Raw genomic sequence first — 124,644 nt, 5'->3', positions numbered from 1 at the left:
GCAAGTGCTGAATTTGATAGTGGAGTTTTTTGTTTGGTTTTGGTTTTCCCTTTCTGCCCTGCTGTGGATGAATTGTCAGGCACATACTGAAAGTGGGGATACAAAATCCTCTGTCCTAGTGCAAGGCACGATGAAATCATATCCTGAGTCTTATAGGAGTGATACCTGCATTTTGGGACTGCCCTGGCCAAATCAAGGGTATATCTACACTTCTTTGGCCAGGTGTTTATGACATGTTTACAATGGAAATTGGAATTGGATGTAGCTTTATGGGGTAGAACAGAGCATGGTGGACTTGCCTTTGTTCTGGGCATTTTTTATGAGGGTTAAACAAGCTTATGCAAAAGCTACTGGGAGTGGTAGAGTGCAGTGCCAGGCAGAGATGTCTAGGATGGGACCCATCTTCCTTCTAATTAGTTTGGCTGTCTCTGTACTGTGTTTATTTGCATTTACTGTCTGCTGTGTATTTAGGTAGAGACACACTTTGCTTCGTCTGCTTTGTTAGCATTATTATTTTGAGATGTGGTATAAAATAATTCAAGGTTGCTTACTTTTTACCTTGCAGACTCAGACTTCCCTTTGGACCAGAATTTGGTTAAGTGCTCACCTGTCACATAACACGTAGTGTGTACTACACTGGATGGCATTAACAGAGAAGAATGATGGGCTTCTAACTCCTCTGGTAAGTTTGCTCCTAGGTGGATATATAGTTCAAAATGTATTTCATGTAAAAATTAAGTGGTTTTTTTTTTTTAATTGACACTTAATGTTCTCATCAATACAAGATCAGGCTGCAAAGCTAGGAAGTTGGGCAAAAGCAGCTACAAAACTTGCATCCCTGTTTAGGTTTGCTTGATGTTACTGGATCTGTCTTTTTTTTTTTAAGGCTGTACCCATAAGCACGTTTCCTGTGCCATTTCAAATTGTAGTGTTCTAGCAAGTTTTTAGGATGCCTGATGTAATGACTGGAATAATGTACCAGAATTCACATGGCAAGGTGCCTGGATGGTAAAATTGTGCCACTTGAGTTACCAGGAGATCTCATAAATTGCTTGGATTAAACATTTTTATGTTTAACGCTCTGGTTTATATTGGACTTTGCAAGGAATGGTACAGAGACTTATGTTTCTGATCTCAATTGCTTTTTTGTCCTACTCTCATTTTAATTATGTATTAATATGCATAGATAGTGTGTGCTTACATTCTTGCTTTTCCACATTGGATGTGGCAAATTAATTTCAACTGGAGTTAGTACTACTGCAACAGAAGTGAAAGAAGCAAATAACTAGCTCAGAACAAAGATTTTTCTCCTAAATAGCTAAAGATGCTTTTCCCAAATAGTTGCACATAAACACGGTTCCACTAATTTTTAAATACCAAAATGAAAAATGCGTAAGAATTTAACGTATGCAAGAATTTTCCATATGGAAACACCTCTTGGTGGCAGAGGTACTGCCTGGCTAAAGGGACTATAACAGGGTATTGTTTCAAAGAGGACTCAATTCATTTATGGCTGAAAACTATTACCAGCCCCTGATGGTTCTGTGGCCTTTAAAGTAAAATCATTTTTACAAACACATTTAGGAAGATGTATGTAAACAGGCAATATATTAAAGATGAAGAAAAATAACATTCCTCAGATTTTTTTAATGCAGGAAGAAAGACGTCTGGTTTCTGTGTTGCTTTTGCCCATTCTTTGTCAGTCCAAGGTGATTAACCTCTGTAATAAACAACTGTCTGATACAATCTGTCAAATGGTTTTATAGCTTACGAAGCTGTTCCATTTGGAACATTGTACCACAGAAGCTGCAGTAAGACACTGTCAGCTTTCCTAGCATTGAATTTTAATTTCATTCAGTGGGACTTTAATGAATTGTAGTATCTGTTAGCGCAATCTTGGGATTTACTTGAAGGCTGTACTAGCTGATTAGAAATCAATCTTGTAGTCACTTAAGTGCAGGAGTGTCTTTATTAGCCAAGTGGTTTCTGAGGTGTTGAGTGCTCTTAGTAATCACAACTGTGAGAAGGAGCTGACAGGGCTGAGCAGGCTACAGGGAGATTTGCATGTTTCCCATCTATGAACAAAACTATGAAAAGCAAAAAAATCAGATAGTGGTGTAATTATATGTCAAATTTGTCATCCATACTATGTGTGAAACACTTAACAGGTTCTCAAAGGTGTTTTATGGGTACACATATGGAGATTACATGGCATCTGTGTCCTGAACGTGTTGTGAACTGAGTATAGTATGTAGCCTCTCTCTGAATTGCTCCTGTCACAAAATTCAGAAGTACATCACTTAGCTCATAAGCATTCTGTTTGTCTTGAAAGAAATTGTGTAATCATCCCCACTCAGACCCTAGTTAATCCCACAGGCCCTGAACAGTAGTAGGATGCCAGGTATAAATTGGGGTACATGGTATGTACTTAACACGATTGTATGCCTTTTTGGTTTTAGGTTCATGCGATCTATTTATCTGTCCATGTGGTAAGACAGCCCTCTCAGATTCTTCTTTGAAGAATAATTCTTCTGTGAAGGTCTTTGTTGGGTGTGAGTGTTCCTTTTTTTTTCTTCTTTTAATTGCCAGCCAATACCTAAAGACTATCAGTTTCAGTTTGTACCAAGTTAGTGTCATTGGTGTGGTCAATTCTGACAGTAATATGAAGGGAAGTGTAGGTTCTTTTGTGCATTGTGTAAAGTATTGGATACATCTTTTTTTATTCATCTTGCAGCTAGGATCACTCGGACTGATCCAATTAAGAAGGGACATTGAAAGTTATATTAGCCTGTAGGGTTATCTTTCATGTTAAGTGCAATTTTAGAAACAAAAGTTGTAGGTTGACTTCCTCTACTTTTATATATATTTAAATATAAACTGATAAAACTTTTGGAAGAAGGAATGTATCTTCCTCTATCTTCTGTAGACCCCAAATAAAGGCAAATGAATTTCCATGTGTGCTCCTTCATGCCAGTTTACATTACCACATATTTTCCAGTATTTGAATCATTACTCGGAGACCAGCAGACAAGGACGGAGTTGTCTGAAGCTGAGTTGTTTGACAACTTACTTTTAAACACCACTGCCTTGTGTTTCAGTTCTGTCTCTAGCTGCTAACGCTTAGGAATTACTTTGATTTGTGTGAATAACCCACTGGCCTAACAGCCCTTCATACAAAAGCAAACATCCCATGAAAGTTGCTCTAGCTAACCAAATTACATGCAGGGAGAATGATCTTTGAAAGCACTAGGACTAGGCATTCAAGCACACATTTCTCTTCATAGGTTAGTCCCAGCTACAGTGGGAGCTAAACACAGACTGTGGGCAGCAAAACCAGGGGTTCACAAGAGTGGTTTTCACATTCAAGGCCCTGTCTTGCACATGCCTGCAAGAAGAAATAGAAGTATTACCATTCTAGTTTGACAGTATAAGAAGTAAACCGGTAGTATGAAAAATAAACATTAACATTCATGTGAAAGTTCAAAGCATTCAGGTTTTGAGGAGTGAGTGACAGTGCTATCGAGCACTGTATTGTCTTTTTCCAGTCTTCTATTACAGATAAGTTTTCTGACCTTAATGTTGGTGTCACAGTAACGGAACATAAATCCTTAGCTCCGCAGTATTTTCTTGCTGCTTGTGCCAGAACTGCAACACTTCCATTGACTGCTGGAAGTAGCTTCTCCGTTACTGCTCCTTCTTGTATTGTTCAGAGCAGTTCTTGTAAATCTTCCTTGAGAATGCCTCACTAAATGTGGTTATTGTTCACAATATTTATAGTCTCAGGACTTGGAGACCAGGTTAGGCTGTGGTCAGGGGAATAATAATGTGCCTTTTTTCTATTAATGTCAATTGAATTGCACATGGGATTAATTAGCCCATAGGCTGGAGTGAAAAAACTCTCCAATTCTACTGCATTTTTGCTTTGTTGAAGGTGATTGATTAATTAGGAGTTGGGGTGACTAGAAAACTTACAATGCCCTAGAACTATACCATGAATTCAGAATGAATTTCGCAGAGTCTCCTAATTTTGTAGATGACTTAATATTTTTATTCTAGTTGTACATGGGAAGTCTGATGCTGAAAGGTAAGTGGTAGTTTTCATTTTCTCTGGCCCATGGTGTTGCAGCAAAGTGTTCTGTAAAAATCTCTGACTAGAAAGGTCAGAGAAAGCAAGTACCGGATTGGAAATTCTCTACAAAGTTGTATTTCTTCTTGCCTTGTCTGTTTTCTAAATGTTGACCATCTTCTTCTTGCCTTGTTCCCAAAATTTATCATGATGGGTTTGCAGTAATATGTATCAGAATCACATACTGCAGAAATGAAGTGACAATGTAACGTAGATGATAACATAGGAACTTTGAAGAAATCGTTATCTGAAGAAAGCGTATCTGGTCTCCACAAGTAACCAAGTCTGGGAAGTCCGTAGGGTATCGGGCTTTTGGCAATCACAATTGTAATGTCAGCCAAGAACTCTGCCTCGGTGGGAAGGATAAAGCATGCAGCTATCCACTGATGAACTCTTTGAAACCCAGGGTTGATTGTTTTTCTTTCAGTTTGCTGTGGTTTTGCCTGTGAAAATAAGGTGGGTGTCATTCTCTGTAAAAAAAAGAATGCTCAGAGTACTATTTAGCTTGAAACCCTTCAGATTTGTACAGGCTTAGTGCTTTAGAGATGTATAGGGAGAAATGGCTGAGTAACTTCTAGACGTGACAATGGGTTACGTGGATGTCCTCAGTGTAAGAACAGGCTGTGTTTGATGTTTACCGTAGTGGGGAAAGAGTATGTTCCTTTTCTTGTAAAGAAAGTTTCTGAGCATGTTAGGCATTCAGTATGTGGAGCTGTAACCTCTCCGCTGTGGAAGTGGTCTGGACTTTGTCCTTCTATGCATAATCCCTCTCCTTTTTTTTTTTTTTTTTTTTACAAGTTATTAACAGGTATGATTCAAGTTCTCAGACTGCCAGGGTCTACAGCTATCAGTGGCAAGTCTTTCACAAGCAGATGGGGCCTCTGAACAGCAGCAGGACTTCTGTGGGTTTCATGGTACTCTTTGTATTACTCATTGTATATCCAGCTTATGTTTTGAGCTTGTTTTGTTCACAGATGTAAGCAGGTGTATGTAGCATCGCTGAAGGGCACGCTGGCTGGAGAAGTACCCACCTGCTGCTGCTGTGGCTGTTGTTGAAGCCCCCCGGGCCCTGCGGAGGCGCGGCGGCCGGCCCTAGCGCTCATCCCGCGGGCGGTGGCGCGGCGCTACCTGCCGGGCCGGGCCGGGCCCGCCTCCCGCCTCCCGCCTCTCGCCTCGGCGCGGCCCCGGGGCGGGGCCCGAGGAAGTGACTTCAGCCGGCGGCGGCGGTGGGGCTGAGCGGCGGAGCGGAGCATGGCAGCGGCGGCGGCGCGGTCCCTGCTGGCGGCGGGGCGGGCGGGCGGGCGGCGGTGCCGGGCTCTGCCCGCTGCGGGGGCCGCTCCCTACTGCACTGTGGCGCCGCAGCAGCAGCCGCCGCCCGACATGAAGAGCTACCTATGGTCGCGCTACAGGGAGGCCAAGAGAGTCACCAAGGGTGAGCGGCGGGCCGGGGCGCGGGGCCCGCGGGCGGCAGCCGCACGGCTCCCCCGCCGCGCCAGCCCTGCCGCTGCCGGCCGGAGCGCAGCCGGCCTCGGGGCGCGCCGGGGCGGCTCGGGGGGAGGCACGGCCGGCCCGGGGGGCGCCGCTGCTGCAGCGTGAAGGGCTCGGGGGGTCGCGCCAGCCGCGGCGCGCTTCCCCCCGCCCCTCGCGGGTCGCCGTGGGGAGCAGCCGTGGGCCCGTCCCGCCGCCGTCCGCGCCTGGAGTCGGCGCGGCTCAGGTGTCAGCGTGGTGGCCCTTGTGCGGTCGCCAGTGCGCTGCCAGTGTCAGGCCGGGAGCGCGGGTAAGACCCGGCAACTCGGTAGGTCCTGAGGGCCGGACACCCGCCGGACACCTGCCGGCGCCTGGCCCCGGCCTGGGGAAGGGGCGAGACCCCCGCGCCCGCCCGCCCGCGGCCCTTGGGGGCGCCCCGAGGGAGGGGCAGCCTGGCCTGCCGCGCAGCCTGGGCCGGGGGCTGCTGTCGGGGGGTCGCGTGTGGAGAAAAGCAGTAAAAAAGAAATCGGGAAGTCGGTCGTCTGTCTGAGGGGCTTTCTGCGGTGTGCTCCTCTTCCAGAAAGTTAACACACCAAAGTTTTGGGTGACTTTTTTCGTTTTGCCCATGTGAGGCATTGAGGCCAGCATGTGTGTAGACTCGGGAAGGCCTTGTCCCCCGGCCCAGCTGGGCACAGTTACCGCCAGTGCTTGCTCAAAGCTTGCTTGCTTCTGCCCTTGCTCTGGTGGGAAGAGCATCACCAGGGTGCTTGAATATGTGATCTTTGTAGAGAGCCAAAAGAGGAAGAGGCGGCGTGCGCTCCACAGCATCGAGTGGGAAAGGGGAGAGCTTGTCCGGCAGTGGCAGTGGATAATCATGTTTTAGTCTTGCATGTTTTGCCCCTAAGGAAAGAGCCTTGAGCACGATCTGGGGCTTCGCTCAAGTGCAGACGCAGCATTTGCAAACATAAAATAGTGGCAGCATTTCATAAGTGAAATAAAGAAGCAGTGTTAGAGATTTTGGAAGAATGCTATGGACTTTGGAGGATGGGATAAGGAATAGGAAGGAGATGGTAAAAGTCTTTTTATTTTGATTTTTTTTTTTCCGTTTTTGCAATTAACTTTTCCTTATTCTAAACCACACCCAAGTAATACTTCAGAGCTGAGATTAGAAAGTATAATAATGTTAAGAGAAAACAAGTCAGTTGGTGGGTGTGCGCTGGCAAAAGATGAGGCAAGTGCTTCTAGAATAATTCAGATTTATTACAGCCTAAGTCACCCAATGGCTTCAAGTATGTGACATTTCACTTAGTTACAGTGTTAAGGTGACAAAGCTGTCCTGATTTTTGACCCAAGGTTTATAGGACTTGGGATGCTGTCTGCCAGCCAGAATGTCTAATAGCTACAAAGCCTTCATACTGTCTGTTTTCAGACAGGCGCTAGTCAAGGTTTTTTTTTTAATATGAAATATCTTTATATCTATATATAGTTCTATAAATATATTTTATTTTTAAAACAAATGTTGACTCACCAGGCTGCAGAATTGACATTTGAGAAAATACTTTTAACTATACAACAAATATGGCTGTTGTAATGTGATTTTGGAAGTTCACTCAAAACTGTGGTTATGACTTCGTTAATTAAATGATTTGTGGCTTTTTTTATAGAGTAAGAGTATCTGCTTTAATAGCAGTGTGTCAGGTTGCATCTGATTATTTTGTTACCTCAACCGAGCATAACTTTTGTCTCCTTTATTACTGTAAGCAGTAACTGGAGATAGTAGGAGCTAATGTTTTCATTCAGGCTTACTTTGTTAAATTGACTGAAATGAAAGATAGAGCTTTTCATGTCAGTTTAAGCATGGGCAACTTCTGGCATCTTTTTTGGTGAGAGACATGCTGGTCTTTAATTGAAGCTTGGAATTAAGCTAGTGAAATTGCTGTTCTTTCTCTTAAAAGACTTAGGTATCTGCATCTGATAAAATTGAATAGTTTCAGATTGCTGCCTGTTACTGGGTATCTGTATAAGTTTCTTACTGTATCTGCCCATTAACTGTGTGGCAGTCCAAGGCAGTGCTCTTACAAAAGAAATGTTATTTCCCTTTCTGCAAGCTGGCGAGGGTTTTCAAAATGGAGCACTGTCTTTCAAACAAATCTGGAGTCCCCATGCCTATGTGCCTTGTTGAGATGGTTTCTTGTTTGAGATAGGTTTGACCAATTGCTTCTGCACTTACATGTAGAAAGTAACCAAACAAAGCGTATTCCCTTTAAACTCATCCTTCCAAGCACAGATTTAAGGTGAAAGCTCCCCCTTTTTCCACTAGTAGGGAAGGCTGGATTATAAAGATAGTATATGGGAAGGGAAGAAAGGAAAACATGATCATTATTATGCTTCCAGGAGGGTAACATTTAGCCTTCTAATGTTGCTCTTTTGAGTTTTGTAAACAAGAAACACAAACATGCTTAATACCAGAGTTGTGTTGATTCTAAAGTTACTTACTATGGTATGGCACTATGTAAGTGGTCTGAACTTCTCAGTATACTTGAAAAAAATAATAATATTGAGAAACATAGCCTTAAAAATGGAAGTGATTTACACACACTAGGTGCATGTATGTAGAGAATAATCAGAATATTTTTGGCTTCCAGATTTGCTAGAAGTTTAATAAGCATAGCAATGTGTTTGTAACTGTTGTTTGGGAAGTATGGCAATCACATAAAGTTTACTTGAGTTGAAATCGAGTAATGTGGTAACCTTGAAATGGTGAAGCAAAAGAAATTAAAGCAACGTCAAATTCAAAGAGTGTTGGGTTCTGCTTCTGGGGCAGAAGCTGGAACAAATAATGGGAGGAGAAGACAAGGCTCCTAGAATAATAGTGATAATATCCTCCTCCAACTCCAAAGTTCACTTTCAAAAGCAGTGATACATGTGTTAATGGAGTTAGCAAAAAAAATTACGCATGTTGAGTCTGGGGTTCTCTGATGAGCAAGATGCCGGTATGCATCTGCTCTCCTACTTGAACTGTACAGAAAAAGGTGTGCTTCAAATAAAAACTATGGGTCACCAAGACAAGTTAGGGACAGCATTTTCAATAGCATTGTATTGTTAAGGATAAGCTGGTTAGTGTGAATTAGTTTGATATTTTCCATCTTCATTTATCTATATTTAGAGATTGGTAATGGTTTTCTATGTATTTATTTAAATAAAACTACAAGACTGGTATAATTTTTTTTTCCCCTCTCCCCTGTTCCCAGAGTTGGTTCCTACGATTATGAGTAACATGCTGAATCCGGATGCTATTTTTTCAAATAATGAAATGAGCCTGTCAGACATTGAAATTTATGGTTTTGATTATGACTACACATTGGTCTTTTATTCTAAACATCTGCACACACTGATCTTCAATGCTGCTCGAGATCTTCTTATTAATGAGCATCGGGTAAGTAAAATTAATGGAATAAAAATAAACTTAGGAATAAAGATTATAATAATTTCTGACTGAGAGGGACATAACTCATCTCATGCCTTCGTCCTAGCTTGGCTCCCTTTTATAACAGCTATTTATGAGCCACAGAAGTCCTGCTTTGTTCTCGGCTGTAGTTTTGAGCAGAGCAGAATGTGACAACGGTTATGGAATAGAGTTTATTTTGGTAGTTTATGGAATAGGGTTTAATTTGGTAGTGGTGTGTTTCTCTTATTTTTTTTCCTGTCAATTATTGGAGTCACCCTAATACATAGGAAGCTTAAAAGTTATCGTTACTTTTTTTGCACATTATTGCTGTGAGTGCAGTGAGGAATTTGCATATGAAATATTTTTAGCCTGACTTCTTAGGAGGTCTGTGATTGCACTGTGTGCTTGCGAGGTGTTCTGTATTTACCTGGCATTTCAGTGGAGTTAGCTGAAGGGGCAGCATGTGCAGTAATGCTGTCACTGACACAAGTAAGTGTCCGCTAAGAGGGAGCACTGCCCGGTTGCCTTGCTACCTGTTTGCGCTGGTGACCAGTTGACATCCAAGCAGCTTGGAGCTGGTGGTGCAGTTTGGGGATGGGAGAAGTTACCGTGTCAGGAAGTGTGTGGGGGGGGAGATGGGTGACTTGGGAAGCTGAAGGTATTGCAGGGAAAAAGACTGAAGAAAACATGGACTGAAAGAGACAAAGTTTGTTGAACTGTAGGAGTTGCAGGAAAAGACAAAAAGTCCACAGAGTAACTTAATAAAACTGCTGTTGTGTTTTATAGAACCTAAATCTGAATGGGTGGTGTTACTCTACTTTCGTGTTTGAATCTAAAGGTTAAGAGCTATATATAAACGTCTATAAATATCCCTGGAAGACCAAACAAAACTTCATGGGTGCCTGAGCATACACAACTTGATCCCCCTAAGATACTGGCATGTCTTGGTAGCAATTTTTGTAGGATGGGTAAATACACTTTATTAAAGCTACGTAGTTCTTGCAAAAAACAATGTTACTGTAACAGTCAAGTTTAATTCTTGTAGACGAAAATTCACAGTGCTCCTTTACTGTTTGAATGAATTCAGGTAGTAATAACTTTCCAGTTTGTCTTGACAAATTTTTTGACTTCTAATAAATGAAGCTGAAATTACTTTGAGACAGCTTATTGAAATATATCATCCCCTTGTGAAATGTATTGAGGGACAACAGTTTTTATTAATGTTGTCTCTCTAGCTCTTTATACTGTTAATATTTTTCTTGTCTTTAACATTACGAAAACCTTCTAGGCATTATGATTGTCACAGTTAACCTAAAAGATGGCCAGTTTTGGTCATGGCAGTGTAAGGTAATTCATCAGAAATTTGCAAAATGCAGTGTAGGAAGCAAGGAATTTTGAAGTGTGTCCAAGAGAATAAACATCAATTTAATGCTAATCTTGGAGGTGACAGCAGGTGTTGAATGTAAATCCTTACTCTTGGGTTTATTTCTTTCCTGATTTATGGGCCTTGTGCCACCTTATCTGGACTGCTGTTTCAGTCCAGATATATGTATCCCTACCAAAAGCGGGGTAAGCAAACAATGCAAATGTGTTTGTGTTTTGTTTCGTTTGGCTTGTAAGGAAGCTCTGGTTTGTGTGCCAAGGTAGGCTCAGTCTGTTTCTCATATGAACTGGCTATGTGTGCAAAAAGACAGCCTTTTAGTAGAATAAATTAAAGTAGGAAAGTCAAGCATGCAAAAATGAAAAATTCAGAAATAAATTTTCTTGTTCATGTTTGATGTGGCTGTTTTGGGGCCTGTGAGCTACATTGTTGTTTTCAGCTGATCACATTCTATATCCTCCCTTGATGTTTTCCGCTGTTGCTTTTGCTTCATGTTCCCTGGCCAAATCTACACATCTTCCCAATCTGTGTGTAGGCTTTTTGTGCTGTTACTCAAATCAGTAGCCTCTGCCATGTTTTCTGGAGTTGGTAGTAGAGATGTTAGTTCAAAAATTAGGAGAAAGAACTGTTTAACTGTAGATGCCTGTGCTCGGCACAAGCACCATCAACAACAGTTGCATGGCAAGCCCTCTTCAGCATAGGTAAAAACTGTGGAGAAATTGTGATTTATTTTTTGTAAAAGTATCTAGAGCCTCTGTTGAAGCTGTGTATTCTACTTTTTCTCCCTGAAAGCTTGGAAATTAGCCGTATATGTATGGAGCCTGTCGTAGGGAGAGGTGGAGAATGTGCCTGAGATGCATTTGTCAAGTTCTAAGACTGCTGTAGCCTGTGGGAGGGAAATGAAGGATTACTTTTCAGTTGCTTAACCAAATAAATGATGGTTTTCTTAGGCCTTGTCAGAAATGACTGAATCATCTCAGCTTTCGAAAACAAATGAACAAAACCCTTAGCCCAAGGCATGTAGTTAGTGTGTATTTTTTTTTCATGGCTAACCTGTGCTTAAAGCAGGGCGAAATTACAGTCGACTGACAATGGGCTTGTACTTAAAACCGTTAGAAAACTCGAATACCTGTGCTACCTATAAGGAACCTGAGGAAAGAGTACAACACGGACATGCAAGTCATGTGATCTCTAAACAAGGAGGGTTAACAGCTGCTGTCCAGGGTAAATATAGTTGGGTCACTGTGGTGTTTTCCTGAAGTGACCCACCCTGATGGCGTTTAATGCCTGACTTGCTTTCAGGATCTGGTCTTTGTGATACACTGTGCCTTGGGGAAAGTCCCTATTAGGGGAGCCTGGCTTCTCCAGGTAACATTAGCCATTGTGAATTCTCTTCTTACCTCTCCATCTCTGTTTATTTGCAGTCCACTGTATCTTTAAACATCTCTGGGGTGTACATTCCAGACTTGGCGATCTAAGGAGTATGATCCGCACCAAGGAAGCCAAACAGATAGCTGTGCTTTTATTTCTTGAAAATGCCAAAGATTTTTTTTTTTTCCCCTCCTGTTGGTGATGATGTATTGCTTTTTCTTTCAATAAAAGTGAGCAGTAAAGTTGAGGTATCTGTGTAATTTAGGGCATGTTCTTGGGTTTCTCGCTGAAAGGTTGAATTGAAAACTATGTTGGTATAGTCTATTTCATGGAGAGACTTCACAATGCAAGGTAATTCAGCTGTTAAATTTTAGGAAGTTAGTAAAATTTAGTTTTCAAAGGTGCATAAATGAAAATAACCTTTTGACAAGAGGCTAATGTTCAAAGTTGATCATCACACCTGGATGTCCAACTGTGCTTGACTTAGGCTTAAAACCTTGGATTTTGGGAAAATGTTTGACTTGTCTTGCGCTGTACATATGTTCCTGCTAGTGAAAATGGGAAGTATAGAAAACTTAGGCTTTTAAAATTCTGCAGAAACAGCTTTTTTGGTTTTTTTATGGATTTAAAATCAAATCATTGCTCTTTTTTCTTAGTATCCTGCAGAAATAAGAAAATATGATTATGATCCCAATTTTGCAATCAGAGGACTTCATTATGATGTGCACCGGGTATGTATAAATAAATTTGTGCTAAGCTATGTGGTGCTGAGAACCGAGCCAAAGAAATTAAATGGGGTTTTTAAGTCTTCCAGGTTTTCAGTCTGCATTGATGTGTTGGGATTTTGTTTCATGTTTTTTGTAGCAAGCTGGATTTCTTTTTTTCTTTTTCTTTTTTTTTTTTTTTAAATAGCTAGTGCTTTGGGCATTTTGTTTGCATGGTGGGTGTGGGAAGGCAGCTAAGGAGTGCAACAGAAGAAACCTAAGTGGGTATGTGCTAATAGGAAAAGTTATTTCTTTGTGACTTAACATTGTCCACACCTGAGCTTCCTTGGTGATTTGGCAAGGCCTAGGTAAAAACCATTGATAAAAGTATTCTGGAACTGATGAAGGAAGTTGAAGTGAAGATGCTTAGGCATTGTAGAGATAGAAAGGTTATAGATAAAATTTGTCAGATAGTTGATGTGATAAAACCTGATATTTTTTTTCTCCCCTGCAAGGCGTTATTAATGAAGATTGATGCTTTTCATTATATTCAGCTGGGAACAGTTTACAGGTGGGTAAAATTTATTTCCTATTTATAATGAAAATGTATACTTTTGTTCTTTGAATCTCTTAGTTGCATTTACTAGTGCACGTTAGGTTTGTATCAGGAACAGTACCCTGACAAGCACAGACATGAATGAACATTGCAGTCCTATTGGAAGGGGGTTTTCTTTGCACGTGTGTGTACGCAGACATGCACGCATTTACTGACTGATACAGTACAGCTGATTCCCCAGTTCAGAGCTGGGGAAGTTGGCAAACTGGTTAGTCACATAGTGCTGACTCACTTTGTTTCCGGCTATTAAATTGTGCCGAAAGACATCTAAAAATACGCTGATGACTTCTCTGCTGTTGCTTTCTATGTAAATAATTGTCACAGAGTGCCTGTTAGCATGACTGTGGTATGGTTGTAGACAGTTGAGAGGTCTTGCTGTGTTGGCAAAGCGCTTTTAAGTTTGGGCGCATCAAACACATCAAACTTGCAGAATGCAGCACAACTGCTTTGTGTCTGCACAGCCTGACGCTTTTGAGTTTACTGAATTGATGTAAAATTGCCAGTCTCTGTGCTGTGTTTTGTTACGCGATACAGACTTACTGTATGTGATCTTTGACAGGAGAGTTTTTAGTATGGCTCAGTTTGCTGATACAAAGCAGTACCCAATTGACTGACATGAGCACCACACTTGGTACCAGATTTTAATTTAAAGAAGCCTGAGCACCTTTTTTAATGTCATTGGACAAAAAGTTTTCATTTGGGGCCAAAAGACAACACAACCTCGTTTTTAGACAAGTGATTTACTATGTGGGACTGTATGTGGTAGTATGAAATGATGATCATGTGCTCATTATCTCTTTCTGTTTGCCAGTTGGGCAAGTAAGAAGATGATTCAGCCGTAGTGGTTGACTTGCTCTTTTATGAGTTAGTTTGAAATGCCCCCTGGGAGAGGGGAGAGGAAGGGAAGGAAAATGAAAGAGGAAACAAGATGGTATGGTCCAGCATTAGGCTCATACTGTCACCATAGTGGCTGTCAAAACTGCCGAAACGGTGTGTTCTGTATGTGTCATCAGAGTCTGGATGAGGCTTTATGCCATTTACTTTTGTGTTTTATACATGCTGATGTAGAATAATTATGATGTGTTTCAACTGACAAAACCTGTTCCTTTTTTTTTTTCAAAGGAATTGTTTATGCAGGGCTCAGAGGGAGTCAGAGGACTCAGTGTACTGATTGTAAGATCCATTAAAAAAGGCTGTCATGTTTTACATTTTTTACTGCAAACAGCACTAGTTTGCTACATTAAAGGTTAGGTGAAGTAATCAAAGCTACAATTATCAGTAGAGGTATATAATAGAAATACTAAGATTGGTATGAATGGAAATGTGTGTGTGAGAGCACCAGAAGAAATGCCGATAGAAAGGACAAAAGGATGGCATGTGTTGGTGGTGTCTGGAAGTCATGGCATCTGCATGCTGTTTCTCCAGACACCCATATGGGGATGGGTGAGGGCAGAACATGATGACCAGACAAGGAAACTCTAGAGAGATGTTGAGATTTGTTGAAGAGCTGGTGGTGTTCTCTGGTCACCCAGTGTAATTCTGGACAGATTGCTAGGCCACACATCTTGGTAGTTTTGAGTGTGTGTGAGGGTGAGAGTCAAAGCTACCTTTTCACTCAATACTTTCTCTTAATTTTGTTTAAAGTAACATTACCTTTCTCGTCTGTACCAACACTGAGCTTTGCCATCAGTTGCTACATATCTGTGTTCTTAATTTTAAACTTCTCTGCGTTCTGCATGTGTGTAGGTCAGTTGTAGAGCTGAAGGTAGCAGGACTGGCCTAAGCGTGCAGCCTCGTTTGCAGTGGGAGGTTTAAGCCATTCTGGTGTCCCTCTGACAATGCATGTCTCCAAGGGCAGCAGTAGGAGCATTGCTGTAGTTGAACTGTGATGCTCTCAGTGATGGCTGTCCGTGCTGCCAGTGGGATAAAATAGACTTTGTAGTAACACAGCTGGACTGTGAACTGTGTCAAGACTATGAGTCTCTTGGTAAAACTGATCTACAGCTTTGCCTACACAGTCATCTCTCCTCTCTGGATTTCACGTATGTCTGTTCTCTCTTGATTTGTGCTTAAGTAGCTCTTGATCCAAAAGCATTTTCTTCAGCAGTGTTCAAATACCACTTGGCGTAGCCCTCTGCAGGCTAGGTCTCGGTTCTGATCGTATTACTTGATAGATGTTTAACATTTTGGTTGCATTTCTTTGTGCTTACTGTTGTGGAGTGGGTGACACTGAACTCTCTCTGTTACAAAACTGAAGTATTACCTGCCCTGTTTGTGCACAATACTAATTCGAATGCCAGAGTTCTACCAGTAATAGCATAAGGCTATGTACAAGTTGATGTACCATTGAGAATTGTAGTAAAGGATATAGTTAATGTGGGACTCTGCTACCGTAGCAGCCCTGAGGAAACTCATGTGTCATGCCCTTCTACTGGAAAGCCTGGTGTGGATGATAAACACTGAAAGTATTAGGCTTATTAATTAATCAATTATTTTTTTTAATGGCTCACAACACTTCTGGATAAGATAAAGAAAGGGAGGCACTGAAATAACGGTCTCATAAGGCTGTAAAGCACCATAAATAGGCTTGGAAAAAAGGGACCAGATAAAAGGTTTTCATTTGTGTTCTTTAATCTTAAGCAAAATCTCAACACTTCTGTGTCCTCTGGTGAGGATGTCTGCATGCTTGGGGTTTTTTAGATAATTTAGTGCAAGATGCTTGATACTGCAAACATTCAAAACCAAACCAAAACAAAGCTTTTAATCTCTTTCACAGTTGTTAAAGAAACTGGAGAGTTAATGTCTCCTTCTTCCCCATTTGTTGTTACATTTCAATATTTTAATTACTTGTCAACAGATCCTTCAAGTAATCTGAAATTTTGGGAGACTGAACTGTTGATACAGTTTAAGAGAAGTTCTTATTTAGTTAAAGGTTGTATATGTTTTTCTTTCACTTGAATCTTCAAGGTCATGCTGCAGAATAATCTGGTTTAAACACTATCACATCATCAGTGCTGTATGAAACAAAGGCAGGGTAAGGTATTACTTTGAGTTAAGAAACTGGAAGCTCTAACTACTTCTTACAAACCCTTGAGGCATAGTTTCAATGGAGACTAATTACCTCTTTTCCCGTAAGAAAGTAAAAAGGACTTAAAATTGGAATGTGTTCTGTGTGCGTCAGCCTGTTAAAGTATTACTTGTTCTGTAGGAAAAGATGCTATTTTAACTTACAGGCTAAAGTGTTCCTGTGACATTATCAGTGTTTTAATAAGCTTCAGATATAAGTGTTAATCTATCAGACTTTCATTCAATAATTACTTGAAAATTCTAATTTGACATTTGAACTAAAGCTGATGTGGTTTTCCAGAGGCCTTAGTGTTGTCCCAGATGAAGAAGTCATTGCAATGTATGATGGTTCCCATGTCCCTTTAGAACAAATGAGTGACTTCTATGGAAAGGTAAAACCATACAAACTGCTGTTTAAAAATGGTATTTTTCTGGGGGGGTGGGGTGGGTGTTGGGGTAGGGTGTTTGCATTTTGTTCTTATTCTTACTAGCAATTGTATTTTCTCAATACATGATTCACTTGTGGTGCTAGATGTGAAGTTTGCTCTCTAAAGTGGCAAATATCTTGTCTTTCTCCTGCTTGCTTTAGTTTCTTCTTTCACTGTTCCCTTGCCCAGTCATACAGAGAGAAACAGAAAATAGAAAAATCAAGTGACTTGCTCAGTGTTGCACAGCAAGTCTGATTAAAGGCTGGGAAATGAACCGTATCTGGTGCCTTACCCTGGCCGACGTACTACTTCCCAGTGGTCTAATGGCTTAGCTGAGGTAGTAGCAAGTAAATATATGGAGGCAACGCTTGCGTACAGGCTGGCAGAGGGGTAGAAGACTTGAAAAAAGATGAATGATAAAAGATTTATCTTTTAAGTTTAGGATTTTGTTTTGTGGGGAAAGTTGGTCTTCTTGCTGGCAGATTCCTTCCTTTTTTCCCAAATAAAGAATGGTGCTGTCTTTTTAGTAAGACCAAGTCTATTTTACCTCTTTTACTTACAGAAGTTAAGTCCGTGTTGACATGAAAGGCCTTTCTGTGTGCTGTGGAGCATTTTGTTCTTTTCGCACTTGTTCTTATTTTAAAGAGCTGAATTGGAATTCTCAAATCTGGTCTCTGCAGCAGTTCCGAATATTGCCCTGGCATTCCCTGTGAGGTGCCTTAGTCTCTGTAGGCCTGTACTTTCTTTGATCTTGGAAGAGTCAGTGACAGGACAAGAGGCCATGGGTGCAAACTGAAACAGGAGGTTTTCTCTGAACATCAGGAAATGCTTCCTTTTACTGTGAGGGTGACCAGGCACTGGCACAGTTTGGTTGCCCAGGGAGGTGGTGGAGTCTCCATCCTTGGAGATTCAGAAGCCATCTAGACAAGGTCCTGGGCAACTGGCTTTAAGTGGCCAAGCTTGAGCAGGGGGGGTTGGACAAGATGACCTCCAGAGGTCCCTTGCAACCTCAACTATTCTGTGTTTCTGTGATTGTGAGCAGCATGCTGTCTTGAGCTGGTTGCTTTACTTCTCTTCTTCTTGAAGTATTTGGTTTGTATTTGTTGTCATATAATGACATTCTCTACTTTTTGTGGAAACTATAATTACAGCTTCTGCAGACTAGAAATCTTTTCCTCTGTTACTCCATTAGTAAATTGTTACAACTTTTTATTATCTGTTTTCAAGGAGCTTAATTGTTTTGCAGTCCTAATCAGTATTCCACTTGTTATTTGTTCTGGGTTGTTTAAATAAAACCTTCACCCCCATCACAGTACTCAATGCCTCCTAATTACAGAATTACAGACTTCCAGTGAAGGCCTCTAAGTCCTTCTCTTGCCTTACAGCTGAGTGCTGTCTATTAGGTGTTTGTGAATTAAAATACTGCTCTTAAGAGTAATGAGTCATAATTAATTCTTAAAATCTGACATTTTTGTTGGAGTTATTTTATTGAAAGTCTGTTAGCTCAAAAAGAGTCTAAAGCAGTGTGAACAGTGATGGCAAAAGCTGAATATTTGCAGCTAAGCTGAAGTGTTCATACTGAATGAATGAAAGTGTTATAATCTGAGAAATGCCTGACCTTTTTTTTTCTTTCTTATTTTCTTCCCACTCATGTAGAGCTCACAAGGAAATACAATGAAGCAATTCATGGATATATTTTCCTTGCCAGAAATGACGCTCCTTTCTTGTGTGAATGAATATTTTCTGAAAAACAACATAGACTATGAGCCTGTTCATCTGTACAAAGATGTCAAGGTACTAGCTTTGAAGATTTAGGTAAATCTCTACGTTTGTATGTCTTCTGTCTAGGAACTTCAGGAAGCTTCAGCCTGCTGTGTCAGCTCCAGCAAAATACCTGAACTTCAGGTTTTGTATGGAGTAATTATTGCTATATAACCATAAAAACAAGTAAAATGAAGGTAGACCTTGGAAATGTAGAATAATTAGAAAGTTGTTTTAAATCTGATGATATAGGGCTGTTGTTCTTTTTGTAGGTTTGAGGGATAGATAGGAGGAAAGTGAAGAAGCTCTTGAATGTTGATAAAGCTTCTTTTGATTGTTATTAAATATATACTTTTCTGTAAGAGGCTATAGGGAATTCCAGTTTGGAGCTTTCAGTTGTACTGCCTCTCTGTCTTTGCTAGCATATGATCATTTGCTGTCTCTTGCTTTTGGCATATCTATTTTGCCTGTTTCCCTCTCTTCATCCTCCAAAACAATCTAGTAATAATGACTAGTATAATTTAACCCTCTTGACTCCTCAGGATATAATCTGCAGAGGACATAATATTGTCATGGTTATTTAAGGGTAGTAGAGGTCATGCCCACATTGATGGTATTTGTCTTCACAGGCTTTCCATCCAGAACCTTTCCTGGCCATTGCTGACACGTATTAAACTTGTGTTGTTGTTCAGCATATGTGGTGCACCTGAATATTGAATTTCTTGCTTTCCTGAGTAGATCAGGTGGTTTTAAGAAACTTTTTTTTGATCTCTAGAATAATTTTCCCTTCTGCCTATGGTTACATAGAGTCAGAAGGCTAGTTCTTGTGTTTTCTGCTGAAGTGTTTGTAGAAAATTCTGTACTGCTCGGAAGTCCTATAGTGACTTTTTTTTTTTTAGGACATATCCCATGTAAGTACCAAAATGGTAGGACTGTTGTCCTAAACAAAGCTGGTGCAGAGCTGGCTCAAGAGAGATACCAAATGCCTTCAGAGCACCTTACAGAGTACTTTGCTTAAGCATCTAGGTTCTTTCGTTTGTTCATAATTTTCTTTTTTAAATAACCAAGGCATTTGAGAGTGATCATAATCTAAAATCTGACTTGAAGCTTTTTTTTTTTTTTTTTTTAAGAGGAAAGGAATGTGTTCTGCTCCAAAGGTCATTGGAAATCTGTGAGGACTCTGCTTCTGTAGAGGGCTTTCACCCCACTTCACCCTTTTGAGTGCCCTTTCACAGTTATGTAAACCAGCTCCTGTGCTATAGGGTTTTATACTTCCCAAAAGTATGAAGTTAGTTTCTTGGAGGACAGGCTTGCTCTTTTTCTAGTGGTGACATGTATGTATAATGAACTTTGTGTGGCATTTCTGTAAAGTTGAAAGTGTAATTCAGAGAAAAGAATTGTTTTAAACAAAAAATTACTACTGCTGTGCAGTGAGCATGGTCTTTATACTTGAAAAGATTTTTTAGTTTTTCAGTGCTCTGTTGCTTTCCTAACAGGATTCAATCAGGGATGTCCACATCAAAGGAATAATGTACAGAGCAATTGAAGCAGATATTGGTAAGTACTACTGAGATCATCTATCAAAGGTCTTTTCACTGATGGTATAATAATAATCTTTCTGGCTTCCTTATTTAAGATTACAAATTACAAATTCTAAAAGCATCAAAGAGTTATTTCCGCTTGTCTGAGGTGCCTTTGCCAAGTATAACCTCATGTTCTGAATCCTTGGTTGAATGCAGAAAAAATTCTCGTGGAAACCTCTTTTGATTAATACTGTTTTCCCCAATCCTCACAGAGAAATATATCTGCTATGCTGAACAAACTCGTGCGGTGTTAGCAAAGCTGGCTGATCATGGCAAGAAGATGTTTCTCATCACAAACAGTCCCAGCAGCTTTGTGTAAGTGAACAGTAGTTTACTTTTCAGCTATACATTTTTAAAGGATACAGCACTTCTTATTATGCTTCACTGTTCTGGCCTTTTTAGGGACAAAGGCATGAAGTTCATAGTCGGCAAGGACTGGAGGGATCTCTTTGATGTAGTCATTGTACAGGCTGAGAAGCCAAACTTCTTCAATGATAAACGAAGGTGGGTACTTAGTAAAGAATGATTCTAGCAGCTTATTCCATATAAGGCTATAGTGTGTGTTATGAAATATTTTAATTCAGATGCAGTGTAAAATGAAATTGTATTTGGTGAAATCCTGTTTAAGGTCATCAGGGAATGCAGCAACGCCCAATTCTGAGTCCAAATATTTACCATTTCTCACCTAAGAAAGTTTCAGTAGCTATTACAGGTCTGCTGGATTGAGTTAGGATCACAAAAGCTGTTTTTAATATCTTGGCTTGTAAGTTGAAGTGTGTTCCTTTCCTAATAAACCTGAGAATTTTTGGTGTGATGCTTTTCAGCTTCAGCCCCTTACCTGGAAATATCTTTAATTACTTCTGTGTTTTTTGATTTTTTTTTTTTTTTTTTATTAGTCACATATGCTATTTAAAGGGTAGAGTGGCTGATGGACAGGAATATTTGGAGTTGTTTAATTAAATACACACATTTGTCATGTGTATGCACTGCTCTTATACTTGAAAAAGACCTATTTCTTTTTGTGTGCTTATGATTTACAAGTGAGATAGAGGGAGGTGGGATTCCACTCCCCCCCACCCCCCATTTTTTATTTAATTTTAAAAAGAACTTTGTGGTACATCTTGCCCTCAGTCCTTTTCAGTATTAAAATTTTCATCTCCTCCTAAAAAGTGACAGAATTTCTACAGCAATGTAACGATTGTATATAATTCTATTCTAGACCGTTTCGGAAGGTGAATGAAAGGGGAGTGTTGCTTTGGGACAAAATTCACAAGCTGCAGAAAGGTCAGATTTACAAACAGGTATGCTTTCAATAAACTCTTTCTGTTCAAATTTAATACCATTTCCCAGAATGCCAAGCTTCTTTAGATACTATAAAGGCTTCTAAAAAGTAGGTATGTTCTTTTTGCAAAGAGAGTTACTTTAATGACTAATGACAAAATGGTACAAATTCACTGTTGGTGTTGTATGTCTCCGGTTTACTTGCCTCTTGAACTGATACTACTGCTGAAATTGCCTGTAAAATTTGGGATTCATAATATATATACAACTGTGGGCAATATTCTTGACATTAAAATATTTTTAGGGGTGTACTAAATGCCTTTCATGACTCTGAAGGTGCAAGTTGCATGCTGCTACAATATATGTGTCATTGTTTCCACAGGGTAACTTGTATGAATTTCTGAAGCTTACTGGCTGGAGGGGCTCAAGGGTTCTCTACTTTGGTGATCACATTTACAGTGACTTGGCAGTAAGTAGTTTACTTTCACAAAATGGGATAAGGCGAGGCTTTTTGTTAGTTTTTCTCTCTTCCTCCCCAGTTATTCAGTGTAACACACTTTCATTTGAGATTTCCGAATACAACGAAATTTGAGTTGGTAGTTCAATTATATTGCTTCTCTTGCAGCGAAGAAAACGGGTGCTGTAAAAGGCCGACCATATTTTCCACATGACTTGCAGCATTTAACTTGTTTACAAACTGTGCTCAGGAATGTGTGAGTTTGTATCCCTGATCCAGATACTGATTGTGTCAGATGTAACAGGGAGTAAACACAGATATCCAAACATACAGGATATGACTAATCTGGATGATACTTACTACCAAGTGTAATAAGAGCTGAAGGAACTTCTGTTTTGAATGCAGGAGGCAATCTTCCTGTCACTGATGGTAAACTAACTTTCTTCCCGGAGATCTTGCTATGGTTTATAGCCCCACTGTCCAGGCATTTTCTTACTAACTTACAAAAAAATGTACTGTTAACTGTTACTCTCTAGAGTAAGTGAGCACCACCTAACTCCTCTATAGTCAATTGCTTATGAATACCTGAATGTGGCCTTCCATTGCCAGTCTGTGGTAATGTGTTTCAGCAGCAGCAGATATTAATGTTTCTGCCCCAGTCTGCTTTTAAGAAGAAAACCAAGTTTGGGTGCTTCAGAAGGCTGAGGGCCAAAGGAAGGAGGAAACAGCTCTGTTCTCTGGTGCAACGGAGGAGAGAGCAGAGGTGGCAGCTACCTCATCCTGTACTTGTCAGGAGGAGCTTGAATAGCTGAGGGTCCTGATAGGACTGTTCTGTTGGCTGAGTGTATGGGTAAATACTATGAGCCCAACGCTTGGTTTCCTCCAGATACTTCTGACGGCAGCAGAGGTCTCCTCTACAAGAGGAGTTTCCTACTATTTGTTTTAAACCTAATTAGTGTTTATTTGGAAGTGCTTACGTGTTCTTTCTCTCTCTCTTTAAAAATGTGGGATTTGAAGCTTATTCTGAAACTAAATTCTGTTGCCTGTTGGCATAGTTAAGTCCCGCTGTTTAATAATTCTGCTTATACGTAAGAACAGTTAAATCAGTGCCCCATTGGAATAAACAATGGTCAGATTCTTCAGTTCTTTTAAGTAGTTATTTTTAAGACTAATACTTGCATTTTGTAATTCTTGGTAAATAGGATTTGACCCTGAAGCATGGCTGGCGTACTGGTGCAATTATTCCAGAGTTACGGTCAGAGATTAAAATCATGAACACAGAGAAGTACATTCAAACCATGACCTGGCTGCAAACCTTGACAGGATTACTGGAACACATGCAGGTTTGTTCTCTGTGTGTGTAATCAGCTCTGTATACCAGGAGGGATTCAGCCAAGTTTCTAAATGCTAGAGATTGACATTGCGAGTGCTTTCTGTGTCATTAAGGTTCACAGGTTTGACTGTAGGTAAATGAATGCAATTATTTGTATGGCTAGTTAACAAGTTTTCTCAAAATCTTGTCCCCTTCCTCCACTGGGTCAGCCTGGATTGATTCCTGCTTCCAGCTGTTTAAAATGCGTGTGGATGACTTCTGTATACTGTTCTCTGAAGCATTGCTCTTGTCCTGTTAGCTGACAAGTGTTTATTAAGGGAAAGGCTCATTTATGAAGGCATCCTTAGTTAAGCTGTTATCCATACTTTACATTCCAGGTTCACCGTGATCCTGATTCACAGATGATCTTAGAAGAATGGAAGAAGGAAAGAAAGGAAATGAGGTAAGACATAGGAGATGAAGAATTTACAAGAAGTTTCATGATATCCAGGTGTTCTACGTGATGTCTTCCACAGGTTTCTTCAGAATTTCTCTCCATCCATGATTTATATTCCCTGGTAGTTACAGACCTTGTAAAATTAACTGTGTAAAGCAATATTCTACCTGTCTCTTCTGCAGCTCTTCTCCCCTCTGACCCTTTGTGCATATGAACCTCTTCTCCGTGTTCCCCTTCTCTGGAACAGCTGTTAGTTTTCTGCATGAAAGGCTAACATCATATCAAATAAGTTTTTCCTTCTCATCTCATTTCTCCTGTCCCTCTGTGTTCAGCTTTCACTGTTGCTATTGATTCCACAGCTTTACTTCTGCATGATTTAAAAATGTGTTTCTGTATCAAGGCTTAGGTCACTTAATTGGTTTTTAGATGATTTCTTCAGATTACAGAAATACATTTTAGAATATGCAGAAACCAAGCTTTGCAGTAGACTGGATTTAGCAGTGGACTCATCACAAAGATGGGTATAGAGGCTAAAACTCCTAAAAATCTACTATTGTGAAAGAGCAGTCACTAAATGCAGGGTGTGTGAAGCCCACAGTTGGCCAGGCCAGCAATGATACCATCAGGCTTCCCTACAAACATGGAAGTAAATGAAATGGGAACGATACTCGGTGGTGACTAATAATAGAAGTTAGTTCCAAGATGTGTGTGAGCTTTTTGTGTACGTTAAGCCAAATCTTTGTGTATTTTTTTTTAAAGTCTTTTATCTTTGGGATAAGTGGATGCCATTAGGATTTAGATGAAGACGAAAGTCTTCTGCAGTGTCTAGAAAGGAAAGCTTGAGATGTCATGTTTCTGAAGTCAGAAGCAGCTTATCACTGGTTTTAGTGGGAGAAATGTGAAACTCTTCTGTTCACCACTGTTATTGCTAGATCTGGGCTACATATGTGCAAGACATGCAAAAATTTCTTATGTGGTGTATTTTAAGTGTTTTGAAGTGCAATGGCAAGGGAATAATACATGGAATGTTACAGGAACTGCATGCTTCAGGTTCTGGTTGCTAGCTGGTAATGTGTGCAGGTATGTTCACTTCATTCTCTTTTGTTTTCTTTTTTTGGGGGACAGGGAGATGAATAGGAACTTCTTCAATGCACAGTTTGGAAGCTTATTTAGAACTGATGAGAATCCAACTTATTTCCTAAGACGTCTCTCTAGATTTGCGGATATCTACATGGCATCATTGAGTTGCCTCTTGAACTATGAGCCTGATTACACGTTTTACCCAAGAAGGACTCCTTTGCAGCATGAACTTCCTGGCTGGTCAGACCAGCTGTGCACTGGTACATTCAGAATACCTTTCCTACAAGAGACAGTTCAGATCAAGTAAACACTTCATGGCTTCTCTCTTGAATGGGCAAATTATATATATATATATATAAAAAAATATTTTTTTTTTAGAATGTACATGTATTTTATTTGTCACTTAAATCTGTTATCTTGATCTGGATATAATTCATACTTGTTCTTATAAGCATTGTACCTATTTTCTCCTCTTGTGCTCAGAGATGTGAAAACTCCTCTTACACACTTCTCTTACACAGAAGAAATGATGGATTGCCAAAATAGTAGTGGGCTGAGATGGAGGGCATATTTGAGGGGAAGGACTGGTGGTGTTCTGGGGTGGTTGTTTTTGTTTGTTCATTGGAAATTTCAGTCTGCAGCCCTGTGGTTTCCCAAGGAATACCTGTACGTTCTGTTCTGGCAGCGTTTGCCACTCCAGCTGGAAACTGTGATGGATCTTGGCACTGAAAGGCTTAAATCCAGTGTTAGTAAATCAGTGATACGCAGTTAGTAGCCAGTTTACAGTGAGACTGAGGGGGATGATGTATGCATTTTAGCTTTCCTTGCTGCCACAGCTAGAGCCTTACCTGTAACTGAACTAATCGCTGTAGTAGTGTTGTGGCTTTGCTGCATTGCAGTGATTACAGTACTAGCAGCTCAGGCTGATGGACTTTTTCTCATGTCTCTGCAGTCTCTGGTCTTGCAACATCTGCTTGGCTCTAAGTGGGCTTGAGCCCAAAACTGAAAGTGACAGTAACTCGGGCTGCTTCAGCTTCCTTTTGTTAACTTCCAGGCACATTTCTTTTTAAGTTTCAAAACACTTCAAATATCCACTCTCTAATAATAAACCCATTTCAAGAGGTCTTGCATTTTGCATTTCAAAGTGGAGACATATCTGTCAGGCTTTAGATTGATCCTAAATGCTGCTTTTAAAAATTTAAAGTGTCTTACAGTGGTATGAAGCGTGGTTTTGCTGTTCCCTAGGAGAGAATGTATTTCATATAGCCTTCAGTAATGGACTTTTACAGTCAAAATAAACACGCACAATGGGCAAATGAGTGAGAAGAAAAATTAAGAAATGACATCTGAAAACCAGAGTTTCCTGATGACATTTTTTTAGCTCAAGCCTCGAAAGCCAAATTGGGGGTGGTAGGCAGTTTGCATCCAGCAGTGCAGATTAGAAGTGTTATTGAATTACTGACATTGCATGATATAATGGTAATGCATTATATGGTGATATAATGGTAATGCATGAACGCAAACTCTGGGTAGCCTATATGTTCCAAAGATTTGAGCTGAAAAATGTCTGTTTTGCACAAGGAAAACATCTATTGATGTGTTTTCTCAAACAGGCACTTTATAGAACTGCTGTATAGTTGTTTTTAAATAAGGATGCTTTCCTTTCTCTGCATCCAAAGGAAATGTGTTTTGTTTCTTTGTTTGTTTTAACTGGTGCTTCCTACCCCAGCCATTTTAGAAGACATAATATGATTAATATTTTTCAAATTTTAGTTAAAGACTCTGTTTTTAAAAGCATATAATTCACAATTATATAGCATTTGGTATTCTTCATTTTGTGATATCAATTATATCACTTGCTTCCTACCATGATTGTCAGGTAAACAAACTTCTGGTGACTGAAGGGGTGTGTGTGTTTTTGTTTTTTTTTTTTTTAATCTAGTATGTGCAAATACCTATATTGAATTTCATATGCAGCATCCTGCTATTTTTAAAAGCATGTTTGCAAAGTAAAGAATGTATTCTAATCTAGCCTGCGTAATTTCGTAAGTAGTTTTCCTGTATGCTTGAACTCAGTCTGAAGTCCTTAGAGGTGGTTGATATATTTATGTTTATGTTCTTGTGTTCCTGTTTCAAACCTCACATACAACACCCCTGAAGTGTGTGTGTGTATTTAAACAGGTGAATGTACTTGAAATAAGTTCATCTGACAGCCCAGCTGTTTTGCTGGAAGTAAAAGATAATGTTTTGCAGGAATTTAATTCGGCTTTATCAGGAGACATTTTGTGGGGGTATATGTGAGAAATATGTAACATAACTTGATAATGAATTGTGGGGATGGAAATATTCTTGATTTGCCTTCAGTTCTTTATCCAAGTGCTCAGCTAGAACTGAACTTGGTGTTACATGTCTGTAACACCTCTCACGCTCCAGAGATTTCAATGCACTGTTTAAAAAATAAACAAAACAAACCCCAAACCACTGCACATTTTCCATCTTACTGCCAGCAAATAATATTGTTACTTGGTTCTGCGTTACTGAATTTGATAATGTTTTGTTGGTTATAGCTCTGTGATGTTTGTTCTTTTAAGGCTGGCTAGGAGTCAGTTTGTTTACCTAATTTTCCTGTGTTAAGCAGGAACAGTTTAATTGGGTTGGATGATGTTACCCACATAATATACATTTTGTTTCAAGCTGATTTTTCTCCTTGCCCTCTTTCTCTTAACTTAAAAATCAAACTTCTGTACAAAGCTATGTTACAACAGCCAGCTGAAGTAAAATCTTGTTTATATTGCGTGAATTATTGAAATAAACGACATTGCATGAAAAAAAATTATGGGAGGGTTATGTTCCTTTAAAACAAGCCAACTATATAATATATGAATTTTAAGTGAGAATTTTTAAGTGTATTACTTATTTTTCAGTTCTAGAATGCTGCTCTTTAAAGTCTAAAAATGCCTTGCATTTTTGTAATGATTTCACCTTGGCGCTCTTTGCATTACTTATTTTAACCTTGTTATGTTACTGACTTCAAAAAGATTTTTGAGCACGTTTAAAGAACAGTGTCCCTTTATATTCATTTTGGGATTGTAGTTCATTTGAACACCAAGAAGAGATTTTCATTCTGTTTTATGAAAAACATGAAGGAGAATAGTCTGTCAGTAAAAGAAGAGTTTAATGAACTGTGGAACTTATTTTGTGATAAAAATATTTAACAATTATTACAGAAATAAATGCTTGGACTTTATCTTCAGGTCCCCGTGAGCCTTAATATTTTGGGTGATTGGGAAGAAAGAAGAACATGCCTGCTTAGATGTACCTGTAAGATTACAGGTAAATGTGAGCAGGCATGTGTAGGGGGGCAAGGGAGGGAGTTAGGGAAATTACTTCAGTCTGTCTAGGCATACTTACACATCAGACTTCCTTGGTTGTGCTTGATGGCTGTGTGAACAGCCCTGGATTTGCCTGCATACCTTGTGATGGGGATGCTCTTGGAGGCAGCGTAATGCTTTCCTGGACCGACACGTTCCCTCCTGCCCCCATGCCTGGTAAACACCAGAAAGCGCATCGCAGAGGAATGTTACTGCAGCCAGTGTGGTTTGTATAGTGTTCTCACAATTTGATATGATATTAAATGTTTTGAGGGAAGGAAACGACAGCAAATTAAACTCGTTTGTTTCACTTACAGCATGGTGAAAATTGCAGCTGTTAACTGCTTTGCATCTGTTGAAAGGCGATGTTAATGTGCTTGGTAAAATACAGTATGTGAACAAGCAAGTAGCTTCTGCTCCTGTCAGACCTACAAAACTGGATGTGGACATGACATGGCAAGGGTATGCTGATCATCATCCACTTTTCATAAAAATGGCTCGAGTGAAAACTGGTTACTGTTTGAACGCTCTCATATTACCTGTATTTCTGGCTAAAGCTCCTACCGTTACTATGTCCCTTTGTACAGTGAGGTGAGATGTAAGCAAAACACAGTCAAGTTTGGGGAAAGATAGAAAAGCTGGAGGAAGCAAGCAAAGCAGATGGGATGGTTGTGTTTCCTGCTGCTGAAATTCTTACAAGAAAGTATACTCGCAAAAAATCCCCTCAGTTTAAAAATACAGTTTTAACACATGTTCTGTTTCATACTTGCCAGTTGTAGTTGTAACTGAGCCAAAAGGAAAGTGTAGAGCTGGAGTACTAGCAGGTTTAGGATATTTGCCAAGTTAGCAGTCCTGTGTGTTAGAGGCTATAAGGTCTGTGAAGAATAAAAGCAGCTGAAGAGCAGGCTAGTGAAAATCTTCTCGTTTTCAGGGAGGTGTCTGCTTCTGGGTAGGTTAGTTGAGACTCCATTTTCCTTTTGGCACCCATGGTTGGTATTGCTCAGATACAGCCAACACTTTTGAGGCTGGTAACTCCATGGCCTCTATAGAGTGCATCTTAAACAAAGTGGTGGTCTTTTGGGTTTTAGTTTGTAGCAAGATTTTATTCCCAGAAAAGTGTAGGTGCTGTTTTTTCACAGTAAGTGTAAATAGAAATGTGTTTGGTAATTGACTAATGCCAAATGCAGGCTTTAATTCTGATCGTGAGGACCGCTCATCACCAGCTGCTGGTCATCTGAATCCTGTAAAATAGAAGTAAAAAACAGACTTGAAATTGTGTTCAGAAATTAAAATCACTTTCTGGTAAATTTGTCTATACACATGGCAGAGTTTACACCTGATATTTTTGCACCAAACAAGTCCTTACTGGATGCAAAATTTTATTTTGATTTTAGGCTCCATATGTACATGAGAGTCTTGCTAAATTAGACCATTGAAGCCATTTGGATACTCTGGCTTTATTCAGTCTTTCCTTCCCTTGATTCCCAGCCCCCTTCCTGTTGCGTTTCAGATTCTTTGGAGTGCTAGTGTGGCACTTGGCTGCCTTTGCAGCAAGGAGAAGACAAAATTGGAAAGCTGCTTAAGTTTGTATAGACACATCACTGGCATCCAGTAGCATTTGAAGTCCAGTTTAATTCAGCTGGCTTTGAAGGTAGATTTGAGATACAGCTGTAGACCACAGCCTCAATTTTTCTACAAGTGAGGCTACCCAGTTGCTAGCAGTGGTGAGACAGGAAAGCTAGAACTTGAATTTTCCTGAATTTTTCTTTTTTTTTTTTTTTCTTCCAGCTAGACTTTTTCTTTTCATAAAGTCATTCCCTCTTACCATTATTTCAGTTGTGTCTCAATCTCAAATCAAAATGCACACTTACTGAGAAAAGATCATGAGTAGGTTCTGGTGGAGTCAGTGCAGAACTTTCATATGAGAGGTTGGTGATATTTGAAGACTGTGGCTTGTCCAGTGATGTTACGTCAGTGTCATCTTTTGACTACATAAAATCACACAAACCTGCTTAAAATCCATCCTCCTCCTACGGTGCATTAGGTGGGGCACTTAACTTCACTGCCAACGGCTGCAGTGTTGTGACTGGACTGGCTTTATCCTCTAAATCAGTGTCTTTGGGGATAAACTGTTCTGCGTGGTTGTATTATCTCAGGTTGCTTAACACTGGTATCTTTTTTCGCCCTCTCCCTTATTATTTTTAAGCCTCAGCAAAGATGGGGAGAGAAGGTGTTGCCATGGTGTTGTGCCTGGGGTGAAAGGTACTTGGTTGTCCTGAGGATGTTCATTGCAACTACATAAAAATACAAGTGTTCCCCCTGGCTCATGACTCCTGTGTTTTGTTTCTAGAAGACGATTCCCATTACATGCAGGGGCTCAAATAGGAAGGGATTTCTGGTTACTTCTAGGTAGACTTTCTTTTGGATTGATTCTTGTGTACTTTGTAACTTTTTTTTTTTGTCACCCCTCTGAGTAGCTTGGCTGTTGCTGGCTGGTTTCGCATCATCGTGATGCTGCATGAGGCTAGCTGAGTTTTAGTGAAGAGAAAGCAAGCATGAGAGTGCATCAGTATAAAAATCTGCACTTTTCAATTCTGCGGTCATTTCAATTTGCTTCTCTTTGGAATCTGGCCTTTTCCCTATCAAACTTTTCAACCTCCGGAGTAGCAAAATCATTAGCAATGTAATGGAGGAGGAGGAAGAGAACAGGTGTCCTTTCAGTGGCTAATTACCTGCTTCCCTAAAGGTGAACTTTCTGGGGGAGCAAAGTCTTCTGTACTGATGCTATGTAGTTAAACAGGCTTTTGGCCAGTCCTTGGTTTTGGAAGCATCTGTGAGAGCAGGAGCCCATCGGGCGCCCTGGAGGGAGAGGTCTGGGGGAGCAGCAGGCAAATGTAAGCTTGTGCCCAAGAGAAGCGTGTGAGCCATCTCCACTTTTTCTGTGTCTCAGCGTGAACAGTTTGAGTGGGAAGTGATTGGGAGTGTTTCTAGCTTACTAAAATGCAAGGAGAAGCAGGAGGCTGTGAGTTTGGGAGGTGTGGTGGGTCTGGGGAAGCGCTGCCGCCATGCTTTGCATTCCTGTTTGCCACCTACCTTGAAGTGCTGGAAGCCTGTGTTTCTCTTCTTGAACCTGAGGTAAGAATATCCAATAAAAGCCACAATTCCAGTAACTAGGCAGATGCCAAAGAATATTCCTGTCCCGGCACCGGTGTGGAGAGGAGCCTGGAAGCAAGAGAGACGGTGAGCGACCTACATGTGGTGACTGGTCACCTTGCAGCGCTGGAGCACACGCAGCGCCCCTTTGAGATACGCCCTAGTCCTCAACGGTTTCTGTGCTCCGGTTTCCTTGTACGTGTACCCTAGAGACGGCCAAGTGCGGCCTTTTGGTAGTGACTACATTGTGGGTACTGGACACTGCTTCTAGTACAGTGTTTGTCTTATGTTTTTGAAATTACGGAACATGCCTGCATGATCTTTTCTGGTCAGGTTTTTCGAAGCAGCAATAGAGGCTACGATGAGGCTGAAACCTCACTGGCCTGAGGAGGAGAAATGGGCACCAAATGCCTTTAAGCAGCTTCGGAAACCTGTGGTATGAACCCCAGAGGGCTCTGCAGGGGTTCCAGCTCATTCCCCTCTGCTTTGTGCACCCGGGGGGTGTTGGTTATTGCCAGCCATCAGCAGCCATACCATCCTCTGAGCTCAGCTTACCAGGGTTCAAACCGAACTGCATCTGCGCTGAGGCCCATCTCATCGCTGGGGAGAGGGGCTGCCAGCCCGTGCGGAGGGTGTGCGGGGCTGGGCTCTGCCGGCCACCCAGCGCCTGCCCGCCCGCTGCAGGTCCTTTTGCCTCAGCACATGCAATGCCTTGAACCCGAAATCATTCTTCGGCCAAGCGGGTAAGTGCCAATCCAAGTAACTGTATACAATATTTTCTAAATAATAAATACGTAGGCAAAGGACCGAAAGAAATTCTCATGTGATCTGGATTTAATCTAAAGGGGAGAAACGCCTCCAGACTCTGGCTTTGCTTTGCCTTGCCTTCTGCAGGTCGGTGGCCTGACAGATGGATGTCATATAAAGGTGACTGTCAGCTTGAGGGTGACAAATTTCTGGCATCCCAGGGCATGCAGCCACTCGGGCTGCAGCATCCCAAAGCCCATGGTTCTTGTTGGCAGTCTGGGAGGTGAGGAGAAGTCTGGAAATGGGTAGAAGGTGCTGCTATTCTTGCTTTTTCATGTGATGGCTTAACTCTGTGGCCTCCTGCCTAGAAAACTAATTATTGGCAAAAATAATCACATTGTTGTCTTAATAGATAAGCTCTCTTCACTTATTTTTTTAGAAAACAAAGTAATTTACAGGGTGCAGCTGGACAGCTAATTATTAGAAAATATTTAGTTGTCCTCTAGCATGTGAAAGCTATTTTAGAGATTATAATATCACGCTGCTGTAGACTGACAGATACTGCCTATTATTTTGAATCATTTTCAGGCAGTAATTATGCTTTTACCCAAGTGTGTCATTTCCTACTTCTGAGAATTGTAGGCTGCAAGGGATTTTTGTGAACAGAGACTGTGCAGGCGTATTACCAAGCTTCTAGGAACGAGAAGGCTGGTTTGTAAAGGAGAAAGGATTGCTCAGAACAAAATGAAGGTGAGAAATGGGGTATCAGTAGGATTAATCTTGTGGACTGAGGAGGTTAGCGACTTCCAAAATTGGAGCTGGGGTGGATGGGCTGTGAACATGAGGCCCCTCCCGTGCACAGAGGGAAGGATCAGAATGAGTTACCCTGACGGAAGGGAGGTTTTTCAGATTAAGGAAGTAGTAGGTGGTCTTGCAAGGTCAGCTGGAGCCTGTGTTGGGCTGTCACAGAGTACCCTGCGTGGAACAGAGCTGGGGAGTGCTAACACCACACAGCTGAACACTTAACTTTGTTAAAGAAAATATTTTGTGCTGGCAAAAAAGGTGCTTGGTGCACATCTCTCCCAGGGGAGCAGGGATCGCTTCTGTGAAATATCGCGGTTGCACTGCAGGTGGACAAAATGTTTTTCCTCCCTCTCATACAATGCAGTAAGCTTTGCTGGTAGGAATTAAACAGAATTATGTTCCTGCCTCCCTGCTGCTGGGCCCTGTACCATTCTGATTGCAGCTTGAAGCAGTGCAGCTGCTAACTCGGCTTGCCCCCAAGGAAAGGATGGCATCCTTTCTTCTGCCACGCACTGTTTGCTTTGGTCTTTCTAATGGGAGAGATAATTGGATAACTGGGATCATTGCAGGAATTCACGCAGGCAAAAAATATCTATTTTCAAAACACCTTGTCCTTTTGGATAGGAATGAACAGAAAGCCAAGAGTAAAAAATTTTCCTTAGAAGCTTGAAAGATTTTATTGGAAGAACTGAAACAGAGCTTTATAAAACCTCCATTACAAAAATGAGCTCTGTTTATAAAATGGAGTTTTATTTTATTTATATAAATATATATATATAAAAAATGTGGGAAGAACTTGTTCAGACAGAAGCATTTTGAACAAGCTTCACTGGTGTCTTGTTCTCAACTTGTAATTTTCCTTCAACATAACTTTTTAAACTGAAATTGCATATGCGTGAGAGAAACTAGAGGAATATATGAATGCCAGCAATGAGTTTGGGATGATACAAGTCATGGCCCCCTCCCACCACCCAAAACCAAACAAACAAGTCCCTGTGTACTTACAGGTGCTGGTGGAGCCTTTAAAGGCTCTGAAATGACATGGATTATCCCATTGGAAGCGATTATATCCCACTGAACAATAGGAGTCCCATCCACATATCTGATCTCGCTCTACCAGGAAAAAAAGCAACAAGCACTGAGCCTTGACCCTCCTCCCTTTGGGACTGAAATAAACCTTGAGACTATTTCTGCACCTCAGTTACTGATGCAGAGAGAATTCACATGGGGGCTTACACTGCTGCCTCCCTGGACATCAGCCTGAGATGGCCCCAGACTGCTCATGGCTCTCCTGTGCATGAAGAAGCCATCATTGTTACCTGCATATTGCCTTCAGGCATTTATTTATACTTTTTTTTAAATATATATTTTAAAATAAAGGCATTTGTGATGTTTGTGCCATTGCCAGGCTCTGCCCAGGAGTGCTGTTACTCCCAAGTGCCAGGCTGCCTGCAGTCTGTCTCCATCGCTGCTGCTTTCTGTGCTGAGGATGCCACTTGCACTGTTTGCTGGCTTGAGAGCTGGGTCAGCACTGATGAGGAGCTGCTGCCCATGGTTTATTTGGTGGCATAGCATCTGTGAGCTGGGATATGGTCCCATTTGGCAGCTTATCATGAACGGAGAGGGACAGAATCCATCATTGCCACCACAACACTTCTCTAAATTCTGCTGGTAATGGGAGTCCTTGACTGCTTTGGGCTGGTCCTGAGTCTTGTTTTGGGAGCATGGGTTCCGTGATAGCTATGCTACTGTAAACTCTGCTTTAGGTTGCATCCTAGTAGAATGGTTTCTCCTCTGTGAGCAGAACCAGGAGCTGCTGCCTGCTCTTGCCCCTGGTATGAGGTGGTTTGTTGCTGCTGGAGCACTCAGTGAATTTCTGCGCCCAGGGAGGAAAGGGCTCAGCTGTGGTGCACCACAAAGTGGTGTGGATGTGACCCCATGTCCTCCCTTCTCCCTCACCCCTGTGTTCTCTGACCTGATGTGCTGGGATATGGCTGTCGCCTCTCCTTCCCACCCTGACACCCTGCCAAGCTTTGCTGCAGCCAGGGGAACAGAGGGCTTGCTAGTTGTGAAACAAGCAGGATTTTTTAAAAAAAAGAATGTGTTCTAACTCAAAGATTATATCAAAGTGATCCAAAAGAGCTCCTGGCATGCTGGTGAGTGAGACAGGCAAGCCTTGTGCTGATGCACCCAATCTCTCATGAGGGTATACTTTAATAATGTGATTACTGGATTTGCAGTATAGGGTGGTTTTAAAAATATACAAGTAGTTTTCATGTTAAGAGTTTCACCTGAAGGGGGAAGGAGGAAAGGAGCAAAGGCAGCAAATGAGTCATTTGTGTGCTTCTTCCCGCAGCATCTATTTTCTTGTTGGTGTCTGTGAAAATCCCTGCCCCCTCCACACACACAGGTGGCATGTTGGGCACTCAACTTTCCTTGGGTCCTGCAAGCCCACAGATGCAGGTTTCTTATTCTTGCATTCAACTACACCACATCACCTGCAGCAGAGTCCCAACCTCAGTCTCAAGGTGTTGCTGTCACAGAGGTCATGTGAAAGGCTTAGGCAGTGAGTATTTCCTTAACGAAAAATGAGAGGTTGGGTGTGTTTTCAAAGGGTACATTCCCCTAAAATGTCAAAGGATGCTTGCAATTTGCAAAAAGGATACCAATTTTTGCATTTTAAAACAACTGAAATAGTAATAAAAATTGCAAACCACTGTTCTGTCAGCTTTTGCTCTGAGAAAGGCTGTGCTAGCACCTCCTACCTCTCCCAGAAAGTTAACAAGAAATTTTACAAATTCCAGCACCTTTCTTTAATGATAATCTGCTGCTCTCACCTTTTCTCCTATTTCACTGCCATCTCCCATAATCCTGCCAGGCTGGGAGAAGGTTGAATGATGGCTGTATCCCCATCCCACCCTTCCTGCAGGCCACCTGAACAGCTTCCTTCGAGTTCTGCAGGTCAGATCTTGGCCATTTGCAAATGTGTAAATGTGAATTTTGCCAGCTGCTATCCTGCAGCCTCTGGGCAGGAAGGACCCTTCTGAAGTCAGCATTCAGCCTCTCATTGCTGCCCGCTATAACCTTACCGAATTGCTCTCCAGATCAGTGTGTCACCCAGTTACAGGGTATAGCATAAGGCAGGGAAAAGCAGAGATGAGAGGTTTGTTAAAAAGGTACCTGTTCAGAGGTGGGGGCCTGATGTTCCTGGCCCTTGGTGTTTGTAATGAGGAGTTTTTCCCCTAGACGAGTTAGAAGAGTGGTTCCATTGGTCAAGTCCTCATAAAACATTATGCTGGCATTAGATAAATGATACTCGATGTCTCGCCCAGAAAGTGTCTGCAAATGAGAGCAAAATGCATGGAATGTTAGCTGATCTTATTAATCCTCTGGCTTTATCAGTAGTATAAGTGCCTGTAAACTTCTTCCCCCTTTGCTATTAATGCTGCAGCAAGTGCAATATGGGGTAGAGGCTACCCCATAGAGGTGGATGCAGACAGTGGGATCTTCTGTCCCTGCTGGCCTCTGATGGCTGCCCACAGCAGGCAGTACTTTCTTTCTGGTGGGACAAAGGACTTTACATTTTTGTATGATGACCTGAAGTGATGAGCCTCAGAGATTCTCCAAACAGCTTGATGATGCAAGCCAGGGCATAAACCCATGCAAATTGTTGGAGTCAATATTTGATTGAAGGAAAGAAAAAAGGGATGAGCATAGAAGCGAAGCTAGGAACAGATGCCTTTAATGTATTTGTGGGAAATACCAAAGCTGTGCACAGCTTTCTTCAAATAACTGTGCTTGATGTTAATAAGCCAGAACAGACTTCATCTCAGGCAGACTCCTTTGTAACTGCATAACTAAAATCCCCAATGGAAAACTCTGTAGTGCTTTGTACACTCGATAACCTTGCACTCGCAGCTGTGGAAGTGAGATGGAAGCGATGAACTCGCCTCTTTCAGAAGAACAGTTTAAACTATGCGGGGTTACACAGAAGTCATGTAATACTAAGATTATTCTTTTTTAAACCTAAATTTCACAAGGATACAGAAACCCATAATGTCTGTTTAAAAGGTGTTATTAAAATGACGAAAGGAAAAAGAAAAAAAGGCCGGACCTCATTTTCCCTTAACCCGCTATCATTTGGAGCAAAGAGAGTGGCATGCACTGACAGGTCCATGAGGTACCGCAGGAAATCTCTCCCCTTCCTAGAGCTGTTGGAGTAAGCCATGATGTCCTAGGCAGAAACAAAATCCAGCTTTTAATAAAGAACAGTTGTGTGCTCCTGTATGGGGAGCTGAAAAGTTGACACTATATGAATAATGACAAAGAAGCTTTCTGTTATTAGCCATGAAGCAGCTCTGGAGTGACATTACAGAAGAAGTTCATATTCAAAACCCAGTTTTAGCTGCTGATTTGATGAGCATATCTTAAATTGACTTTCAGGAGGTGGGCCCTTGTTGTCTGTGAGGCTGCTTATACATATAATGCCTTTCTGAGTCGTGGCAAGAAAAGGACCGTTTTAATGTTTTGCTTTTCCCCAGCAGCAATTCTATAAAGTTACAAAGCACCGCATTCTTGTGATGCTTAAAAAGCTGGGAGCAGTTGTGCACAGAATCTCCTTTAAGCTAAACCTGCAGCAGCATTTTATTTCCAAATGAATTTTAGAAATCTGCAACCTCTTTGGAGCCAATAATTAAAAGCACCACCAACAAAAAAAAACCACCTATGTTCTGATTTTGACGGTGCACATTTAGATCACTCCACCTCGCTTTGCTAGTGTGTTGTTGTTACCTGTGCTTGCTGTGCTAATAAAGCAAACACTGAGATACACCCCAGCGGCAGAACTTGCTTCGCTCTGCTCACTCGCCCCAGCATCGTGCCAGCCGTGGGCCGTACCGACAAGAAGTTTGTCAGCGTTGGGAAGGACATCAGCACTTGCAGCAAGTTCCCGCTGCAGGAGAAGCCGTCCCCCACGTAGCCTGGCTTGCAGGTGCAGTTCACCTCTGGAAGGTACAAACACAGACAGTTTCATGGACAGATGCCCTTTTTGAGAAGGCTTTAGGCTGCTGAAAAACAACTTGCAGGCAACAGGTTATTATTTTTTTAAAGTTAAGAGGGACAGAGTCTCTTGCAGGTTTTATCTAGGAGCCTGTGGCTGACCCAAGGAACCAATATCAGGGATGCTGCTCCCCTTTGCGTAGAGGGATGCAGCAAAGGACCCTCTTACCTTTCTCCCTGTAGCAGAAGACATCCCAGGTTTCACTCAGGTTGACTCTTCTCCCATAGTCCACAATGCCGACATACCCGGAGCCGCAGTTTGGGGAGGAGAAGGCAGTCGGGTAGCCCACTCTCTCACCGTCTAGCCAGCCGGCAGCGCACAGGTGGTACCTCGCCTGCAGTCAGCACAGCCGTAAGGGGAAAAACACAGGGTGAAGAGCTGCGTGGTGGGGCTGATGTGCTGCAGATGAAATGAACAACCCCCCTGGGTGCTCAGGCAGCACCCAACCTGCCAGCACGCTTGCTGAGGGGGCTCTGTCCATCTGTCAGTCCTGCAGCCTGCCCTGGGTGGAGCTCTGCGCCAAGGGGATGGGGAGGCAGGGGCTGCTCTGAAAGTCAGCGGCTCCTCGTATGGACCAAAGGAGCCTTTCCTGGGAAAAGCTTCCCTGACCCCAAACCAGGCAGGATCGGAGGTGAGCGTGAAAGCCAAAAGGGATGTACAATATCATTGTGTGCCAGCTCACCTTTTGTCAGTGTGGGAAGGGTTGACAAAGCAGCTCAACACAGAAAATAAGTCCCCAGGCGTGCTGGAGGCAGCCCCACTGCTTGACTTTGCTGTCTGGAGGAAAAGGACCTGGGGGTGCCAGCCAACAGCCGGCTGAACGTGAGCCAGCAGTGTGCCCAGGTGGTCAAAAAGGCCAACAGCATCCTGGCTTGTATCAGAACTAGTGTGGCCAGAAGGACTAGGGAAGTGATTGTCCCCCTGTACTTGGCTCTGGTGAGGCTGCACCTTGAATACCGTGTCCAGTTTTGGGCCCCTCACTACAGGACAAACACTGAGGTGCTGGAGCGTGTCCAGAGAAGAGCAAGGGAGCTGGTGAAGGATCTAGAACACAAGTGTTATGAGGAGCAGCTGTGGGAACTGGGGTTGTTTAGCCTGGAGAAAAGGATGTTCAGGGGAGACCTTACTGCTTTCTACAACTGCCTGAAGGGAGGTTGTAGACAAGGTGGGGGTAGGTGTCTTCTCCCAGGTAACAAGCAATAAGACAAGAGGAAGTGGCTTCAGGTTGCACCAGGGCAGGTTTAGGATATTAGGAAAAATTTTTTCACCGAAACGGTTATCAAGCATTGGAACAGGCTGCCCAGGCACATGGTGGAGTCACCATCCCTGGAAGCATTCAAAAAACTTGTAGAAGTGGTGCTTAGAAGCATGGTTTAGTGGTGGACTTAGCAGTCTTGGGTTAACGGTTGGACTTGATCTTTAAGATCTTTTCTAACCTAAATGATTCTACAATTCTATGATTCGGGTGAAATATTTAGACTACAAAGCACAGGGGACATGCAGCTCTGGCTGCAATCTGTATCTCCTTGGGCAGCAGAAGGAGCCTTATGTGCTGGCTGTAGCCCATCCCTCACATTTTGCTAAAGGTGTCTCTAAATGGTGGGCATCTTTCTTCCTTTCACCGATGGAAGGAGCCAGAGAGGCACAGTCAGTCTGACCAACTCTTCTAAAACAAGTTTTACAAACCCAAGGAGCGATGCTCATCCCACTGGCACCAGCCATACATTGTCTGTAACACCCTCAAGGAAAAGAATATGGAAATGGGTATTCTAACTTAACAACATTTAGGGAAAAGATTCCTGGAACCTTACACTAAAATATATATATATCTATAATTCAGAAGTTTACATTTCTTTAAGAAGTGCTAATAAGTAAAACCCCCATTGAAACACTCTAAGTCTGACTCTACCATCTCATGCCACTATTACTGGAAACAAGAACTCGGCCACTGTTTTCAGTGCTGTATGAGCAGGCATGAAACAAATACAGTCTGAAAACTGTTCCCAGCGAAATATACCCTGTGTCATGGGGGAGGAAAGGAAGGAAAAGGAACCTTATTAGCACAGAGCAGCCCCCTTGCTCCTCCCTCCCCATTTACGCCGCGGCTAGGCCAGCTCTGGGGATCTCCTCCCACCGTGAAGCTGCCTCACCTTCTGCGCATACAGCAGCTGGTTATACGTAGCGATGGTGGCTGACTCGTTGGCACAGGCCTCCTTTGCCTTCTCATAACTCATTTTGTACTGTCCTTGTGGGGACCGTAAGTGGAAAACCCCAACCGTGGTATCTGCAAAGAGAGAGAAGAACCAGCTCTTCTTGAAGAGGTTTCCATGTCTGGATGCAGAGTCAACTGTGCCGTACAAAAACTCATGAATTTTATGAAAGATAGTTAGGACAGATTGATCCCTTAGGGGTAACATTCCCACCTGGAATGCCCTCATCTGTTGCTTCACAAGTCTGGTGTTGCAAAGCATGTAAGCACACGGTCTAACTTTAATCTTCTTGTTTCCTTGTTTCGAGGGGACATAGGTAGAAGACTGAGTGAGCTTACAGACAGGGATCCTGGCCACTGGCTTCAGCGCAGCGGCACAGGGATGAGGATGTCCCTGTCCCATGGCGTGCATGGGTGTGCCATCCTCACCTTGGAAGTGGAGATCGGCGCAGTCAGCGTCGGGGTGGCACTGCCCGTTGTCTTGCAAGCAGCGGTCGAGAGGGAGCTGCATCACTGAGCAGTTCAGCCCATCACCAATGTAGTTATTTTTACATTCGCACTTGCGTTTGTCCTGGTCAGAAAGAGAATAAAAAAGGCCAGGCCGAGTACTTAGCTGACATAAAAGTGGTATTTTGAGCAACATTCTGAACTATTGGAAAAATTTTGGTTGATATAGCCAGGAACGCACAAACAGGAAAGTTGCTACTGACAACTGTGATTCAACAGACCACAAACTGGCACTGACATTTATTCCTCTAAGCAAAACATTTACACATGCACTTGGGTGCTTTGCTGAATTAATACCAAAGCATAATTCCATCCACAAAGCTAATAACATGCACTGGAGAATTATATGACACTTAATTAACAAAAATGGATGGCAAACTTATCAAAATTATATTTAAATGACTGAGCATGGAAGCATGAAAAGAATTTAACAGCCCACTGATAGTAATAAAATGAGAACTGTAAACCCAGCTGGAGCTGGTGACATCCAGGGATTGTGATGGTTGGTAGCTGGAACAAATTAGCAGCAAGGCTTTTCTGGATAGCCCCTGGAAGACACATCAGGCAAGCCACCAAAATGGAACAGACAGGTGATCCTGAAAGCACTAGGACAAATGCTAGATCGTGTGGGCCAAGGATTTTGTATTACGTGGCTGCAGAGCTTTTTAAGCCGAGTCTGGCCAACCAACAAGTGACACTATTCTCCCAGCTGTCCCTAGGTTTAGTGACCAAAATATGTTTAGTTTTGGTCCAACAAACTCCTCTTGCAAATATGGATATCCACTCAGGGAGAGCTAAGAAAGGGACAGAAAAACTACAGGTGTAAGATATCCCACCTGCTGTAGTACCCCTTTCCCTAGAGAACAGATGTCAAACTGTCACCCCTCAGGATACCAAACTGATGTGGAATGAAGGCTAGAGCTATATAAAGATTGTTTTGTAAAACTGAGACTTTGAGAGGTATGGAATGTGATCCAGCCAGAGAAAAGACTTTTGCTGGCACCAGGAAGAAATACCTTGGACTTCCCTGCTGGTGACTGAAATCATTCAACTTACGGGTCCTACGACAGTGCAAATGGCATGCTCGTGGCAGCCTCCGTTGAACCCATCAGCACAAGGATTTATTGGAAGGCATGTAAAGCCATCTCCTTTGTATCCTTTCTGGCAGCTACAGAAGACTTTCACCTCAAGTTGCGTGCATTCGGCTGCCTTGTGGCACCCCCCGTTGTTTTGTTTGCAAAGGTCTGCAGCTGTACGGGGAAAAGAAAACAGGTGAGTAAAGTCTGCTCTTACAGAGGATGTTCTTCATAGAGGGACAAACAATCTCCAGTGTTTTCAAGGTGTTGCAGCACAATCAAACAAGTAGGCTGCAATAAGGCTTTACCGTTGGTCATATTCTACTGTCTGTGCTGTATCTCCTTCCTCCAGAGGCCAGACTACACTGCTCCCCCTCCATCCGACTCGGTACTTACTCCAATTGTCACAGCACTCTCCAAACTACCAGCTGCAACAAGATCTTTTACCGTCACATACCAGCATAGTCTTCATGCCAGTCCCTCTGCTGCCTTCTCCTAGTCTCTCCTCATCTAGGACACCCTCACTTACTCTTCTCTCTGCTTCTCCCTCGGCTGCTCTCTTGTCGTTGGCTGCCCAACCCCTTAACAGAACCAGCAACAGCTGCACCTTGTCTACATCAGCCAACCCTCCGCCCCTGAAGCCAGCCCACAGCTGTATGTTATCAATATTAATTAACCCAGCTTCATTCCTCTACAATTCCCCTCCTTTTTTTTTTTTCTTTTTAACATGTCATACCTCATGTTTTTACCAATCATCACAAACTTTTTACAAATAACCTTTTCATACAGTCCTCTATAATTCCTCTACGTTAAGGCACGCTAAAAATGCTAGAAAATTTGTTTGGGACAAAAACCTGTTTCAGTTTCCTGAGGCATTCCTGACCTTGTGTGGAGGCTATCCTTTAGGGCTTTAAAGCCCTTGTCAGGATGCCTTTAATTTAAGAGATAGGGCACCACCCTGCAGGCTTCTGGCCAGGGTGACTTTGGAGGACACAAGAGACCTGGCTGAGAAAGAATGTTTCTGCAGGGGTGCTCCAGGGAACTGCCTTGCCTAAGATCATCAAAGAAAATCCTGTCAGGGAAACCTTGCTTAAAACCCTGCTGCCTCCAAACCAGCTGCTGAACAGAAGCGCCTTTCTTGCTGCTACTCCTGCTCTGTGAAGCCTGGTGAAGTCAGCCACCGGCTTCAAAGCACCTGATCCGTACATATCCTAAAGTTGTTTCTTTTGCTGCTCTGTGGAAGCGTTTAGGTTTGATAGCCAGCGTTTCATATGGGACAGAAGCTGCATGCGTGTGCATGCGCAAGAGGCGACAACCTGCTTTCTGGTGGCAGGCTGTGGGGGGAGGGGGAACCCACCTGTGCACATGATCCCATCCCCGTTGTAAAATGGCTTGCACTGACACGTGTTGTTCTCAGTGCAGACAGCGTTGGCGGAGCAGCTCGGGGAACACGCGGGTGGCAGAGCTGTGGGGAAGGCAGAACAGCTGGGATGAAGGTGCTATTTATATTGCAACGCCCTTGTTTTGTGCAGAAAGAAAAGCCCTCGTATCAGTCTTGCTATCTGGAAAACCTGTGAGAATATTTTGTTGACTGCTTAACTCTTGCATGACATCTTCCCTCACATAGCCCGAAGCCCCTCCACAGGGGAGGTAGGCACTCATGTCCCCATTTCACGAAGGAGGAGATGGAGGAGGTGTGTAATGGGACTTGTTCTCAGTCCAGAGCAAAGTCCTTTAGTATCCTTTGAGGGTTTCTGGTGTTATTAACCCTTTCTCTTTCTTCTCTATGCAACCCCCCTGTTGGCTTGCAAGTGCTTTCAACCCATGGCTCCAAGTGACAGAGTGCAGTGAGAGGAGGCAGAGACCTAGCTTGGTTTCACACAGCCGGCCAGTCCATCCTGTTTCACAGAAACATCGTCCCGTTCCCGAATATCCTTCATCACACTGCCCATTGGTCTTGCACTCACAGGCTGCAAAAGGAATGCAAAAGGATCACTTACAGAGCTGCTCTTGGGGAAGAGGAAAATCTTTCTCTACTGAAACATCACCTAGACCATCAGTTTAGACACAGTATTATCCAGCAATATTTTAAATAAGTCTAACCACATGGGGTTTCACCATGAGGCCAGCCAAGCAGATGACCAGACTGTCTAAAGTGGTTGGGCAGCCTCCATCCTTGGAGATGTGCAAGCCCTGGCAGGATAAATCCTGAATAACCCGGTTTGAGCTCAGGGCTGACCCTGCTTTGAGCAGGGGGTTGCACTAGGCACATCCTGAAGCCCCTTCCAGCCTCAATTATCCTGTGGTCCTATGATTTTATAACTGGCATTAGTTCAATGTGTCTCTGAAAATGAAAATGAGTATTGATCTGCATTGTGGTAGAGTAGCAAACTTCACAAAGGACTGTGGCAGGAAGGGGTTAATGGCTGAGCTGAAGACCCAGCCTGATCCTGTCCTAATGTGCAGCAGCTGCTAGGTGTGGGGAAGCCAGGGACAAGTAGGGTGTGTGGAAGAAGATCTGAGTAAGGAAGCCACATAAGAGGTTAGTGAGCTGAGCTTTGCTGTAAAACATGGGTAAGTTATCTGTAATGTTTTTTTTTTAAGCTTTTAGGTATTTTTATGGTTAAAACCTTCAGGATTCATTTTATATATGGGGTGTTACATATTGTGCCCTGCAAGCTGAGGCATGAGGGTCTGATTTAATCTGTGTGTGATTCCCCCGCCTCTGGACCATGCAATGAGTTTCATGATTAGTTCTTTCTAAGGAATTATCGATGGCTTTCTGTTTTTAATGCAATGAGGTAGTATCCTTTCTTACTCTGTCTCTACTCCTGAAATATTGCTGTTTAAAGAGGAAAATGATGTGGGATTGGTGGAACTGGTCCTGTGAAAACCTGTCCTGGTGAAAAGGAGCTTCACCTGATGGCTTTATTTCATTTAACCTTGTTATCTAATTTTTGGCTGACATACATCAAAAAGAAGGGACTGTTAAACTATTTTCCTGTTAGATACCATGATGTGGGTTTCAAACTAGCAGCTGACACAGTTTATGCTATGGTGTGCTATGAAATGGATGTACATAGGTGTAATCCTGAGCATTGATGTCTAGGCTTGTTTTGCCTACACTCCAAGGGTACCTAGCCTATAATCCCCCATCATGTGCCTCATGGGCGCTACAGCTGCACACAGTTAGGATGGAAGGGTTAACGTTGTAGCTTCCCATCTGAAGGCTTTAAGTTGGGAAAACATTTAGGTTTAAAGGGTGATATTGATCCTGCTTCTGCCTAGTTGATATTTAAAACTACAGTGAAGTGGATTATGTGAGCAGATTCTTGGCTGCTGTCCCTTTTCACAAGCTGTCTTCATCTTAGCATCCTTTTTCTTTTCTGCAGTAGTGCACGGCCTTGTCTTCCTGCAGTCCTTGAGGAACCACATTGCTAAAATGTTGTCTTAAAATTTATGGAGATAGGGGAGAAAGCTATGCTGTAGCCAAAAACACTTGTTGACGGAGGCTCTGCCTCTGTTCCCTGTTACTTATGTACCATATAAGACTAGGAGGAGCCCTGCAGAGAAAGCTATGTAAGCCTCTGCCCCCTGCCTTCTCCTCCCTTCTGAGACCTTCTGCTGTCCCTCTGTGTGAGGAGGCACCAAGGAGGAATACTGGTGTTGCAAGTGGGAAGTATTTCTTGGTTTACTTAAAACCTCAATGCTGACAAAATAGTTTAGGCTTGACATGGGCTTCAGTATGGAAAGGAAACAAACATACGCCTGCAGCTGGAGCCATATCTGCCTGGCAAACACAGCTCACACGAAGTCCCGTTGAAGCCGCTGTTGCAGTGGCACTCTCCTGTCCCAGTGTACCCATCATCGCAGGAGCCGTGGTTATTGCATGGGGTCTCTGCCCCCCCTGGGCAAGCTGAAAGGTTTAAAGAGAAAAAAAAGTGGCTTTTTAGCTCAAGAGCATCTTTATTTATTGTCATGGTTTATTATTTATTTTTCTATGAAAATCCTTGAACTCAGAAATGCCTGTAAGTGCATCCCTGCTGGGACATGTAAAAGCAGCTGTGACCCTTGTGACTGCAAGCTTTGGGCTCCAAATTCCTTGATACGCTGTTACAGCTCCTCTCAGAAAGGTGTCGCGGACCCTTCCAGCCCTGGCTTGTGAGTGCTGTTACCTGGCTGCTTGCTCATTCGGACCCGTCAGTGAACGGCACTGCCCAGCCCCTGCCCAAGCCCAGCCTTGCTTGTGCATCTCCATGCGCCTGCATGCTGCCGGGGTGAGCCCAAAGGGTGGCTCAGGCTGGGCTGGCCAAAATTGCATGCAACCTGCATGTGTCTGTGCAAGCTGGCAGGGGTACATGTCCCTCCTGGACCTGTCTGCCAGCATAGATCCTGACCCTGCCCTGGTGAGAGCCTCAGTCCTGTTCCCCGTGGGGCTGGCAGGTGAAGGAGCACACAGTTTGTTAGTGTCTGCTAACAAACAGCTGGAGATAAAGCTGCTTAAGCTGTCTCACAGCTGTTCAGAGCTACCATTTCTGAGCTCATTCTGCAGGTATGTGCACTTGCAAGTGGCTGCGGAACCACACGCTGTGTCTCTGGTGTGTCCTGGTATCACTGGTGTGAACCTGATGCCTGTGTTGAAAGGACTTTTAGCTGGTGATGGATTGACTTGCTAGGCTTGGTGATAGCAGGGCAGTCTTTACCCTCTATAACATTCACCTAGTTTGCTGCTAGCACCGAGTTTAAAACTTGCTATAAATGTGAAAAAGAGATTATTTGGAGAGTAAAACCAGTAACACTTTCTGTGTACTTCAGCTTTTGCAGCCGAGTTCCCCTGTCCTGCAGCTGGTGTCTCCTGATGCCCCCTTTCCCAGCTCTCCCAGTTCAGCCAGCTGGGCCCTACGCAGCATGCTTGGGTGGCCGTGGGCTGGTGGTGGGGAGGGGGGTGGTCCTACCTTGGCAGTCTGGCCCAAAGTAGCCCTTGCAGCACTTGGCCGTGTGGATGACCACAGAGCAGTTCCTACGACAGCCGCCCCTCCGCAGCCCGTAGGACTCGTACGTGCACCAGTGGATCCCTTCCTGGACATTGCATGTGCCAGCACAGAGAGGGAGGAAAACACAGGGAGATGAGTGCTATGTGGAGGTTTGGGTTTTTCCCCCATTGAATCACAGTCTCCGATGTACATCGAATCAAAATGTGACGTACACAAAACGAAGAGTGCAAGTGTGAGGCCCCCACCTTCTCTTTGATTCCTGACTTGCCAAGCACCGTTAATGAGGATGGAGGGGCTGCTCCAACGCCAGCCGAAGCACTCACTACAGTGGATTGCTGTGCGAGCCCAACAAACATCCCCTGCCACGATGCTCAGCGTCAGCTTTGTCCTTTATAGCATCACCTGTGTGTTTTCACTGTTGAGGGTTCTCTCTACATTTTTTCAAAGCAGCTTATTCTAGTTTGCTTGTGTGGAGTACAAAGAGCAGGTTAGATGGCTTAAATGCAAGATTTTAATACATTACCTTTGGTTTTGTCCCCGGCGGGCATTTAGAATTACTGAAACAGCTAACACAATGCCCCTGTTGTACAAAATGGAAAAGAAAAAAAAGTATATTAAAACAATGGCAACAAAAGGCTATTTAACATGTACAAAAGGTCTGTTTTATGAGAGCAGCAAGTATGAACAGAGAAAAGTGTAGGCTTATGACACTTGAAAAAGATTATAAAAAACTTGGGGGAAAGAAGAGACGATTAGTTACATTATTTAGTGCCACGAAATGCAAGAAAATAGTTTTGATACCAGAATACAAGTTCTGGACGAAGAAACTTTGCTCTGGATTTAAACAAGCAGGGAAGAGATTGTGAATATTCTTCAAATGAATATTGACATGGGCTACATCAGATCTGGACGTCTAATTTGAAGTAGAGGGAAATGGTTACTTCTCGGGAAGTGCTGACCAGATCTAAGGAAATTATTTCTATTTAATTTCATTTAATAAAATCATGAAACAAAAGGTAACTTGAGCAGATGGGATACACATAAGTGTTGGTTTTATAATTGAAATATAAATTCCAATAACCTTTTTTTAGACAGACTACATGAAGGTTTTTTTTACTTCTAGGTAATTTTTTCATATATCTGAAAAAACCTGAAGTACATTTAGTCTTGAAACCACTTCAAAATGAGTTCCAAAGCCTCCTGTTTGTAGGACCCTTCAAAGTTAATGGAGAAACTTCTTCTGCACTACCAGTGCTTGTTCAGGCCTGTTAAAGGATTTTTCTGTGAAAGCGAGAGATGTGAGAGACTGAGAGCCTGGCTACCAGACCATGCAGTTCTCTGTCTTGTGTCCTTAATACCCTGTGCCACTGGGACAACAACACTGTTCCTTTGTAACTGGGAGCTGCGCAAATGCAATCTGTATGACCAAATTCATAGTGTGAATTTGTACTAATTTAAAAGCACGATAGGAAGATCTGTCCTTGCTCAGATTTATGCTTGCATTTGTAAGGTACTGTTCTCACTGCAAACAGGGCAGGGCTGGCTGAGCTGGTCTAACTGAAACTGCTTATCCCATGTGTTGCTTAGAGTGGATTCAGGGTGTCTGCTGCATGTCTTTCGGGTGTTGTGCTGTGCGTCTTAACCTTAGCTCTGCCCAGGGCGGCAGATGAAGCCAGCTTGAAGTGGTGAGACTCAATCTCAATAGTGCTAAAGCTGCTGTAAGTGTTGCCCTGGACTCCGTGAGAGCAGGGTTTGGCCCTCGGGCTGTGTCTTTGTCAGGGTGGGGGAATGAAAAAGGAGACTGACCATGAAATCCACAGTGAAAAAGCTGTCACAGCGTCCCCCCAGGCTGGGGTCTGTCAGCAGGCAGTTGATGCCGTAGGCGATGCCCCCGTCAAACTCCAGCTGCCGCTCCACTATCTTGCACTGTCTGTCGTTCAGGAAAAGGGCGCCCTAAGGGATGGGATGGGGAGAGGTGTTTATGACAAGTCATGAGCCGCTCTTCCTTGGGGCCAGGCTGAATCCAGGGCTGGAATGGGAGCTGGGCACAATCCTCCCCCTGTAGGAATGCTCTTGGTGCAATATGGTGTGTCAAACTATCCTGTAAGTAATGTTGACGGCTGTGGGGCTGAAATCCAGTTTGGGGAGCTCTCTTGCTATAGCTGAATGCTATAACCTTGCAGATGGGCAGACCTTTTTCCTGCGAGGGACAGAGTATGCCAGCCCTATGTCCACAGGTTTACCTTATGCACATTTAGGCTTAGTCATGTTTTCAGAGGCAGATGCTCTCCAGGTATGACCTGATACATTTGCAAAGGAAAATGTGCCATTGTTCTGGCTTAACAGGCTGTGTGCATGCCTGCAATCTTAGCTTCTAAGTTCTCACAAACCAGAGTTTGCAAGCAGGTGCTGTGTTCCTGAGGCTTCTGCCAAATCCAGGTTCATCTTAACGGTTTTCCATTGTGTATTTCATTGCAGGAGAAGTTAAAATGTGCTGGTATTTCAGGTTTGAAGTAACTGAGAGCTGTTTTGAACAAATAGCATCTTACAACAGAGAAAATGACAGCTCCATAGTCCTGCAAACCATCTAGTTTGCTGAATTTGTTGGGCTGGCTTCCCTGCTTTTGTGGCTGTTGGCATGGACTGGTGAAAACTGGCTGAGTTTTGGTGCCAGTGACCCTTTCTGGGGTCTGCACGAGTGGATCTCGTAGCTAGGGCAAGGGGTATGTGTGCTGGCAGAGTGAACACTTACAATCTCTCTGTTATCCCCACAGCTAACGCTGAGGTTGGAGCCTTGCAGAGTCTTCAATGAGGTGGAGCGGGGGAGCTCGTAGGCTAGCACCTGGGAAGGAAACGGGAGATGCACATGTCTGGGCTTGTGTGCCTTGGACATGGCAATGCTCCTAAAAAGTGAGGGCTTACCGCAGCATCACGGACAATGTGGAATTTGAGGTACTGCACCAGTTTGTCAGTGTTGGACTTCTTGAAGAGGAAGTCCTGCTGCTCCTGTGGCAGCCCACGGATGGCTGCATCTGTCGGCCAGAAGAGCGTGACAGGTTTGTGAATAGGATCGTTGATCAGCCCAAGCAGGTTGTTTTTCTGTAACGTACCAAAAATTGCAGTGGAAGATTAATGCTCCATCTAAAATGATGTTGGCCTCACGGGGTGGATGTGTGGTGTAACTGGGATGCAGTGGCCTGTGGGCTGCCCGGCCACCGGCCTGAAAATACCATGACTTCAAAAACCAGGTGCCTGACTTGAGTTGCCCAAGCTGAGCTGTGTGACTGAATTCTCAGTAGTTCTTTATCACCTAGGGCTTCCCACTGAAACCCAGGCTGATGGCCCAGCTTTGGGCTCAAAAAGTCATACTTGGGTTAAACCTTGGCCATGTAATATGATATACAGTAGGATGGCGCTGAGTGGTGAGAGGAAAGGTGGCTGTGAGTCTGCTTGACATCCTCCCACCTCTGGGAGAGGGACCACGCGGTGACCAGGGCTGTTGGGTACTGTGTTGCGAGCCCTTTGGCTCCACTGAACACCATTCTGCCAGTGATGCTGTGTGCCATGTCTGTGCTTTCGTCTTTCAAAAAAGGGTTTAAATCCTTTGCCCAATGGCTGCTGTCTCTTGTGTTCTTACCTCTAGCAAACTGCTAAACAGTATGTATCCGTGTTTGGCTGCAACCATTTTAAGGCTTTCCTACAAAGAAAAGAAGTTCAGTAATTTATCTAATAAATACATTACATGGGTATTTAAAAAGCAGATATTAGCTTGCTTTCCCCTGAAAGTCACTTCTTGTTATGAAATCAAAGCCACTGTAAAAGCCCTGTGCAGAAGTCCTCTTATGCTGTTTTTACTATAATTGTAATTCCTGAATGAACTTTAAATATAACATTATTATGTTATATTATGCATATATATGCATATATAATATGTTATATTGTTATGCAGTGTCACATGTTGTTTGTATAAGGTCTTTTTAGTATCACTTTTTTTTTTGTGACTTTCATAGTTTATATATCTAAGAGTAACTGTGGAAAAGCCCCTGGGCTGAGAAAGGCAATGAGCTGCACATACCTTCTTAAGTGGGAAATCCTGCATATGTGATGGGACCAGAATTTGATTTATGACATGGATCACACCATTTGTGCCCACAGCATCTCTGAGTAGAATTTCAGCTTTGTTGTTCAAGATCAGTGAGTTCTGGAAAGGCAACAAAAACACTTTTCCTGTGGAACCTTGTGGGAGGGTGAGGCGGATGCCAAATTTCCTTGACATGGTGAGCCTGGATCACCCTTTCTTTGCAGCGAACAGTAGCTTCAGTTTTAGTAAGTTGTTCTTTGCTTTTCCAAACTCTCATCATGCTCATGAAACCAGTCTGAGCAGAAAACAGTATGTCAAAGCAAGGGCTGTACAACTCCACTCCTGGCATAGTAGATAAATGCCGTTCAGCTGAACGGGCAACCTTCTTTTAATGCTATTTATTTCTTTTTGTGCATTGGAGGAGGTGTGGGAACCATTCAGCTTTTAAAAGAAGCTGAATGAGAGCAGACTGTGTTATTATTCTGTCCCCTGCTGCCTCATGCTCTGTTACCTGGGAGTAGCTGATGTGTATTGGGTCCCCCTGGAGAGAGGTGATGTTGGTGATCGCGGTCAGGTCGTTGTACAATAGACTGGCACAACCCACCATATGGTACCGGAGGACCTGAGCCATCATTCCTTTGGCAATCCAGTCCTTGACCTGCAGCAGAAAGAGGAGGAGTTGAGAAGCAGTTGACCAAGGCAACTGAATCCCAAACCTCACGGTCAGCTTACCAAGAACTTCTGCCCTTCTTACTTACTCGTGGGTCACTGTTTAGTACGTCCGTGCGAGGTACGAACAGTGTGAAGGGCCCAGGGCCTGCAATATCTCTGATAGACAAGGCCTGCCAAATTTAAGAGGACAAAGCAGCAATTAGTTGTTAATGTCTGCCACCCAGCAGTGGGGACAGCCCTGCTGTGTGGGGTGGTGGCGCTTGCAGCCCTGTCGCTGCGGTGCATTGGGTTCCCTTCCGTGCAGTGCAAGGGTGAGAGAAACCCTCTTGTATGGTGTAGAGGTTTCTTCCTAGCCCTGTCTGTCACCTCTGCCTACAGGTATGAACCGGGAGATTTTTCTCTCTTCTCAGCTTGTAGCCAAATCTCGGTTTCTTCTGCAGTAATGAAGAGAAGAGGGAAAGCTTGCAACAAACGTTAAGCATAGGGAGATGGGGAGGGCTATTCCCTCCTGGGCTAGTGAGGATGAACAAACTTTCATCTCTAGAAAGGCAAGAGTGGATAATATGCATGTGTTTGTACAGGTATTTAGCTGTTACGTGGTTGCTTGTGTCTATGAGTACATTAGTTACTATTAGAGGTACAAATGGACCCTGGGTATTGCTGGCACTTTGCAGTGACCATGGACAAACTGAAATAAGAAGAGAGCTCTGCTCAAGCGAGAGGAAGCCATCCACCTACCATGTAGCAGAATGGAAGCTAGAATAGGAGTCTTTGAACTAGCAAACCAGTGTACAGATTCGTGCTGTCCTGAGGCTCGCGGTAAGCTGAGAATTACTATCGCCAGTCTCCAAAAAGGTGGTGGGAACCGGTGGCGCGCACTGGCCATCTAGCAACACACACAGCATCCCGCAGTGCTTCAGAGAGGCGACTGAAAACAGCATCACAGTTTGGAAATGCATCAAGGCTAGCAGAAGAGTGGTATTTGCTCACATCCGGCTTCATGTGAGGTGTGTGGGCAGATCTCGGACTGAATGGGTGAGCGCCTCAGTTTTATGCCTTGTCTGGAGGCCCTACATTTCCCTGGGGTCTTGGACGTGATCATTAATACTCTGGAGGTTTTAATGGCAGTTAATAGTTTAAATTAGTGTCTCCAGTATTAGTGACAGGTAATCTAAATTCAGTCCCAATTAATTTGATGGTTGTTGGTACATGCCAGATGCTTCTTGTCCCACTATGTCCTTGAGGAAAAAAAAGAAAAAAAAAAAAAAAAAAAGAGGGGACCCCCCCCCCTCCACCCCAGATCAACCCACTTAACCTTTTCTTACCTCTAAGTGGAAATAAAACCTAGATGTGTTGGAGTCTCTAAGAAGTTCCTGCAATCAAGAACAAGACTTTGTAATGGTGCTGCAAATGTGAGGCCAATATCGGTGGAGTGCAAACAAATGCAGCACTCGGACAAGGTAGGGAATTCTTGGTTTGGAATAAATGCTGCCCATCTGCATTGCTTCTGTTCTATTCTTGCATTGCTTTATCAAAGAACAGGCTGCTTTGAAACCTAAAAATACCAGTATTAACTCCCTAGCACTGCAGTAATGATTGTCTATCAGTTGAGTGATGGGGGATTTTTGTTTGTTTTGGGTTTTTTTGAAGGCAGGTAAGGTTATCTTGTGGCATCCTGTTCCTATTCCTGGTTTCTTGGATTGGGATTACTTCAAATCTTGAGGTAGACTTACCAATTTGTCCAAAAAACCTGCCTGGCATTTTTCAAGACATGATCACTGTATTAAATAACTATCTGAACAAAAATAAGCGACAGCAAACACATGCAGCACTTTACCTGGAAGATATTTCCCCGGCACTTAAATCCATCCCCAATGTAGTTATGTTTGCAGGTGCAGGTCCTTTCTGTCAGCTCGGTGTCATTACAGATGGCAAATTCACTGCAGCCTCCATTATTCTTGTAAGATCAACATTTAGAATATTTAATTTCTTCATTGCTAGGTGTACAAACCATTTCTAGTTCATCACTTTTTTCCCATGGATATAGCTTAGAAAGACTTCATCCCAACAGCTTTTTCAAACCACATCTTACTGGAACTCCTGACGATATATACTTTCTTGCAAACACTAAAGAACATTTAAGGTATCTAAGAAATAATTCTCCTTTTATGCAGAGGATGTAGTTTTGATTATTTTCTGTTCATGGTGCTATAAGGATCCAAAATACTTCCATGCAAGTTTCACTCTAGACTCTAGTGATAAGTCTTCGCTGCTCTGCTGAAGCAGCATTGACTGAAACTGAAGGAAGGGAACTAGTTACAGCTGTGAATCACTTCTGTGGTGCCAGCAAAGGACTGTCTATTGTTCTTTGTCTGTCTGATGGCCCAGGCCAGCTGGAATGGTGACCTACCACATGTGCTTTCCCCTAAAACATCTCCTATCTGCCCCTGAGCCTACCACCAGCACAACATTAGGCTTGGAGCAGCAGATGTACCTTGCCCAGCTGCCTGCCTCCAGGAAGCTCCCTAAGGGGAGGTGTTCCTCATCCAGGAGCAGTGTGCTGGGATTCAGAGCTCTACTCAGACACAGGTGGGTGCTCCTCATTTAGCACCTCAGTTTGCAAATAAGTTTCTATCCTGGATTTGAGGGCAAACCTGGAAAAACTAAGAAATGGTCTTGTTTTCTTTCCCTGTGCTTGTTTCATGGTGTCCTTTCTGTTGCTGGTCATCTCGGGGGTTCTTTCCCATGGGCCATGAGTGGGACCACAGCTCCTTTGGGAGCTACCAGCGGGGCCTGCCTTGACAGACCACAGGGAGCCCTGGCTGTAAGTGGTGGGTTGCGGTGCACTTGCTATTTATTTGGCTACTTTTGGTAGACTGTTGGCAATCTTAGCTTTATCATGACTTCTTGTGAAGCTTTGCTGCCCAGATGTTTGGCTACTGTGAATCTCGATTAGCCTCTGTCCTGACATTTACACTTCTCAAGACTATTTTTTTTATTTTTTTATATATAATTAGCCTGGCATAATTAGTCAAAGTGGAAGCAGAACTGCTGGAACAAGGCACAGAAAAAAGCAAAAGCATACAAAATTATGGGAAGCAGTGGCTCATAGCTTTGAGCTCCCCTTCCTCCAGCTTCTGGTTTTGCCCTTGCTCTTTCATGTCTGCAATCATTCAAGCTTAGAGAAAGTCTGTTGACAGGCCAGGCTGGAAAGGTGAGAGTTATTGTCACTGTGCATGAAGCAGAAAGGACTCATGCACACAGGAGGGTGGCTGTGTCCCTGCTGCTGCTTGCCAGGAAGCAGAGCAATGTGGCTGGTGCAGAGAACCATTTGCTGATTGCAAATATGTGGCTAGTTTTGCATCACCTAGCTCACACACCAGAGATGTGGCTAATTCTTGGCTTGCAGTGATAAGTGAGGGACAGAATGAGGAATGCCACGGGAAGTCCTGGGTTGTGTGTTGTGGAAGGAAATAGTTTACATGAAGAATGAGTTTTAGTTTGGTTTTAGTTGTTTTGGGTTTTTTTAACCTCTCCATCAAGAAAAGGTGATAGGTTTTCATCCTCCCACCCATCTCCTCTGTTTCACTGTTCACTAACCTGCCTCTGCTGCAGCTTTAGGTGTTGCTGTCCTGTATGATGCATCTTGCAGGGGTGTGTTTGGGATGCAGCCTACGTGTGGCTGTAGAGTCTGTGAGGCTCTGCTCTTTGCTCTGTGGGAGCTCTGCTATAGGTGAGCCTGTAGGCTGGGGCCTTTGCTGGAAACATCTACTCCAGGGATGCCCAGGCTCCTGAGTAACTTTGTCCCAACATGGATTTCAGTGGTGTAATGACCCAGCAATGTGAGGGTTGATAGTCTGATTAGGCTAGAAAAATTTCTGACTGAGAAGGGGATGTGTATGCTGACACTTGATCATTTCTCTTGTTCAAACTGCACAGGTAAGGTCCCAAATCACACCAGAGGGCTTAATGACAGAAGAATGTGAAAAATAAACAGGTGTTTTGATCTACCATAGACTATTATCTTTTGTTCCCAATCACCTGGCTCCTAGAAGAGCTAGAAGTGGACCCTGAGCATCGACAACCTGAACTATAGGATTTTTTTTTGTTTTTTTGGTCATTACAGTAATATGCAGTAGATCACACTTCTCTTTCTTGTCATTTGAACTAAGCTCTTAAGTTGTCTTACCTAGAAACTGTGTTTTTTATTATTTTTTAATAGTAATTGAAATACTGGTAAGCCCTCTGTGTCCCAAACACAAATTCAGACAGTGGCTTTTTGTATGAACTCTAGCAGTGACAAAAGATTTGCTCAGAAGATATGATTTACATTTTACCACTACAGACTAGCGTCGGTTTCTCTAGATCTCAAGTGGGTTTTTTAAGACTCAGTGATGAGTCCAGGCTCTCACTTATGTCATGTCCAGGCTGTGGTCCAGGAAAAACCCTTATTGCATACTTAAGTTTCTAAAACAGTGACAGCACTAAAACATGTACTAATTGAAACATATTTAAAAGCTAGCTAAGTTAACAGGAGTTGATTCTGGGCATATCTGACTTAGTTTTGAATACCTAAAACCCCCAAAAGTATAATGATTATAACAAGACCTTAAACAGATACTTACTTGTGAGCACAGACTAATGTATGTGCATTTTTTACCATCTCCAGAGTATCCCTTCAAGCAATTGCATACTGCCTACAAAGCAAACCCAGAAAACATTAATGCATGGAAAGATGTTTGATTTTTTTTCAGCACAGTTATATTTAATTTATGTATTTTCCAGATTATTTCATAGTGATGTGGTATACAGTTTATTAAGCTAAAAGTACATCTTGTCTCCTGCAGCAGTTTTTTAGCTAGCATGAGCAACCATAGAGCGAGACTGGGGAATGACTGGGGAATTCCAAGAGGCTCTGTCTGCTCTTTCCCTATCTATCCATCTCTCACCTCTCCTCTGCTGTGCTGGTCATTTGAAGTGACCCCTTTGATATCTGCACATGTTCATTTTGCTAGCAAAGCAGGCTAAACACCTGATTTGTTTCCACCATTTTATTTGCATATGTTGGTGACCCTGCTCTTCTCTTCCTTTCTCCTGTTTTCTTTGGGTTTTTTTTATGTTTTGGGGTTTTTTTTTTTTTTGATGAAACATATCTCCAAAACATGCTTGGAATTGTGTCCTGATTTTACTGACAGATTCCCATGCAGCAGTAATATACTTGACACTTTGGTCACAATTACTCTGTTTTGCACTTGCAGTAATATACTTGACACTTTGGTCACAATTACTCTGTTTTGCACTTGCAGTAATATACTTGACACTTTGGTCACAATTACTCTGTTTTGCACTTGCAGTTATCACAAAGATGAAAAATTAACATGCTTGCAAGGAAATGACTTATCTTCCTCTCCAATTCACTGCTTAATGTTTCTCAATTTAGAATTCACATTTAATAGGTAGGAGACTGAAAATTCAAGGAGATTTCTGCAGCAGAAATAAAACTGTTAGGCAGTGTAATAGCAGTTTTTTATGTACCTGGATGATTGAAAGCCCTACAGAAAGCAGACACATTTCTGTCCTGTAAGTTTCCCTCTGCAGCGCTGAGATTTTGTAGTGGAGGTTCTTATTGCTCCGATGGGTGAGGAAGTGGGTAAGGAAGGATAAATAATCATGTCGTAGCTACTAGTTCTACCCCCAGTGAGGGTGCATGGAAGAAAATAGCCATCATCTGTCTTGTCTGGAGGGATGGGAAAAGAGGTAAGTGGCTCTGTGCTCCCCCCAGAAATGTACTGACTTGCAAATGAGTCAAGGCAAAGAGTTAATTGATCAATACTGGCAAAAAGGGCTGATGGGGTTATTGCCCCTCCTGTCCCTGGACATCTGGAAGGCAGGAGGTGGCCTCTGACTCCTGCTCTGTTTCCTATGTTGTTCCTGAAGAAAAACTGTTGTGCAGTTGCAGGATTACAGTGCTCCCAATAGCTAATATGAAACTATAAGGGGATGGTAAGAAGTGCTTCAACCAGGGAGTTCAGCTTCTTCTGAAACTGTTAGAAAAATAGAAACACTAATCTGTGCTGCTTCATTGCCCTGGCCAATTTGCTTCTCCTTTGCCCCCCTTGTCCTTTCATGCTTCTTTCTCCTTAGAGAGTATGCGGTGCTTCTGCACTGGAGGTGCTGAGCAGCAGAGGAGCGCGTGGATGCCGATGCGCTGTAAGCCCTGTAGGAGGGCTATGACTCAGGACGTTTTGTTTCCTTGTGAATACATTTGAGCTATGCTGGGAGAAGGGCTAGTCTGTAACAGATTTTTTCCATGGACAGTTTCTATAACAATAAAAGAAACACTATCTGGCAATACTTTCAAACTGACATGTTTACACATCAAAGCCTCCCAAAGGAGAAAATCAACCACTTGAAATAGCAAAACACTGCTTTCCTCTGCAGTTTTGGATCTCTTTTACTGAAATTAACTTTTTCATTTTTGTCCATATTCCCCTTCAAATACCTTTTTGAGGGAAGCATATGCTTTTTCAGAATTTCTGTTATGAAATCCACTTTTCCATTTAAAAATAAAGCTGAGATGGGGAAATGTTTCTTTACGCAACTCTAAACACTTGGCCAGTCTTATTTTTCTGCACTGAAAAAGTACTCACTTGATTTGGCCCAGTCTGTGTGCATTCTGCATTTCTATCGCATCCACCGTTGTTCTCCAGACAAGGGTTGATTTCTTTGTAAAACAGAAACATTATAATAAAAAGGGGCTTCTGGAAACCCAAGAAGGGAGAATTTTAAGTAAAGCATACTAGGAATGCAGATGTATGCCAACTGCGAATCAATGGAACTCATTCCCTTAGCTACTTAATACTTTAGTCTAGGTCTCATAGTTGTCTTGGTAAAGGCTAAAACTGCCACCAGCACTTCTAAAACCATACCTAGGGAGGCATGGCACATCAATGTCCAAAAGTCTTAAAAGTTTGCAATGATCAGAGGAGTGTGAGTGTATCAAGCTGCTGAAGATGGGGCTATCCTTGTCGAGAGGTAGATCTTTAGTAAGCTTTGGTGTCACACCACGCTGCTGTAGCTGCATGGTTTGCCAAGTAGTATCAACCACGTAGCTGGTACAGATGCCTCTGGCATCAGGGTCTATAGTATCAGGAAACTGCACTTCTGGGTCATTGCGGAAGAGGGATCTTCCATCTACAGGAAAACTCACTCCTGTAATTTCCTCTGTGATACATGAGACATTGCACATGCTTACCGATGCAGACTATTCCATCCCCGGTGTAGCCAGCATTGCAGATGCACACTCTGTTGCCAGGTGTTGTTCTTCTGCATTCTGCCTTGGCAGAACAGCCACCGTTGCTGGTCTTGCAAGCATCAATAGCTGAACAGTGACAACAGCCCAGATTAAACCAGCGTGCTTAAATGGCTTTTCACTTTTTAGGTTAAGCTGTCTCTGTGTTTTAAAAGGATTTGCTAACATTTTCTGAACATAGAATCTTTCTGATTTAAGAGGCCATAAACTTCATTAGTGCCAGACAGATATTTAATACATCTGATTACAAGAGGGAAACCTGAGAAGATGCTTCTACTCTAGAAGATAAGAATTCATCCAGGACTGACTTTCAATAACTTCCCATCTTCTGATTCTCCCTGTTCCAACCAAGCACCAGAAAAGGGACCTTCACATTTTTCTCTAAATGGCTATTTGGAGCTTTACCTTAGCTTGCCTTTTTCTGCACACAGATCATACGCCTTCTCTTGCAGAAGGTCTAGAGTGTAATACCACCTGGCTCTCCTGTGACAAAAAGTCCTGGTTGTTACTCAGCTGGATGCTTGTGCCATTTCTCCAACTCTGGATGAGTCAGAGGCTTGCAAATCGAGTTTGCTTGGGCTACCCTGAGAGCAGGGACAGAGCCTTTTCTGATCTTCAGTGTGAATCAAATCAGCCCAGACGTTGCTTTAGGTTTTGTCTCAAATGACCTCAAATTGCTGTTTCAGCAGCTGTAACAGCCAGACTGGGGACATGACTTGTCCTGTGACTAGTTTCCCCCAGGAATCCTCTACAGGGGAATAAGTGTGAGTTCAGAGCCACTATGTGTGAGCTGTGTCACCCAGCTCTTCCTGCACACGGGGAATTTCCCAGCAGTAGAGTAAAATGAATTTGATTGATTTGTGCCAAAAGAGAAAATGAAAGCAGCCAGAGTAAGAGTGCTAAAATCTTGGACTAGGACCTTGCCAGCCATTGTGAGTAGACAAATATGCTTCTGTTCCCAGAAGCCTTACTTTAATCAGTTAAGGATTAAGTAAAGCAACTGTAAAATTAATTACAATTACTGTAGCCAGAAACAGTCTATTTCATAAGTCTGGATATGCCAGACTCTTGGAGGGACACCTAGGACAAGCTGCAACTGCCCCTTTCCGAGGGTCTCTCTGATCTCTCTGGTCTGAAGAAACTGATTTTACCTCCCCAGAAATCTGTGCAAGTTCAGAAAGCTGAGGAAATTGTAGGGCTATACAGCTTCCAATAGCTGGAGGTGTTATTGTATCCTGAATTGGCCTGTCTTTGCTGGCCTTTGTTGGGAAAAGGAGTAAAAGTCATAATCCGGGTTTCATTACTGTGCAAACAACAGAGCCTGGGTTGTGCACGGCGTGTTCCCTTTTCTCTGGTCTCCCCTAGCACAATGCCTCTCAGCTTGGGGATTTTGAGCCCTTTGTTTGCTATGGGTCCACACCTGTTGGGTTCTTACTTATTTTGAGCAAACTGGCAGCAGTTCCTGGTTTTTAGGTATGTCTAGGGAAGTGCTCATCTCTCACCAGCTCCAGCGTGACCACAGAGTGCTTCAACCATATTAGTTGGTTTTTTTTGGTTTCTTTTTTTTTTTTTTTTTTCAAAAGGGAAGAAAAAAGTTCACTTGCCTGTGCAGAACGTGCCATTCCCCTCAAACCCAGCTGCACACTTGCAATAGGCAGTGCCATTTGATAGGAGAAGGCAGCTAAAGAAGTAAAAGGAGGGAGATGGCATGTAAAGAAGAACAGAAATGAAAAAAAGTAGTTAGGTCTTCTGTACAGCCCTTGTTTTTGTGCATTATTCTGAGGGTAATGTCGCATAGAAATAACAAGGCATTTAACCACACAGCATGATGTGGTTACAACCATAAAAATAAACCTAGTTGGACCAAGCTTTCCAAATTCATCTTGGATGCATTATTTTAAGTATTAAAAATGCACGCTTCGGTCATCAGGCATCTTAGTTTCTCTTGCAGAACTCCAGAAGCTGCATGCCCGCTCACCCAAATAGAACACAGAAATTTTTGTGTGCCCACAATTTATGGAGGGATGCAGCAGAACTGATGTGCAGGGGTGGGAGCCAGGTGTCTGAGCCCTCTGGGTTCAAGTTCTGTGTTTTTGAACGGTTTGGCCTTCTGTATGCAAGCGTGGGTTTACTGCCTTATGAGCTCTGTGTAGTACAGGGATTGCTCCCTGGTGTCACCCAGGGACAGCTTCACAACACAGCCAGCACAGTCCTGTCCTGCCCCGGCACTCCTGCCATGCCTGCACCTATCCGTGTACCTACAGGGGTACAGCAGCGGATGAATGAGGCTTAAGAGAAGAACAGTTTGCTTCTCCTGTCAGAAGCACAGTCTTGATGCCAGCATGTTTGGGATCCCCCTGAGCAAATTTGAGGGTGGAGTTTTGCCAAAAACGCCTGGTAAAATATTGCTGCTGTGAACTGCAGTTCACAAATACACAGGGTAGAGAGGGATCTACATCTGCCCCTCTGGTTTCTCTGCTCCCGGAGAAGAGCTGTGACTGAAAATGTGGAGTCTTTCCAGCTACCTTTCCTTGTTTCTTTAATGTCTTGGGGTAATGTAAATCTTGCTGTTTCATCAATGATGGGGGGCAGGTGCACTTCAGCAAATAGCTCAATGAAGACCACTTGCTCCTTTGAAAACTAGTTACTGCCCCAGTATGGGTGCCGGGCTGCTGAGAGCTTTATTTTTTTTTTTTTTTGCCCTCTAGTGAAGTCCCTAGTGTTGATGGCATTTCTCAGTCCTGTGTGTGGTGGTGGATAGAGCAAACAGGAGGAGCAGATAAAGCCCACCTCAGAAACCCGGCTTTGTGATCTGTCTTGCCCTGGCCTCCTGTTTGCTTTAGTGCTGCAGGCTCCATTTCTTTGTATACTGTATGGTAGGGTGTCTCACTTTTTTTTTTTTTCTTCTTTTCTTTTTCTTTTCTTCCCCCCCCCCAATCCCATTTCTTTCTGCTTTTAACATGCACATTTTGAACTTTTGGTCTCATCACAGAGTATGTTATATTAACATTGTTCTTTATCTCTGTGATGGAAAACATGAGTATTATCTATGCTGCTGAGAAATCTTCAAAAAGACTAAGATGGACTGTTCTTTCTGCCTTGCAAGCGATCCCTTTTTCTCCCCTCTCCTCCAAATAAGTGGATTTCATACTTACTTAGCACTGGTATGGCATGAGGTGTTACATGCGTCCTCTTTGATTTCTGCAAGAGGAAAAAAAAAAAAAAAGAAAAAAAGAAACGGGGATCAGAACCTTCTGGATCAACATTCTTCTACTTTCCCAATCTTTTGTCACCATCATGCACAGTTGGAGTCTGGTATGGGTTCTGCACCAGACAACTGTGCCTTTAGCCTTTTTAGAGACTGCATCTGTATAGATCGGTGGGTACCACTTATTTTCCTGGTGATGTGCTGAAACTGAATTTATTTCACCTGCTGTTATTTACCTGTATTTAGTCCAGTGAGTTTTGCATGTTATTAGTTTAGTTATGTAAGTGTAGGTTTTCTAAAGGAACTGAAATGTGATCAGTTATAGCAATTATAGAATTTCTAACCATGAAGTTAATTTCATTCCTGTTTTTTTCCCAAAGCAAATTTAAAACTGATACTGAATGCTATTATTAACATGTTCATACTATTTTTTATTTTATACTATTGCACCTATAGTTCTGAAAGTTATTTAATACATTTTAATTTTGTCTAAATAAAATTCAATTTTATTGGATGTAGGAGCTGTATTAAACATAAAATTCTTTATTTGCTAATTAATTTTATGGTATTAGTAAGAACGTAATTTAGTATCCGGTGTTGTGTAGCTAAACCAACTTGGAGCATTTGAGAGGCTTTTGAGCTGAGGATCAAAATATGCTAGGTGACTCTGCTCTGCAAAACATATAGCCTTGGCAAATGGGATGTTCTTTTGGGACAATTACAGTGTGACATAGGTAGAGAATTAGCTAAGTAAGGCATTTAAGTCTCATGAGCAGTATTTTGGCTGGCTCTCTATTAATACAGTAATTAATTGCCATAGCACAGGAAAGTCACCTGTATTTCACTGCATGTGGGAAGCGGCTGCATTATCTGGTAGTGCTCTAGTGCTCTGGCATCTGATTGTAACTGTAGTTCTGGCATTTCCTGAAATGCTCCCTTCTCACCCCAGAAAAAGGAGGGGGCACTCACCAGTCTCACACGTCACCCCTCTCCAGCCAACGTCGCATTCACAGGAGCCGTCCCCATCAATCCCGCTGCTGCATCTCCCGTGGACACAAGTGCATGCTGCGGGGAGAGACAGGAGAAAACCACTGTACTGGGGTAAGGTAGCAGTGTGCATGGCGGGACAGTGAGGGTTACGAAGGGCACAAGGGATAACCCAGACGTCTTCTGCTGATGGCACCTTCTGTTCTAGGCTATTTCAAGAAATGCTTTAGTTTGTGCCTATTGGCTTCTGACTAGAGAATAAATCTGAATTCAGAATGTGCTTATCTTTACCCTGTTCCCAAATACAGGGACTGAAACTGTGTTTTAATGGGAAAGTGCTGGTGAAAAAGAAGTGCTGAAGAGGATTATTCTTGCTGCATGTTGTTCTAAGTCTGTAGCATGCCGGAGTAGGAAGCGCTGTCTCCAAAAGAGGGAGTAGAGAGAAAATACCATACTGGGGAAAGAAAAGGGGTTAATGATGTTTTTGAGACTGGCCTATTCCCCTGAAAGTGAGGTACCTTTCCAGGATACAGAATGGACATGGTTAGAAGATCTAGGGGCAAGGTTTTGACATCTTGACAAGGCTAGCGAAGGTGCCTGTGTGGTTTGGGGATGCTCAGTACCTTGATCACAGTTGCGGCCGTATTTGCCTTCGACGCAGCTCTCGCATGCTGTACCGACAAACCCATCTCCGCACTCGCAGGTGCCCGTGCCGTTGATGCCGTCCAGGCAGACGCCGTTTCCGAAGCACGCGTTCCCTGCCTTCCCCGGGCAGGGCTGGCACTGCTGTCCGAAGAAACCCGCGCAGCACTCCCTTGTCTGGAAACCCAGAAATGCCATGCTTGAGGGTCAGGGCCAGGGTAGAGAAGCGTGGCAGCAAGGACGGGGCTGCCGGGTATCGTCTCTGGGTGGAGGCTGAACTGGAGATCTGGATTTTTAGCAGCACTTCAGCTCTGCTGGTCTCCGGTCTTACTGTGCCGGGGCTCAGTCTGCCACCCCAAGTCCTTGGTAGGACCCAGGTGGCCTCCATCACCCCAGGGAAAAGTGGATGGGGTTGCTAGGGACAAGCATAAGGTTACCCTTCCCTGCGCTCCCTCTGCACCACATCGGCTCCCAGCCCTTCCCATGCTGCAGCCATCAGCAGCCTTTAACCTTCCATTCTCTGCTTCATCCAGAAAAAAGGTCAATAAATATATTGTCAGGGACTTCCTTGAAGTGTTGTGTACGTTAGTGGGTATTAGGAGGAGGGTGAAGTTAAGGGGTGGGGGTTCCTGGCTTTTACCGCAGCAAAAGTGGTGTACTCACAATGACGGTTTTGGCGCACTTTGGCTGGCAGCCGATCTGGATGGTGTACATTCTGATGTTTTCTGAGAGGACGCAGTATTTCTTCTCCCCTGCCTGAACAGAAATTGGAGAAACAGCTGCACTTCTAAGTAATATTGATCAGCTACTTTTAAATGTTTTAAAAAATGGGACATTAACTTTATGCATGCTGTGCACTGACTCACACGTTCGCAACGAAAATGAAGGAAACACTTGTAGAAATAAAATTGCATTAGCTAAATGATTTTTTCTAGTGGAAGTATGATCAATTTAACTCAGTGCCCTGTGGCATTTTAAAGATGTGTCTAATACTAGCTTTGCTCAGAATTGAACACATTTTTTTTCCCCCTGAAGTTTGACAAACTTTTTTATTTTTTCTGACACATTTCTTGCTCTTTCCAATTCTTCTTGGAAAACTGAGTGCCAAAGTTCTGCAAGAACAGCTGCTGTGAAACATTATCTTCCAGGTCGGGACACAGCTGGGATAGATTGCTGAAGATTTGCGGGTTTCATTGTACACTCATTAGGAGGTTGAGATAAGCATCCATCCAGCTGTTCATTGTAAAGGAAAAGTTAATGTTTTTTAGTTTTACCATGAAACGTTCTTCAGTTTGACCTTGCCAGTCAGTTACTTTAATGGGGTGGATGGGACTTGATATGCTTTGTAATCCTACCACTAGCATAAGTAATTAAAAATAATAAAGGAAAATATACTTATATAACCGAAACAGAGGGGCTTTCCCAGAGAAATTTAGATGCCAAGGAACTCTAGGTCATACCATGACTGACAGGGATCTGCTAAATATCTGCAGTTCTCATATGTTGGACCTGGGCGTCTGAAGTCTCTATAGCCTCCAAGTCTCCTTGTGACCGTAACTCACAGCATCTTGCCAGGGACAGGTTGCATTTGTCCTTCTGTCCATCCCTGATTTGAAGGGCTCAGAGCTGCTTCTGTAATTCCTCCTGTAGCAAGCATACTCCAAGACCATGTTTGGCTCCCTCAATTTTGCATGGTAGGGGTAACCTTTGCAATTTGAGGAGTCTTCGGTTGTCCCAACGCACGCTAGAAACTGGTCTTTCAAGATAAAACTGTCTTTAAGCTGCCTTTGATTCTGCTGCCTTGCTCTCAGGGTGCATTGAGTCTGTTGACTATAAGCAATGTATGTAGCGGGCTGAAGTAGCTACAGTAACTTTAGCTGAACCTGAGGCCATTATATTAAAACTAGGATTGAATGCATGTAATGATTAAAAAAGATAATAAACAATGTTAATAATAAAATACTTACTATTTCTTTTGTTCCTGGGGGACAACTTGATGGCTGTGAACAAATTCTGCACTTTTCCTTAAGCAACACAAATGGGAGGTGGTTAACAGACTGTATAGAGCTGCAGGCAGGTTGTTTAATAGAAAATGCATAATTTCCAGCTACATTTCTAAACATAGCCCTCAGGGTGCCTAGTCAGGATAACACCTTTGGTAAAGGTGGTGAGGTAGCTGCACTGCTCAGTAAGAAGAACATCCCCACCAGTGGCTCTGTAGGGACACCCCGTGCACGGAAGCCTTCTGCCATGGGGAAAGAGAAGGAAAGCTCCTTTAGGTATTTCTCTTTGTTCTTCTAATCTAAAGCAATGCTTCCCAAAGGCCTCTCCACCTAAAGCACAGCAAGAGGCAAATCCTGAGTTTGGACACAGGCTGCCTGTGGCACAAGGGCAGCTTGGAAATGGAAAACTCGGGTGTATGTCCTGTGCTATTTGTGCATGTAAATCATTTGCACACATGAGGTCAGTTTCTGCAAAAAAAAGTTGAGATACATGCTGCACCTAGTATGCAATGTTTAATGTTATTCCTGTTTAGCTAAGTATATCCTTACTTCTAGCAAGGCTTAAATGAATGTTTAGGTATGTTGCTGCATTTGAACACAGCAAGGAAAATAATTTTCCATGGGAAAACAAAGGACTATGCGCAAAGAACCTGACAGGGCAAAGCTGGGGAAAAGCCTTGAGTGAGATATAATCAAATATGGGCCTGTATCCCAATGAAAGGAATTAAGCTGCAGAAGTTCATGCCTGTAAAATTTGCTTTAACTGAAGCACAAGTCTCATTTTTTCTTCCTTGTCTAGTTCATTGCATGCTCCATAAAAAAGGAGGTAAGCTGCCTGTTTGGTGTCCTGCTTGACTTGCTCATGAGAAAAGACAAAGGAAACCTTTCTCTGCCAGTTTGAGGAAATCACAGCCTATTCTTTAAAGGAATGTAAACCCATTTGTATTTCATATGTAAAAGGAACAAAAAAGGGAGAATGCTTTAGTCAGAGGATACAAGGAATTCATGTGTATGTGCAGTGGTAATTATACTTGGAATGAAATCTTTTTCCTTATTAAAGATACTTTATTTTCAATTTTTGCCCATTGTTTACTTTATCAACAAGTGGCTTGGCTAAGAAGATGTATTATAATAATTATAATTATTATTATTTTCTGAAAACTAAAACTCAGGAATTGCTTATTCTTGTGATTCTCTGATTATATTTAATCCAGGCTGTCAGTATACCGATTGCAGGATCAAAGCTGCCTTAATAGATGCTAAACCTTTTGTGGAAAATGCATGTATTCTTTACTGGAAAATACTGTGTCACATATCCTGTACAGTTGAGCTGTCTTTGACTATAGATCTCTCTGATGGGCCTTTAAGCATCTATACAAACAGAACCACTTACAATGATTACGGTATCATTGATGTCACATCTGTTCTTCTGGATATCCAGGACTTTTCCCAATCCATGAATAATTCCTATGTCTGTTGCAACATTTGTATAGCTTATAGGTGCATCGTTTATGAATAGCTGCAAAAGAAATGCAACCAGTTAGAATGCAGCAGGGCTGTTTGGTGGCTAGATGGTAACTAGAGCTGTAGCAGGTGAAAGAAGGAGCGATGTAAAAGTCTCACTTCAGGAAAATTGATAAACGTAGTTAACTTCGAGCACTTGCTCACATCCCAGTTGCTGCATTTAAGAGCTTCACTGGAGGGCCTGAGATGACTTCCAGCCTGTTGAAGTATCTCAGTAACAGGATTTGGCAGAACAGCCTTTTCCACTGTGGGGTGTAAAGGGTTTGAAGGAGGAGCCTAAAGCAAGCCAAGAGCTGGGTTTGCTGTTTCTGGAAGATGAGGGGCTTCAGGGAAGCCCTCCCAGAAGCTGTCCTTCAAGGAGGACTTTTGTCATCCCACTGCTACCCCACACTCCCATCGTGCCCTCACCAGCAACAGCCCCACGAGCAGATGCTTTTCTGAGGCTCTGCTGTGGGCAGAGCAAACAGCAGGGCCGAACCTGGTCTGGTGAGAAGCTTTCTGTCTCCCTTTGCCTGTGCCCAGAGGGAGCTCTGGGATGGAGAAGAAGGAGGAGGACCAAGTTCCCCTCCTGGCTGGGCCACAGAACCAGGTCTGTCACCTAAACTTGCTGTGCTTGATTTTCCCATGAGTGGTGCTGAATGGCAATTCATATTTGTTGCCCAGTGCTTTGAGCTCTTCAGATTGAAAGTGGAGTAAATCCACTGAAAATGGAATTAATCTTTTATAATTGAAGGCAGGTTTCTAATAGCTCTTGGAAGTCAGGTTAATGACTGCTTTGCAATGCAGGCTTGTATCTGCTAAAGGCAGATGCCCACCACGGTAGCTTCTAAAAGGCTATGCTAAAAGTGAACAGCACAACTGAAATCAAATTCAATCAAAGATCCCCTCAAGGGTGACTTTGAATTAAGCAGGTCTGAGACAGGCATTGCATTTGAATAACAACTTTTGTGCTATTAGGACACAGATGTGGGTGGATGGGGGATGCACAGCTTCTTTTGACTGCACGTTAATTTGAAGTTGAAGCTGGATTTGTAAAAAGCAGGAAAGCTGTTTCTCCAAGGAAGTGCAGACAGCAGTACCTGGCCGTTGTGGAGGAAGAACCCGACCTGGTAGGAGAACCCTAGCATGGTCTCCCTGTGCATGCCATTGTGGAGGTTGTTCTTCAGGAGCTTCTCATCCAGCACAACATGATAGCGTATTTGGTCTTCACCCTGCAAACACACAATTTCAGAGTTTCGTAACGAAGCATGAAAAGTTATTAGGGAAAGCTTTTCCCAGAGGGTGTAAGTCAAACATAGGTTGTCTGAATTTAAGGAGAAGCTTTTCCAGCTGGCAGGCTGTTTCATTTTTCCTACTGTGGAAAGCCTGCATTCCTGTCATAATGAAACTTCTGTTGACCATGGGGGGTGAAAGCCTATTGAACTGGTGGGACCAAGGTTTGCTTGAGCCTGGTAGCATCTCTTTCTGTGTATAGGGTTGGCTGACATTCAGGCAAAAGTTAGTCAGATGACTTTTTAGGACTCTGAACTTCATGATTTCATTTGACATCAGAAGCTGCATATTCATGAGTGCTTTTATAATCTTCTCCATACCCATGCCTTTTTCCTTTGGGAATCCCTACATCACTTACAGATGAACATTTACAGTAATTTATAGTTGGGTTTTATTTTCAATCTTTAAGGTCATCTTCAGTCAATAAAATGTTAGAGCCACACCTGTTAATTGTGAAGTTTTCTATGCCTCTTTGCTAGAGTGCATTCATTTTTCATGGATGTGGTGAAATTATTCTCTGTACATTAAAATCTTGTGAGGGCTTCCTGATACTTCTGCATCTTGTTCCAAAGCGAAGGACTCCCAGAGCTCTCCCTGACTTGGAGGAGGAAGCAGAAGTAGGATGTGTTGGTGAGAGATTTGTAGATGTGAGAGAAGCTGCAGCATTTGGAGGGTTTAGGAGCTGCCTAGCCAACAGATTATAGCGCTGCTACAGCTCTGTGTCTTTGCAATAAAAAGTGCTTGTGGGAAATTCTGTTGCCTGCTGTCTCCTTGTTCTGAATGTTTGTACTGCTCCTCGCTGTTCTGCTTCTTCAAAACACGTGAAAACATGAAGCAACCCCCGTTTGCAAGATTGTGATGTCTGGCTTTGCTCATAGGGTGAAACAGTGATCTTTACATCTCTTACGCTGGGATGTATTCTGTTTTGATTTCCACAGATTTGACGAAGAAATATTTGCAGGCAAGAAGGTGGGAACTAAAGTAGGGCTAATTAATCTCCACTGGTGTCCAACTGTATTTAATCCTCCTGGCTTGGATGCTTTGGGAGAAAAGTCAACTCTCATCCATCTTCATTTCTGTCTTTAATCACCTGCAGAGTGAGAACAAACCTGTGCTTCATCAAGGCCAAGAAGTGCGGTCTCTTCCCCGTGCCGAGCTGGTCCCTCTATGGCAGGGTTCTCCCAAGGTGTCTCATCAAGAGGATAAGGCTTAGGCAGGCTTAACCTTATGGTTGTTTTCTGCGTTCCTTTGTCAGATTGCCACACTAGCCAAGGCTGGGAGGATGGAGGAACAACAGACGAAACATTGATAAGCACTGGAAATGAAAAGGATTCAAGTGTGTGTGTAACCCAAATCAAACAGGCCTGATGTCTCAGTTTGTTATAAATGTTTCTTTCAGTGATGTGGAAGTGGTGATGTTGTATCATGAAACAATTAAAACAGCATTCAGAAGTCATTTAAGTAGAGGTAGCTTGATCATACATGAATTTTTCTGGTGAGGCAGCAAGTAGGACTTTTGCTGTGGGTCTGCTGCTTGGTGGTACATGTTTTGGGATGAGTCGTTTGAACCTTGTGTCCCTCAGCTTCCTGGCTGTAAATGGAGACCATGAAAGTAGGGACAGAGTGCATCAGGGTAAATATTTATGGAAAAGGCAGGGGAGAATTAATGTCATTTAGCATGTCATGGGCAAAGCTTGCTCTGAAAGGTGTGGCTCTTGATACACGTTTGATAAAGCTGTTTCTTCGTATTTGCTCCAGTTTGAAAGGCACTGAGATGATGTGCAGGAAACAGATAACTTACCTTAGGAGGAGACCAACAGGATTGAGAAGGCTGTTTGGCCTTGTAAATATGTCATGGCATAAATGCCAGAGGGAGAAAGTTGTTTCAGCTAAAGCATATTCCTGGCGTAAGAATAAAGGGATATAAATTGGCCAGAGGTGTGCTGTCAAAATATTGTAAACTAGTTCTGGGCATGGGGTTTGGTGTTGGCAGGGGAGGTGGGATGGACATGTCCATGTCAGTGGGAGGAGCTGGTGGCCAGATCAGGCATGAGCCTGACATGGGGGTCCTGGGAGTGGGCAACATCAGTGGGGCTTGCCCAAGGAAATTTTTCTAATCTGGAAAATGTCAGAAATTTTTCTGAGCCCTGGGGCTAGCCAATGGTGCTTGTAAACTGGGGTTAGCAACGGTCTGCAGAAAGTGGCTGGGCAGTCGCGTTCCTGCAGCAGTGACAGGGTAAGCATCTGGATAGTTTTAGGAAAGAGTCAGAATACTTTGTGGCATTATTAATGATGAGGTTACCGGTGATTACAGGGGACTGGATTTGTTCACCTAGGAAACTCATTTCAGTGTTATTCCTGGTCATTCCTGTACTGATCTTCTTTGCAAAAAAACATCTAAACAAAAAAGTCTACTGATGAAATGTCTTGGATGTAATCTGCATGGTTTTAATCTAGAGAATGGTAAACCCCAGAACAAATAGCTAGGCTCTTCCAGCAAGCCAGGAAAACATAGGTGGATCTATCCATCCTTACCTCCTCTGGTGTTAAAAACAAAACTAAACTTACTGGATTTCTGGAAAATAAATCCTTCTTCCTATTTCTGTGTCCTCTCAATCCATTCACTTGAAACTGAGGTGGGATACTGAGTTGTTAAGACAAGTCTTGTGAATAATACGTACCAGAGTAGCAGACTTTTTATTCCTTAGGTAATTTTCTATGGCATCATTATCTGGGGCAAAGACTGTGTATGTGTTTGCAACTTCGATTTCATTTGCCAGGCCATATTGCTGTTGTGAAACACACAAAACCAAATTAGAATGACAACCGATAGTCTGATACCAGTCCAAATGCAAGCAAAGCAGAGAACTGCTTCTGTTATTAAAATGATGTGAAAGCTTACAACAATGTAGCCCCTGAAAATGGAGTAATCTGGCATTTGCTCCAGGCGGGCCAGCAGCCTTGGCATGACAGAGCTGTGGAGCGGGGTCAGAACCTGAAAAGGGAGCACATATCCCACGTCAGCACACGTGCACATGTTGTGGCTGCACCTGCAAGGATCAGATGCAGGACGAAATGCTGTTCTGTGCAAATGCTTTTTTCCAGGAGCTATTAATTATTTAACACTGCTTGTGGTGCAGAGAAGCAAATCCTCCTTATGCAGCTCTATACCTTATCAATAACGTGTATGATCCCGTTTGTGGATGCGATGTCACCAGCCACGATGTGAGCACCCTCGAGGGTGAGGCTCTGAAAGAGGGAGAGGAGAGGAGAGAGGGTTTGCTTTCGCATCACAGTGGTGGCATTTTCCCAGTGGTTTGTGCTGTGGATTTCCACACCTTCCCAAATGCTTGCCTGGGGCTCCACCACAGCTCTGCTCATGCCAGCCTGCTCCCGAGGCTGGGTTACCCTCGGGGAACCATGCGCCAGAGGGGTGACTTTGGGACTCTGTGCTGTTCCCTGAACGCTGACTGGCAAAGCTGTGGGGTTGCTTGCACTGGGGTGGTTCCTTGGGGTAGGGGCTCCTGTGCCGATTCACACCCTCCCATCTCTGTGCAGCCTTGAAAGACCCCATTCATGATTTTTCCCTCGGGGCATGGAAGTGGGGAGAACTTTTCCCTTTCTTAATGGGGATGAAGTGCTTAAATACACCATATGTATTTCCAGAAAAACCTCCTCAGAACGTGGAGCACTAAATCAAAAGGCTGGGGAGGAAGGCCTGTCAGTTGTGGTTATTTACCCGTAAGAATACTTTCGGATGGTTTGGGACTGTCAGGTTGCCCATGTGGACATGTGTGCAGTGTCACTGCTTCCCTCTACCCTCCCAGCTCCCTAAGATAAATTACTGGGTTTCCTTGATGCTCTTTGTCTTAAATCAGTTCACACACGCTGTTCCAGGTAAGGACTGTGCTTCCACTTACTACAAGACCGTCCAGCATTTGCAGCAGCTACTGGGACATTCGAAATAAAGAGTATTGTGGACAAATTTCAGCTAGGTAAAGTGGTGGAGAAAATCAAGGTAATGTTTCTCCCATAGGGCCCAGTATAATTGATCTATTCCTTTAATTTTATAACACTTTTTTAAAATACAGGGACATAACATCTGTGTGGTTTCATAATACAAGAAATCAGTGGCAGCGATGGTCAGGGTTTGGTATATGATACCACAGTGGTTATCTCACCCCATTTTCTTTAGCCAAGTGTAGGAAGTTGCTTTGTAGAGATGTTGGCAGCATGTCAGAGGATGATAAATTCTGGAAATCAGCAAAGCTGTAAGCTCCTGTCAGTACGTGATACCTAAAGGAAATTAACTGGATTTGAATGTTTTGTATTTTCTTTTTTTTTTTTTTTTAAATGATACATATGCTTAGTGTCTAAACCTGTGGTTTGAAGCAGGAAATGTTTGTACAACACCTAGTTCAGCTATGTTCTGATCTCAGTTTGGCCTTTAAACATTTCTGACGTAAACCAAATAATACCTTTGTTTTCAGTGGAGTTGTTACAGAGATTTATACCACTGTAACTAGAAGGAGAATCCTGTGTCCCTCCATTAAAACTATAATAGCTGTCTTGCTCTAGTGGCTTCAAACTGAAGGCTTGCTTGGCATAAAAAGCAATTCATTAAAAAACCCAACCCCCCAAACCATTAACGTACTTCAATAGAGTTGGGATGTTACTCTTTGACATCCAAAAGGCTTTCTCATCTTCATCCATGTTTTCAATTGCTTGCAGAGAAGGCACGAGGACAGTTAGGTTTGAGGTGGTGGACAGCACTGAGTTTATCTCAGCCTCCTAGATGAAGGTAAAGAGGGTAAAATATTTCATCCTAAGGATGATCTATAAATAGCAGCTGGTGACTTTTAAGCAAGGTGGAGTATGTGACGTGCTTTGTGACCAGCCAGGAGAGGAAAAACTATTATACTGAGCAATGACTTGAACAAAGGTACTTAGAGCTGTACAAAAATGGTAAATGAATGTCTATTTTTTTACAGAATAGATTGCCAGCATTTAAAAGGCAGAAGCAACGTTTAGGTCAGAATTGTTTTTTATTATGAAACACGTAAGCTGCCTCCCACAAACACTAGTCTGTCTCGTGGATTCTATTTTATGCACTTGAATGTTAAAAAAAAGAATAATCGTGGTGATAAATACTAGTGGTTTACTGATAATTTCAAGTAACCTGCTCTTACAGAGCACTCCACGCTATTTAATAGATAGAAAGATTATGAACCATGAAATATGAAACCCACGTGACACAATGTTCCCATTTGGAATAAGACCATTTAACATGGTTGGAATTTTTCAAGATGCCTAAGGGATATTGGTGCCCAGTAGCACTGCATCGGAGCTTGCTGCTGATGGCTCTAATTTTAGAAGGGTGATGTGGGCTCTGTAGTGTGCATGGACTGACTCATCTTCCATATGTTTGTATCTGCCTTGAGGATGGAGAGAACCTCCACTCCACTGGAGAGGATTTTTCCAGTTGTGTGGATTTGTTTGTGGGGTAGAAAAAGGAGAGCTAAAGATTTGAATGTCATCTTGCTGAAGATGGGGTTCTGCAAACTTTTCACAGGTTCCACAACTTGCCATTTTTGATACCACAAAACTTGAGGGAGCAATATGACCTTGGGTTCTACCTTTTCGCAGCTGGTATGCTGCCTGGAAGCTGGCTTGTTTTGGATAGTCCTTCAATGACCATAGTGGGTTTTAAGTCAAGAAGAATAATTGGTTCCCTTAAATAGCTGGGAATTTTGTCTCTGTTAAGATAATCTTTCTTAGCCATCATCACTGTCACCTTACAAGTATTTAAATATATAAATAGCATCAGACTTCCCCTTCTCATCCTTCCTGAGCAGCAAGAAAAATATTTAGTCATGAAAAGTGGTAAACATCACATTCCTGCTCAAGTTATGAAGTTAAAACCCCCATAGATGGATATACCTCTCTATTTTGCTCATGTTTGTAGTTACCATTATTTAGTTTAAGGGATACCACTTCTTTAAAGTGTAGCAGAAATTTCCACATCCCTGTTTCAATAGATTTTACGGAATCCGTACCCTGATTTTTCCCCCCTCCTTCATTATCTAAAGAGCACATTAGCAGGCGAACGGCCTTTCTTATTTGTGCTCATTTCTTTAACTTTGTTAGTTTCTCTATACAGTGTCCAGTGCTGCAATCTGAGCCCAGGGCCAGGCAGGTAATTGATTTAAATTAGCCATATCGGGCTCTCTTTTAAGCGGCTCCCTGAGGTCCCTGTTGCAATTGCATGCTTTAATGAGCCCCAAGCCATCTAACCTTGAAAAGCGTGAAAGCAGCTACTATGCTGTGACTTCTGCTTCTCATGCTATTCATTACCATATTACTGTTCCTTTCTGTTTGCCACGTGTTTGCTGTACGCTTCCTATATTTATGTTTTAAGGTCTTTGTGGGAGAAACTGGTTTTGATCTTTATTCGTACAGTGCCAGCCACAGTGGGGTAGGACCTCTAATGTTACTGCTGCCCTGGCCATAGATGACAGCATGTGAAAATAAAAAGTAGATTGTGACAGTCAATCTATCTAGAACTTTGGGGCTTTTTTTAAAAATCAAAATTAGTGTTTCTTCCATAATCTAGAGCCAAACAAGCTAATCTCTTCGTTGATTTCCTGCACCTCAGTCAAGCCTGCACAGACTGAGATTTTTTTCCCCCCTCGCTTGCTGTGGCAGCAGCACACTGACCAGCCATACAGTTGCATTTTCCTGCCATGGGGCACAGTGAAAATGGGGAGGGTAAAGCATTGGCTTCCCTCTCCACTTAATTGTAGTTATATTGCATGAGAGAAGTTGGAAGGAGCCCACCTGGGGGTATATTCAGGGTCTGCTTGTACCCTGCTGCTGGTCACCTGGACTACAATGTACTTATGTATGGATGCAGTCATGGTTTATGTAGCCCCCTGCTTCAGAGAATGGGCTTGTAATTAGCTCTTCTGCTTGTGGAGCTTCCTTACTTGCATGAATTTGGGATCAGAATTTGGTTTTTGAGCAGAAGTAGGGAACTAGATGATCATCCCTGCCATGACTGGTGGGAGAGGCACTCTGATGCCTCTCCAGTGCTAGGGCCTCTGCTCTGTGATGGGAATATTGCTGTGAGGTCCCCATTTCTAAAGGTTACAAGGCTTGTGTATTTCTGCAAACTGAACATACTAAAAAAAACAACCGTGAAGTGTACTTACATTAACCCATTGGTTAAATGCAGCTGCTTCTGACAGGGTAGATAACTCCTGATTAGAAAGAGAGAGACAGAGCAATGAATATGTAAGATATAATTAGTTGTGCTAAAGTACCCTTGCTGTAGCTTGTGGTGCCTGGCCTGGCTGATGTGCCATGGGGGAGGAGGTTTTCAGTATTTGTGAAAAGGGAAGATACTCATGTTTTTCTAGTACTGATACTTTCTGGTAACGGGAATGGTGAGTTACCAACTCTTTCGAAAATCAGGCCACCTATTAGGTGTATTAAGTGTACCTGACCTCTGTACACAATGTGTACTGATCCTGGACTAAGTGTTAGTTTTCTGGGAATCTAAACCTAAACTTTTTCTTAACTCCATGCAGCATTAATTGAAAGAAGGTATGTTGTTTTTGTTGGTATTTGTACAGCAACTTATACATCATCCAGCAAGTGGAGAGCCTTTATTCTGCCACAGTGCTTAGAGCAGAGATAGATGATGGTATGAGCAAGGATGGCAGATAGTGCTAAGAACCATGTAAGATTATTGCCAGTGGCTGGGACAGCTGATGCTTTCATTTTTCCTATGCTGTTAAATTCAGATTTATTTCACCAATTTACTTGTTTTGGTTTTATTTTCCTGGCGGTCGGCATGGTTTGTGTTAACACGATAAATTGACTGTTTCCACTGAGATAGACCTCAAGGCAGAACTTCAGAAGAGCTGGGTGCTCACTGCTCCCAGCTGGGAGGTGAGGGCTTAGCACTTCTGCAGGTTAGGCCTCTGGGGCTGGCATTTTTCAATTTACATTAAGAAAGTAATGTGCTTGGATCCTTTAGGCCCCTTTTCAAGCTCTGTTTCTAGACACACCAGATCATTTCTATACCTGGCAAGTGTCTCCAGCTAAAACCCTGCAGATAGCGCTGATGGGCATCGTATTTTTCTGTTTATAATGGCTTTGCTATCTCTCTGGTTAAGATCCAGTGTGAGAACTGGGCTGTAGGTCCTGTGCTCAAAGATGACCATCTTACTTACATCTGCGGCATTTCCATAGCATATTCTACCGTCTCCTTTGTAGCCTTTTGGGCACACACACTCCCAGCCATGAGAAGACTCAAACTGACAAGTTGCCTTTGAACCAGAAAGAGAGAAGATCAGGAGACCATTCAAGAGCAAGGATGGTCTGTAAAGCCTCTTCCTGGAACTCATTCATACACAAACATAAACTTAACAAAGAATCTTCATAAGAACTTTCATGGACATCCTCATGCCCCTACAGGACAAACTCCACCAGGTGAGGGGCACTAACTCCCTCACCTGCTCACCATGCACTAAGTCTATAGGAATCTAAACCCTTGCTCCACCCTTTCTTAGTTCCTCCCTCCATAAACTGGGCCCTGTTTCTTCACCCAGCTATGGCAGATCCATCTTCTGCTTCTCAATGCTCTTCACTTCAGCTCTGTCCCTGTGTCCTGCCTGAGGCTGGTGTGGCTCTTGCAGGCTCTGCAGAGTGCAGTAGAGCCTGCAGGTCTGCTGGACACATGGAGCTACTGATACAGCTGATAGATGTGAGCTGGATAAACATCCTAACAGGCTAGCGCATCCAAATTGTAATTGCTGGTAGAAAAGCAGCATTTATTTATTCCAGGTTTGAGACAGTCCTTCTATACAGGCAGAACTGGGAGCAGTCCTTGCAGTCAGTCCTCAGTGCATGTACCATACTGACAGGCGCGGTTCACAGCATTTTTGGTGCTTGTGGAGCTGCTTGGAAAGCTTTGTTCCAACTCAAACAGAAATTGCAGGCTTGAAATGGCAGGGAAATTCTAGGATGTGCACAGGAGGCAAGATGTGATATGTATCTGAATACTTGGTTCAGGGAATGATTAATTACTCACCAGATGATGGCATTTTCCATTTTGTTCCAGGCATGAGTTTATGGGTGTGCATTCAATTCCATTCCCCCGAAATCCATCCTTACACTTGCAGTCATTCTGTCATTTCAGTAAAACACAACAATTCATTAAAATGATTAAAATAGTGTGCAGATTCTAGATGTGGTGATTTAGTCTCTGTTTCTGTGTAACTCCATTGACTTCAGTGGAATGACACTGATTAATATCTCCAGAAGACCTTTTATACCTGACATCTACCAATGTACTTACTGAAAAGTATTTGCTGCCAGGACACTACCACGTAGGAGGGAGGGAGCACTAGGATAGGAACTGAAGGAGACTGCTTTGGGTGGAGAGCACCATGGGGAAATAACCTTGTGGCTGAGAGGGAGAAGAGAATTTGGGGAAGACAACAGGACAGGAAGCATCAGCAGAGCAAAATCTGAGGGCTAGTGCCTAAGGTGGCAATAAATGTGGGAGGACGTACCTGACCCGGCCCAACGTATATGCAGGTGGCATTTTCGTGGCACCCTGCTGTGGTGGGCAGCAGGCAGTTGTTGATGGCTGAGCACTCCCTTCCATCACCTGTCCATCCTGCCTGGCAAATGCATGTGTGCTCTCCTGGACCCGTCTGAATGCACTCGGCCTGGGAGGGATGCAGAGGTACTCGTTCAGGGCAGTTAAATGGCATCTGGGCTTTAGGTGTAAGGCTTGTCTAAGCAGTTTGTCTAAGCAATAGCGATGCTGCTATCTGTGGAGCGAGCTTGAAACTGCAGTGAAAATTGTGACTCTTCCTTCTGCAAAGGTTTCTGGCCAAACCTTCCTTACTGCCTACTTTTCTGTGGTGCCAGGCTCTGTGGGAAAAGCATGTACTTACATTGATATTGCAGCCACCCGGCTTTAAAGCAGCACAAGGATCAACTTTGCTGCAGCTCATGCCATCTCCCTCATAGCCAGGTTTGCAAACACAGCTACAAAGACAAGAGGAGGAGGGAGGCAGGCATTAAACATCATAGGACAGCTGTAAAGTGAAGCAATTGTTTTCCTCTATAACATGTTATTTATAGGCAGCTTAAAATTGATAACCTTGGATTCATGATGCAAATAGCGCAGGTGCATTCATTATGTTTTCTCCCCAAAATATTGACCAGGTTAATTAAGTCAAATCAGGGATCCATTCTCTATGTATGAGGTGGGGAGTGAAATGAATTCTGCACTGATGTGATCTTTGCAAAGGTGAGCTAACAGCTCTAAATTAATTATGAGCTGGGGTTGCTCTTTCTTTCATGACACAGAAGATAGCTCTCTCCCTGAAATGTATGCAAGACAATGAGCTCCCCTGCTTCCCTAGCTTATTCCCACAAGATTAGCCTATATTGGAGGGAATTTCTTAAGCGCTCAATTTACGCAGCATCCCCCATCCTGCTTTCTGTGGTGACTCGTTATGAATACACTGCAGCAAGAGGCAAACTTGCTGCGTGTGAAGGTGAGCATGAGGCAAGTGCAAGGCATCTGTAGTAGTAACAGAGTTTTGTGACCAGTCTTGTCATGACTGACTGGAGAGCCTGTGCTACAGTCTACAGTGTTATGGTATGCAAATCTTACTTGAGCTAACCAGAGTGAGCTATCTATCCCCAGGCTGCTTGAGAATTTCATTGTTTTTCAGCAAGGCTCAAACTCCTAATTCACTAAGGGATGGTTAGAAATAAGAGGTTCCTAAGAGCATTTGTAGGTGTTGGTAGGAGGGCAGTCTTCTGAACAACGGTCAGATCAGTATGCATCTATCTTACTGGTGTTAAAAGTAAGGTACAGGGTAGGGCATTGAGAACTCTTAATTACTATCTTGCAACTCAAGGTCAATGCGGTGCTTGTTTATGCTTGTTTGCTGCATAGCAGTATTTCAGTGGCTGATGTGTGCTGTTACAAGGCGCTGTTTTGATTAAGCAAATGGGAAAGAGTTGCAGCATAGTTAATATTAATTAGATGCAAGTTACTGACTTACCTCACTGCACCATCACTAAGCTGACAGTCTGCATGTGCATGGCAGAGCTGTAGGGAGGGCTCGCAGGGAACAATCTGCTTATCGCAGAGTTTCCCTGTGTATCCACTTCTGCATGACCCAGGAAGACAGATCCCATCGCTGTCTATTCTGCTATCGCACGTCCCATAAATGCAGAGGCATTCTACCAGACATAAATTACAGTGTGCAATTCCATAGTGGTAAAAGGCATCTATCTTTACACAGCATTTCTTATTAATTAGGTTCTCCTTTTTTTTCTAGAATCTAAACTTTTGTATTCTTAGTCTCAGTTTGTTGGAGGACTTACTGTTTATTTATCATATCCATGTCTCTTTAGGTGAGCTTTATGGGAAAGTATTTAAAAATCTACTGTATCTTTATAGTGCATTTAACTATCCATGAATGTCAAAGTACTTCAGAGAAGTAGGAGCAAAATACTACGTCTTAGGGTATTAAGACTGAAGTTATTTCATTGCACAACATCTGACATATTTTCAGTGATATGGAACTATATCATGATATAGTACCTAGTCCACAATCTTATAAATTGCACAGTGCTGGGCTAATAGTACACAGAGCAGCAGCACAGACCTACCAGCACTTTGTGCTGGGAGGCAGAGCAGTGTGCCCAAAGGACATAGTAGGTAAGCCACCTGCAATCCCAAGAAGTGCCAGTGGTGACTAGTTAAGCCAACGTGTCCTGCTTTGCCGGGACTGGAACTTAGGCAATACTACCTTTTCTTATGGAATTTCTCTCTTGTTTTTTTTTTGTCTCTGAACCTTCAAGTGAGCTATGTTTCATGAATGACAGGTTGTTTCATAGCAAAAAAGACTAGAAATTATTTTGTATCTATATTTGAAGTTGTACATTCTGTAGACTCTTCAATGTAATATGGTTTTACATAGCAGGATTTAACCTGTCAGTATATAGAAGATGTCTGCTAGAACTATAAGCTATTAAATTGAAATTATTCAGTAACGATAATTAGTAAGTAGCCCTAAACTCAATCTGTTTATAGATCTAGTTGTTCTTAGATTACATATACTTGTCATTGCAGGCAGAATCTGATCTGTTGCGGGCAATACCAGATGGGAACGGAATAGCAAAGGCTTTCTTTTCAGTTACTTATGTGAGGGAGACAGAAATGAAAAGAACAATAAATTAGTGTAAAGTAAGCTATGGCCCCTGCAGAAAGCCCAATTAAGTCAGTGAGAAGATTTACACTGACTCTGGGCTTAGATTTATCCCTTTGAAATAAGAAATAAAAGTACCCCAGAGACATCTCGCTCGTCCACCACAGAGACTGTTTAGAGAACAGTTAACTCCTACCTTAATGTTACCAACAGAAATAGCCTGTGCTCTTAGGCTGAGGAAGTAGGGCTGTACTTACCTTTGTTGCACTGAGGTCCATATTTGCCAGGGTCTGAGCAAAATTGACAGCGTGAGCCTTGAAATGCCTCAGCACAAACGCAGGTTCCATTTCCATCCAGGCCATCCATGCACTGTGATACAGAAGAAAGGTGATTTCTTAAAATAAATCTTTATCCTTCCTCCAGAGAAGAGACTATCTGCCTGTCTGTATAGTGACTGTGGTAGACTACTAGGAAGAACCTCAACTTTGACGAAAAAGGTGTTTCAAAGCAAAAACTTTCCTTCTGTTCATACTTTGCTGCTCTGTATTCTACCTTCCTTTGCAATTTTAAAGTGAAAATAGTGAGCTGGGACATCACCCTGTGCTGTGCAAAGTAAAAGCGTCAAAGTGGGTCACCCAGCCCCAGCCTTGCCTGCGTGCTGTGTGTTAGAACCACAGAAACCTGCAGTTTGGAGATCCAAGAGGACACAGATTCATTTTCTTTCTTCTGTATAATTGATCCCGAAATTCACAGCCACCACTGGGCATAAATGGAGGGTGCAGCTCCTGTGGAGCTCAGAATTCCTGTTGTGCAGAAGTGCTTCAGGGACTTTTGGGACACAGCCTGTCCCTGCCCCCATGGGAGTGCAGGGTGCTGCTGGATGCTCTGCTTACCTGTCCGTTTCCTGAGCAGGGTTTGGAGAAACCTCCTGGACACGGACGGCAGTCAGGGCCAAAGAAGCCTTTGCAGCATCTTGGTTCCTGTGAAATAAAGCAAATATCCTCTTTTCCAGTGCCTTAGTGCGGAGACAGCACACTAAAGACAACTCTCCATTGTGTTTTGGCCCTCTGGCAAAGGCCTGTGGGTAGCTGGCCCTTAAAAGGTCTGTGCTGAGCCAGAGCCACCTCTGCAATGGCCTGGGTCAAACCAGGAGGGCTGCTGGCAGCCCAGGAAGGGGATGCCCAGACCACCACATCCTTCCCTTGTTCTTATCAGACTCATTAATGTTAGAAATCCCTGTCCTGTCACCACTTAGGAACGTGCCTGCCTGTGTCTGCCTGCACTGCATGCACCTTCACCCTGCCAGCGGGAGCGTGGTGCAGTTTGCAGTCTCCTTTTTGTCTGAAATGAGGAACTCAAAGATATATTTTACCCCAGGGCGACCCTGTGAAAGCTAGGCGTGCTGCTTTGGTCTGCCTCCTTCCCCTCTGCACCAGTGTGGGATTAGCCACTCACAGCCCTAAATGTTTTCTTGGCTGCATCTTTTGTTTTATTCATGAATTGACTGCTTGATCCATTTACTTATCAAGAGCACAGAAAGTATTAGAAAAACCCCACATTTACATGTGTGATTCGAGGGAAAGAGGAATTAGCAAAAGGCTCCCAAAGCTCAGGGATTCATAGACTTTGCTGCTTGTTCCTTAATGGTCGTCGTGAAGTGCAGAAGCCTATTTAGAAGCCAGAAAGGTGGAAGTACTTCCCAGGGGCTAATGACTTCTGCAAGGACTGGGCTTGCCAAGCAGATGAAGTGGAGCACAGTTCTCTGGAGCATTTCCCATTCATTGTTACCCTGTACCATATGAAGTCCTGGGACAGGAGCAGCTGGGACCAGGGAGGACCAAGATGTCCTGTTCTTTTTGTGTGAAGCTGTATGGGACAACAACAGCACCTGGGCTTGGAGCTTTACGTGAAAACTCCTGCATTACAGGGTATGAGAGTGTTTCTGTCAGTAACGTGTGGCAGCTAAGAAACTCTCACTGGAATTTGGCTGTTTTGCTCTAAGTTTTACAGTAGCTCCTCTCAGCCCAGACCCCTGTGGAAAGGTATGGAAATTACGTGGACATCTCCAAAACACCTCTCCTCTCCAAAAATGAAAGTTCACAACACAAAAGACAATATTTTTGAAAACTTTTCTATACATTTCACCTTAAGGAACCATAACTCTATATGTTTATTGTTATATTGCAGGCTCTAGCACAGCCAGTTCGTTGAAAAGCTAGGCCTTCAATAATGCATCTCCATTTTAAGAAAGACTGGAACATGCACAAATTGGAAGCATTAGTATTTCAAAGCAACCTAGAGTTCTGTGATACAGTCTTATATCGCAACATCATTTAACTGGAGAACAGGAAGCACCTTACTATGGTGTTGTATTGCAAAAAGGTATTAAGCTATGTACTTTTTAACAATGCGTACTTTATTTTCATTATTACTGAACAGTGGCATTTAGGTTATTACTGAATATGGTGTATAGGACTAAATACCAGTCAATTTTTACAATGAGGCAATAAAATTCCTGTGGCAGCTAGGCTCGAGTTTTGTATGCAGAGAAACATGCAGCCAGATTTGCATCTCTCGGATGCAAAGCAAGTGGAAGATTTTCAATCCTTTCTAAAGCTACTTCTGCAGACAGTTACTTCTGGAAGGACGCTTAATCAAAAAGTAATTTTTAACAAATATAAGGTCTATTTTAAATGTATCCCTCCTCCATTTTTGGTTTACTAACTCTCAAAGCATAATTGCAGTAATTCTCATTCCTCACCTCTCCTGCCTAAGCCTATCCTAAACAGACCTTTTTTTTTTTACCTAAGAAAAAAGTCAGACCTTCTAGGAAGTCAACAAGGGATCTTGCAACAGCGAACAAAATAATGCTTAAATTACCTGATGATTCAATCATTGCCAAAAAGAGACTAAAGTACAGTCTATATCCGCATTTTTATGCAGTTTCCTGTATTCATGTCTGGTTCTTTTGCTCACTGCATTGGGAGAGTAGTAATTAACATGTGGGGACCCTTTCTCTCTCTGTGTTTTGTGCAGCTGGGGAATCTGTCAGGAAACACCCGTTAAGATGGGCTTTGAATCCTGTGGACAGGGAGCCAATTCACACAATAAACAACTCGCACAGACACCCTAGATGGAAGCAGTAAGAACAGTCATTTGAAAAGGCTTTATACCAACTACTGAGATGCATACTTATGGGTGATATACCCTGTAAGTTTTAAATACATGTGTTCTGTGTCTTTTAACTGTTACAGCACGGGCCTGGAACTGAACATCAGCACCAGGGCTATATCTGCTGGCTCTGATCTTTGCGGTGTTGTTCATTTCCAACTTCCCCTTTTTATCTTCTTTTTTCTTTCCTCCACTCCCTTCTTTTAAAGAACTAGAAGTTTCCTAAACAGAAGATAAACATGGCACGAATACATTGGCATCCTTTGCTCAATCCAGTATAATATATTAACTAATATTGTCTAAGGGTCTAGTGCAGTCTGCACACTTAACTTCTATGAGAATTTTTTATTTCTTCCTAGGAAGAATACAGATGAGTTGAGTCTCATATATAGACAGTGTGAACAGAAATTTTTCTTGTGTATAGGTAGTGAAAAGAAAAATATTCTTTGCTTCATGTCATAGATTTTGTACTCCACTATGATCCAGTGGCATATAGCTATCTTTATGCCTTCACCTTTTGGTAACCTTTCCCCACTAGCTAATTTATGACCATGTGGTGGTGACAGAGTGACAATTGCAGCACTGAGGAGATATAAACTCCAGTGGTAGTTTTAAAGGTGAGTTCTCGACAAGCTCAACATGTTCAGAGAGGTTGAGCCTTTCAGACCGTAGATACGGAGTTTGACAAATCCATGTTGCTCATGACGGCTAATGTCTTGTGCTTCAATCAAATCAGAATAAATCGTACAGCTGGCATCCAATGTATTACTTCACTGTCTGTCACAGTCATTGGACAAGTGACCATGAACCTGAATTACAGCATTTTCCCCATAGATTTATTACCAGAGCTGTGGGGAAAGAATCAGGTACTGGTTTGGATTTAGTAGTTTTTCATGTTGAACAACACTTAAAGGAATAAAGGACCAGACTTACAAAAGTGTTTGGGCATCAAATACTTGAGGTACCAATGCCACTACTATGTTCTAAAGGTCTGTGTGTTGGGTGTATTTTGGCAAATACATTTGGGCATTATAAAAGCTCTTTGATAAGCTGTGCAGTCGTGGCTGAAGCAGACTTAGGCTCTTACCTGTCTTCGTGTTTCTGCAAATCCCTGCAAGTGCCTCTTTTCTTCTTTAGAACTTAAAAATCTGGCTGATTGCTGTGGAAAACATTTCCCTCTGTGGGTGTTGTTCTCCCTGCTTGCTCCCTTTCTCCACCTGGGATGGTGTCAGCCATTGATGTCTACCTGCTCCCTCCTTTTCCTGAGGATGAGAGCCCTCTCTCTTCCCTCTGCCATGGCACAGGGTGGGGGCAGATAAAAGCATCTGCATTTCCACACAAGGTCAGATCTGCCCATTTTCAGCAGTAGAGTAAGATACTGTCTGCAGTGAGGTAACTAAAGCACAGACGCATACTCCTGTATGTCATCTGCAATGGGAGTGATGACCTCTGAGAGAGGTGGAGCAGGCAGCTGGAGACAGCTACTGCTTCAGTGCTCAGAGCACTTCTTGTCAGAGGTCATCAAAGCTGGCCACAGCCCACGCATCCAGCAGGTTCTGGGGACTTGTTGCCCCTCATGTGCTTTTTGTGACAATTCTGAGTAAGCACTGCTGTCGTTCAGTGAGGCTTGGGTACAGCTTTCAGCATTCGGGTATGGTTACACAGATGTGTGTGTGTAAGCAAAACGGTGTGTGCACCTGCCAGCTCCTGTAAGGTTTGTCTCTTTTAACTGGTACTGCAAGTAATATTTAGGAGGTGGCATTATTCCTGTTTTCTGAGAGTAATGAAGATGCAAAATGACAGGTAAGAGCAGCAATGCCATTACTCAGTTTTGGTGTTCTCCTTGGTAGCAGTGCTCTGCTTAAAGCCTTGGATATTAAATTATATTTTAAACTATGTGTGAAGTTTTCAAAGCTGACAAAAGTGCCTAACTTCAGTTTGGGGAATTATTTTTGTGACAGACACTGTTTGCTTTGTCTTGAAATAATTTTTCTCAGTGTTGCTTTAGGATTGATTGATGTCAGACATAGATTGTAGGTAGGCTCCTGGTAAGGAATTCAGATTATTGAAGTGTTCTGAGTGTTGATTGCTTTTTGTTTTGGAGATTGCTGCTCAGCCCTCTACCTGGTTTATGATTGTGTTGCACATATAACACTTTGTAGTTACTGTCAGAGGTAATAGTTCTTTACTGCCAGCTCTTGTGTTTCCTTCATTAAATTTCAATGCTGTCCAGCTCTGCTGGGAACCTCTTTCAGGGCTGTACTTCTGGACTGTTCTAAGTTAAAATAGTAAATGTTTTGCATTACTGCAACAGAACTGTTACTGGCCCGGATACATGCTTGAACACGGTCCAGTAACAGCTCCGTGGAGCCACGCTTACTGCAAACCAAAAGCTTGGTCTGATACTTTGTGTTCTTACCAGAAATAGTATCTGAATGCTACCAAGTGGAAAGGCCTGTTCTGTGTTACTAAACTGAATAAGCTATGTTGAAATCCACCCTTCAAGGTATGAAACCTTTGTAATTCCTAATTTGCACAAAACTGGAAGAAAACAGGGCTATGGGAAGCTGCGGCTTCTGAAAATAACATATTTCTAGTGTATTAATATCAAAATCAATTATTATGTTAAAATTTTAATTTGCTTGCTCCTTCCCGTGCACATTAAGTAGAAATGGAAGTACTGATCCAGAGTAGTTTCCCTGGGAACTTGGCATTGCTTACCAGGTACCTGTATTCACAGATGAGATTCAGGAACTGAAAGAAAAAGTTTGACTAGAGGGGCAATGTATTTAAAAGGGCTACTGCAAGAATTAGATGCATTAGAGTGGCATAGGATGTGCTTGCAAATTATTTGTATCCATGCAGTACTGCTAGCTGGGTGGCTGTATGTCACTGATATATTAATTTCAAAAAAATATCCCCTTTTTTTACGGACATCAGAGAAAGTAGTAAAGAGGAAGCTAGAGTGCCTTGTATGGAGCAGTTAATTGCTATTGATTTGTGGTGATTCTCTTACCATTGCAACTTGACTTCTTGTCTCATCACACCGATGTGGTAGAATTGGAATGATTGTGGGTGGGATAAGAACTCCTGCAAGGGTATGAATGCGACCATTTTTTGCAACAATATCTGTTTCTTCCATTTCTTCTCCACTCACCAAGACTTGTCCCTATGAAGCAATAAATTATTATTAATAATAAAATTGCCATAGCTTCTTAATTTTGGATAATTCATTTCAAGAATTTCTAGTCATACTTTTTAAAAGTTGGCTATCTATTTTTTATTACACTTGTTTTGTGCAAGAAGCACACATGTTGTACATTTTTGTGGATATTGCTCTACAACAGTGGTATCTAAAGTTTTCCTCTTGATCTGCATCGTTAGCCTGTGGAACTGGTGATAAAAGACTGGACAAAATGAGAAGACTACTGATGACTTCAGGCACTGATTTCTGTGGGCATAATCATGCTTTGGTCCTCTCTCTGGCAAAGGTGGGGGAAGCAAGAGAAAATCTGGGATCTGTCTAAATTCACAGGAGGAAAAAAAGAAAAAAAATTTTTCTGCATTTAGTTCTGCAACTGCTCTGCCTTTACAAATATTTTCATAGGTGCATCTCTTCTCCAGAACAGAAGGGAGTTAACATAACAGATGAGTTTGCTTTCACAAAAGTACTGACAAATTAACACCTTTAAATGTGTTCGCTAGGTTCATCAGAATCAGAGACTGCAATATGAAAGAAAATAAATAATTATCTATGTGTGCACTGTGTTTATAATAACAGAAATATATAACAGAAGGATTGAAAACATTTTACATTGGGGTGTTTTTTTTGTTTGTTTTTTTTTTTTAAACTAGGCAGAGCATAGATGAGGATCATTCCTGGACTGAGGCTATTAAGAAAAAAGAAACTGCAGGCTGTCCTTATATACCAATCACTTGTTCTTGTCCTTTATAATACTAATTTCTAACAGTGGGTAGGAATGGCAAGTTGAAAATTTCTGCCTCATTATAGCAAGCAATTCCTCTGGTAATGTACCCACTCCTTTTTTGCTCCCCCTGCCTGCAAACAGCTGTTTGGATCAGGGAGAGCTGTTTACAGGTGAAAGCCGCCTTTGACTTACAGTGCTGGTCCTGTTAAAGTAAATGAACTGCTTCGCCATGCTTCTGATGTGCTCTATCGAGATGAGGCTGGCAATATCTAGCTGAAATGAATATAAATCAATTGAAAGAACTGTAATATCATTATACTTTTCAAATCCAGATGGATTTCACAAACAAGACTGCCTTTCTTTTTAGGATGAGCCAATGACCCTATTCGCTAAGTGGGCAGCCTCGCATTGACTAACCTGCCTGTGTACCAAAGTCAGATGATTAAATTTTTACTGAGCTTCCTGGTTGTTGCATGTGAAGAGCTTGTTGCCAAAAAGAATATTAATTTTTCTCCTAATTATAGCACTCAATCTAAGTAAAGTTATCACCTCTCCCTGAAAATAGCCCTGTTTGCATCCTTAGACCATTATAGGAACGGCAGTGCTGATATCCCATGAAGGGACACGTGGATCTCATGCCTCTGCTCCCTGTGACACTGCTCTGTGCTGGGGGTGACCTCCGCCTTGGATGTTCTGAGCAGGCCCTTTTGCTAAGGATGCGAAGGCTTCCTTCCTTCCCCACAGCAGGGGCTGGGGTGGCGATGAGCTTGAGTCTCCTCTAGCCTTAGTAGCAGCTGGTGTTGCTGGGTTCTGCTCTTTGTTTCCAGCAGAAAAAGGAGGGAAGAACAGGGGGCTTACTTAGAGGATGACAAAATCACCTCTCTCTGATAAAAAGAAGACTAATCTTAGTAGAATAGGGTTAGAGAGCGCTTGATTTTGATAGCAAAAAGCACTTTTCCTACTACTCATTCCTGCAGCCCTGCCAAACTGACAGTACCCCCTGACAGTGGTTCTTGTTCCACAGCAGTCTATGGCAGTGGGTCTCATGTTCAGGGTGACTGTATATATAATTCCCCCACCCACCCCTCCCTTGGGCTAAGTCCCCATCACCAAAACGTATATTTTAAAGTGAATAGTTAATTGCATGTAACAAAGTAGTGTGACACCATGCACTTTTATTTTGCCATGATTCAAGGGCTACCCAGTGCCTCTTAGCAAGGTTTTATTTTGATTAGTGACACTGAGGTGAAAGGTTCGTGTTCTCTGTTAGTGACCTTTACGTGACTACACTTAGTAAGGGCAGAGGCAAATTTGTCCTTTGCATTCTTGTGCAGCACAGGGTGGTGGTTGTTCTTGGAAAACCTCTGCCTTCAGAGTAGCAAAAGATTTGCAAATGCTCTGACACTCTAGGTCAGGAAAGCAGCCATGTTTACCTCAGTGTTGGAGACAATGTGGTATCGGACCAGCTCCAGCAACTTCCATGAACCCTGCCAGAGCAGAAGAGAGGCCGTTTTAGCTCCAAATGAGTCACATAAACCCAACCTGGCCTGCTGAAAGGACATGGGGATGAGAATGGCATCACCGGCTGGTGCACCAGAAACATCTGGGTCAGTGGTGGTGCTCAGCTTGTGGCATGCACCCTGCAAATCTGTGTCCTCACCCCTACATCACTTTATTTCAGCACGGGCCTTTTATAACTTGTGTGTGTGTGTTGGGAGAGGCAGGAGGCATCCAGGGTACAGGATGCCAACATGTGTCTCCTGGGACCTCACCAGCAGTGTGTCCCAGCCAGCGGGGCCCCTGCAGCATCTGCTCCCCTTGGCTGTTCCCACCAAGGGTGACACCTTCCAGGAGAGGATTTGGGGCTTGGCTATGTGGCTGTCCAGGCTGTGTATGGTCTGGTCCCACCAAGGGTGACACCTTCCAGGAGAGGGTTTGGTGCTTTGCCATGGGGCTGTCCAGGCTGTGTGGTCTGGCTAAGAGCAGGGGAGTGGGGGCCTGGTGTGGAGGATTGTCATTGCTTTATACAATGGGAGACCCAAAATCCTGTTCCTTTCTAGGTGTCATCTTAATCTTTAACTGTTAGAGATGGCTTAAACCTCAATCGCAGGAACTTAGCTTAGACGAACACTGGAAAATATGTGTATACACCTGCTATATATCTACATATATATCTACTATCTGAGAAGGATACACATTATAGAAAGACTATACCTCTGCAGAAAGCAGGTAATCCAGAGCCTCAGCTTTCATGTTACTCAAAGCCTCATTACTTGGAACAAAGACTGTGTAAGGCCTGTTGTCCTGCTGTAAATCCATTCCCAGGCCAGTTTTCTGTTTTGGTGTAAGAATAAAAGTGAAATTACATATTAGTATTGAAGAAATCTGAAAGCAGCCTTATGGAATTGTTTTTCTGGATCTTTACCTCTATCAAAGATGTAAACTGGCTGTATCTTCCATTATCTTGAAGTACTGACATTATGGTTTCCTGAAATAAGATGGAAGTAAAATTTATTTTAGTTGGGAACATGGAATAAATACCAATTCTCGTAAGACATTTTTTTTAATTACTGTATGAGTTTCAGTTATTACAGATTCTATGCATTTGGTCTTCCTTATTGTTTGGGTGGCTGGTGGTGCTTGGAAGTGGCTGTGATGGTAGTGCTCTTGTCCTGGTGCTATGCTGGCTTATAGGTAAACTTCATCATTGTCCTGAAACACTGTGTAGTCATAGAACATACAGTGTGTGTAATGAGGAATGGGTTGTTTTCTCTTCGTTCCCAATGAGCAAGGGCAGAGAAACAGAATATTTGAAAGAACACCATACAAAGAACTGAACTCTTAAGAAAATAAACTAAGCAGGGCACCAAAAAACCCAAAGCACCTGAAATTACCAGTATTTATAATTTTAGCCTTTTAAGGGGAAGGATTGTTGCTTTGAATACAGGTCTTGCCTGATAATACTTGTCCAGATGTCCCTCCTTTTAGTATGTTGTTGTGGAATTCAGTGAGATGCACTGATCATTACTGCCAGTTTCCCAAGGAACCACCCAGAGGCAGCGAGTACAACCAAATCCTCCATGGACCAGCCTGGCAGAAGAGCGATCGTCTTTGCTGTGGGAACTGTCATTACCTTTCACTTTGAATGTTGCTTCTCTGAATTGACGTACAATGGCTTGGTAGACTTTGAAAGTCTACCTGCTGTTAGTCGTTCTTTGCATTCAATTAATGCGAAACTATTTTTTTTAAAAGTCTGACATTGCATGTGTATAGCTTATGGCTCACCTCTTTTCTGCTTTCAAATGTTGGTTCCACGTTGTCCATGGATTTGTCAATAATGTGCAAAATCCCATTGGAAGCAATAATATTTCCCTGCAAAAGTTTTCCTTTCCTCCTTCCTCCTTGGATTCTAATTCTTAATTGATTATCCTGAAAGAAGCCAGGCAATGCATTGTGAGCTCTTTATTATGGTATGGCGATAGAGGGAGTATGCATGTTGAAAGTCTAACACCTCCTTCCATGGCCAGCACCTGGGCTGTTTAGGTCTGGGGAGGCTAAAGGTTGTGGTTGCTTCCAATGTTTATCAAGGAAATGGTAAAAATTCCTTTGACTTTGGATCAGGACCATGTTATTTTGTTCCAGGACAGCAAAGTTCAGAGGAGAAGCAGGGACAGGCCCTGTGGGGAGAACAGAGTACCTGAAAGGGCTCTGATGACTGCTAGTAATAAAAGTCAGCTAGGAAATGATTTAAAATGTGATTGTACTCAAATGGCCAACTCCTGTAATCTTATGGGACTACAACCCATTTCCTTATATTATATCTATATTTAAAACAACAAAATGTTGCTGATCCTGCACTGTACTGAAGCCTGCAGGAAGCTAACAGGCCTCAGACAGCAATGATATTTTCCTGTTACACATGGAGCGCGTACTCATTAAAGAAATAAAAATAGATCTCCCAGATGCCACTGTTCTACTGCAAAACATGAGAAGTACTTGATTTCAGCCTTCACATAGGTCTGAGTCTTTAAGAGACATTTAGTGGACCAAGAACAGTAATTCTAGATTACAAAATCTAGTATATCAGCTGTAGAGAACAAATGTTTTAAACTGTGGGATCAGACTGCCCCGATGTTTATTGACATCAAATAAACTGGCTAGTGATGAAATTCATATTTTTCATGATAAATTGCCAATTGCATTTTATTTATGCTGAAGAAACCTATTTGCTGCATCATTCGAAGGATGCTGATGCTCTGTGAGAGGTGGGACCTGCAGTGCAGTCAGTGCTCGCTCTGTGAGCGGTACACACAAGTTTCCAGCATAAGCTCTGGGCTTTTCCCTCCCCACACCCCTGTTAATTCACCTAGACTCTCTTAATGGCCACCCCTCCCCAGCTCTGTTAGTCGTGCTTGCAGATTTAAGATGAGTTAATTTCAGCAAACATTTTAAGAGCAGTCTGTGTTAGACCACTCAGTGGTGATGCATATCTAAAGGTAATTTTTGTTTTCACTGATTTTAGTGAGAACTTTGATGCTGGTGAGGTTTCAAGTTTCAGTTGAACTTCTCGTAACACTTGACTACAGCTGTGGGTTTTCATAATCCAGCAGCTCTCCGCAACCTGATGTCTTGCTGCAGAAAGACCTTTCACACCTTGTTGAGTGACTAGAGAGTGGTATTCTTGCTGAGGTGGGCTGGAAGACCTCTTACCTTTTCTCCCTTTGATATCTCTGCTGACTTGCCCGTCAAGGTATATATTACATCAGTGTTATTCAAGGTACTGGTATTCAGTTGACCAGCAATTACATGGAGTTTCACAAAGTACTGTGCTTTCTGTTTATTATTCAGAAGATCCTTTATCTAGAAGAGCAGAACAACAGAGATTTATTTCAATGCAGGCCTCATCTAAAAAAAAATTAAATCTCATAATCTCATGGTGAATGCTTTTTTCCCGCTCTAGCTGTTAAATTCTGAAATTACATATTTTCCTCTGAAGTGGGGTGATAGGGTCTGAACCAAGTGGAGGCCTCTCTTGGCTTCAGTTCAGGTTAGATTATACCCTTATGTCCCTGTGTGAGAAATAGGTGCCTCCAGAGTTGTCCTGGCTTCAGTGACTGCTTACATACCAGCCCCCCCCCCCCCCCCCCCCCTTAAAAAAACTAAACCCATTGCTTTTTTTATCACCCTTATGTAAAAGGTGACCTGTTGGCTTCCCTGCTGAAAATTCAGATCTTAGTTCGGTCCTTGTCTCAACCAAGTGAAAAACCCTTGAGTATATCCATGTAACTCAATCCAAAACTTACTTTGAAGCATGACTCTGTTCTACCCTGACTCACAAAATTATTTTGCTTTTCTTTCAAGTAGGAAAAAGACAGTCTCTGGCCCCTAGATTTAAGTGTATCCAGAAACACGCTACAGCAAAGAGTTCTTCTGAATCTGCTGAATCAAAACACTTTTAACAGAGATGACATTTCTGAAGGAGCTAAACCCCCATCAATGTAAAACCCATTCTATTGTTTACTTACATTTGTACCTTTCAGTCCCTTATTTGTCGGTACAAGTACAGTAAATGGTCCCAGGGTACTCAGTGGCCATTCGTAGATATTTTCTTATAAGAAGAGGGGAGCAAAAAAAAGTTTAAATGCCTATCGAAAAGCTCATTGGAGAAAGGCATTGTGTGAGAGATATGGAAGGACAGACTAAGCAAGAATACTATCTGTGATTATTAAATGTTAATTTAAGATTCTAAAGTCCAGGTCATTAAAAGATGAGAGGCAGATGGGAGGTGAAATCCAGGTGCTGCTGCATATTTGGCACAGTGAGGCAAAATGTTCAGAATGCTCCTGGCAGCCCGGATTCTGTTGGTATGCAGACCAGGGCGATGGACATGAAACCAATATTTCTTTGGAGATGTGTCTTTATGGGAAGATGGCCTTCTGCTTTAAATCAGTTTGGTCTTCATGGGGTGAGGGATATGCTGTTGGAAACCTGCTGGTAGTGCAAATACCAGTGAACACATAGCTGGTAGTAAAAACTGATGCACTGAAGGTTAATTAAAGTTCATTTGCTACCCAGATGGTATTTCTATTTCCAAGATAGCAGTATGAGACCACTGACTCTGCAGCTGAAGGCATTAGATATTTCTAATATTCAGCTCTTTTTCCAGAGGTTTAAAATAAGAGCTGAAAAAATCTTTACAGTCATTATAGGTATGTTGCACCAAAGAATATATCTCAAAATTAATAATGCTGTCTTACAATACAATGTGGACTATTCTGCTGTATATTCTTGGCTTTTGAAAGACATTAACACAAAGTGAATGTACTGTAAGATAACCTGTGTGGTTAATGTGTCTTTGTAGCTTCTGGCTAGTAAATCAAATGGCATATTTATGTCCAAAACTTAATGAAAAACATTAAGTCTGGATTGTGTTAAGAAATGGTGGTGTTCAGCAAGTCAGGCACTTTTCAGATACATAAGGAGAAATACACAGAAAAATTGCAATTGAGCTCTCAGTGCTGAGGCAATGGATTTTGGTCTTCAGTGCTGAATGTGATGGACACTGCCAGATTTTGTCCTTGGCTCCTTTCTGGTCAGGAATTCAGGATCTTTGTTTTAATTTCTGGACTTAATGAAAAGTACCAAGCAAATTACATTAATCAGGAGAAAATTTTTCATATTTACAAATTTAACTCAAAGATCCAGCTGGATTCTAACAGTGTGTGTTCATAGCTCAAATCTGTGGCCATGCAACAGAAGGTGACGAAGACAGTTATGCTATTCTCTTCACAAGGCGGTTGCAATAATTGTGAAAGGCTGGAAGCTGTGGGCCCTTAACAGGGGCTCCATCTGATGTCTGAAGAGAGTTTGGAAATGTGGAGACCACCCAGCTATGGCTGAGGCTATGGCTGAAGTGTTCTGGTGGGGTGTTCTGAGGGTGATGGAGACCATGAAAGGGTTCAGTCTCTGCCCCTTGCCTCTCTCCTCTTTGCTGGTGAAAGCAATGCCACTGCTGATGGCTGGGGTCTAGGGGAGAGACTCAGCTGGGAATTCTGATGTTTTTGGTGGACTAACGTGCATCATGCTAGATCAAATCTCAATTATCCAATTCGACAGGGGCAGGGAGGAAGAAGAAATGGGATGATCCCCCTCACTCCATTATGGGGCAAAACCCAGTGGTGATACTAGGTGATGTGTGAGGGGTTCTGGGACCATGTTTAGCACTACTGCTTGGAAATTCTTGCAGACTGCACAGCATGCTGAGCAAAGGCAACTTTAGGTGGTCAGAGGGAGTCTGCAGTGAGTAGCGTGGGCTGTGTCATGCTATTAGCAGCACCTTCCTGTATAGCAGGGAGTGCTGGGGGAAGACAGGCCAAGATCAACCCACCCAGCAGGAGCTGACTCTGCTTGTGTGTGGTCACTTACCTATGAGCAATAAGGCAGACGTCAGCTTGCCTTGCCATCGTCCTCCCACTTCTGAGTTCAGGTCTCGGAGGCGCTCCATGACATTTCCATAGCACACAAACCCGTTTCCCACGGATCCCCTCTGGCACGTGCACCTGTGAAGGGATTGTCATTGTGCATTGATGTCCTGTGGTGTCGTTGAGGCTTTTGCTAAAACCTGCATCAGGTGTTACCTATTGCTTCTCTGAAGGCATTTTCAGGAAGCATCGATGTATTTTAGTTTAATCTTCGCTTCTGCATGCTGTGAAGTGTGCCAGTGTGTAGGGCAGCCTTGTGGCTGCTTGCCTGATGTGATGTCCTTCTGCCAGCTGGGACAGGAGTGGGACAGGAGGCACCAGTGTCTGTCTTGCAGGACCTTTCTGAATGGGGGCTATGGAATGCCCCTGGCTGCAGTGCAGCCTCTGGTCCCCAAAAGTTGTTGCTGGAGCCCAGAAAGCCACTGAACCTGCCTGCCTGTGGGCAAGGAGAGGCTATGGCATAAATGTGTGGGGTGCAGCCCCTGAGGCAGGGAGGAAGTTGTGTGAAGCCCCCCACTCACTACATGGGACCTGGCAGGATTAACGGTGGCTACGTACGAAGGGGATCATAGCAGCTCATCAGTCCTTGCAAAGCTGTATGGGACTGGTAGAAAAAGGCGGGCAGACATGTCAGTCCTTTCAACAAAGCAAAGTGGTGGTTTGTTACCCTGCCCTTTAAGTAATACAACCATTCTGGGCAATGATATCCGTAATTTAACATTATCTTTTCTTCTGAAGCTGCTGAAACAAGACATCTCATGTGTTTTCAGGTGTATGCTCTATGCTGGTGCTGCCCCTACTGGAAATAGCATCTCATCTGTAAAACCCTGGCTGTCTCCTGGGGACTCCAGCCTGTGAGAGGTGTCAGTGATACACAGCTGACCCAGTCCTACATATGTCCAAAGCAGACTTGGGTCATGGTGCCCATAGGAGGGACAGGCAATGCCTCAAGATGGGCTCAGTGTCCTCCCTGCCTTGGGATGGGCTGCATTTGCACTAGTGTGTTGCAGTCGAAGCAAAATCTGAAGACAGTTTATGGAAGAACCACCACAAGTGTCAGTCTGACATTTTCTGTTTTATGACTGAGGGAATCTTATGGCCATGAAAGACCTCAGTGTCATGAGAGGGGTGGGGAAGGAATTGTTGGTCATCAATGTGATTGACCATGTGTGCTGTTAGGTACTGATGGGTACAAATGGTCATGTGTTTCAGAGAGCAGCTAGGACTTGTGTGTGCCTTGACCTTGTGTCAGCCTGACTGTCTACCGGGAGAGGTGGTTAGTACTTCCTAAACCGTCTGGATTCTTCAAACCTGCCTCAACGTTAGGGCCCATCTGCGCTTGGAAGACTGGCTGAAGGTGTCAGCTCAGTCCTTTACTTATCTTCAGTGCTAAAATTAAAGCAGGCTCTTGTGAACTTGTAGCATGCATAGAAAGAAACCCTAACTATATTTAGGAGGCTATGGTATGTGTTGTCAAACATTGGCTTTTAATAGTGCCTTCGCTAATTAAGTCTCCAGCATGTTCAGTATTCCTGTAAACCCTATCCACAGTGATTCATCTCTGGATACTTTTTCTAAAAGAGGCATCATTAGAGGAGGAACATTACTCCACACACCAAAAAGATGACCTAATTGTTTTCATGTGCTGGTTGTTACAAACACACATCTTTACTCACGCCCCACGGTAGCATCAACCTGATGCCAAATCATCTCCTGTTTCCCATGTAGGGTGTCTACCATAGCTGTTTCTCTGGTGATAGCAATGTCATTTGAAAATCCCCACAGCCCCTGCAGTCTGGGGGCTGCACAGGGACTCAGAGGGGTGGTGGGATATTGGCCGAGAGGCTCAAGTTTGACTCCTTCCGGTCCTGGGTGAACACAGCAGTCTAAAAGCATCTTAAATTTTTAGGATGTAATTCCGATGGTGAGTGCTCTTGTTTGTAAGCAGATCTCTTGGGCAGATGGTATGACTGTGGAGCACAGATGAAGGGGTTAGGGCTGGGAGAATGGAGCAGCTCCTCCTTGGGAACTGACCCTTTCTTCTGATGAAGTAAATATTGCAGTATTAATGCACATAGCCACCTTCACTTCTGAGCAGAAAAGAAGAAAACTGAGGCTGAAAAGGAGCAGTATAGTATAGTAGAAATATATGGTGTATATATATCTATATATACTAGAAATAGTATAGCAGAAAAAAGGAGCTACCCTTAAAATACTGCACAAATCAGGTCAATGTTTCAAAATAAACCTCTTCTCTCTTTTTCAGCAAATGGTCATAAAGAAGCAGGTGGCTAAACATAGCAATTTTTTTGGCTATCGTTTTCAGGGGCACAGTGAACTGCAGAAGAACTTACATAATTTGAAACTTCTTTTCTGAGGACAATATTGCTTAAACTGAGTGGGTGTCCAGTAACACAGTTTGGATTTGACTGCCAAAGGAAACCATTTAGCATCTACAGATTAGTACCTATTGCATGGGATTGAACACTTCAGCCTGTCTGTCCCCTCACCCCTTCTGATGAAGTTATTTATTCTGTGCGGCCAGACTCAGGAAGGACCAACTGGGTGACTGACTAGATCAGTTTTGTCTCAGCTTTGTCTGGAGTATCTGGTTTGCAGCTCATACTGCACATGGCTCTACAGGTTTTGCTTTGAATGCACTGCATGCTGTGCAGGCTGGGTGTCTGTAAGAGGAACAACTTTACGGCAAACCTTACTGGACTACTTAAACTTAGTTGTTTGGTGTTTTCACTATACGCTGCATGGACAGTTAGGCGGAACTCAAAAAGATGGGAATTGTCACTACTTCAGCTGACTCAGGAGGGGGAAGAGAATTGTATCGCTCTGCAAGAGGGGAGCTTAGTTTTCTGTCTCCATTTTACCTGAAACTTGTATAATAGACTTTTGGTTTAGGAAGCTACTAATTTCTACATCGAAAACTAGTCAGAGTCAAAATAAAAGTGGGATTAAAAAAGAAAATAATGAAGTTTAGCTGGGGGAAGGCCAGGTCTGCTTGGAAATCAGTGAGGTTATGGTCTAATTTGCTGTGTAATTCTGCACCAGTTGAAGCTTTGTAGCTTCTGGGTAAGGCTGAACGTAATTACTGTGCTGAAGCAAAAAAAGGAAAAAAAAAAAAGAAGTGTTAGCACTCACTCAAGAAAGATCTATATGGGAACAGATAACAGAGACAATCTTGATTTTCCAGGAGGTTGCTGTGTTATGTTCACAAACTAAATGTCTTTTCTAAATCTCTGTCTGTATGAGAGAGTTATTCCTGTAGAAATAATTTGATTATGGAGAAAGTAGAAGCGACCATATGGGGGAACCTAACAGCACAACAGCATCTTTAGTAAAAAACAAGACCAAAAACAAAATAAAGGAAGCGACACAGTTTTGTGGCCTCTGTTACACCTTTGTGTTTTAAAACAAGTAAAAAAACCCCTACCAAAACAAGCTCTCCAAAATATTTTTAAAATCTGGGATGCAGCCAAAATACAGTAAGTGTCTGTCATTTACCAGAAACAATTCACTGTGCCCACATTTACCGATCAGTGTTTTTCTTTGAAAAGTTCCTTTTTCATAAATAGATTTTCTTTAGTTGGAAACTATTCAGCATAGTTTTGATTTTTTGCCAAATAGATAGTCTTAGTTTGATTTGAATCCCACTCCTTTCTTCTGTTTTTGTTTTTGACATTAAAGGTCATTGAATGAACAAAGTGCAAAGCATTTGGATTGCTTGTTTCTCTCCCCATTCATAAATTCTTAATTTAACCATTCTAAAATTCTCAAAACTTCCCCAGCTGTTGAAATTTGAGTTGCAACAGTGAACCGGTGACAAATTAGGAAAGAAGGGTCCTGATGCAATGTGGAATTTTATTTTAGGTTTTCAGCTCGTGTTATGCAGTGTAGTACTATACTATACTAAGTAGAGTGTAAGTATATACTAAGTGCACATGAAGTAGTACACTACACTCTTTGAAATGCACAATAGCTTACACAAAAGTGATGTTGATATTACTCTGTAAGAGAAAGCTGCATGATGAAGCGAGAACTGGCAATAAGAATACTGTCCTGAGTGAATGCCTCTGTCTATAGATCTATAAGATAAATAATTTGTTCCCAGCGTACAGCTAATGGCCTGTTTTGTCTTTCACATTCAAACTCTCAGCTCCTGAAAACTAGCATTTCAGGGACATCTCTTTAAACCCAGTACTAGCCATCACTGGGCTATAGAAACCTGTTGTCCACATTCTTTGGTTTAGATAGCTTTCTTAAGTTTAGTGTTAAAATGGACCTTCCTCCTAACATCTGTGTAGCAAATTTCTGTACAGGAAAAGAAACTCTGCCAGAGGTTTTGCATTTTTCCATCTGCTTGTCTCGAGGCTTTGAGGAATCTGCCGAGGTCGGTTTTGCTTTTACAACGTGGGGTTCAGATTCCCTAGTTGTATCTGCAATACTATACTAAAAAGAGCCAGGGTTCCAGCACCATCCCATGATAATTAATGCTGATTAATTTTTAGCATGCTGCCTGGCATGTTTCTGTCCCACATCATGCAGCGTTTTCCCAGGCAGTACCCAGGCACAGTTAAAGGTATAGTGTGTGCCAGGGACTGCTGCCAAGAGGCAGTTACTCTGTTTAGGAAGAAGAGGAGGCTTTAGCTGTGAGCCAGACGATGCTGCTTGCCCTGAGAAACAGAAAAGAGGTCTTGGTTCTTTTTATTTACAAGTGTAGAAATGACCTCTGAGTGCTACGAAAATAAAACTTAATAGGTATTAGCAATTGGTCTGATGAAATCAATCACTATGCTAATTGCCTGACCCTGACCCCATTAAATCTTGGGATTTGTCCTTGATAAAGAAACCCTTAATGATAACTTCAGGATGTGTTCATCCACTCAAGTTCTTTTAGCAGCCTGTTTACAAGGGAGAGGAGGGAGAGACTGAGTGTAAGCTTCAACAAGCAAAAAGACTCACGTAATCCGTCCTGGTGCAACTGTCGAGCATTTAGCTTTTTTATGGCAGGTGTTGTTTGTTTCACAGATGTCCATCATGCTGCATCCTTTCCCAGGTACAAAGTTTGTATAATGCTCCTTGCATTCACAGTGGGACTAAATCAGGATGGGAGAGAGTAGAGAAAAATTAGACATGCACGGATTGTGGATTTCAGCATACTTTCTGGAACTAGGCTTTAAAGACACTGAGCCTTAGTTAATCACCTGGTAGGTTAGGTGCAAGGTAAAGATTATCCATATTTATACAACTGCCTTCTAGGTTTTATCCACTCCAGAAAACTATGGACTCTCAGGTAAATTTCCTTCAGATAAAGCCCGGTACATTCACTGCTGTAACCAGAGAACATTTAAAATCACTGTGGGTAGGTCAATTTTTTTACCTCTGTTCCTACAGCCCTCTCTACCTCCCAGAATGAGTACCAAAACATACTATAAATGAATGAGGTGTATAGCACTGCTGTTGTACACACCAGCCTGTGTGTGCTGGCCACATGCAGCTCACTGAGACACCCCTGAGAGAAGAAACTTATATGACCATGAACTGCAGGATGACTCTGGATGACTGAGTCCCTTTTTGGCTCTTCAGGGTGTCTAGACAAATAAGGCATAGTCCTCTGAAGTCTCCCTTTCTTGATGGTGGGAGTTTTACACACAGAAATCTGAGCCGGTTCCCAACAGCATGAATAATATGCGGCCTTTATACAGTGCCTTTTATCAGTTGTCCTCAAAGACACAGATTACTTCTTTCCTAAATACAATAACTTTAGGCACGTATCTGGTACCTGTGTAAGGACCTACCAGTCCCATAAAGCCCCCTGTGGTCAGAGAGACAAAATTTAACTGGGAGAAGCTTTGTTTCAGTGCCTTGATTTTGGGGAGGCAAATCTGAGTCAAAATATTCTAGGAAGAAGAACACTATTGCCATTCCCATTTTCAGAGTGGGAAGCATGGTATACATACATTGAGAAGGGAGGTAAAGGGGCTTACTCCAGGTCAATGGCAGGGTTTATGTCAAAACTAGGAGCTGAGCTTGGTCTCCCTTGTTCCCAATACACTCATGGCTTCTTTTTGGACAGAAACCATTATTTCTTAGGTAGTGGATGTAAGAAATGTCATATAACACTAACCTTTCCTGGACCGTCGTAGATGCAAATGGTGGACTGTGCAGGGCAATTCCCATATATTGCCTGGCAAGGGTCTACAGGTAAGCAGACTTGACCATCTCCTCTGTAACCATCTTGACAGGTACATTTGTGCCGATTTGGTCCAAGGTAAACACAGTTGGCATTAGGACTGCAGACCTTTTGGGAGCATGGGTTGATAGCTTGTGAAAAAAAGAAGTGAAGTAAATGAATTGTTGCCTGCAGTACTCAAATTGAAGACAAGGATTTGCCAGAGCACCTCCATGCCAAACAAAGCCTGGGTAGACTAAACTTCTCATAACAGCCAAGTCCAAAGTATCGTGGAGGCATGAAGGCAGAAGGGAGGAATCTGTTTATGCTAACATAGCAACCAGCTGTTTGCTTTTGAACAGAAATGATCTCTTAACCTGGCAAGTTGAATTATAAACAGATTAAAACATGTAATGTGCTCATTAAAAGATCACAACTATTTCCTTGTTCTCTGGTGGATTTTAACTAGAGAAGGTCAGGAACGTGATACGAGGTCTGTACAAGCTTTAAACATGAGTTAGATCAGTTGGAAAATATTTCTCAATACAATAGGCCTTCACTGTTTTCTTTCCGGTAATTAAACAATATAATGTCATCCATTCAGCTATGTGGAAAACTGGCCAGCAAGTACTTTAGTCAAGTCTTCCACACTGCTGTAGTTTCAGGACTGAACTGGAAGCTCACTAGTTATTTTCATAAGCAATTTTTTTCAAGGCAGGGATACTGTTGTTCAAAATCCAGTGGTGATTGGAGAGCATCTTTTCACACCTTTGTGTACAGTTTAGGTTATGGTCAAGCACATGTAGCTAGAAGGTGGCAGGCCCTAGACTCACCTAGAAGGTGGTGCTGCTCACAGTCTTCCCCTCTCTTCCCCCTTTTCTTCCCCTCTCTTCCCCCTTTTCTTCCCCCTTTTCTTCCCCCTCAGCTGGGACTGAGAGAATTGGCAATGCTCAGCTTTGCTCTTCCAAGCCGCCTTTTCTGTTGCAGTGTGGAATCATGCATGCACACATATTCACATGCTCAAATTGACCATAAGCAATGCCGCCTCCAAGCTGAGTCTGGGGCAGCCACTGCTACTTTCACTTATGTACTTAGCTGTGCCTGGAGCTGCTTGTCCTCTGCTTCCCAGACAGTCAAATATAAAAGTCACTGGCTTAAGCCACAGGTGACCCTAGTATCTAAAGGCTCTGGGACAGAGCACCAACATCCATGCATCCTCCTAGTTGCTGCAATTTCTTTGTATCTCACTTGTCTACTCTGCCTACTAGAAGAACATCACATTCCCTGAGGAGTGACTGTCTGATGTCTTGCTTTTGAATGGTGTTCAAGCCTATTCAGAGAGGACGGCACTGTAGTTAGGACCAAGAGGACTGAATGTAAATATTCCCAGACAGGATAAGAAGTATTTTATTTGTGGCCTGATCCAAGCCAACATTTGCTAAATAGTGCTTTCAGCATCAGATACAACCATTTTCTTCATTGCAATTGGTCTAGAAGAAGAGCTGGTGCAGTAAGACATAGTGTAACTATGGGAAAGAAAATCTGGACTCTTGTAATACAGTTAATTTGAGCATTCAATGGCAAGTTAAGGAGTCCATAAAGACAACTTTTAGGTAGATTTTTACCTCTAGCTGGAGCGATACTACCTTTGTTTTATGAAAACCAGGAAAGCTGAAATGAGCTTTACTTGTCTGTAGAGTTTATGCTTAGTGATGAAGCTGAGCCGCCACATGGTAGATATTCAATAAATATAAGCCCTTGGTTGCTGCTGTTGATTTTTGTGGAAGCAAACTATGAGTTTGACCTTTAGCAAGTAGAGGACCATGATAGGAATGGATTTGTAAGCACTGATGACCCAGTATCCACACTATGTATTTCAAGAGGGTTTACTAGTCTGATTGCATGGACTGAAGCTTGTTAGCATTGGACCGATGTGCTTTTGAAGCACATTTTAGGGTTTAGTCTCATCCTGAAGGAATCTAGTTTGTGCGTGAGGCCGCTTTGGAATATGAACCCAAGAACAATTAGATGGTGAGATCTGGTTCAAAAGCGCACTCAATATCTGAACTGTGTAATGCTAATGATGTTATATACAAAGATCTCCGTGGACATGAAAATTACTCACGTTCACATTGTGTACCATCCCCATGGTAGTTGGGCAGACATGTGCACTGCAGCTGTCCTCCATCCTCGCCTGAGGCAGTACATCTGGAGTTCGCAGGACACTGCAAGGCCTCACATTCAGCTATTGCTGAGGGACAGAGTGTGACAGGTTAAGCTGTGTCTGTGCACTGTGGCAAGAGGCATTGCGTTCTGCAGTATACTGGTTCAAAGTATGCCTGATCTAGGGACCATCAATCCTATTGCTGTCATCATTTTTCTGGCAACTGAAGAGGTGATGATAGTTATGGGAGCTCACATGCAGGGCTTGAGGTTCAGTGTTATGTTTGACTCCCTAGAGTGACTAACTTGAGACTAACTGTCACTAACCTGAGACTAATTTGACATTTGTCCTACCAATTCTAACTGTATCAGAGCTGTTGAATATATCTTATATAGAAAAAAATCTACTTACGCTGATCACAGCTGAGCCCTTTGTATCCAGACAGGCAAGTGCATCTTCCATCCCCTGTAATTCCACTGTCACATACTCCATGAACGCAGTTGCAAACTGTATGGAGAAAGGGATTGGATTTACTGAAGAATAATGGTGTTTGGAAAGACGTTGTTAGTGGTTACCCATAGCAAATGGTGTCCTGGCCAACAGCTCCGGCCAAACCAAGCTTTGATCTGAGTTCCTGAATTTATAGGTTTCCACTAATAAGAAGATCAATACTCACAGTTGCATACATCAGGAAATAACATACTGATTTCTGCAGGCTGTTAATACTATCTGAAAATCTTCAGGACACACACTATAAACACCAAACTGACTAGTTGCCAATGCCATAAAACTTGTAAAATTTGACATGCAGTCTTGAGCCAAAATTGCATATAACACGTAACAGACCATTTTTATAACTGTTAACAAATTGCTAATTTTTGCTTTAATTCTGTTTGTCTCAAACACCTCCAGAAGAGATGAGTTTTGTAACCTTTTTCCCCCACTAAACAGAATTTATTTGGTTGAAAGGATAATTAATCATAGTGTAGGTCTCAGGCTTTGTTCTGGTCCTGTTCCTATATTCTGTCATTTCTGGTTATAAACCTTGTCACAATATGCACACAAGATGCTGTATTCAGAGTCCAAGCAACTATGAGATCCTTTTATAAGTGTTTTTTTAAGCCTTAAGTATACTTAAAAAGCTTCATAGTTATAACTGTTTCAATTATGATAATTATACTGTTTAAAAAGGCCCTTTACAGTTATGCTTGGAAAGGCCTTTAAGATGTACAGAGTTGTATTGTTGACTTCATGTTTAAGCTGTGGTGATGTGGTGTATCCTTTTCCCTTTACAAATGTATTCTGTGTTCATGGAAATCAATTACACTAATTAATTAGTAGCATTTTACCTCTGTTAATAGTCCTAATATAAAAACCAGGAATGGCTAAGATATTGCTGAAAAACAGTTAGTCACAAATGCACGGTATTTATAGATGCTTAGAAAACTTGGAGAAGCTCGAATATCAGAAAGCTGATGTGTAAAATATTGCTTAAATTAATATGCAGTTGAGTCCTCTGGTAGCTTCTTGGAAAATAATTACATTTAGGATATTGAATTCATTCAAGTGCCCTATTTTCATGAAAATGTTGACTCAGTTATATTTCTGTGTATCAACACTGGCATCCAGTGGACAGCTGGAAAAAGGGCTTTTGAGACTGCTACGGTGTAGGATTAGTGTAGAAAGACCAATACAGACTATTTAAATTGAGGCCATTCATGACTCTTTTTAGAAGTAACTTTATGTAGATCTTGAGGGAACAAAAAGAGTTTTACTTAGAGATAAACAAATATTACCACTAAAGAAGGAGATATTTCTTAATATTATTTTTTCAGGCAGATTTCCAATTTGTCAGTTTAATGTTCAGTGGAGGTCAGGAAGGTAAATAAAATACTAGAAAACTTTAAGAAACAGGCAGAACTGAAAGATATTATACAAATCTGTTAACAGGGAGGCAGAGCTGCAGGAACACACAGATGATTCTAATCCCCAATTTATCTGACAAAGGTATTCAAGACCAGATTAAGATATTTTTGTAGCGCTACACTGAGAGTGTTTGTATGGTCCTGACTTGAATCCAGCCCCACCATGAATGAGTAGCTGCCTATTTTCTTTTCCCATTGTGTTCCCTGAAGCAGACAGCAGCTCTTGATGAGAAACCCTTAGACCCTTTACCCATTTCACTGTGATTTCTTAGTGTCTGAGCACAGCTTTCACTCACCTTCTTTTCCCCACTTCAATAAAGAAAGCTCAAACTTACCTGATGCGCAGTGAGGACCAAATAAATTGTCTTCAGCACATTTTTCACAGGCTGTCCCACCAAACCCTTTCTGTGAATTACAGAACAGAGATAAAACCTTAAGTTTCTCATTTACCTCTATACAGATAGATATATGCTTAGCAGCCTGAAAACAGCATCCTTAGGTGCCAAAAGAACACAAAAGGCTCAATCAGCAAATCAGAAATAACTACTTCAATCTAGAAGATGTCTTTTGAATGATTTTCTTTCCCCTCTCTCTGCCTTTTTAAAAAATAATTTTTAGATCTTACACTTCAAATCAGATGTTGTGAATATCAGGTTCACAATAAAGAACCATAATCAAGCCTAACGCCCAAATCATTCTTACAATTGTTAGGTTGGATTTTCTGACTACTTCTCACTGTCTCTTTTTCATGTGTCCCCAGGAGGTGTGCTTTTGATGTAATGGAAAGATTAACCAGTAGAGGGGGAAGCAGAAAAAAATCAAGTTGTTTGTTTTTTTTTTTAAATCTTTTTGACTGAAGTTATGAAGCACTGCATAAACACATATGCAAAGGAACATTGTGTTGAGACTATAGTCCCAAGTATAAGTGCTTTCTAATTAGGGCAAAAAGCCATAGGTAATAGCACACTCCAAAAATTAGAGGAACTCAAAACACCTGTTTCAGGAAGGCAAGATGGAAGAACTTTTTAATAATTTAACCCGAACATGCTCAAATCTGTAGAAATAATAGTGTGAAGATTAGTGTGATCCAAGCAAAAAATTAACTCCAAGCAGATCACCTCTGCTCTTTCTGAAATGCTTTCCTTTAATGCATCTACACAGTGGAATGCGCATTATTTCTTAGCAAGGCTTACATGCTATTGCTGCATTTTTTCGCTTAAAAGAAAGGACATACCTGACAAGTGCATGTTCCATCCCCATTTATACCCTGGGAGCAATGTCCTCTCCTGTTGCATGGTGACGCAGCTCCTCCTGGACATGCTGGAAATGACAGTGTTTAACTCACCAGCCAGCTTGCTCTGACCCTTATGCTTCCCTTGCACATTGCGGGTGACAACCGCAGAGGCTGCAGGGTTTAGGGCCAGGCAGGGACCTCGAGTGATGGCTGCTGTTTTGCAGCTGTCTGAATCTCTTCTCTTCACTAGAATCTCAGCTTCAGCAGAGAGAGCATCACCCTCTCTAGTCTGGGAACTTAAGCTAGTGATGGTAATCAAAGGATTGCACCAAAAATAGTTTTTTTTCTAGTACCACATTGATTTTGTCCCCGTTGATCCCCCTCTATCTGCAGCCACTCTAAACGGTCAGCTTTTTTGATACAGGTGGAGTTTGCCTGACTGCTGCTTCTCTGTGTTAATACAGCTCTGATTGATTGAAAATTTTCTGTTAGAATTATATTTGATGCTAAGTTAGAGTTTAAATAAGCCTTTTTCTTTTCCCCACAAATTGTATTTGCTTTATGTGGAAAGTTTTTCCTTTTCCCTGCTACCTCCCATAAGACTATGATACGTGATTCAAGCGATCTTGGAAATTGAAATTTGGGTATCCCATAACCCACTTCTGTCCAGTGGGCTGTGGTCACTAGTAAAACTGCTGTGCTGAAGATGTACTATGCTTGTTAGATCTTCTGGTGCTAAAACCATGACTACAGGCAGTGATATATCAGGTGAGACAGGATCTGACCCCAAACCCTAGCCAGCAGGAGAGGATAAGGTACATATTTCTGAATCAGAATAGTTTAATTTTTGGCCAAAATTTTTCAATATTCAAATTTTTACTGAAAGGTCACCTATAGGAAATGCATGTTACAGTAATTTTTAGTCAGATTGTTCTTTCAGTTTTTTTCACTAGTAGGGATATCCTCATTTTTTATAGTTGTCAGCCTCTCTGTGGAAATGATTTAACTCCCTTTTATAAGCCCTTCCTTCCCGCAATTGGAGTTCTGGTTAGGTACCATAATCCTGATGCAGGTTGTTATCTAAATGTGTCAAACTCCTACTGCCCTCATAGGTTCTCTGCTGTGCCTTACTGGTAGATTTATTGCTTATAAAGAGTCTCTGTTCTGTGTGAGTGGAAATAAGCATCACTGGATTTATGCTCCCACTGAGTAACTTAATCCTGATTTAAAGCGTTTAAGTGATGTGGCGGTTTTCATGAAAATGAGTTTGTTTTGGACAGTGATGAGCAGATAAATCGGTGTGTATATGTATACACCTAATTTTAGTGATGACTTTGGCTTTATACCAATCTTTTAGTATTTCTTATTTTATTCCTTAATGATGAGTCTGTGAGGTCCCCTGGATCTGAGTAAACTTCTCGTGAAAAAACAATATATTTAAAGCTGAAAATTTTAGTGCAGTTTGTCTCATGCATGTTGAAATAAAAATACTTATTAAGAATTGAGATGGAATAAGCAGAAATGAGGTAAAGTAATAAATACTTTAATCTTTAAAAAGTGACTTTTAGTTAATCTTGTTTTCTGGCTACCATGTGATAAGTAAATTTCATCTTTAGCACTGACACAGATGCAAACTGTTTAATGCGTGATCTGAATTGAAACAATTTTACCTGCAATGATGTTTTAATTGATGTGCAAAGAAAGCAAAACCTCAGAGTTTATGGTATAATTTCTAGGACAGGATACTTTAAAATTGCTGATGAAACAGGTTTTTTTGCAGTTGGCATTCATTACACTTCCCCTTGTCTTCACTACTGTTGCCTCTTGTTTTGATACCAGCACCAAGGGACAGCTTTATCCGAAGTTTAGCAAATTACCATATTGTATGAGTTTGGTCAGGCAGATAAAGCACTTCCCCCTGGCTGGTGGGGCTGCAGGAGGCAGTGCCGCGACACTGGAGTGACAGTGGCACAGCCCCCTGCTGCCACCCTGGTACTGGGGAGAAGTGAGACCTTTGCTTTTCTTGAGGACGTTTTCCAAAAAGTAGTAAGGAAGAGATGCTTCTGCTTAGCTCTTACAACCATCAGAGTATGAAGGCCACATCTTTATATCTAGGCCAAAAGAGCTTAAATCTACTAGATTTTTTGCCTCATAGTTTAATTTAGTTTAATTCCCAAGTGTTTTCAAATGCAGCCTCTGGGATTATTTCTTTTCATCTGTCTCCCTGCAGGCTGAAGTGGTGGGTAGAACTTGTAGAGATGTAGTTTGGAGCATATAATTTGATAGAATTAAATTTATTATCTTTCCTCTTGGCCTTTTTTTTTTTCCTCCTTTTTTCCTTTATTCTTACAGTGTTTTTTACTCAGTTGCTCATACCATGCACCATTCAGTTGGTCCCCAGGCTTTGCTTTGGAGCCATGGAAATATTTGCCCAGAGTGGGAACCTGAGCTAGGCTCCTGCTGAAGCTCATCTGTTACACATATGGGACATCTGAGCTCCCCTAGCAGTGGTATCTGTGGCTGGATGATACTGGCAGTGTTAAAAGGCTGTGCTTTTTCCCCCTGGACCTTTCCCCCACCATACCTTTCCCTTTTTCCTTTACACTTTTTACCAAAGGGATTCCTCTGTGGCTGGTTGGCTTGGGGCACTTTGTGGGGAGGGAATGGGACAAAACATCTTTCATTAGCACTGTGTGTTTCAGAATGAGCTATCTGTTGAGGAAGTCAGAGTGCTATTTAAAAGCCAGTTTTGTCATTACCGTCAGATGCTAAATGTGAATTAAACCCCTAGTCAGGGATTTTTCTCTGGCCTCAGGAAGGACTGGCTTTCCTCCAAACATTTCAAGGCACGTCGTATGTTCTTGGAGAGACTGTGATAATGCAAAGAGCTATTTTCCTCCTCCAAATGACAGCAGAAACAATGCTGAGACCTTGATTATTTGCTTTTTGGGACCAGGAAGTTTGTTCAAAGGAAAAGAGGGCTTCCTTGCCTCTGCAGCCTCCTGCCCGGGGTGGTGCAGGCAGGGCTCTGGCTCAGGGGCAGAGAGCTCTGCCCCTCTCTGGAAACACCAATGCCCCTTGCGTGGCGCCCAGAGCACCCTGAAATGGGGTGATGATCACATGTAGAGTTACCTTCCTCGTACCAGGCACTTAGACTGCATTTGGTAGGAAGACGGTAAATCACCACACAAGTAGTTATCTTCAGAAGAAGACATGACCACATGCTACATACTCAGCTATTTGCCTGTCTTTTCTACAGAAGCAGCTTGAAGCTGGGATTTGGCTATTTTGCTTTAGTAGATAAATGGCTGGAATTCAAATCATAGCTTGGGCTAAAATTATTTTTTTTTAATCTATTTTGTGGACAAAAGGACTTCATGGACATTGAACCAGACCTTGACCCCATTAACTAAAGAAGGAAATTCTCTGTCTGGGCAGGGAAAAACTTCCTCTGCAGGTCTTGGTGCCCCTCTCAGTAGCCTGTGGGGTGATGCACTTGTGGGGATGCTGAAAGGCTTTTCCTGAGGAAGGGGCAGTGGGAGGAGAGGCACTTCTGATTACCCCTGCTTCATAATGGCCTTCAGCATACGTGGGCAGTTCAGAAAACTTGGAGGGAAAAACTGTTCCAAGTTGAGCTGAAAGAAAAGACCCTCCCTGCATCCAAAAAAAAAAAAAAAAAAAGAATTAAAGAAGAGATCTGTGAATGATTTGGATGCAGGTGAGGGTTTTTTTGACATAAAATGAAACATTTAAACTTGCAGTTTTAAAATCTCAGTTTTAAAAATCCATTGTGAAGATACTCCTAAATGAAAAATCATTTTGGAGGCATTGAATGAAATGATTTGTTCTAAAAATCTCAAAACCAAGGGATTTCCCTGAGTCTTTTGAATTTTTCTATGAATTTTTCTTGTTAGATTAGGCTTGGAATATGTGTTTCTCCAAATCCTCTAAGTTTTAGCTGAAAACTGCTCGTTATTACTACTCCTCTAATAAGCTCTGAGGACCAAAGTTCTCACAGGAATAGTTTCTGAAAAGAAGATAAATCACTGCTTTGCTTCAACTCAGATTCTATTTTTTTTTTAAAAAAAAAAAAAAGCTTACGCATGCAGTCTGGGCCCCAGTGTCCCTGGCAGCACTCAGGTTGTTCAAATTCCTTCGTACAATGATGCCGACATCCCAGGAAAGAGAGTGTGTGCGTTTTCATTTCTAGATAATACCTGAGGAAAAGAAGTTGGAGCTGCTGTAAAGTACTTAAAAGTCTCCTATGGGGAAAAATGAAATTCTTAACCTCCTCTCCTCCTTTCAGTGTCAGACCAAAGTACTTGAAGCTTAGTTGCGTTGATCTGCCTTTTTTTCTTCATTTAAACATACATTGAACATCAGAGTCTACAAAAATCCTTGCAGCTGTTTCATTTGCATAGTATATTTATCTTTTTTTTTTATTTCTGCAACCTAATCACAGCAGTTTTTGCTTACTTTTGATTTGAAATAGTATTTTAAAAATTATTTAATATCAAGGTTCTTTAAATGCTAAGTAAGCTCAAAATAGTTACATTTTCCCTAAAATACTGCTTTTCTTTTTTTTTTTTAACCTGAAAGGCAAGATTTCAGATTTGTTTTGATATATATCTTCCTGCCCTTCAACCCCCACCCCTCCCCAATGTGGCAATTTAAAAAATGTTATTTATATGAGAATATATGATATAAACTATGTTTAAATATAGTTTATATGATAATATATATTTATTGTATAATATTTATATATAATTCATATCAATTATTCAGAATGAACAAGGAAGTGATTTTATGGTATCAATTAAAAGAACATCTGACAGGCCATTGATAGCAATGTTCATTTTCCTCTTATACCATTTGCTGATTAATGTTAGGCTTGAGGTACTCTGAGTGAAGCTTGAGTTCTGGAGCTAATGAAGCCAACAGTAAATGTTCCTTAAGGAAATAGCATAGAATACAGCATTTGTAACATGAACTAACATCTTCTAATTCATGGAGAACAACATTCATGCAGAAAAGCTCTGACAGAAGAGATACCTGCAGTCTGGTATCCCAGTTCCGTTGGTGATTTTGGTGTAACCAGCAGGGCACTGGGTTTCGAGGTTTAAAGAGCAAGGTACACATTGAGTTTTCATTCGTATGAGAAGCTTTTGGTCACATTGCTTCTTCATCTGTAATATGAGAAGATTAATTAAAAAGAAGGAAAAACTTCTCTGAGTTGCTTTAACTCTGCCTGCAGTGGTACTGCTGAAAAATGTCAAATGTAATTCTGCTTTGTTCTCACTCACAGCCATAAGCTCTATGCATTTCAGCAGGAGCTCCCTGCTCTGGAGCCGAACTAGGTAATAGACCACATATTAGGACTTTGCAGTAGTCTTGTCTGCACAACGTATGTCCAACCACTGCAGGATAAACCATTCTGAGTGTCTTATTTCTCCTAAGAATGCTTTATCAATAAATACTAAGTTCAGCAGACTTAAAAGTCCAGTTACTGAGACAGCATCAGCCTACAGCGCATCAGTTCTGAAGTTACCGTGCAAACCCAGAGCAGGATGGAGAAAGACAAGTGCTGGCAAATGCCTTCTCCATTCAATGGCAAAACTAAATGCAAGGTGAGGAGGAAGTTGCTTGTGGCTCTTTGCACACAGAGCACAGCACAAGCCTTTGTTCCTCTCAAAAGCTGTTTCATATTATCAGCACCACCACAGTGAATTAAAAGACTACAGACAGTATTTCCAAATTGGTTTAAAAGAATGACACCTAGCTTTGCAGTCAGATCTGGTAGATTTGAGATTTGAGATCTGAGAAGATCAGCCTCCTCTTTTTGGATCTAGAGTAAGCCACAGAAGGAACCAGCCCAGCTTGGGAAACCTGTCCATAGCCCTCTAGCCTCCAAGGGCTCACTCCCCTTGCTGTGGAGGTCCCAGTTTCAAGAATGAAAATCCGACAAAATACTTGAGAAGGTGGCAAAGGGGTATTGTGACAACAGTATTTTGTCGTTACAGAAATCATAGATTTGAAAATGTCTATGTACCAAACCAGTATCTGTTTCCTATTAGTAAAACAGTCAACCTATTTTAAAGGAAACAGTCTTTGATGAATTCCGTCTAACATTGGCTTCATCTTCTTACTTCCTGGTGAGTATTCGTAGAAGTGAGTTCATAATCCACAAATGGCGAGAAATAATCTAATGCAAAATATAATCTTAAAGACCAACAAAAAGTAATAAATGAAATAATTATTGGAGAGGAAGTACTGTGAAGTGCTCCATTTTCTATTCTAAGATAACCATTTACCTCTAAGTATGGACCCATTTAGGTGGTCTTAACTCACTCAAGCAATATTGACCACGAGAAACTTCCTATCTGACACAATAGAGCTGAAATTAACTCTCTAAATGGGATTTCAATTAAGCAGTCGAGTAGTCAATTAAGGCAATGTCTGAATCATTACCAGGGCAACGTGAGGAAATGCTTAACATTTATCTTGAAAAACTGTGCCTGTCCACTGTGTGTGTGCCTGCGTGCATGTGTGTATGTAAGGGCCACTTCTAGCAGCATCATCCATTTCAAAATATTATGTTAATAGTTGTCTGTGGATATTTTAAGTAATTTCCCAGATCATAAAGCCAGAAGGACAATTATACCAGAGGAGCACAATACAGGATAATGGAGCTTCTTGTATCAAATTTAGTTTGAACAAGAAGACCTTTTAGGAAGTATTCATTGAATTTGGAAATAGTCAGTTGTGGAGAAACAAACCATGGTGTGTTACTTCTGTTATGATTTGTCTGTGATGGTTTTGCTTCAGTCTCCAGTTGTTGCTTTTCTGTAGTTGTGTGACAGGTAGAAATCTATTCTGTTACAGTGTACTACTCCCTTCCTATGAATACTTAGAGTCTGAGATCAAAGTACATTTTTATGGTGCACCTAAATAAATATAATTTCTTGAATCCCTTGCTGTAACTCCTCTTTCCCAATCCTTGAGTCACCCCCCAGCTCTCTTCCTGAGCCTGCCCAGTTTGCCAATAGCCCACCTGGATAGGGAGTGTCAGACCCAGTCTGGGCAATTCCTGTGGGCATGAATGGGACCTGCATGCTCCCCCTGCAAGGTCGTCTTTGTCCCCTGCCTTGGCAGATTGACTGTTAACCATTTGTGCAGCAGCATCGCTGCAGGAGCTTCAGGTCATTTGCTATGCAGGGCGTGTTCCAAGCCACCACTTCCAAGGATGGACCCCATGGCAGTGTTGCTTAATGGAAATCCTCCAGTATTTCTGTCCAGGGATTCCCAAACAAGATATGTGCAAATGCAGCCCTGTGCCGTCCAGGTAGTACTGGACCTTCTGGGCATGTGTGGGATGCTGCAGCCTTTTTGCAGAAGCTCGTGGTTGGCCTGGGTGGGCACACTGGCACCTTGTGCAGGATTTCTGTATGTGCTACAGCCTAGTAGTCCTGGATGAAACCCTCACCCCAGCGGTTTCTCCCCGTGTTAGTTATCCTTCCTTCAGTGTTTGTGACAGCAGCACGTTTCAGTAGTGAACATTGTGGGGATGTAACACAGACACTGATAAGGAGATTAAGTTTCATGAGTTCTGAGGGATTCCACTTGACAGTCATCACCCAGTTATAAGTTCATTGCAACATCTATTTAGTTGTCAAATTTTAGTCGTTATAAATGTACTGTTGAAATCTGATCTAGATAACATTAAAGTATTTGGTTAGTAAAGCCTCTTACTGTTGCATAGATGCATTTCAAGCATCTTTGAAATAAAACTGAGACCTTATTCCAGATGTGGGTATAATGTGGACATAGCTCGATCAGACACTGGCCAAATCGGTGAGCAGTGCCATGCTGGGAGGACTTGAGCATCCTCCCTGCCCTCTCAGCAGAGCATTTAAACTAGAGCATCTCTGCACCTCGCTTCCCATCCAAAACGACCTCACGAGGCACCAACACGAGGGGGGTTGAATGCTTCAAGCCTTTCAAACCCCTGTTGTTCAGCACCAGCGCAGTCACCTCAATGTCCCATCCTTAATGAGAGCACCAGAGCAAGAACCAACAAAGCACAAATGCACACAGGCCAGGCACCTTTAATCCTTGGAGCATTACTGCTGAGTCAAATCAGTACTGTTAATGTGGAAGAATCATAAACTCAGAGCGCTGGCTGATTTTTTTGAGCCTTTAGAGAAGTATGTTACTGAACCAACTCGTGCTCCTCGCAGGTGCTCGGTGTAAGCCATTAAGAGCCTGAGGCCAGACAAATGGCTGGACTTGCAGGATATTCAGGTTCAGAAGTGAAAAAGCTGTTGGTAGGAGTGGCTGAAATTATCTCATTGCAGAAGTTGTCCTCGAAAAGGCACCCCACAAAATTACATTTTTGGAATGAGAAAATTCAAAGAGATTTCAAAAAGGTAAAATGAAAATAAGTTATACCCTTTCCTTACTACCAGCTATAAAACACTATTTATTTTGGAATGGTGGGGTTATTTCCACTTTCTCCCATTTCCTCCTTTTCCCTTTTTGTTGGTAGGGAAAATGGAAGAAAGGTGATTTGTTAGTGGCTCTTTTTTTAGAGACAGAGTACATTTAATGCATTTCCCAGCACTTGTTTGTACTTTTCAAAGTATTTTAGCATTTAAAAAACCCACCCAACCAAAAAAATCCACAAAACCCCTGAGTGGCTTCCCCTTTCCACCCCATCACCACAATTTCTCCCTGTCCTTTTGTTTCCTTTTCTACAAGTATTTGTTCTCCAGAACACAGTAATTTAAAGCCTCATGCTGTGAGACAGTTTAGATGAGTGAATGTCTCGCTGTTGAACTCCTGGTTCAGATATGTACCCCAACACTTTCTGCCTCTCTACAAGGGTGGTGAAAACAGATTTTGTGAAATTCCACAGATGCACAGGATTTGTACGTGACAAATGCACCACTTCCCCAAAAGTCTACAAACCTTTTACTTAAATTTATGGCTTTATGCAATTACTTCCATTAGCTTAATCCCTTAGAATTTTCCCCCTATCTATCTGAAATACCTTTTCCTCCTTGCGGTTAGTGGAATGGATAATTTTCACTATGGAAAAAATTCTGCTTTTATCTTCTGACTTAGCAGAAATTCTGTTTTCTATTGTTGTTTTTGACAAACGTGTCAGCTACAGTCTTTTGCCACATTTGCCATTTTTAGAGACTTTTCACTTATGACATATCCTTTGAACTAAATTCTCATGTGGAGTAAACATACATTTCTGTTATTTCAGATGACAGAATTGCAGAGCTCTTAGTTTATAATTCAGTGTCGTATGCATCAGTGACTGTTAAGGTGGATTTTTCTTCTATAAGAGACAGTATCTGATAACAGTTCTCTCTCTAACAGTGAAACAACCCCACCCCTATATTGTAATACAGACATATAATAATTCATTACTTAAATAAAAAGCTGCTTCTTACCTCATCTGGGACCTGTGATGTTAAACACAGTTTCACTGCAGCCAAAAAGCCCAAGAAGAATAAAACAACTGAATTTATTTCCATTGTGAAGAAGTTGATTTTTGTCCTTCAAAGCCCTCCAGACATGAGAACTAAAATTCTGACGTAAAATGGTCTTTTGTTAGAGCTGCTATTTCTTCTGCATTCTTAGGCAAATAGTTTAACAGGACTCTTGTCTTCCTGAAGGAAAATGAGTGGAAGATACAGCATGTGAAGCTTGCCTGTGGGCAGGAAAAATTCCAAAACGCAGGTTATTTTGCTGAAAGTTTTCACTGCAAAGCTGAATAAACCTTTCCTAACTGAATGACAGGATATCCTGACAGGGCTCTGTTCATTTATCCCTCTCTCTGAAGCTTGTTGACAGTACAAAACCAAGGGCACTGAACTAGTATGACAGAAGATGTTTTCTTCTTTTAGGTGGGCATGGATAGGGGACTGGAGTAACTGCTGTGCTTGTCATTGTTATGCTTGTTCAACGGATCTAAGGCAGAGCAAAGGATCTCTGGAAGTTGGCTTATCAGCCCTAATAACATAACGGTGGGTCTCCTGAATGTGATTCTGGGAGAAATACTACTGACTATTTGAGGAGGCCAAAAGAACATCCTCCAGCTTTGGTGAGCTGGATAAGAAGGTGGTTTTTCTAAAAAATTTTTTTGCTATTTTTATTAAATGGTTTTGGCTGATTTCTTGGAGCTAAGCAGAGGAAAATTAACTCAGCTATGTTACTGCATATGATTAGAAGGGATGAGTAGACAGACGTCTTGATTTGACAAAAGCAAAACTGTTTCTCTTTCTTCTCAGAGTTGTTCAGCTCTTTTGTAGTGCTGCTCTTTGCTGCTGCTCTGGTCAGTCTTGTGAAAGCAGCCTCTCTCATGTCTGAAATACCTAATAATTTAGCTGCCTCCAGTTTGCCAGCTTTGCTTTGTCACCCTGATGTTATCATTTTTCAGTCACCTGAAGGCACTCCATAAGGGTGCCTTAATACAAAGTTGTGCTTTGAAGCTAGCTTAAGTTTTTGAAGAGTCCACAGCAGCTGCAAATGTAGTGCTTTCTCCCAAATTCTTACCTGCAGTCATGGCTAGATGCTGCATCCACCTTTAGACCACAAATGTAATGTTTGATGCAGTTGTAGCCTGTTATCTTGAGCTCCATGTTTTTTTCCTAAAGAACTCAGTGGTGATACACGTATAATACACAAACTTGTCTGCTTTTGTTGTACGGATTAACTAAGTACTGCAAAATTGCTAGTAGGATTTGGCAGGGCAAGATGTTTCCTGCGTGCTCATCAGATCCTGTTCCTTTCTGCTATAGGACAAGAAAAGTAAATAACTTCTTGTTTATGCAGAGCAGATAGAGCCAGGGGTTGTGATGTATGTGCTGACGGTATGTATGGCCCTGAGAAGTGCCGTTTCTCTTTTCTGAGGTCAAGACCTTTCATGTTACTTCAGTTTTGCTTACAACGGATGATCTGGCCTGGCAGAAGGAATGGCTCAGACTTTTCTCCAAAAGAGCAGAGTCCTGGAGGATCTTTTCTTCTGTGTGATGATAGCCCATGGACGCATCCTGTTCTCTGCAGAATGTTTGGGAGTAAAACTTATCCTCCCTCTTCTGCAGGTGTGCCTTATTGGAGTGTGGGCAGGGTCACTGTCTGGGCAGGGTCTGTGCTGCCTGGGCATAACGTGTTTGCCTGGTCCCTGTGTGTGTGATGGCAGGAGCCGACAACTCCTGCAGCAGCTCGAGGTCAGCTGGGTTTCTTGCCTGTTGCCCCTTCAGACAGCACAGTGATGAAAGGAGCTGTAAATCAAGCACGTCCCTTTCCTGTCCTGTAGATTGAGATAACAAGCAACACACATCAGCTCTCTTGTTATCTGCTCTTACCTCCCGTATAGGCATTTGTGTGAAGTAAACCCTTTTTCCCTTTCCTTCCTCTCCCTTCATGTGGAAGCACCCCCTCCCTGCTAGCTGCTGTGACGGCTGCTTTCCCTGCTCTGGAGGAACAGCCACCCTTTCCTCATGTTGGTGATGGGGATCAGACCCCTTGTTTGAGGGTTAAATATAGTGCCAGGCTCTAACTATGACTCTGTCTGTCCAGCTCCTGCCCCACTCTGGGCAGAAGTACAGGCTGATACATCAGCAGACACACAGGACGTGGCTCCCCGAGGACTTGAGGGGTGGGGAGGTGGCACCCCAGTGCTTGAAGCAGCCTGTGCAGTGTGGCAGTGTACCCACCAGCCAGCCAGGGAGCTGGTGTAGCACCTTGCTTGGGAGGAGGCTGCCTGGATGGCCTGGCCAGTGCCTGAGGTACCAGGCAGCTGCTGGCTCTAGCGCTGTTGTCCGTGGGGGTGTTGGGTGCTGGCACGCTGTTGGCACGGGCAGGACACGCTGTCTGCCAGGTTTTGCCCTGTGCTTTTAGAATTGTGAAGGTGGTGGTCCCTGCAGGCTGGGACCTGTGTCCTTCCTCCCCTCTTCTTGGTGGTGCCGGGCCACAGAGTGCTGAGGGGTCCACACACCTCTAGGATCCCCAGTGGGCGTTTCACTTGTCAGTGTGCTACCTTGTGCATTGCCACGTCTGTGCCAACGTTTGGCTCCTGCCCTTGACGTGTTTGTATCCTGTCCTGGCCATCCAGCCTGTGTATCTCTGGGGCCGTTCTCCTCCAGGGTCACGGTGGCAGGGTATCACATTCTTGTTATCTTGCTGCTTATACAGCTCAGCTGAGACCTTCGTGCTCTTGCATTTTCCTACTCTTACTTTTTTTCTGGCTTTAGCAGGATATATTATTTTAACTTTGTGCTGTGCTTCATTCTGTGTCCAGCTGGAGTGGTGGAGAGGTCTTGGACCTCTTTCGTTCCTACAAGAAGGTGAAAATTTTGGAAGCCTTAGACGACAAATACCAAAAATACAAATGTGTCTGTGGGGTTGGTCCCCTTTTTGTAAATAAAGTTGATACGTGTGAGGGAAGTGACAGCAAGCAATGTGGGAGTGACAGTGACCGTGGGCAAGATGGGATCAATTTGACACGGAGGAGCCCAGTCAAGCCTCCATGGGGATATCCCGGCCACTTGGATGATCTCTGTGTTAGCTGCAAGTCATCCTTGTACCTCTGTAAACTTTGAGATTGCAAGCAGTGTGGGGAAAAAGATTAGTAAGAGTCATTTTGTGTGCTGTAATATTGCAAATACCATGTGCTGTGGCATACACTTGTGTGTATCGCTGCCTTCCTTCTATGCCTGCTCTGCTATTGCATTCATGGACTGGATGCTCCAACTTTAAGTAGATGTGAGCTTGTTGCCTTTTTATTTTCTTCATCCACCTACTGCCTCTCTCTAAACTGCTGCTTCTATTTCTGTGCTGAAAATGTCAACCAACCAGAGAAAATGCAGTGGTTCATTTATGTAGGTGTTTTTGAAAACAACGTTTTGTGCTACAACTCATTTCAGTGTCACAATGAGCTAGATGTTCTTTCTCAGAGTCAGGCCTCTGGTGCATGAGGGCAGTTTAGAAGTGAATAAAAAACAGTGGAGATACAGACAGGATGGCTGCAGCACTCACTTTCCTCTACACTGTTTTGTTAACCACATATTTTTTTGCATTAGAGAAAAAATCTAATTAACTGTTGTCTACATGACTCACATTGTATATCATTGCCCTGAACTTTCTGAATGTGAAGCTCTCTTAACAGGGATGGCTGAACTGCATATGATGAGCTCTCAGAGGCTCATACAAAGCTCAGCCATTTCACCATCATATGATAAAACCATCATTTTAGAGGAAGAAATAAAAAAGAAATATGAGCATTTTGAAGCAGAGCACTCATTGCAGCCCAAACACTCATGAGTGCTGTGTAATAAAAGCTGGTACTGCTTTTCTGTACATCCCACCCTACGTGCAGCTCATCTCCTCTCCCAAGGGAGCAGCCTCATTAGTGAGGTCTTAAAGAATGTCAAGGGTGAGGGCAGTCTTGAGCTAAATTCGGTATTTTTACTTGATCATTTGAAAGTAAGCAGCAGAAAATAAATGAATTACTGTTTTTCTACTGTATGTGGCTTTTGTTTTAGAGCCAGTGACAGCAGGAAAACTGTCACAGGGGTGTTTGAATACAGTTTGAAGCTCCACATGTCTGAGAAAAGTCACTTCGCTCTTTGTTTAGAAACTGGCTAAAGCACCTTGCAGAGGGGTAGGAAAAGATAAAATGTGCTCAGAAGAAGAAAGCTTCCTAGGGGGAGGGAGGCTTTGACTCTGCCAAGAGAAACGTCTGAATGCTAATTGTAGGCGGGAGGAAGGGGGGCACAAACCATCAAGTTGCCTAGGAGGAGGCCTGTGGAAAGGAGGGCGGGGGGGGGGGGGGATATTTGGGAAATACTGCCTTTGATTAACACAGACTTAATTGGAATGTAACAAAGAGATTTAAAAAAAAGGTTTGGCAAGTTAAATCTTTCCAGTGCCATACATCTGAGGAAGCCAACGGTGGCCTATGGAGAGTCTGAATGGGCAATGTGGAAAATTCTAGGGGTGTGTAATTTTATCTGCGGGGTTATGACAGCCATCATTTTGAAACATGGTGACTATCAGAACTAATTAATTCTCCAAGCCCACAGGATGCATTAAGATAGAGCTGCAGCTGGTATGCTGAGGAATGCCGCGCGCCCGGCAGAGGCCATCGCTTTTATCAATGTTAATGAGGGAGAAGGCACAGACAGCTGATCTAAACTCGAATGCGTTCATGATGCATACAGCTGATGGCAATACAGACTGCCAGTCAAGGGGTGGTCTTAGCCATAGATTAGATCCTCATAGTGGCCTCTTCAGCTTTCTTTCTTTCCCCTCTTTTTTTTTTTTTCTTTTTTTTTTGTTCTCAAAAGGGTCTTTCAGCTGGTGAAATTGTAAACAAAAGGCATTCTAGCTTAGGCTGTGGCGGAGAGGGCTTTGCTAGCGAGACACGAGGAGCGTAGCATACGTGGCACTAACTTGGACAATGTTATTTACTACAAATTTTAAGGGGGTGCTATGTGGGGAAGCTGTAAGGCTGAACTTACAATCAGCACCATGCTCTAAAGGGAATGACCACAAAATCAGGGGCTGCTCACAGGTACTTCTGCTACCCTTTCATGCTATAGTAACACATTGCTTAAAAAAACGAAAGTCATGATCAAGCCATGAGGAAGGCTCCACGCTTTGTAGGTCTAGCAGGATATGGGACTTAGAAATAACCCTCTGATTTGTGGGAAGCATTCTCCATGTTCAGCTGTGAGACATTCAGGCCAAGATGTACAGGGCAATGAAGCTACATGGGGAGTCCTCAGCAGCAATCCCATGGAGGTGAAGGGAAGGACTTGGTAACCCAGACCTGGAAGTGCAGGAGGCATACAGGGATTTTAAAGCCATCTTTGTCTCTGCTCTGCATGTCCTGCATTGTAGCTCTCGATCCATGTATAGACTCTGGTCCCACGTTGCTGCCAGCTAACAGGATGATAAATGCAGAAGGTACTGCCCTGGTACAGAATCTTGACTTTTTTGAGCACTGTGGCTCTTCCTGGTGATATAACACTCTTCAGAATCGTTAAAGCTCATATTTAATGGAGTATAAATAAGACACATATTCCTTGCACAGATTTGGAATAAAATGAATTACAGTTAGAAGCTGCTGGATAAATACACCAAAATAAACCTGTAGTTTGAATTAACATCTGCCTGTTTGTGTAATGTCAGCATGTAAGAAGCTTCAGCTTTAAGATGTGATCAAAGGATATTGGAAACTAGGAGCAGACAATGGTCTCACAAGATGAGAAGGTGGCTCAAATGGATCTTGGTGGCAATTCTCAGGCCAACCTTTTTTGCAGTTTATAAACATCCAGGCAGGAAGGAGACTGCAGCTGTTTGTATGTGTCTTGTATTTCTGCAGTTCTGTTAATGTTGCAGTGCATCAGGCCAAAATACCAGGAAAACCCTGAGATTCCAGAATTAGGGACGGACAGAGGGATGTAGAGCATGGATTTCTGGTGCTGTAAATGTTACGTTGATTCCTCCAACCCCATGGTAGAGGAGCAGGAAAGAGAGCAGCACAAGTGTTTCAGATGTTAGCAGCTGGCTGTGGTAGGGCTGGAGATGTTTGGAAACCCTAGACACCATAAGGTAAGGGAGCTTGTGGAGTCATGGGAAGCAGCAGAGGCTGTGTTATTACTGTGTTGTTATTAGCTACCAACTTCCTTCCTTGCTTTGGACAATGCAGAGAGTTCGCTGTAATTTTGGCCTACTTAGAGCTTGTATACTTTCATAGCAATGCTTTTGTTTTGACTAGTCAGAGTCAAAGAAAGTTTGCTTAATATAGTTAACAGTTTACTAGTAATAGAACTGAATTGCCAATAATGATGTGGAGCAATCAACTTTTGCTCGGTTTTTTTTTCTTCCTTTTAAATGCAGCCTTTATAACATTGCCCAAATGTGCATGTTTATAGCTATAGCGAATTGATTTCAGCCAATTGAAAAGTCATCTTTTGAGATGGTGTTTGTCTGAGAAAGAAAAACATGCAGGAGACAAGCTGGCGTAATTTCCACAAATAGAATAACACAATGTTACCTTTCGTTGCCTTCCTCCTTATGATATGTAAATTTGCTGTGGTTTACATCAGGCTACAGGGATCTGCTGTGGGCTGTGCTAGATGGGTAACCCAGTGTGGGTGTGCGGCATGGTAATCCCTAAGTTGTGACCCAAGGGCAACAAATTCCCCACGGGGACATCTGATATGGCTGGCAAGAGCCAAGTGCCGTGCTGCTGGGGTGTTAGCTGGCTGCAGGCCGGCAAAGGTTGCAAACCACTGCCCTAAGAAATAAAGCTGGGCTTGGGATAAGGATGCCCAGCCTGCGTTTTTGGTTCTATTGCTTATAGACACGGACAAGCTGCTCTACCTTCTGCCTTGGCTGTATCTTCTCTCCTTTCTGCCTTTTGCTATGGGTGTGTGTCAGCACCTCCCAAAGTGACGCCTGGGGCGAGGGTGGCTCCAGCGCAAGTTGACGCTGAAGAATAAACCGCAGTTTCTCCACCAGCACCCTCCATCCCTCTTCAGTTCCGCGCACGCATTTCTTGGGTTTTTCTTAAATCTTTCCTGCCGCAGCCTGCTGGGGAGGGGGGAGGCGAGGGTGGGCTTTCTACCTGGCATGCCAGGGGTCCGGCTTGCCCTGTCCTGCGGTTGTTCTGCAGCGGGCTCGGAGCGGGGGGTTGGGGACAGGTGACCCGGGGGAGAGCGCCCTTCCCGGAACACCCTCCCGCCCCCCAGGCCGGACCCTCCCCGCGGGACCACCGGAGGGCAGCAGAGCCCAAGGCACGGCCTCAACAGCCCCCCCGCCCCGTCCCCCGTCCCCAGCCCCGGGCCCGCAGGCAGCGGCACCTGCAAGGGGCTTCTCGGTCCCCAGGCCCCCTGCGAGAGCCGTGCGGGAGGCGACTCCCTGCGCGGGTCACCCCACCGCTCCCCGGGGGGACACGTCGGCTTGTGACAGTGTGATCACGTTTACAGGGTGGAGGTGTAACGATTTCCTAAGACTGAGGTGTACCACCTTCCTCAAAACAGCCTGAGAGTATATGGGTATTAATAAGTATATAAAATAAGTATGTCAAATACAGAAATTAAATATATAACAATGAGATTATGTCAATATTAAAAAGGTGGGTGGTTTTTCTGTAACAGAGAAGTTTGGAAGCCTTCCTCTAGCTGCAGAGAGTATGTAGGGTAGGGGATACATCCAGATACCTGCTTAAACATATGCTGCACCTCAAAACTGAGCAGCTGTCGAACTATTCCCTTTCCCTGGCTCCCACTGAGTTGTACGTGCACTATGAATAAAAAGTGTGAGTGAGTTCAAAGACACAGGAGCATCTACTGAAGTTCCCTCTAAAAGAATCTGTGCCTTTTCTGTTGAAGGCTAGATGTTGTTAGAAAGTTTACTGTTTTCTTACTGTGATGAAATAAAAAATCAGGGATTCTTTCCAATTATACCAAAAGTACGGTAAAAAGACTGCATTTTGTGTTAAACGCACTGGAAAGTCCAAATAAGCATAAAAATGTGAAGTCACTATTACTGGCAATGAGATTAGGCTGAGCATACATGCAGAAAAATCTCTTCAAAGGCTCACGTATATATAGCAAGGCTCTGTACAGAAGGCACTTGTGAAGAACAGTGCCAAGTCCTCATCTACATAAGTAGGTAAGTTTTGAATATGTCTAATTTTTAAAAAAATAACTGTAGTTTTGAAAGTTTTGATGGAGAAGTCAATTATTTAGAAGCATGAAGAGTCCAGAATTAAATGCCTTCCCCAAGAGCATTATTTAGTTTATCAATTAGATGAAGTATTCACCTGAAGAGAGGAAAAACAAGGTTATGTAAGGGTTATAAATTAGGAACTTTCTAAATTTTGAGTGCCTGACTTGTTTTCAAATTTTAAAAATGGAAATGTGAGTTTTTTCTTTTAAGCTTTTGGAGATGTAATCAAGTAACTTACATTAACATAAAAAAGACCAAAACCACCTGTAAGTGGAGCTTCAATGTAATTATTTAAAATTCACTGGGCTTATAAGCAACAGAAACAAGGTCTGATGGTGTGAAACTCTTAATTAGGATCCATGTTAACTCTGCCCATGGTAACATCACTTGTCTTT

General features: G+C 42.6%; 2 protein-coding genes across 4 annotated transcripts; one reads left to right on the top strand and one right to left on the bottom strand.

Annotated features, from left to right (window-relative positions):
- Positions 1-5,342: 5,342 nt before the first annotated feature.
- NT5DC3 (5'-nucleotidase domain containing 3) lies at positions 5,343-27,785 on the top strand. The gene is made up of 14 exons (XM_055710593.1): positions 5,343-5,558; positions 8,845-9,029; positions 12,450-12,524; positions 13,013-13,068; positions 16,481-16,571; positions 18,264-18,401; positions 19,865-19,925; positions 20,164-20,266; positions 20,354-20,455; positions 21,171-21,252; positions 21,615-21,701; positions 22,892-23,032; positions 23,400-23,464; positions 24,584-27,785. Exons 1-14 carry the CDS (start codon positions 5,378-5,380, stop codon positions 24,843-24,845), a joined length of 1,629 nt encoding a protein of 542 aa, XP_055566568.1. The 5' UTR covers positions 5,343-5,377; the 3' UTR covers positions 24,846-27,785.
- A 793-nt stretch (positions 27,786-28,578) lies between these two features.
- STAB2 (stabilin 2) lies at positions 28,579-117,183 on the bottom strand. 3 transcript variants are annotated; one of them, XM_027799422.2, is made up of 68 exons: positions 117,062-117,183; positions 115,957-116,216; positions 111,548-111,681; positions 110,597-110,712; positions 106,496-106,581; positions 105,597-105,666; positions 103,748-103,843; positions 103,298-103,423; positions 101,128-101,324; positions 99,963-100,096; positions 94,933-95,066; positions 93,033-93,115; positions 92,218-92,367; positions 90,793-90,936; positions 89,933-89,995; positions 89,722-89,841; positions 88,941-88,994; positions 87,700-87,780; positions 86,595-86,747; positions 81,301-81,387; positions 80,665-80,776; positions 79,256-79,436; positions 78,131-78,224; positions 77,741-77,899; positions 77,257-77,352; positions 76,397-76,492; positions 75,371-75,418; positions 72,814-72,950; positions 72,341-72,455; positions 71,331-71,408; positions 71,062-71,154; positions 70,841-70,948; positions 67,967-68,098; positions 66,757-66,882; positions 65,328-65,384; positions 64,024-64,116; positions 63,342-63,537; positions 62,701-62,796; positions 61,679-61,724; positions 60,128-60,204; positions 58,467-58,592; positions 57,862-57,935; positions 55,837-55,908; positions 53,049-53,168; positions 52,537-52,584; positions 51,298-51,381; positions 51,051-51,197; positions 50,534-50,659; positions 50,096-50,155; positions 49,381-49,557; positions 49,211-49,300; positions 48,265-48,411; positions 46,982-47,038; positions 46,420-46,543; positions 45,231-45,380; positions 43,330-43,434; positions 42,822-42,929; positions 41,445-41,638; positions 40,311-40,452; positions 39,823-39,956; positions 37,841-38,006; positions 37,510-37,616; positions 36,728-36,847; positions 35,794-35,952; positions 33,619-33,726; positions 31,003-31,131; positions 29,781-29,897; positions 28,579-29,150 (listed from the first exon to the last, which is right to left on the bottom strand). In XM_027799422.2, the coding sequence occupies exons 2-68, from the start codon at positions 116,038-116,040 to the stop codon at positions 29,100-29,102; spliced, it is 7,494 nt and encodes a 2,497-aa protein (XP_027655223.2). In that variant the 5' UTR covers positions 116,041-116,216; positions 117,062-117,183; the 3' UTR covers positions 28,579-29,099. The 3 variants fall into 3 exon arrangements, with proteins under 3 accessions (XP_027655223.2, XP_055566567.1, XP_027655224.2); XM_055710592.1 differs by lacking the exon at positions 117,062-117,183 and having other exon boundaries at positions 115,957-116,432; XM_027799423.2 differs by lacking the exons at positions 29,781-29,897; positions 117,062-117,183 and having other exon boundaries at positions 115,957-116,430.
- Between the last annotated feature and the right edge of the window lie 7,461 nt (positions 117,184-124,644).

This window comes from Falco cherrug, chromosome 5 (assembly GCF_023634085.1).
Source record: "Falco cherrug isolate bFalChe1 chromosome 5, bFalChe1.pri, whole genome shotgun sequence".
NCBI lineage: Eukaryota > Metazoa > Chordata > Aves > Falconiformes > Falconidae > Falco > Falco cherrug.
This window is presented reverse-complemented; position numbering and strand designations above follow the sequence as displayed.

Bases quoted from the DNA above. Each gene is read 5' to 3' on its own strand.
- NT5DC3 (XM_055710593.1), top strand. From the start codon at position 5,378: ATGGCAGCGGCGGCGGCGCGGTCCCTGCTGGCGGCGGGGCGGGCGGGC. The intron at 20,267-20,353 runs GTAAGTGAACAG...TGGCCTTTTTAG, and splicing joins AACAGTCCCAGCAGCTTTGT to GGACAAAGGCATGAAGTTCA. The intron at 23,033-23,399 runs GTTTGTTCTCTG...TTTACATTCCAG, and splicing joins GATTACTGGAACACATGCAG to GTTCACCGTGATCCTGATTC.
- STAB2 (XM_027799422.2), bottom strand. From the start codon at position 116,040: ATGGAAATAAATTCAGTTGTTTTATTCTTCTTGGGCTTTTTGGCTGCA. The intron at 95,067-99,962 runs GTGAGTCTTTTT...ATCCCTTCACAG, and splicing joins GTTGCACCAGGACGGATTAC to GTGCACGTGCCAGAGGGGAT. The intron at 31,132-33,618 runs GTAAGTACACAG...TCTTGCTTCCAG, and splicing joins TAAAGGCTCCACCAGCACCT to GCTCCTCTCCACACCGGTGC.